The sequence below is a fragment of the Dromiciops gliroides genome, chromosome 6 (genome assembly GCF_019393635.1).
Source record: "Dromiciops gliroides isolate mDroGli1 chromosome 6, mDroGli1.pri, whole genome shotgun sequence".
Lineage (NCBI taxonomy): Eukaryota > Metazoa > Chordata > Mammalia > Microbiotheria > Microbiotheriidae > Dromiciops > Dromiciops gliroides.
The window spans coordinates 58,674,777-58,818,955 of record NC_057866.1 but is presented as its reverse complement, the minus strand read 5'-3'; positions in this window follow the sequence as shown (position 1 = coordinate 58,818,955).

The window sequence follows — 144,179 nt, the reverse complement described above, 5'->3', positions numbered from 1 at the left end:
AGATAGGATTTCCAGGCTGTTGAAATTCTGTTCTCAATCTTTCTCTTTCTATCTTTCAATAAACCCTTAAAAACTTCAACTCATTTTATCAGTGATTTTAGTCATTTTCCCCCAAAACTGGGGGAGCAGATTAGAATCCACATTTAGAATTTTAAATTACAGTTTGGCTGACCACAGAGAGGAAAACCGAATGTTCGTCTTCTGATCTTCAAATTGGCTAAGATTTCCTCTCCCCTGTCCCCTTAAATTGGAAAGTACTGCCAAGTATCAGCTGTTTGAAATTTCAAGTGCATCTTTTAAACATCTTAAGTACCCCTTTTCCAGCTTTACCTTCACTAATCAGAGATGTTGGCCTATTTAAATTTGATGAATATTTTTTTATTCCTCTTTTTGGTTTTGTGGGGCTTTGTGGTGTGGTATGAAGAATTTGGCATGCCCTGGATAATATTAGAATAAAGATGATTCCCCAGGATTACCCATTAGGAAAGCTACTTATGGATTGGAATGAGGGAAAATTTAGACTAGATACAACCATGACCAGAGGAGGGCTTAGCAGACTTTGTTTTATGTGGCATGAGGAATTACAGGAAGAATGGCCCAAATATGGGTCATTTGATCCCCAAACATTGAGTCATTTGCAAAGAACTCTAAGTAGATGTCCACCTGAACATTCACTTTATTGGGAAATCTGGGCCAGAGCAAGTGAAAACTATCATACTAAAAATATAAGATGAAGAAAATCCAGGCCCCAGCTTACATCTGAGTCTGCCTCCCAAACTGAAATAATAAATAATCTGACTCAATCAAGACCCCAAATTGAAGACAAGGACTCTCAAACTGAAACAATAAACTGGCAGAAATTTCTAAGTCTACTTCAGGAGGCTAATGAAAGACCAAATAGATTTTATGATAGACTTTGCGAGGCCACGAGATAGTACACCAGATTGGATCCAGTAGACTTAAGAGATTCCCATATTGTTCTCAACACATTTGTTTATAATACACTGCCAGAAATCCGTAGATACTTTTTACAATACCCAGACTGGAGGACTCACAATAGATAGGATTAAAGCACTTGCAAATTATGTCTTTGACTCACCTGAGGAAAGTCTAGATGGCCCTAAACAGAGTATCCTGGCGCCTGCACTTCATGGTCATGATTTGAATCATTCCAAGCCTAAGCTTGAAGACACGGCTTCCCAAACTAAAATGCCCAATAATACAACTCAATCCAAACCCAAGATTGAATGCAAGGCTGTTCAGACTGAAATTCCAAATGACCCAACTCTTATTCCCTCTCCCTCTACTTCCTCCATGCCAAAAAACAAATAAAGAAAGAAATAAATGATTCCCTTGTAGAGGAGACAGAGAAAGTAAAAATTTTTCCCCTTCAAGAGATCCTCACCCATGGTCAAAAACATACTATACATAAGCTCAGACAATACACACCTTTTACACCCAAGGATTTGGTTTTATGGGGACAAAGTACTCCTAAATTTGATGAGGATCCCACAGCAGTTATCAGGCAGTTTAGAGCAATTTTTAGAGCATATCAGCCCACTTAGAATGATGTTACTGATCTTATGGAAACAATATTGTCCCCAGGGGAAAAAGCAGATATAGTAGCTGTAGCAAACAGCCTGGAAGCCATGGGAAAGGTTGATATTGGGTGGCCTATTCAAGACCCTGACTGGGACCACAATAACCCCAGGCATTTTGATATGTTGAAAGATTCAAGAGAAACATTGCTAAAGGCAATGGAATCCTATATTAGAAAGACTGATAACTGGCAAAAATGTATAGATACAGTTCAGGGACCTGATGAGCGACCTAATAGATTCTATGACAGGCTGTGTAAGCATGCCAGGCAATATGCTGGACTCGACCTATAAGACAATAGAGACGCCCATATTATTTGCTCTCATTTTGTAAACCAGTCCTTACCAGAAATTTGGAAATATTTTAAAAAGCAATGTCCTGGTTGGAATAGTTTGAGTCCTGACAGACTTAAAGAAATAGTAACATATATTTATGAAGGAAATGAGAGAGAAGAAAGGAACAGACAGGACATTTTAGCTCCAGTACACGAAACAACAAGGCAGTGAAACTGGACAATTGAAAATCGCTATCAAACCCCTAAACTTTGCAAGTACTGCAAAAACCAAGGACACTTCTTGAGGGAATGTAGGACTAGAAAACAAGAGAACTCAGAGACTTTATATGAATAGTTTTGTTTTGTTGATTTTGTTTTCTCCTTCTGTTATTATATACTTTCAGAGGCCCTTCCTCTGCAAGACCAATGTCAAAGTGTCGCGTCTATGAGGGACCGCCCCTCTGGACAAAACTTTTCTCTCTCCCATTTCTATATTGTTATTTACATATTGTTAGTTAGCATAGGATGTTATTTTTGGTTGTTTCATTGAACAAACTCATTTGTTTTTCAAATGAAACAAAAGGGGGGACTGTAATGATTGGAATGACACCACCTACTGGAGACTTACTATAGGAAAGCTCCACCATGAGGAGAATGCCTCAGAGGGCAAGGCCATGCGGCTTTTCCTTGGCATCAGGAAGTGACGTTTGCTCATGGGTACTGTCTATCAAGGCTACCAGTCAATCAACTTGAGGAGTCTCCCATTTTCTGGGAGGGGACAGGAAGGAGGAAAGAGGACCTACGTGGAGAGCTCTGTGGCTTTTTGGTTCCTGACTTCACTGTGGTGGGAGAGAGAGAGAGAGAGAGAGAGAGAGAGAGAGAGAGAGAGAGAGAGAGAGAGAGGGAGAGTCCAGAGGACTTCACAGAAAATTGAGGAAAGATAGGAATGCCAGGCTGTTGGAATTCTGTTCTTAATTTTTCTCTTTCTATCTTTCAATAAACCCTTAAAAACAAACTTGTTTTATCATTGATTTTAGTCAGTTTCCCCCAAAACTAGGGGAACACATTAGAACCCACATTTAGAATTTTAAAGTACACATATTTTATTGTTTGTAGGTATAGAAACTTTAATGCATTTATTATTAATTAAAATTTGCAAGGTTGAGAATCCATTTGAAGCTTGAAATATGTAGAATTTTAAACCAAAGAAACAAATGCCACCTGTCTTACACTTTCCTAGATTTCTATTCTGTTTGCTTCATTTATGACTTGGGGTCAGGACTTAGCTTCTATTGTAAATTATTTGTAGACTAGGTGACAAAACCTAGTAATAACCAAATGAATAGCCCTCAGAATTATAAATTATTTTACTGATCACTATATAGCTTAATAAGATGAAATAAGTAAACTGAATTTTATAGAGAAACTGAGTGAAACAAGCAGATTATCTTCTTGAGAAAAGATGACTTCAATAAAAAAACTCCATCTCCCAAAAAGGCCAAATGCAATACCACAGAGCAGGATTTAAGATTAAAAATGCCATCTAATCCAATATATTGCAAATCCTAGGCCCTTATGTGTCTAGAAAGTGATTTTGCTAGAGAAATGTTAGTAAATGTTAAAGAAAAGAAAAAGGCCATGTTGGCTTTCTAACATAGATGAAGTTCACTCATTTTTTTATGACCTAGGTCATGTTCATGTAAACAGTTACGTGTAGACTTTGTGGGAATTTTTGTCCTTAGGTCAAAAATTGAGAAATAACTTTATATATGACAAACATATTATTAAATTTGACTCCATCTTTTGTACATTTTAAAATTGAGAATTGCTGGGAATTCTTGAAAGATTCCTTACTTTTCATCAAGTTAACGAGTCTAATATATATTTGGATTCACAAATCATGGATACACAAGGGCTAATTCTATACTGTGATAAACTATAGTCTAAGATTTAGGTGGCAGATTTACATAGTTACATTTTCTCAGCAATAGATTAGATGGAATATTATTGTCAATCAATCATAACCAATTGATTTTGGGGGTGGAGAATTCACAGTTGCTTGTATGGTTTTTAGACTATTGTGTTTACTGGCTAATCCTCATATTCCAAGCCATGGTCAGTGTTTTGTAAAATAATTTACTTTCTAGTTGGAGGATTTTTCTTCCTTTTTCTTTTCACTGATCTAATTAAATGCTTAATTTGTCTTTTTTCTTTAAAAAAATCACAACTAAATTATTTCATTTGAAATATGGCTTTACAAAAGGAAAACATAAAATTGGTAATCCAGGAAATGATGAGACCTTTAAAATATTTGGGTTATTTAGTTTTAAGAAGCTTGGTAAATAGCTCACTGCATAACTAATCCCAATTATTTCTTAGTTAGACTTGGAATATGGCTCACCTCAACAATAAAAGAGGCTTGTTTTCATCTTAAAAAAAAAACACAAAACAAAACAAAAATAGTTTATGTCAGCAAAAATCCAGTTTAATAAAAATTATTTCAATTTTGTATTCCACAGCCTATTCTAAGAATTACCTATTTAGAAGAGGTCTGGCTGGATACAAATTTGACCTTACCTCCTCCTTATGTATGCTACCTTCTAGGCAAACCTGGCAATATCACATTGTACATATATAGCATCAGATTCATGTCTGTGAACCCTATTAAAGGTTGTACCACATACCTGAAATGCTTGCCACTCTCACTTCTACCTCCTGGAATCTCTAACACACTTTAGAATATGGCTAAACTGACAACTCCTATTAGAGATCTTTACTTATGCCGTAAGCAGCAAGAACTGTACTTGTTAGATATATATTTTGTATTTTTTATCTATCTGTATACATCCTCTATCCAGTTGAATATAAATTCATTCAGATATATTATTTTTGTCTTTGTATCTCTAATTATTACCTACCTCAATGCCTGGCATAGATATGGGTTATGAAATATTTGTTGAATGAAATCAAACTGACTTGCAAGGAGATTTCTAGAAGGAACTCAACCTATTGTTGTGCCATGTAACAAAAATATGTGTGGTCATTTAAAATTCCTAAGTAGTTACTTTATTATTGTCTTTTGGTTCAGAGAGTATCACAGACATTTGGAATAACTTGATTTTTAAAGGAAGGCCCAAACAGATTGTCTTAAGATCACAATGAGAATTGGTGGACAGTGTCACTACAGGGGGCAGCCAAGTGGCGCAGTGGATAACACACTGGCCCTGGATTCAGGAGGACCTGAGTTCAAATCCAGCCTCAGACACTTGACACTTACTAGCTGTGTGACCCTGGGCAAGTCACTTAACCCCAATTGCCTCACAAAAAAAAAAAAGTGTCACTAGTAACCAAATATCCTATCTTTCCCCTTAGTTTCTGTTTTAGGGCACTGTGAGATTTAAAATTGGATATTAGATCATAAATCTCCCCTACTTAACTTTTCCCTTAATTTATCTCCCAGACTAGTAAATGGAAGAAGCTTCTGGTTTTCTAGATAGAGCCTTTATTGTATATAAGGTGTTGTTGATTAGAAGGATAGGAAAATAGAAATACAGTACAAATCGTCTTAAATCTAGGCTTAGTCTATATTCCTTATAAAAACTCACCAAACCTAAAAGGCCACCTTTGGAGTGAGGGAGACCGTCTGTGCCGCGCCGCCAGGAGTCCCGCCAAGCAGGCAAAAAGGGCTCCTCTCGTTCTCTCCACCCCGGAAGTCAAAAAACCCGGCAGGCAGTCTGACATGCGCAGCAGGCGGACTGCACCCGGCAGGCAGTCTGACATGCGCAGCAGGCGGACTGCACCCGGCAGGCAGTCTGACATGCGCAGCAGGCGGACTGTTCATCTCCTCCCCAAAAGGGTGGTCCTTGAAAAACTGGCGTCTTTCAGTTATCCTAACCGACTGTTAAAAACTTTCATATTTTACCACAGCACTATGCTTTACATTACTAGCCTATAGAATGTCAATAGCTGGAATCAATTTATTGCTCTACAGTGTATTCTTTTCAACTTTCTTTCATAATATTTGATTTATAATTGCAAAAACTACAGGTGGTAGAATGAAAGGAAGATCAACAAATGTTGATCCATCCTCACTTGCCCTTACCACGTTTTCACTTAACTTTTGCATGGTTACACAACTTTTCAATGTACTAGTCATCTACATCTAGCTTAATTACAATGTACCAATAACAATCTAAAAATGCAGCCAAACCTGTGATACCCCTTGAGATATAATCTAAACAGTTTAGTATTTATTCCTAACTTTCTTATCTACCAAAACACATTAGTATCTTGATTCTGTAATCCAATGTTCTTTTAATCTTTCTCAGAATTTTGCTATGTAGAATAAAAGTTAAAAAAATAAATCCATATTTTCAGCTAAGTTATAAATAAACATTTTGGACAGGACAGGAAAGAGAATAGAGACCTCTATGAAATCGATCAAGACCTTAATAGAGAAATTTGCCCTCACATCCACAGATGTCCACCTCCACCTCACTTTACAAAGTGCTTTCACATGTATTATTTGATTTAAATTAATACTCATACACACAATCCTATGGGGTTGTTTTGAGCATCACAAGACACATGAAATGTGGCAGATCCTAGAGTAGGGATCACATCTCCTGATTTTCATTTTATTGTACTTTTAAAATGCTCACTGTGTTTCTTTTTTTTCTTTTTTCTTTCTTTTTTTTTTTTTTTGCGGGGCAATGGGGGTTAAGTGACTTGCCCAGGGTCACACAGCTAGTAAGTGTCAAGTGTCTGAGGCTGGATTTGGACTCAGGTACTCCTGAATCCAGGGCTGGTGCTTTATCCACTGTACCACCTAGCTGCCCTGCTCACTGTGGTTCTAAAGAAATAATCTTAAGAAGCTAACAGGAAGGCTATGATATTCATTTCACTTGATTTGAATCTCAAGCAATTCTGGCATCTTCAGACATAAGAGGTAGGATAAGTTCAGGTTAATAACCTTAGCAACCTTTATCAATTAATATCAATTTTCAAAAACCATATTATACAAGACAAACTCAGAATGCCCAGAACATTCTTCTTTGTAAAATTCTTCAAGCAGGTATCACATTTTAGATAATTTTTTCTACTGTAGATATTAATATTTTACTAATGGTCTGATGAAGCCTTAATTTTGCTCAGAAAAAGCAAACACTTCTCACAGTGAATGAATATCTCTGAGGCATAAACAACCAGTATCTGAGGACTAAGGTCTATGCTACCTTACAAAGTTATAGAGTATTGCTTTACAACATGGCCTATTTTTACAGACCATTGAAATATCCAAATTCTCTACAAGGGACAATTTTATATACATTTTCTGGCTTCAGAGTAGTGACTTAGATATGGGGCATGAGTTTAAGTGAGTTCTGATGGAAAAATCAGCTTTAGGGGACATTATTACCAAGTCAATCATTTTTTTGTGCTCTTCAGTCATTTCAGTCATGTCAGACTCTTCTTGTCTCCATTATTTTTGTTTTTTGTTTGTATTGTTTTGTTTTGGTTTTGTGGCAAGGATATTAGACTGTTTTTCCATTTCCTCTTGCAGCTCATTTTACACATGAGGAAACTGTGATTTACCCAGGATGACACATCTGGTAAGTGCCTGAGGCTGTATTTGAATACAGGTCTTCCTGACTCCAGGCCTTGTACGCTCTATCAGCTGTACCATGTAGCTGCCCAGTAATAATAACTAGCATTTATATAGTTCCCAGATTATTATTAAATATAATCAATAACTGTTAGAACAAATAATTAAATATGACAACCAATAATTAACAAGGAATTAGCCTATTTGTATCTACACATGATTTTTATTAAAATGTATACAAATGCAGACATGGTGGATAAAGTACCAGCCTTGGAGTCAGGAGCACCTGAGTTCAAATCTGGCCTCATAAACTTGACACTATCTGTGTGACCCTGGGCAAGTCACTTAACCCCAATTGCCTCACCAAAAAAAAGTGGACAAATGATAGAAAAGAAATGGAGAGAATCAAATTAATAGATATGTAAATAGTGTCTTTGCTTTATTTTTTAAAGGACAATACTGTTCTATTTATTTTCCAAATTTAATCCAATAGCAATCAAAAGAGAAATTAATTTTAATAGAATTTGCTAAAACTATAATAATGGGGTAATATGTAAAAAGACTCCAAAGGTAGGGTTTTGATGAGATTTAAATATCAAAAAGATTTTTTTTCCCCATGGAAAATAAGCTAGTAATTTTTTAGAAGAGTGAGAGGCCTGATCAAACTTTTCTATAGGAAAATTATTTAAATGACTCTGTTGACAATTAGATTATGAATAGATTTGAAGCAAAAACAAAAGAAAAAGTTATAAGATTCCAGGCAGGAGGTAATGAGGATATAAACTGTAGACCACTCATGTAAATAGAGAAGAGAGGTTGAAAATTTTAGAAATACATGAAGATACCATATTTCACTAATAAAGCTTTAGCATGTTTGTCTTTCCTCAACCTTCAGCCTGAGGACTATTCTCATCTTTTGTCATCTTTGCTGAGTGTCAGATGGATCCTCATAGTTGGTTCAATTTGGACCATTTTTATATAATTAATAGTTTGCAATTAATTCCCTTGAGAAATATTTGTCCACACCCAGTGGTCTTCTATCGCCTTTAGGATAAAACATAAACTCCTATGTTTAGTTTTTGAATACCTTCACGACTAATCTTCCCAGCCTCATTCAACATTATTCCCCTCTCACATTCTAGACTCTAAATAAAGTGGTCTCTCTGCTCCTCCCTCTCCATTTTCCATGTCTATGATTTTTTTTTTTTTTTTTTTTTTGCTGGGCAATGGGGGTTAAGTGACTTGCCCAGGGTCACACAGCTAGTAAGTCAAGTGTTTGAGGCCGGATTTGAACTCAGGTACTCCTGAATCCAAGGCCGGTGCTTTATCCACTGCGCCACCTGGCTGCCCCTGTCTATGACTTTTTACTAGCTATCCCGTCTAATTCTCAAGTGTCATCCTTCCTCATCTTCACCTTACAGAATTGTTTCCTTCCTCCAAGCCTCAGCTAAAGCATTCTTTTCTGTCCCAGTGCTGTTTAGCTATTTGTGTTATCCCTTTAGATGTTTGGTGAATCCTAGGGACTTTAACAATAACATATTTTTTTGTTGTTGTTGTTGGGTTTTTTTTTTGTTTTTGTTTTTTTGTTTTTTGGCAGGGCAATGAGGGTTAAGTGACTTGCCCAGGGTCACACAGCTAGTAAGTGTCAAATGTCTGAGGCCAGATTTGAACTCAGGGAGTCCTGAATCCAGGGCCGGTGCTTTATCCAGTGCGCCACCTAGCTGCCCACAATAACATATTTCTAATTACATGAACTGAAAATATATACGAGTACAAAGAAAACCACACAGAAGTTCATGGAATCCAGGGTAAAATTTTGTGTCTACATAAATCTTAAAAATGTTTCAGTCATTTCTGCTCTTCTATCCCACCCTAATGGCTATTGTTGCCATCATCCAAACATCTTTGAACTTAAACTATTTTATATCAATGCTAGTTGTATTCCGTCTGCATCTACATGCAACATATAAATATAGATAGATAAATAGATATATACATATGTGTGTGTTCATTTTCCCCTGCATCTTCTCTATATGTGTGCGTATATCCATTGTCTCCGCCATTTAGAATAGAAGATCCTTAAGAGTATGAATTATTTTAAATGTGTTCCCAGTGCCTAGCAGTCCTTGGAACAAGTAGGTCTTGTAATTACTTTGGGCCACTAATCAATTGAGAAATGTTTTTTGGTCTTATTGTTTTATAATTGCCTATGTATTAAGTATGTCATATCCTTATTAGATAAATCTTGTGTAGTTTTCCTATATTTGACTACTTCCCTTCCTAGTCTATATGGATTAATTTTGTTTATGCAAAAGTTTTTCAAGTATATACAATGCAACTTAGCTATTTTATGTTTCATAATTGCCTCTATACCCAATTTAGCTAAGAATTCACCCCTTAGCCAAGGCTGTGAAAGATCCCTGATATTATTTTTTTCCATATGATCCTGTATGAACTTAATATTCAGGTCCTAAATCCATTTTTAGTTAATTGTGGTATATGATCTAAATCTAATTTCTGACATACTGCTTGCTAGTCTTCTAAGCAATCCGGAATTCTTTCCCAGGTGTGGGGACCAATTTTTAATTGGGCAGTGCTAGCTAAGTGGCTCACTGCAATACTGGGGTAAGAAAGGAGACCAGCAGCCTCCCTCAAAACAGAACAAGATTTATTTTAACAAAAATGAACACAAACAGGATCAGTAGGATCAAGGGAAAGGAAATAAAATGGGGAAAGGGAAATTATAATACCTGAAAAAATACCACCGCCCAGGAATCAGCTGAAAATATGCAGCAGAACGCCTGTAGCTTTCCAGTTTCCACCTCGAATGCCCAATTCTCCTCCCCCAAACCTAGAAACACCCCACACAGCCCCAGCCAATGGGATGGCTGCTCTGACAGTCACATGACTTCCCTCACTAGGCTTCCAATCATTATAATTTTGCCAGGCCCATGTAGGCATCTGCATGTGGTGATGACGTAAGATGCCAGAGCCCTGCCAAGGCTACAACCAGTGGGTGGAGCACCGTGCAGTTTGTGGAGCCCCGGGCCAGTGTGAGCTGAGGCATAAAAACCTCAAATAACAATTAATTCTTTACACAGGTAATTTATGTTTTGGCGGTTATTGAATCCTTGGTTGAGTTCTATTATTTATGATTTGCCATTGTCTAGTTATTATACTGATCTATTTTCCATTTTTATATCAGTACCAAATAGTTTTTGAAAATATAATTTTAATAATATACTGTTTAGATATGCATTCTACCTTCATATCTATTTAAAAATGTTTTCCCTTGATATTCTAGAGATGCTGTGTTCTTCCAAATAAATATTAGACTGAAATGCCTATATACTTTGCGGCTCTTTTTTTTTTTTTTTTTTGGTGAGGCAATTGGGGTTAAGTGACTTTCCCAGGGTCACACAGCTAGTAAGTGTTAAGTGTCTGAGGTCATATCTGAACTCAGGTCCTCCTGACTCCAGGGCCAGTGCTCTATCCACTGCACCACCTAGCTGCCCCCATGCCCATACACTTTGACACAAAGATTACACTCCTCAGCTTTTATCTCAAGGCAGTTAATGATTAAAAAAAAATGCCCAAAATATTCCAACACTGTTTATTTTTGTACCTTTTTTATCAACAACTTTTCAACAATGTAGATTCCCAACTTTGGTGAATGACTAAACAAAGACTAGCATATGGATGTAATAGAATATAGTATTACTGTATAATGTTGTAATCAATGATGATTATGATAAACACAGAAAAGTATGTGAAGACATACAAAATGATACAACATTTAGTAAATAGAATCAGGATGATAACAGTGATGATGACAGTACAAATAGAAGGGAGAAATAATGTAAATAGAAGGGAGAAACAAAGTGATGGAAATAATACTGGAAAATTTAAATGAATATGTTTAGGCCCAAAGAAGAGTTATTCATTCTTTGCAAAGGCACTTTTTGATAGGTACAAAGCACTGCATAAAGTGTAAGACTATTTTGATGTTTTGGTCAATTTTGTTGAGCTTTCCTTCCCTTTTTTAAAACCCTTATTATAAGGGATGTTTCTCTGGATGGGGCAGGGATGGGAAGATTTTGAGAAATATAATTGACACAAAACCAAAAAAAAAAAACCTTTCAATAACGTTTGGGTTTTTGTTGTTGTTGTTTTTGTTTTTGGGTTTTTTTTTGGCGGGGCAATGGGGGTTAAGTGACTTGCCCAGGGTCACACAGCTAGTAAGTGTCAAATGTCTGAGGCCAGATTTGAACTCAGGTCCTCCTGAATCCAGGGCTGGTGCTTTATCCACTGCTCCACCTACCTTCCCCCCATATCAATAGCTTTTTTTTTTTAAATTAAAAGCAAAAATTAAAAAAATCTTTAATCTTTCTTCCATTAAGATATCAATTTTTTTCAAGATTACTAATAGCACATTGCTGTTTTTGTTGTCATTTCAGTTTTGCCTGAGTCTCCATGATTCTATTGGGGTTCTCTTGGCAAGGATACTGGAATGGTTCACAATGTCCTCATCCAGCCCATTTTACAAATGAGAAACTATAGCAAACAGAGTTAAGTGATTTGTCCACAGTCACATAACTACTAAGTATCTTTTTCTTGATTTAAACTCAGGAAGATGAGTCTTCATGATTCCAAGCCCAGTGCTCTATCCATTGTACCAACTAGCTGCCATAATAATAATTGTACCTAGCATTTATACAGCACTTTAAATTTTTCAAAATGCTTTTCAAATATTCTCTCATTTTCTCCTCACAATATCCCTGGGAAGTAGGTGCTATTATCATGTCCAATTTACAGACTATGAAATTGACCCAGTCACAGAAGAGAATTGACTTGCTCAGGGTCATATAGGAATAAGTGATTAAAGCTGGATTTAAATTCAGGTTTATTTAACTCCAAGTCTAACATTCTCCTCGTTGGTACAAGCTGTCCAACCTGTGTAGAGCTCTAATTGGTAATGTCTTTTCATTGAACCTAAAGCTGACTTTAAAATTTATCCATTTCTCTTTCTAGTTCTGCTGTCTAGGTCTATCTAAAACAATTTTAGTCCTCCTCTTCTATATGGGTGACCTGAATAACTGTGTATGTATAAAATGTTTATATGTCTTAATATGTGCACACACAATTATATACATATATGCATGTATGTGCATGCATGCATGCACACAGTTATTTAGGTCTCTCACATTAGAATCCAGTCCTATTATCCTCATTTGCTATGTTCCATTCATGGCTTGTACAGTACATTTTGGTAAATAGTGGGTTGAACTGTTGGCTTTTTAATTGAAAGAACCTATGATTTTGAGAGCATGAAATGTATAACACTAGATGCAGACTGAGAGAGAACAGTATCTATTAGAGTCCCAATGAATCTTAAAGAAGTTGGAGAGTATAATTTGGAGAAATCACTCTCAGGCCTATGTGATCAACTAAACACTCTCCTAGAAGTAAAGAATTAATGGCTTCATCTGAAGATTCTTTGACATATAATTAATGACCATATTTATACTTTGGGAGGTGATGACAGTGTAGTAAAACACCACTTCTGTATCCAGCTTCTTAGCAACGGGCCTCAGCATTTTTTGGCTACCCCCATTATTACTGATGTCTATCCTTATTTTGCTCACAATTTATAATTTCTTATCACTACTTGTAGTCATGCATAGGATATTCCCTCCCAGAGTAGGATGGATTCAAGTGTTCTATGTTCTTTTTAGTTTGCAACCTCTGGGATCCTCACAAAACCTGCTAATTAAAAGGAGTTGTGAATAGGCTGACTCAGATGCAGCTGCATTGAGCTAAGTGGGAGGGTGGCTAGATAATGGTTTGTGAATGTCTTAATTTACTTTTAATGTAGAAAGCAAAATCTTTCATTTAATTTGCATTTGTTTTTACTCTTTAATTATTTGTTGTCCCAAGATTTTGCTTTTTTAGCTAAAGCTTAAATAATTTTATGAAAATGATTCATTACTTAATGTTACTCTACAAGATCAGATGCTACCATGTTGAACTGCACTTGGGAACACAACTTTAGAATCTTGTTTCTCCAATTATAGTAATTTTTAAATATAGTTATAATGTGCTACATTAAAGACCATGTAAGTCTTTGAAAATTTCTGGAGGGGATATGCAATTACTACCATGAAAATAAATAGCATTTATTTTTATTTTTCTTAAATTTCTGATTTCTACCAATTTCATTTCCCTGTATGGTAATTCTATGGTAAATGATACTACAAGCAATTCTATGGTAAATGATGCTACAAATCAACAAATTTCTACAGATAATTGAGCACTGAAAAGGTAGAATCAGAGAAAAATATTACAACATTGATCTTAATTATTTATTAAAGGATAATCAAGGCTTATAGACCCCAATAGGTAAGACTAATCTTTAAGACTAGACTGTAATAGTATGTTAGACTATGTTAGACATGATTCCTTTTTTTGGAGATTGTAACTAAGTTCAAATAACAAAAGCAGATGTGACACAAAGATTTGTTCATATGGAATCATGATGGTTCCACAAGCGGGGGAGATTTGAGAGCAGCCACATCCATTTCTTTTAGAGTTGCATTATTGAACAAATAGTAATGACTCAATAATTTTGGTGGAACCTATTAAGATACTTTAAAGCAATTTAATTAATAATTCCTTTTTGCTTTAATTTATTAATATGTTTAAGCTCTAAGTAATTTGATAAGTTTGCATACATTTATCCTTTGGTAAGTATGTAAAGGATCTGTTATTTTTACCAGTACAGGTAACTCCCTTTACCAACATGATTACAAACGATCTAAGGTATAATTAGATAAGGCCTAGGGATTTGATTGAGATATAAGATTAAGTGATTTCCCCAGAGTTCAGTGCCCCAGGGCTTCCTGACTACAGGTTCATCATTCTATCCATTTTGCCATACTGCCTAAAACTGTTGTCTTTAGAGAGCAAAAACGCCATACCATGGTATGATAGAATGATGGAACTGGTTTCAGAAAGACCAAGATTCAAATCTTGCATGTGATATTTATAAGCCATATGACCATGAGGAAATTATTAATCTATGAAGTTATTAAAGTAATAATTGATCCTAGATGTTGTCATCTCATAATCTATCCCTGAGAGAGAGAGAGCAAAAAGATATAAGACAATATTATTGAAAGGCCATCAAGTATAATGAATTTGGATTCAGTAGCTTTTGTTTGTTGTTTCAAAGCTGTCATTAGTTTATCATAAGGACTTTCCTTTGAACTTTTGTTTCTGCTCTGTAAAATAGTGATGATAAAACCTGCCTTAACTATCTCACAATTTTGTTGTGGGGATCAAAGGAGATAATGTATGTGAAATCCATTCATTCATTCATTCATTCATTCATTCATTCATTCATTCATTCATTTATCCACCCATTCATTCAAAGTATGTTTATTAGGGCTCTGTATGCCAGGAACTATGCTAAGTCCTGGGAATACAAAAAACAAAAAAAAACAACCAGAAATTAAACAGTGCTTGCCTTCAAAGTGTTTTAAGTATGTTAGCGGCACCTAGGTGGCACAGTGGATGAAGCACTGGCCCTGGAGTCAGGAGGACCTGAGTTCAAATCTCACATCAGACACATACTAGCTGTGTGACTCTGGGCAAGTCATTTAACCCTTTTCTTAAACATCTGAGGATCATGTCCAGTCATCCTGATAACATCTTGCCACTGGACCCAGATGGTTCTGGAGAAGAGAGTGAAGTTCGTGACCTTGCACAGCCCTCCTTCACTTAAATCTAATTCCCTCCCTCCCTTAAATCTAATTCACTGCAAGCCACGATATTACCTTGATGTCATCGTCCTCTTTGAGAACAAAGGACAAACATGCATACAATATGTTAGGGGAAAATAGTAAGTATACAGATAAGTAAATACAGACTACATTTTTTTTTTTATTTTTGGAGAGTAAATCTTTACAGCAATTAAGTCAAACTATTTCTTTATGATGAAAAAACTCCAACAAAACAAGAGGGCACATTCTGTGGTACTTATATTCGAATGGAGTTGCCCCTGTCACTTTTCCAGGATCACACAGCCCCTATGGGCCATAGACAGAACTTAAATCCAGGTCTTCTTGGCTCTCACAATCAGTAATCAAAGGTGACTGCTTGTCATCAAACTCTCACCTGTGACTCCAAGAAGCTGTAGCATGTGCAGCAACCACACACCAGTAAAACAGTCTTGGCAGACAGGCTACTAAACAAGATTGAAGGTAACCGATAGACATCATATCCATTGGTGTTAGGGGAAAGTCTATCCCAAGCATGTGAAGTCTTCCCCCAATAGAATAAATGGATGGGAACAATTTGTTCTAACTGCCATGAAGGCAGCTGAAGAGGGCACTGTAGAGAGCCAAGAGTTATTGTCAGACACAAACATGCCAACATCATCCACTGCATCCTGGGACATTGCCAGTCTTCTTGACTTTTTTATTGCCACTGGATTTTGATGACTCTGGAAGAGAGAGTGAGGCTGAAGACTGTGCAACTTTGCCTTACTTAAATCCAGTTCATGCACAAGTAACACATCGTCCCATGATGTCATTGGTACTTTCAAAAAATGAAGGATGAACAATCTAATTAATGAAATAATTTATTAAATGGCATCATTTTTAACATTTATCAGTCAATAAACATTTATTAATCCCTTACTATGTGCCAGGCACATAAAATTATTTCCCTGATACTCATACATACCTAGAACATAAATATATCAGCAATCTTCGCCCCCCCCCACCCCAGTTGCCTACTAAGTGTCCAGACACTGTGTTAGGCAGTGGAGATATAAAGAAAGAAGCAATAAAGTCAAAGGTAGAATCATTAGCATTGGAATGGAAAAGTTACATTTTTTTTCTTCTTGAGATTGGTAGGAATTAAAATATTTTATAATGAAGGCAGTTGACAGAGTTGGTCTTAATATTAGGAAATAATGGGTTAGCTAATATGCTAAGATTAGTTATATGTTTGTGGAAACCATTGAAGGCTGGTGGATAGTAGAAATCCTTTGAAAGAATAACTGTATGAAATTCTATTGGGAATCAAAGTAGATAGGTATCAGAGGAAATTGGCTATCAAAGTATATTTCACCAAAATGAGATTACCTCAATCAACCAAGTTTTGTTACCATTCCACATTCTTAGGTGACTTTTTCCCCCCAAACTACAGTAATATTCCAGAAACTAGTCATTGGCAAGGCAGGTATGATAGAACATAACAGAGGTGAAGGATTTTAAAGCAGCAATGAGAAGACAGTTAAACTGATTATACTAGCACTCAAAAGAGGCCAAGAGAAGCTTTACAAACAGAAAAAGTGAGAAGGAATATTGCTATTAGGGGGGAAAGGCAAATTTAGAAGGTATAAAGGAGTCAGAAGAGATAAGATGGGAGGTTTTTATCAGAAAGAAAAACGTATTTTTGACATTAGTCATTCCAAGAATTTATATTACAAGGTGGACCATGTTCATGCTCAAAGATGACTGAAGTGGAGTAGAGATGAAGGTCATTAGATTTTATGAGACTATTAAATAATCTAGAATTAGAAGATCTCATTTCTGCTCTTGAATCTGCTGCTTATTTCCTATGTGACTTTAGGAAAGCTACTTCAATTCTCCATGTCTCAATTTTGGCCCTGACAAAATTAAGGGGTTGGACTAAATTATCTCCTAAGTCCTTCTAGCTCTCAATTCTCTGATTATTTACCCTTGTGCTCCATACCATCCCCATTTATTTACAAACATCTGGATATTTTGTTATAGGTTTGTTATAAGTATTGAGAGAGCAATAAAAACAAAGAGATTAGTAATGATCTCTGTTACTTTACTGGCTTCTGTGAATTTGAGCAAAATATTTAATTTCTCTAGGACTCCATTCTCTTATCTATAAGTGAAGAAGTTGGAATTAAATAAATTTTAAGGTCTCTTCTGTATATATAATTTGGAAAATTAACTTAGAGGGACAGCTCTTTGTCATATCAGTCATTGATCCTCATATTCTGAGATGTATCTTTTTTTTTTCTGAAACAATTGTCTTTCTCACACTCCTTCAACTATTTTTTTGCCTACTTCCAAACCTGCAATTTATTAAACAAATTCTGATTGGGTATGAACAACGTTTTAAAACGTATTTATATGTGGGACACTTAAAATTTTTGTTTAACTTGAAGGAAGCATATTGTCAATATTTCAAGCTATATTACATATGATTTAGTCAAGTTAACTTAAATGATGAAGATTCATGATTAAATTATATGAAGCAGAGAAAGTAACTAGAATGCCCCCACCCTATCCCAATGCAATCTCATATTTCATGCTAAAATATTTCAAAAATGTTTTTCTTTTATTTTTTCTAGCTTCATAAAAATATACTGGCTAGCTGAGTACAACGGCCATATAATGTGCTTATGACCTAATAAAATGGATAATCCTAAAAGACACATAAGCAAAGGATTAAGAGCTCATAGAGACCTTATATGACTAGTCTGTATTTTTCATTCTACACAAAAGGTCTCTGTAGCTTAAATAGCTCATCTGTCTTGCCTACACCATAGAACTAATTTGTGGTAGTATGGAGATAGCATCCTATTTCCTAACCCTTATCCACTTTTCTTTCAACTGTAGCTGGGTGGTGCAGTGGATAGAGTGTTAACCTTGGAGTCAGAAAGAGTCATCTTCCTGAGTTCAATCCCAGCCTCAGACAATGTGTGACCCTGACCAAGTCACTGTGAGAATTGGAATTGCACCACCTACTGGAGAGATACCTTAGGGAACCTCCGCCATGAGGAAAAGGGATGTCAGGACAAGCCATGTGGCTTCAGCATCCCGGAAGCTGCCTGGCATCTGGAATTTGCTTCTGTAGAGCCGCCTGTTAGTTCTGTCAATAACGGCTGCCAGCCAATTAGCTTTGGGCTGTGTGTGTGTGTGAACAGCCCTGTTTCCAGTTTTGTGGGAGTTTTCGGGGAGAAGCCTGGGAGGGGAGCTCTCTTGTGCTCGGGACCTCGTTGGGAGTAGAGCAGAGATGCTGGCTCCCTTAGCTAGACAGATGAATGAATCTTTGGCTTCTTTCTCTCTGGTCACTAGATCCTAATGCAACCTAGTCTAAACTCTTCCTAAAGCTTCTAATTTGGGGAGACCACTCATTAGATTTTAGTCATCATAGCTAGAATTTTAGCCCTTTACATCACTTAACCCTGTTTTCCTCAGATTCTCATATGTAAAATGAACTAGAGAAGAAAATGGAAAACCACTACAGTGTCTTTGATAAGACAACTCCAAATGGGGTCACAAAGAGTCAGACATGAATGAACAAGAGTGGCTGAAATCTTGGCTAGTATTGACCATTCCTTTCATGATTAACTGGAAATCCCCACCTTTTCCTTTCAATCATAAAATAGCATAACAGCAGCTCATAAGTACTAAAACTTAGTTTTCAAACTAAGTAGATGTGTAATCTTTCCCCTTAATTACAAGTTGTGGTCAAGGTGTGCCATTCATTTCCTTCTAGTTCCTGAGATGGTAGAATGGAAAGAAAATTCACTCTGGATTCAGAGTACCTAGGTTGAAAACCTTCCTTTGATGCTTAATACCAGTATAGTCTTTTTTTGTGTGTGTGAGGCAATTGGGGTTAAGTGACTTGCCCAGGGTCACACTACTAGTAAGTATTAAGTGTCTGAGGACACATTTGAACTCAGGTCCTCCTGACTCCAGGGTCAGTGTGCTATCTAGTGCAATACCTAGCTGCCCCACCTGTATAGTCTTAAGCAAGTCTTTTGACCTTCATAAGCCTTAGTTTCCTCAAATGTAAATTACAAGGCTGGAATCCATGGTGTATGAGGTCTTTCTCAGTTTAAATCTATGATTTGTTTCAGCTCACCTCTCTTATAGTAGCCTTTATTATTCATAAGGCCTTGTCAACCAACTTAATTTAAGTTCTATGAACTTCTTGGGCTAACATAATTGTAAGAGTGTAAATTTGGATAAAAGACTTTTAGAATTTTTTGTAACCAATTTAATATTATCTGCTGGGCTATTATTGAAGTGCTATTGTTTAGCTTTTTTGATAAATAAGTTTAAAAAACAGAGCAGATTGTTTTGTTTTTTGCTAATTAGAGTTATATTTTGATGAGAAGTAACCCACCTGCTAAAATCATTTTGGACTCATGCGGTGCTCTACAACGGTGCTTCCTACTCCATGCTAGTTTCCAAATTGCTTGCAGGTGCAAATCAAGGTGTTGATGTTAAGAAATCAATTCTAAGTTACCTAAGTAACTAACATTTCTTTTTTCTGGCAAAAGAGGGAAGTAGAGATGTTCCAGCAGACTATTTTGAGTCAGTAATTTGAGGGTGTTTCAAGTTGTTATTAATTATTAGTATGCTTATTAGCTAATCGTCTATTATTTACATTTTTCTTTCTCCACTTTAGGATGTTTCTCCAATAATTTGTTCAGAGTGGATCAAAATAAAACTTGATTTGGTTAAAGGTTATGTAAGTCTTTAAAAAGGTAAGGTGGAATGAAGTTATTCTTCTATGCAAAGTAACTGCAAGTATTGACAAAAAGTCTATATAAGTAGACAACAGATTATAAGGGAAAAAGAAGAAAGCCTACGTTTCTTCTAAAATAAAAAGGCTATATTTCAGTATTACTTCAATTTGATGGACAATAAAACATTTCTCAGGTGCCTATGTGTCAGGCACTGTGCTAGGTAGGAATACAAAGACAAAAATTAAATAGGAACTCTTTCAAAGAATTCACCTTCTTCTGGATTTTCCAGTTACCCTTATGGACAATGAAATGTGTGATCTTTGACCTCATTGCTTAGATTGCTTATAGGTTCCTGTTTAAGAGGGAATGGACTCTAGATGCAGACACACATTGGACTGGTGGAAGTGAACTGCTCTTTAACTGATTGCATTATAGACATACAGGTTCTCCCTTTCAGGCTTCTTTAGGAATCAATATCTACTAAGATTCGGGTGTCAGAGAGAGTCATCAGCGATGAGAAGTATTTTTGGAATTTTATCATTTCGTTGAGTGCCTAGGATTTAAATCATTATAGAGTGTTGCTTAAAAGTGCAGCTAAAGCATCCATCATATTACGCATGATGAACTTTCTAATTCCTAAAGCTGGTGGTTTCTTCCTTTCTAAAATAATTTTTATTGAATATATATGTCCTCTAAATATACTCACATATATTCATAGAGTCTAATTTATTAGAATATGGCTACTTGGCAACAAGAACTCTGATTTTTTTAACATCACAAGCATTTAGCACAGTGATGAAAGGGGGAAAAGGTGCTTAGTAAATGTTTGTTGAGTGATTGTTTAGAAACTGTTGCAATATTACATACTCTAATGGATCTTTATAAACATGACTTCTGCAGTTTACTTTTTCAATGGGTTACTCAATTCAACAATTAATTAATTAGTTAATTAATCAGTTAATGTGTTTATTTATTTACTTTTTGCAGGTCAATGAGGGTTAAGTGACTTGCCCAGGGTCACATAGCTTGTAAGCAAATAAGTGCTGAGGCCAGATTTGAACTCCGGAAGATAACTCTTCCTGACTCCATGCCCAGTACTCTATTCACTGTGGCACCTAGCTGCCCATGTGTCAAACACTGGACCAAGTACTGGGATGTAAAGAAAGGCAAAAATAGCCCTTGTCCTCAAGGAGCTCATAGTCGTCTAGTGGATGGGGTAGACAACATTAAAAAAAACCCAACTATGTGCAAGAAGTATTATGTATATGTAAATAAATATAATTAAATATACATTATATATGCATATATGCATGTGTATATATATATACATATAATTAGGATGCAGAAATGAAAACGGGGACTATAGAAATGGGGGGAAATGAAATAAAATGCACGAAATTGGACAAAGGGAGTGTTTTGCATGAGGTTCAGTAAAGCAATACAGTATTACTATACTACAGAGAAGTAAGGCATTAGGAGACTGGAAATGTAGGAAGAGTCCATGTTATGAAGGAAAAAGTAAGATTTCATATCTGAAATATTTGAGTGTATTAAATGGGGTGGGTGGATAACTAAGTAGATTAGAATGAGGAAAGAATGGTGACAGGGAAACTATTTGCAGTAGTTTAGGAACAAGGTTATTAGGGCCTGAGTTAGAATGCTGGAAATGTCAGAGGGGAGAAGAGGGCACATATAAGAGATGTCATGAAGGTAGAGTGAATGGGACTTGGCAACAGATGTGATATGGGAATAAGAATGAGGAGTCTAGGATGACAGCTTATTTTCATGGTTTTCCAAGAGCTCAACTTTAGGACATATATCTTGGTCAGGTATTGAAAATGGAGAATGAGCTGTGCCCCAAATTGAACAGGCAAAGGAAAGTAGGCTACTTTAATTTTAAGGAATTGTATCTTTTTTTTAATGATACCAAGCTTCACCCTTAAAACAAAGAACCATCTTTTTAGCACCAGTATTGATCCAATAATATTATATATGTGTTCATCATGGAACACTGTATCATTAGTGAAATTAAACTTGAAAATCATCCAAAGAGCAATAGATAAGTATACACTATAGGTAAGAATACACTATAAGGCATAACAAAAAGAAAGTAGTATAAAGAATGCCATTAGGAAATGTATGACCAGAAAAAAAGATAAAATGACTATGTACTAAGGTCAAAACTGATCGATTGTTAGCCTACAAGTTTTACTGGTAACAAATAGAGTGTTTTGTGAACAAAATAACACCTTAAGCATGTAGGGAGATTTCTCTCTTAACAAGGGGGAGGACATGAGACTTTACACCAGATGGAAAGGCATGGAATCATTGTGATAAGCATTAATGAAAGTAATATTGATATCACCATCAAACTGTAGTATTAGGAGATTATGAGAGGAATGGAGGGCTTACTCAGAGTTTAAATGCCTACTAGAGGCATCTAGTGCCACAGTGGATAGAGCACTGAGTCTAGAATCAAGAAAACCTGAATTTAAATTAGACCTCAAACACTTCTAGCTCTGAGACTCTGGGCAAGTCACTTATCTTCTGACTCCCTTAGTTTTCTCAAATGTAAAATGGGGATAATAGTACCTTTTCCCAACCCCCCCCAGGGTTATTGTGAGGGTAAAATGAGATATTTATAAAGCACTTGACATGGTTGCTGGCATATAGTAAGTTCTGTATAAGAACTTGTTCCCTTCCCCTCCAAGTCCTGAGAAAATAGAGGAACCATGAGAATTAAATGTTAAGTTAACCTTATTGCAGGTTGTTGTTTTTAACATCCTTCAGGCAAACCAACTAAAGACTAAAATATTTAAAACATTTTTCACATTGGAATAAAATTCATCACAGTTTTAATAAATTCAGTTGAGGAGCAGAAAGATTAAAATTGAGTATTTTTTTGTTTTGTGGTTTTTCAGGATTCACATTTCTAGTAACATGATGATTGGAAATAGGACATAGAATAATCCTACTTTTTCTGTTGAAATTTCCATTGAAAGCCAAAGGGAGAGGCCTTGGCATTCTTTGTGATCTCATGGGCTGCTTCTGGAAAACTCCTGCTGTATTTTAGCACATAGAATTCTGACTTCTGCTCAGAAAGTGCAGAGAAACATGTTGTCCAATGCTCACACTGTTCAAATGAGGAAATTGATGCCCAGAAGGTTAAAATGATTTTCCAAGGTCACCTGGTAGCAAATAGCCAGGCCAAGAGTTAGGTGAACATGGTTATTCTGACTCCAAATAGATTCTGTGTTTTCTGTTACAACTTTCTGTCTTACTGTTGAGTAAGATCACAGTTTTTAAGACAAAAGACATCCTGATGGTTTGAGAAGGTCTAATGTTCAATCAACAAACATTTATTAGGTACTTACAATGTGTTAGTCTCACCATAACTGCCTTAAATTCAAGTGCCTGTCAAGCCTCACTGTAATACTTCATGGGACATTGTAATTGGAAGTTGGGAGAAATTGTAGTTGGGAGGCCATATGTTGTACTAGGAAGAATTCTGGACACAGTAAAAGAGAGTCTGCTTTAAATTCTGTATTTTACCCATTGGGTTGTGATTCACTTGATTTTCAGTCATATCCAACTCTTTAACACCCTTTGGGGGTTTTCTTGGCAAAGACACTGGAATGGTTTGACAATTCCTTCTGCAGATCATTTGCTAGCAAAGGAACTAAGGCAAACAGAGTCAAGTGACTTGCCTGGGGTGACACAGTAAGTTTCTGAGGCCAGAATTGCACCTCAGGATGAGGGATCTTCCTGATTATAAGTGTGGCATTCTATTCACTGTGCATGTAGCTGTCCCAATCATACCCTTATAGCTCTACAACTATGGGCAAGCCACTTGATGACTTTGAGCCTTGCTTTCCTCATGTAGTATCTCCTCCCAGTAATTTACCCTCTTGGCTGGGTCCTCAGTGAGATAATAATCTTGAGTACAAAGTTCTTTTTTAATCTTTACTAATTTACAACTATAGCTCATGAGCCTCCATCACTTATTACCTTTAAATAGTTAGTCATGGCAAACAAATTTAAACCAAACAAATTTACTGAAGTGGTACAGAAATTTTTTTAAAATTACAATTAAATTCACTTTCCCTCCCTCCATAGCTTGGGGAATTTTCCTCCACAACTATGCCCAAGGTCAGTGGAAAGGATGGGCACAAATATATAGTACACTAGTAGGTGGGGACACATGGAAACACATGTGGTCAAGGTAATTCAATCATACAACACTGAATGGCTCAGATGAATTTGAACTCTATTTCTTGTTTATTTTTGTTATTGGAAGATATCAGAATGAATTCATTTATTCATTCAGCTAGGAGGTACAGAACTTGAGTCAGGAAAATCTGAGTTCAAATCTAGCTCAAAACCTTTATGCTTATGTGACCCTGGACAAATCCCTTATCCTCTTTTAGTATCGGTATCTTTATTTGTAAAATGGGGCAGTTATTATTGTAAAGATAAAATGAGATACTATTTGTAAAGCACTTTGTAAACCTTAAAGTATTCTACAAATACTAGCTATAATTAGTGATTATTATTCAACAAACATATTAAGTATTTTCCATGTATACAGCACTATCCCTGGTATTTAGGAAAAATGAAAAAGAAAAAAAAAGTTCTTGATCTCCACCCAATCCAATAATATTTATTAAGTACCTACTATGTACCAGGCATTGTGCTAATCAATATGCATATAGTTAATAAAAAGAAGGGTATTTTTTTCCTACAAAGAGTTTACAATCTAAAGGAAGAGACAACATACAAAATGAGGCAGGAGGGCAATGTGGGGATGGTACATCATGAGGTACACATCAGAGGCACCTTGTTCTGTATAGTGGAAAACAAGTAGGAAAGCAGATGCAAAGTAGAGTGTTCTCATAGTCTAATTTATGCTCTCTATAAAGGAACAGATCTGGAACTGTACCTTCCAGCCCTCTAATCAGAGGAGAGAGGAGTAGGAGGGAGATGATAATCTCATGAAAATTGCCTTCTCTTGGAGGATATAACATACACATGAATATATAAATAAATTATAACATGAGGAAGAATAAAGCTTTAAAAAAATTTGAGGGGAGATTAATAAATCTTTGTCTAAGAGAACTGAAGGAAGCTCAGTGTTTTTAAATGCTGAGGTGAAAAAAGAGCTAATTCCTTGCAGTGAAGAAAACCTGGGTAAAGGAACAGACCTATTGAGGGGAGAGTGAATTCACATAATAACACAGCATGTTTGTCTGGCACACTGATTAAATGAAGGGTGGTAGTGTGAGATGAGCCTAGGAAATCAAGTGAGGTTCAGTCCGTGGCAACATTAATCTGAGGAATCTGGAGTTTGTCTGAAAGGTATTCTCGAATCACTGAAGGTTTTTGAACAGAAAGGTAACATGGCCAGAATTGTTTTCTTAGCACATGTGTTTCAGAAGCTGTGTGAAAGCCTAATTGTAGAGAGGATAAACTTGAATCTGGAGTCAAATTGACAGGTTTCTGCAAAAATCTAGTTAACTAGTGAAGAGGGCCAGAATTAGCCAAATGCAATAGCAATTATGGAGATGAAATTGACAAGATTTAGCCACTGACTGACAATGGATACCAAGGAAAGAGGAGTGCAGGATTATCCCAAAGCTATGAACCTCAACAATTGGAAAGATTGAGTGCACTCAAACAAAATAGGAACATTTTTGGGAAAGACAAGTTTATGGGGAACAAGAGTCCCATAATCTATTGATTCAGTTTGAAATGCTGATGGGACTTCCTTGGTATTTCAATTGTATAAAAAGAATTCTCCTTAGAGAGAACAAGACTGTAGATTTTTCCTAGTTTAATAAAACCTGCAGTCACTGAAATTATGTCCCCAACTATTTAACAATGTTTTTTATTGGAAATAAGTTTGCTGATGGCCGCATTTTTGTCTTTGTTTTAAATCCAATGAAACATTGTTCCATTATTTTTATCCTTTATGGAAGATGCGGAACTTGGTTATATATTTTAGAAGAATATATTTCATTTCATGTGTACAGGAGCCAGCATATAATTAAGCCAGTTGTGTTTTAAATTGTAAATGCTCCCAGAGGCAATAATACCAGAGGCTCATATTCTTTTGAAGTATTTTTTAAATACTGATACATATTTATGTTTTGAGCTGGAAGATATTTGAAGACTCCTGTGTGGAGTGTTGTTTTAAAAACAACTACTTTTGGGGATCTCTACAAATTACTTCAGTTCATTACTCCTCAGGCAATAGTATTTTTGTACTCTGTCTTTCAGTTTAATAAAAAGTTTTAAGAGATAGCAATAAATAATTTGCTATCATTAAAGTATTTATGATTTTTACTTTTAAAATGCTCCATAAGATGCTTTTATCTAGTGTCAATTTTTGAGTTATGCTAAGACCAAGTTATGACTAGCATTGAAAGTTATAAAAAAGGAAACTATATTATTATCATTCTTATTTCCTTAAAATGCATATTTTATTTGAAATTTATATATTCACCTGCTAGTAGCCAGAAGCTGAATTTTAATTGTAGATTTTCATACCATCCTGTATGTTTTTAAATCCAGATTAATGCTGAATATGTAAATTTAGCAATCCAAGAAAACAAATGGGAGGACTAGTCAAAAATAATTTCATCTATTTTTGATCATGAGCAAGCTAAGGGTACTTAATAATGTGACCTTATTTTTTAAATGATGTTATACTCCTTTCTAACTTAACTATGTTGAGCAATTTGAATCATAAATTATGCATCTTTAAAATGACTTTACATAAGAGGTAACCAAAATATCTCAAGCTAGTGCCATATACCTGGATTCATCACCCCAGGAGAGAACCATAAGAGTGATGTGAAAAGAGCTCATTATGAACTGGTTCATGTTTCTCTTGTCTAATTCATGGTATATGGGGTTGAAGCTCTCTTATAGGCCCTAGATTTTGAGTGTAGCTTTGCTTCAAAGCCATCATATGTTCTGCTCTGTGTATGTGTCACACTTAAAATGTATTCTGAAAGAATACATTTTCTTTTAGAATATTAAATTGATCTCCCTGTTTAATTATAAATTCTCATTATTAGAAAACCTAGGAAGCAAAATCAAGATTTGATTTTGATTGTTAGATGATATACTCCTTGATGGTCATTCTCACTTGAAAAACATTCTGTTCCATTTAGAAATAAGGGGGGGAGTGAACATAGAGATGGAAAAAAAAAAAGGAAGAATGAAGGAAGGGAGAAAATAAGGGAGGAAGGAAGAGGGGAAGGAAGGAAGGAAGGAAAGATGGAGGGAGGGATAGCAGAGAAAGAGGGGAGGGAATGAAGTGGGGCTACAAACTTGAATTCCCCCATGTATTCATCTCTTATACCTTTTTCCTGCCAGTGTATATTCTTTCTTTTCAGCATTTTCCCATACTTCCTTCTTATTTCCTACATTTTATACAATACCAATGTTTGCTAAATTGGAAGTAAATGAATGAATAAATAAATGAATGAATCAAACAAATTTGTACAAATATAGTACCTCGATATGGTTTTCTTATTCAAGTTTTGATATTCTGTTTCTATTAGGGTAGCAGAGAGCCATCAAATCATAAAGCATATCAACACTGCTTCCTGATTTAAACTGTGCAGGAGCTTTGAGGTCAGCTTCTAGTTATACATGACTCAAAGTTAAACACTTGTGATTTGATATGATTTTGTAGTCCCTTTATTGCTTGTGGAGCTAGAGGAGGGGCAATATCGGTGTCCCTTTAAAAAATCTATGATAGATATCTGGTTTCTTGCAGCTGTAATTTTCTAGGAGGCATGATATTTGAGGAAACATTGAGGGGTAGGAAAGGATGGGTCCCACTCCATGCCAGTTTCATGATGAACTTGCCAATGTAGCAACTAATACCAGAAGTCATGCCTACCTCTATCATTAATGTGTTTCTTTATTTTTCTGATCTTAATTGAACTAGTTCCCTGTGCTGGACCTATACCCTATATATTTCAAAATATTTATAACAGATCTTGTTGTGGTGGCAAATAACTGAAAATAAGGGATGCCCATCAACTAAATGGCTGAATAAGTTGTGAGATATGAATGCGATCAAATAGTATTGTGCCGTAAGAAACAAAGACATAGGAACTGTTACAGAGTGAAGCAAGCAGAACCATAAAAACACATTTATGAACAACTTTGAGGATTTTTATAAGCTAATAAAATGAGCAGAAGAACAATTTATACAATAATAAAAGAATTGTAAAAAATAAATCTTTTAATTCTGTGGGAAATATGATCAATACAAAGATCATTAACAATACGAGAAGAATGTTGGTCAAGCTATCCATATCAGAGAGGTTATGAACTTAAGATACAGAATAAGCCATATATATATATATGGGAAATGAGGGTTCAGTGACTTGCCCAAGGTCACACAGCTAGAAAGTGACAAGCGTCTGATGCCGGATTTGAATTCAGGTCCTACTGAATCCAGGGCCAGTGCTTTATCCACTGTGCCACCTAGCTGCCCCAAGCCCTAGATTTTAAAAATGACATCTAGTCACACTTGTCCATCATGTATTAGTAAAAGGGAGTTTTTGTACCACAATATAAGATTATAATTGTCCCTACTAAATGTAATTCTATTACATATGACTCTCTAGCCCCCCACATCTCATTTGTTTCTCAGGACATTACCTTTCAACCAGTTATACTATGAATACCTTCACAATTCTAACTCCTAGGTGAACCAGTTAAATTCTAGACTACCCTTTATTTTTGAATCTCTTGCCCCCTTTTTCCTAAAGCAATCACACTTTGTCAAACCCTGAGCTTACACTGACCATATACCTCCTTCTGTTCCATTCACAAGTCTTCCAGAACAAAAACACTCAAAGCATAGTAATTATGTTTTCATTGCACAAGGTCAAACCTTTAAGTGTAAAATAGAGATCATGATAGCACCAGGGTTGTTGTGAAGAGCAAATGAGATATATTTGTAAAGTGCTTAATACTGTGCCTGGCATATGGTAAGTATTTAATAAATGCAATTTTCTTTTCTTTCCATTTCCCCCTTTGAAGTAAATTTTTCTCTTTATTAAATAGCTATATATCTTTTCTGATTTTATTAGTATAAAGATGCTTAAATAATTGAAAGTGCAAATAAACTGCATGAGCATTGCATAAATATAAAACACCACTTCCATTATTAAAAAATCAAATGCAATGCCCTACTTTTCTTTTCAATCAAATTTTCTTTCATACTTTTAGAGTATTAGAAATGTGCTATCTTCAAATCACTTTATTATTGCCACAGGAGTACACAAAATTGGACTTCAAAGCCACCTTTGTTCTGAATAGGCCTCTCAAATAAAATACCTATTTCACTGTGCTATATCACACATCATTAAATACTATCTTTACACTTTGGGAATAATTTAACTTGACATTCAGTGAACTTGCCATGCATCAATGTGTCTTTATTAATTTTTCCAGGTTGGTTTTACTTTTTAAAGTTGCACCAAAAGTTCAAAAATTATATATATTTTTGTGTAATGAACCATTTTACTTCAAAGGATTAAAAGCTATCATTATGATTGTCATTCTATAAGAAGTCTGCAACAGGTGATTATTGTATTAATAATGGGTCTATGGTTCTTTTAACTTATACAATCAACCCCTGGCATCATAGTCTTTATCTACCTTTGTTTTTTCATACATCTATGCAAATACTAAACCTTTGTCTATAACTTGTCCTTAGAAGTATTTTTTTTAACTCTTACTAAGGTTAAGAATATCACTTCAAAAAGCATCTACATACAGCAACCAAATTTTCCTTAACAAATTTCACAAGAGAATTTTACAGCAAGGCCATGAAATTCATAATATTTAATGATGTTCATTATTTTATGACATTTAATTTATACTTGTAAAGCTGCCTATGGTGATTAGGATGAAAATGCCAAATTGTGATAATGTTAAAATTTTCTACTAGAATGTTCTACTCAAAGTTCTTTTAAAATGCAAATTTGCTTTCATTTTTATAAAATATATTTTCCTAAAGCATTGTATAGTTCTCTGAAGCTATGTTATCCAGAAAATAAGCTGGTTCTTTTGGTTTTGCTCCTCTCAGTCAGCATCAGTTTATGTAAGTCCTTCCAGGTTTCTCTATACTCCTCCTGTTCATCATTACTTTTCACATTGATTTTTTAAAACCTTGTGTTCTAAATTTTCTTCTTCCCTCTCTCCTTGACCTTCCCTATGAAATCCAGCAATTCAATATGTCATACATGTGTAGTTATGCAAAACATCTTCTTGTTAGTCAGTTTGTGAAAGACAATAGACAAAATAACTTTAGAAAGAGGAGCTAACAAATAAAATTATACTTAATCTGTATTCAAATACCATCACTTCTTCCTCTGTTGATGGTTTCCATTTTTCATATGTACTTCTGATATCATCCTGCTCATCATTTCTTTCACAGTTACTATTGCTAGGGGCAGCTAGGTGGCACAGCCCTGAATTCAGGAGGACCTGAGTTCAAATCCAGCCTCAGACACTTAACCCATAATGGTGTGAACCTGGGCAAGTCTATTATTCCCAATTGCCTCAAAAAAATAGTTACTATTGCTAAATGTATTACCATACATCATATTCCCTCCCCTTGATATTTACTCTATTTTCTATCTTCCTCCATCCTATCCCTCCTCAAAAGTCTTTTCCTTTTTACTGCCCCCTCCCCCAATCTGCCCTTCCTTCCTTTGCCTCTCTTCCCCACCTTCATCTCCTTCCCCTCCAACTTTCCCTCAGGACACAGTATATTACTATACCCACTTGAGTGCATATGTTATTCCCTCTTTGAGCTAATTCTGCTCCTTTCCCATTTTCCCCTCTACTCCATAAGCTTTTTCTTGTTTCTTTTATGTGAGCTACTTTTCCCCATATCACCTCTCTCTTTCCCCGGAGACATTGTAGGCATGGTCTGTTCCTGGTTGGGTCAGGTCCCCAGTCTGAGCGCCTCTCTCAACCCAATCAGCAGGTGATCCCAGTTGCCATCTTTGGATGGAAAATAGTCTCACTCTGCTCTTATGTGAGTTAGGCTGCTCTGAGGGTTGTTTTATGGCATTATTTTGGAGTGAATGGATGGTTTATCGGGAACTTGCAGGAGTCACAGCCTTTCTTCCACCATCTTGGCTCTGCCCTGCTATTGTCTATTTTTGATGCCTATATATTTTACTTAATTTCTTGTAGTTGCAGAGTTATGCCCATATATCATGGGAGATTTAGATACTTACATCTACAAAAATAATCAGTCACATTTTTAAGATATCCAACTTTTTCAGTGATTTCCATGAACCTGTATGCCCATCAAGAAGGAATGACTGTGGGTGAGCCAAACAAAAAGGGGGATCAAGAATACCATCCTCTAGCAGGTAATATTTGAGCAGAGTTTAGAAGGAAGCACATGCTCAGAGTCACAACTAAGGTTGAAGTCTATTCAAGGAATAGTGGACAACTAATGTAAAAGACACATGATAGCAACAGCATAAGGACAAGACTTTTAACCACTGAGGAAAACACTAAGTATTGATATGTCAATTATTTAGTTATCAATATCTACACTGTTGTTGGGTCAGTGGATAGAGTGCTGGGTCTGTATTCATATTTTCTACTTTTTTGTCATTCTTTTGACTTTTTAAATTGTTTCTTGATGTCTCATGGAGTCATTACCTTCTAGTTGCCCAATTCTAATTTTTAAGAAATTACCCTTTTTTATGAGTTTTTGTACCTCTTTTTTTCCCCATTTGGCCAATTTCATATTTTTAAGGAGCTATTTTTATTGGTGACACTTTGTACCTCTCTTTCCATGTGACAAATTCTGATTTTAAGGAGATATTTTCCTCTACAACATAGAGATAGTTCATAAACAAGAGTCAGATTCTTACCAGGTTTTGGACTTTCTCCTATTTTATCTTTAGGCAAAAGGAAAGTAAGAAGTCCTTTGAATTTGACACCAAATGTTCTATTCCCCAAATGCAACATATTATTTGGATTCAACAGATGTTCCACACCCATGTTATCAGGAAGTAAGTCTTCTATAATAATTTAATTCTCCTTATTATTCTAGTTTAGTTGAGTTTCCTGGTATAATCTCTTTCATGAATGCTTTCAGTATTCTTTCTTGCCCTGAATTCACATGACATTCAATTTTTAGACTATAATCATGCTACAGAAATTCATTTTTATTGATGGATGCATACTACAAAGTAATCAGAGAAGCAATTTCTTTCTCTTTTCCAAAAACAATTGCAGCTAAGCTTGCTGGAATTATGCTTGTTAAAGGTCAGTTACCATTCCTATTATGATGCTCAGTTTTCAGAGGTATATTCCTCATCTATTTTAATTTTTTTTTTCAAGTTTAGACCTAGTCTGTAAAAATGGATGTAACTGTTATTATCAAGAAATTATATGTATACATGTATGTATAGCTCTATCTATATACATTTTTAGAGGTGTGGAGAAAAAGAAACATCTAATATAAAATATAGCATATGCAGCATGATGCCTTTCAATGAAAAACTGAATTTATTGTCTAATGTTTAACGTTAATAAATTTTTTTATTATCTAAACATAAGATTATTTATTTATTATTTAATTGTTCTAGTGGTAGAATTCATAAAGTGGGCATAGAAGCCTGGACAGTTGCTTTGATTACTAGGATAATTATTGGTATCAATAAAAAATAAAGCATGGTGTCCAAACTTGTTCTCTGTAAAAATATCATATTATAAGATCTAGATCATACAATTACCTGCTCCCATTGCATTTGAATGGATTATATTTGCAAATGTCCACTCTACACATGGACAAAATGGATTGTATAGATATAGTCCTTTAAGAATAGTATCTGGAATTCAGATCACCTGGGGTTAGTAATGAATGGTGTAAAAATATTTTTATTAATTTAGCTAATTTGGGGGGGACTAAGCGGACTGGAGGTCTAATCTATCTGTGTGACTAATCTGGGGACTTTTGACTGGCTGGCTATCCAACTGCTATTAATTTCATATGGGCTGTTTACAAAATTTCTCCACACTGCTCCCAAATTGATAAGCAAATGATTATGAAGCCTCTTAATTAAATAACCAAAGTAGAGTTTATTTATAAAAAATCAATGTAAATGATAAGGGTTAAGAAATGCAAATTATACTACCTGTCTGCTTTTAATATAATAAAGTCAGTTGCTGCCTATTGCCTTAGGGTACACTCCAGCTTTCTCTAACTTTCACTCTTTTTCTCCTTCACTCCAGCTTCCATGCTTCACTTTCACTTCTAACTCCAAGCCCCTTTCACTTTATCGACCCCCCTGAAAAGCCCCTTAGCATCCTCACCTATGTTGACAAACCCCTGGCATCTTTAGTGTCCCTTTCTCACGGACCTCTCCGCGTCTCTATCCTTCTGGCATTCTTCCTTGCTCTTGGCCTTGTCTCTGTCTCCATCAGCCCCTCTCTTTACACAGCCTCAGTCTTCTTAGCGTCCTTGTAGCAGCCCTCCTTCTGTCCATCCTCTTAATCTTCCAGCCTCGTTGTGTCTTCCTAGTCCTCCAGCGTCTCCCCTTGTTCTCTTAATCTTCTGGCCTTGTTGCGCCCTCCTAGTCCTCTGGTGTCCCCCATTCACTGTCTCGCTAGCCCCCCTATATATATGTTCCTTCTCTCCCCTCAAACCTCTGCCCCCTGCGCCCCCGCACATACTAAGCTAATCCACTGGCCACACTAGGGCCTTGCCCAGCGGGGCTCGAGGGGCCCGTGCCCCCTGCTGTGCACCTGGGAACTCTGCACGGGCTAAGCTAGGGCCTGGCAGGACAAGCCTGGGATCTTCAGGGCAGCTCCCTCAGGGCATAGGGACCTGGGGATTTCTACCCTCCCCCCCACCCAGTCATCTGACCTGGCATCCTGAAAAGCCCATGGGGCTTTTTTTTTTTTTGGCTCAGCTGAAGTGGAGGGGGAGGGGCACCAGCCCCTCACACAGAAAACCCCTCTGAGAGCCTAAGGCTTTTTAATCTCAGCCCAAAGGCAGGGTCCCCAAATCAAAATAAGTTTCCACAATGGTAAAGAAAAATAAAATAAAATTACCTACCCCAAAGAATTCATACATCGTTAAGTGTTATCATTATTGTTATTATTGATTTGTCACCCTACTCTTTTACCTTTTTCTTCTAGTTTTCTTCTTGTCTACCTTTGTAACATTCCATTTTATGAGAGAATTCCCCCCCATTCTAGTTTTCTTATTTTATTGATGTACCACGGTAAAAGAGGAGTCTAGCTTTTAAATATGAGATTTTTAAAGAAATAATAAAGAACAACATAGACAAGACATAGATATTCAACATATTAAACTTACTCTTTTCCTTGCTGAAAATTATATTTTGACTAAAAATAAGAAACACAAATGGTTAAACATTTGAAAACAAAGTAAATTGAGAAAATACTAAAAGAGTAACTTGTGGTATATTTGAAATCACAAGACCATCATGAATTAGATGCCAATATTATATTTTTAATGTAATTGCTGAACCAGTTATGTGAATAGTTTCTGAAACATTCTGGAGAAAAGGAGATCTGATCTATGACTATTAGTGATCAACTGGTATTGTAGTTTTTAAGAAAAGGAAAACGATTAAATCTTCAAACTTCAGTGAGATTGATTTTTCTTAATTAGGACACAACTCAACAGTACTATAATGATGATGTCAAGAAGGCAAGAATAGCACCAACCAACACAGTCACCTAAGAAAGTTATGAATTATGCACCTCTGTGATAATGTTATCCCTCTAAACCAAGGGATCTTGACTTTGCTACAAAAACCTTATAGGGTAACCAAGAGTGAATTTCTGCAAAAGAGATTCTTTCATAAAGGAAAAGTTACTCTACTTAGGCCTTGATGGAAAGAGAGGACTTCAAAAGATGTAGATGGAGTTCAAGGAATTAGTTGGGAGGGGGAATCTGTGAACTTGAATGGGAAAAATGTATCCTTATTCTCACTAACTTCTTACTGAAATTTAATAGGGCCCTTAAGTACTTAAAAGATTATTTTGAGGATTCCATAGACTTGATCAGAAATCCAGAAGGGTTTATGACACGCAAAAAATCATTATTAACTAGTATTCTAAGTATTGTTTGACAAGTACTGGGATAGGAAGCCACTCAAAGTTTTTAAGTAAATTCCTGATTAACATTCAAAGACTTCCATTATCTATGCTGTTGTTCTATAAAAACTAAACTACTCTTCTCATTCTTAATCTTACTCCCCTTTCCATGCCTTTATTGACCACATTTACTATGCCTAGTGTTAACCTGTAATTTGAGGAAACAATCAATATAGGAGAAAATATGGTCTTTAATTGGAACAGAGGAACTATAGCTCTTGGTATTGTAAAGCAAGAAGCTAGGAATACCCAAAGATGGGAACCAAGGACAGAGTTTTTATGGAGTACCTTTCCCACAGCAGGTGGGAAAGAGACATGGTGGAAAGAGAAGCGCCACAACGCAGTCAGGTTGTTCATTTATTTCCCTGTATTCTTAATTTTCAATAGTATCTCATAAATAAACTCTGCTTTGATTGAGGCTTCTTAATATTTTGCTTATCAATTTGGGAGTGGAGCAGTGTGGTGGAACTTTATAAACGGCCCACATTAAATTAATGAAGTCAGATAGCCAGTTAGTCAACAGTCCCCAGATTAGTACCCCAGTCAGATTAGCCCCCCAAAATTAGGCTAGTCATTTAAAATATTCTCACATTTGAATGGTGACTGCGGCAGGACTTACGGCCCAATTATAATTTTTCTAAATTTATAATTTTTCATATAATCATAATTTTTCATAAATCCAATTATATAATTTTCCCAGGTTAGTTATAGTTAATAATTAAATTTTTTTACAGGAGTAAGGAGGTGGGGGAACATTTTGTTTGAGGGAAGGTCCATAAGTCCAACAAAAGACTGAAACTGACAAAGATTGGTCAGCCCCAGGAAATTCACCTGTCTGGGTAGGGGATCAGTCAGTTCTCAGTAAATTTGTAGTTATCACTGGAAATGAGTCCTTGACCCCCTCCTCCATCTGCTGAAGTCTCTTCTTTCCATCAGAGCCCAAATCAGTTGGTACTTCTAACATGAAATAACTCCCCATACTGAATCCCTCTCCTTGGTAAAACTCATCTCATCTCAATACTTTATGTGGCTCTCTTTTACCAAAGTAAAATGTATACTTTTATACTTATTAATAATATTCATGCTATATCCTCCTTATGAGACTATATGTTACTTGAGTTTAAGGACCATCCTATTTTTCATCTTTATATCTGCAGGTTTTTGGATATTGCCTTGATTGTAGAATAAGAAGAGGCATCAGACAAATATTTATTGAAGCAAGTATTTCTCTTTTGTCTTAGAGGATGAATGATGGCAAAACAAGCATTATCAATCAGATGGAAAAACACAATTTAAAAGTTCACCTGAATATGCATACATAAAATGATCAGTTTATTTCTTCACTTATATTTATAGCAAAAATTGAAGCTTAATAGTGGAATTATATCACCAAGTAGTTGTGGGACAATGAATAATTTAATATCTTTGTCCTTCAAATTCTTCACCTAATAAATGAGGACAATGTCTACCCAACCCATCCTATATGACACATATGAGAATAAAATAAGATGATGTAAAGCAATTGGTTAGAACTTAGGCAATGCTATACATTTGAATATACAGTATCAATATTATGAAATACATGAAAAGTATCATAATTATAATATGCATTTTTTCTTCGAATTTTATGATCCTGTTTAGTCAATATTTTCCACTATTATTCTTGTGAAAAAAAATTTAATATGAAACATTGCATCCTATGGGAAGTGCCTATACTAAACCAAATTGAATTTTAAAAATACCCTGATGTGTTTCAGGATCCCATCGTGCAAGAGCTGTTTTCTCATTTCCCTAGACTATATTAAGCTCTTGACGTATTCTGAGATAGAGTGGTATACACGAGAATTATTCTTGTAAAATAATTCTTCTTTTGTTAAACTTTCCCTGCTATTTTAATAGGTCTGTAGCCAATGTGATTTAAAGTTTCATATTTATACCAGTGAGCATGCTCCCATAAATATAACATAAATAAAATAATCAGGTTAAACCAAAAGTAGAAATTTTCATTGACAAAGTATGGTGTGAAAAGCTGGTGTGAATGTCTTTAGACATTGTGATTAACATAGCTATTATATAATGTATCGAGACTATTTCATCTTATAATGGAGAAAACATTTCTTTATTCTTGTGTGATATCCTGCCCATGGATATTACATGTCTATATACAGAACTTGGAAAGAATTGGAAATCTATAATAAAATACCCTTCAATAAAGTAAGAATAAGTTTTAAAATTGTAAATGTATTAATGAGCCACACACACCCACATACATAGAATAAATATTATTTAGTTGTCATAAAAGAGACTATAATATCTCTTGCCTTTCCGGTTACAGAGACAAAGGGTTGCCTATACACCGCTGCCCAATTCAGAATTTTATTCCCTGACAAGGCCCAAGTCCTATTAGAAGCAAGAATAATGCTGTCAACTGTGGGAGCTACTGTTGTTTGTCCTATGTTCTTGAAGAGAACCATAACAATGCGGTGATGTCATGACTTGCAGTGAATTGGATTGAAGTGAGGGAAGACTGTGCCAAGTCACCAACCTGTGGAAATTTATTTTGATTTGGGGACCCTACCTTTGGGCTGAGATTAAAAAGCCTTAGACCCTCAAAAATCCCCGTGCGCTGTACAAGACACCAGGTAAGACAGCTGGGGAGAGGGAGACTCAGCTCCTTCTGCCCTGAGCAGATCTATCTGAGGGATTCCAGGCTTGTACAGGCTGGGCGCTGGTAGCCTGTGCCGAGGTCCTAGGCGCACAGCAGGGGGCACGGGCCCCTGGAGCCCTGGGTATGGTACGCAGAGACACTTGCACGTCCCCATCCCCCTAGCCACAGCCCTGGCTAGCAGATTAGCTTGGTGTGTATGGGGGCACAAAAAGTCCCAAGATTTGAGTGGAGAGAAAAGAAGATATATATAGACCTGGAAGTTAGCTTGGGGGATGAACAAGATTAGAAGAACAGAAAGGGGCGCTGACAAGATTAGAGGGCTGGCAAAGGCGGCAGAGGGCAGACTGATGGAGCAGACAGACAGACAGACAGAACATGAGGCAGCAGAGAGCATAGAAGCTGTCAGCACAGGGTACAGGCAGAGTTAGTGAAAGGAGCTGAGCAGTGAAAGTAGAGCATACCCTAAGGCAAGAGTCAGCAGGGCCCTTATTGTATTAAAAAAGTTCCAGGTGCAGCAGGTGGAAAGAGACTCTGCAAAGCAGAGGGGTTGTATGATTTGCATTTCTTAACTCTTATCTCTTACATTTATTTTTATAAATAAACTCTGCTTTGATTATTTAGTTAAAAGGCTTCTTAATCCTTTGATTATCAATTTTGGGAGTGGACCAGTGTGGTGGAACTTTATAAATGGCCCACATTAAATTAATAACAGTCAGCCAGTGAGTCAAAAGTCCCCAGATTAGTCTTCCAGTCAGATTAGTCACCCCAAATTAGCCCCAGTCATTTAAAATATTTCTACAAACCTCACTCTCAACTCCAAAGACATCTGGGTTCAGTAGCAAGATATATCTCGAGAGGACTGGGGATTGTCCTGGGTTGAATTTAAGTGACTTGCCCAGGGTCACACAGCTGCTAAGTGTCTAAGGTAAGATTTGAACTCATGTCCTCACAATGTTAGTGCTCTATCCACTGTGCCACCTAGCTACCCCTCCAACTATGGCAGCACTGGCCATTGTGAAAGTGGGAGAAAAACCTCGCTTTCAGTGTTTCTATCTTTTTATTGTCTCTCAAACAAAACATTAGGCAGACTCATCACAGCTTTGCTTGCTGGTCCAGGCTACTTTTGGGATTTGCAAAGCCTCTGAATGTAGGCATGATTCCTTATTTTTACACCAAAGCACAATGTACCTAAATAAATCCAAATTTATTGAGAATAATTAATGATTCTCCTCCACTCTGTCCCTAGGCTTTAATATCTCTACAAAAGTCTATATCCTTCTATATTTTAGTGGAATCAGTCTTGCTGTACCCTTATACTATAAAGAAGTTCCTGTTCCCAAAACAGGGCAAGTCAGCATCTAAAGATCATACCTTGTCTCAAATGCTAAACCCAGGGAGATGAGATTGTTTTATCTCTTCCCATAGTCACATTGCAAACTGTCATTCTGATTTATCTTTGGTTGTGACACTGGTGATATGTCAAAGCTTAGTTCTCAGTGTAAGCACTGAGAAAGGCAGAAGGAATTACCTTTCTTCAACATATTTTTTTTTCCTTGAGCCTAAATCTTTTTTTTAAAGAAATGTAGTTGTTGTTTTAATTCAAAGTACTTATTTTTTAAATAATCATTATGTGGGGGCAACTTTAAAATGTTAAGTAAGCCAAATGGAAATTTATTTTTCAAACACTTCATTTCTTCATATAAATATTTTAAAGTGCTTCAAGAAAGAATTCAGTTCAACAATCGCTTATTAGACACCCACTGTCCCAATTTTATCTCCTATATTAAATTGTAAATACCAAGAGAACAAGGACCGGTATTTAATCTATGTCTGATCTAACACCTATAAGAGTGATAAAGACACATAAGGAAGGTTGGTTGAATTAAATTGACCTGAATAATATATCATTGGATATATTATCTATAAATATGGGTGACTGGTTGTAAGCTGTAAATCAATATAAGGAGATAGGACTAGGAATGCTGAGGGAAAATCTTTGGAAGGATAGAACAAACAACAAAAAGCAGCTCAATCTACCAATCTAGGATGAAGTGTAAGTAGCAGGGATGGCAGTCCTTGTAAAGAATACTGGCCAAGGGGGCAGCTAGGTGGTGCAGTGGATAGAGCACTGGCCTTGGATTCAGGAGTACCTGAGTTCAAATCTGGCTTCAGACACTTGACACTTACTAGCTGTGTGTCCCTGAGCAAGTCACTTAACCCTCATTGCCCCGCAAAAAAGAAAAAAAAAAAAGAATATTGGCCAAGAGGGAGATCAAAATCTGGGAAGTGTCTGAGGGACAAACACCACTAGGAGAATCTTGATAGAGAATCAATACTTTTTCTAGAGCTATAATATATAATATTATAATGATCATAGGCTATATGACTATATTTATATGAAACAAAATATTCCATCAAAAAATTTTAAATGTGTTCATCCAGCTAGTTGCTTTTTTAAAATTTAGCAAAAGAAGAATTATGCCATTTTTAAAAGATGAATAAACTGCTTGTTTTATCATTATGAAGTAGCCAAAGGCCCATAACATGTCATTAGTGCATAAAATGATTATGGTGATTTCACAGAATTTTATAGCTAGAAGATACTGGGTCTCAGATATATTAGGTGATTTGCCCAAGGACACACAGTCAATCAATGAACAAGCATTTATTAAGCTTTTAATTATGTGGCATATATTTAATTAAGTGCTCAGATACAAAAGAAGGCAAAAACACTGTCTATGCCCTCTAGAAAATTTCCATGCTAAGACAACATGTGAAGAACTAAACTGTTTTGGGAGGCAATATAAGAAAGGAACATCCATCAGACTAGAGTCAGTCAAAACTAGAATCTTCACCCTCTGAATTATAATGTATTGCTATCATCCTTTCATTATACCACCCTGCTTCTCAAATAAAGTTATGAAAAAAAAATATAATTCTGAAATGTAGAGATATCTGTTATTTAAGCATATTTTTCTCAGAAATAAAAGATGGCTTTTCAAGATAAGACTGTGGTAAGGACACAATCTTCTACCCCTCCCCTCCTCACCCCCAACTTCCTTCAGTCAAAGTCAAAATCACCATTTAGTTGCTGAGAAAATTAATTGATTCAGTATCATCCCCCACCAAGCCCCAAAAAAGCATCTTGGTATCAGATATGTGGACTCATAGAAGATGCAGCTGACTTTTTGGCTCAAGATCATAGAGCTGTTCAAAGGAAAGTTAAAAAAAAAAGGAGCCCAGAATTCTTCTTCCAATGCTCTCTACCACTTGAGTATATTTCTTGCTTTTTGATGTTAATATATTTTAAATTAATTTGAGACTACTGGAGTTTCTAGTGCCCTTGGGGTCCCAAGACCTTCAATATCTTTCCTGAATCTGGCAGCTTCAATTCAATCTAAGCTACTTGACATCACTTATGTGAAAGCCTTGAAGTGCTATAGCTGGCTGAATCTACTGTAAACTAAGGGAAAAGGAGAAGAGGAATTTTTCAAACATCTATTCTGCTCTGACACTGTCAGATTCTCTTTTATTTAGAAATCCTGGACTATAATTTAATTCAAAGACTAAAGGGATTTGGGTCTTGCATCCCTCAGCTCAATACACTCAGAAGCCAATATCCCATTTAGAAAAGGTAGGCCCATATCATGGACTGAGCCATTGCTCAGACATAATCAATCATTAATATAATCCATTAACACACATTTATTAAATATCAGTTAGTTGTTTGGCACTGTGTGCATCGCCAGGAATACCAAAGAACTCACAGGAGATAGAATATGTTCATATAGAGGCATATCGAATTATGTACAGGTTAGATAGAAGGTGATTTGGTGAGAAAGCTCTTGCAGCTGGGCAGGTGAGGAAGAGAACAGGAAAGGTTTCATGTACAAGAAGGTCCTTGATCTGAGACTTGAAGGAAACTAAGGAGTCTAAGAAATGAAAGTGAGGAAGGTCAGCCAGAGCAAAATTGAAGAGGTTTAAGATGTTGAAATGTAGGTGAAGAAGAGTAAGATGTTCACTTTGGCTGGCACATAGTGTGGATGGAGGGAAGTTATATGTAACAAGGTAGGAGAATTATGATGGAACCAGGTTTTTAAAGACTTTATGTAAAACACAGAAGTTTATATTTGATCCTCCCTGTAGTAGGAATCATAGGCATTTGGTGATTAGGGGAGTGATATGATAATAATTCCACTTTAGGAAAATTACTTTTGGAGCTATGAGGAAGCTGGATTGCTGTGGGATAAACTTTTAGCAGTGAGAGCTGTAAGGAGACAATAACAATAGTTTCAGAAACATACCAATGCCAAAATTATAGTGCAGAAACTGAGCCTCCATAATTTCACAAAATTATTATAAATAAAACTTCAATGATTTGCTTTATCAACATGGCATCTAAACAACCACTTTACTTTTTAAAAGAATAATTTGAACTTATTATTACATTTTTTTCAATTATTCATGGCACAGGTACTGAAACTTGGGGTTTGTACTTAGTGAAAAAAGGAAGTAAATATATCATCATTTGCCAATTTGCACAACTGTATCCTAGAGGTTCAAAGAAAGCATTACAATATTATAGGATTTAGAGGTGGAAGAGATTATAGAGTGTCTTATTCAGCTACTTCCTTCACAGAGGAGAAATGAGACGCAAAATGTCTCATCCAAAGTGGTTAGAGAGGTGGTAAACACCCTTGCCATTATTTGAGACGTTGCATCTCAATTTACTCAATGCTTTCTTAGGTTGTGAAATAATACAGTAGAAAGAAAAGTGGACTCTTTCATGAGATGGGGGTTCTAGCTCCATATTTATCAATAAATAACTATATAACTTTTCAGGGCCACAGTTTCCTCACTTGTACAGTAAAAGAGTTACTTAGAATAAGGTAATGACAAGCAGGATGATTTCAGAAAAATCTGGAAACACTAACATGAACTGATGCATAGTGAAGTGAATAGAACCATGAGAACATTGTTCACAGTAACAGTATTGTTGTTTGATGAAGGATTGTGAATGACTGAACTATACTCAGCATTACAATGATCCAAGACAATCCCAAAGGACTATTGAAGCACACTACGTGCCTCCAGAGAAAGAATTGATATTGATTGAATATAGACTAAAACATGCTATTTTCCACTTTCTTTCTTTTACTTTTTTCCATTTATTTGAGTCATCTTATACATTTTATAAAATTGCACATGCATAACCTAGGTCTGATTCCTTACCATCTTAGGGAGGGGAGAGAGGAGTGATAGAATTTGGAACTCAAAACTTTAAATAAAAATATTAAAGGATTGAAAAAATAGCTCTAAAGTCGGTTGTGGCACTGCGACTAGATTTGTGACTTTTGCTAAAAAAAATATTCATCCACTTGAGCATCATTGAGATTGTTAAGGGGACAGCTAGGTGGTGCAGTGGATAAAGCATTGGCCCTGGATTCAGGAGGACCTGAGTTCAAATTTGACCTCAGACACTTGACACTTACTAGTCGTGTGATCCTGGGCAAGTCACTTAACCCTCATTGCCCTGCCCCTCCCCCCAAAAAAAGAGATTGTTGAGCACCTGGATGGCCTACTGTCTTCCCTGTTGGACATAAATCCATGGTCAGATGACACAGCTTGGTGCCAGTGCCAGATGTTTCAATATATTCTGAAAATATTTCTTTTGTTGTTGTTGTTCTATTTTTTAAACTGTTTTATCTTTTCTACTGACAACTTTGGAGCTACTTCTAAGTGCTGTTGTCTTTAGCTATAAAGGAGGTTAATGTCACAGAAGACTGAAAATGTAGGCAACATGGTGCGATGAAAGGTGTATTGAATTTTACATCAGAGCTCCTGAATCTAAGAATTCCCCTCTAATTTACTAACTGTGTGATCTTGGATGTGTCACTTAAATTGTTAAGTCTTCAGAATCCTCAACTATAAAATGAGGGGTTTGGATTAAATAGCATTTAGTTATAAATGTATATTTCTATTGTGTGATAAGCCAACGTGTTATTCTACCTATTCCTCTTATGTCCCTTCTGAAAAAAAAAATCCCACAGAAGATTAGATATACTTACACTGAAAGAAACATTGAAGCAATTGGCTATTCATTCATCCTTTCTCCCGTACGTCTTAATTTTCCCCTTTACCTAGAAAATATAAATAGTGATGATGATTATACCCTTTGTGGTTTGCCCTTGCTGAAAGATAAAATTCTACCGATTAAAGTCAGAAATAATTAATATTCACAATTTTAAACTATCTTAGGTTACTTTTTGTGGTATTTATGAGACAAATTGCAACAATAGCTGTAATATTTAGAGTATTTGACAACTGGCAGATATAGTTGGTATCTGTTATAACGAAGTATATGAATGTGTATGTATACAGGTCATTGTGTGGAGATGGTGATGATAATAGTAGGATGACATGATCAAATCTATACTTTAGAAATATAAGCTTGGCAGCTTACCAATTGGAAAGCTATTTCAATAGCCCATATGACATGTGATGAAGGCCTGAAGTAGGATTGTGGATATATGAGTGGACAGAAGAGGATCTATATCTTGATATAGATATAGATATAGGAGTGTATAGAAGATAATATATATCCTCTATCCATTCATACATCCACATCCCTACTTCAAACCAAAACAACCATATACTCAAAAATATACATACATACATATATATATATACACATACACACTTAGAAGTATATTCATATACATATACATATACACATATATGAATGAAGCTTTGAAAATAGAAATAACAAGATTTGGCAATAGATTGGATAGAAGGAGCCTAAAACAGATGAAGCAACTTTCCTAAAATCACACAGGAAGTGACAGGTAGGATTTGAATCCAGATGTTCTGAATACAAATACAGTATGCTTTCCAATGTACAATGGGAAATATCTACATTCATGAATTCCAAGATACATTAATTATGCAAATAAGCATCTAACTATGAGTCAAAAATGGGGAACCATTGATGAAAAGATTTAATTTGGGGCCTATGAATTTCTAGTGGTTGTTTCAGAGGAGGAGAACTGTTTGACATCGACTTCAGCTTTCAGTCAAATAAAACAACTGCATGTCAAATGAATGTCCTGGACTTGATAACTAGCATATTAAATGGGGGTACACTGAAATCCTTTCCAGTTCTAAAATCCTATCACATTGTGAATCCTCTTTGAAAAAGTTTTTTTCAAATATTAAAGGATTATTATTAAAAACAAAAACATAAAAGGGAGAATAAGAAAGAAGAGTACAGGATGAATAACATTGAGGTTGTAAGCCAGACTGACTAGGAGGATGGTAGAACCTTGAATAGTAATAGGGAATTTTCAGAATGGATTACAGGAGTTGGGAAAAGAAAATGAGATCTATTTTAGACATATTGAGTTTGAGATATGTATAGTAAATTCAGTTCCATGTATCCAAGAGGGCAGCTGGAGAAACATAGCTTTCTCAGGTGAGAGACTATGGTTCAATAAATAACTTTGGAAATTAGTATAGTGATGATGGAATTCAGGGAAGCAGATAAGATTATGAGTGAGAAACCATAAAGTAAAAAGAAAAAAGGGCCCAGGGCAGAGCTTTATGTTATGCCTACAGTTAGTGGACATGACATAAGTAGGGGAAAAAAGGAACAAAAGAAAATAACATTTTACATAGGAGAAAAAAAAAGTAATGGTGTCATGAAAGATTAGAGAGGAAATAATATTCCGGATCATGTGATCAATAGGCTCAAAAGCTGCAGAGAGATCAAGAAAAAGACAAATGTAAGAATTCTACTATCCTAACAATTGTCAGTCTTAAGGATCACAAAGTTTGAAGCCAGCCAAGAATAATAAAGAAAAAACATAAAGTTTTTAAAGCTATACTAGATCAAATAAAGGGAAAGATTGATGATCAGGATGGGTATGATGATAAATGTCTACTGAGAGGATGTATAATGGTTTCAATCTTATTTTAATTCTGTTTTCTCTCCCAAGTAGAATGGTCATTGCATTGAAAGCAACAGAACAAAAAAAAAAAAGAAAGCAACAGAACAAAAGGCAAAAAAAAAAGATGATATGAAAGATAAGGAAAAAGTAAGAGATCTTTTAGATGCACTTGATGAATTCAAATCACATGGCTTAGATAAACTACCTCCACAAGCAAAGAAAGAATAGACAAAATTGATTACTAAGAGATCATCAATGATATTTGAAGGATCGTGAAAGAGATACAGTATTAGAAAAGAGCAAAATATCTTATTAAAAAACAAGAACACAAAAACCAATGAAAATCTCCAAACCAGGATTGAATTAACAAATCCATGTTAGTGCACATTCAATTTGGTTAATTTTCTAGTTTTTCTGCTATTATTTTGGTAATTTTACTTTTTAACTGGGTCATTGTCAAAGATTTTCTTTTCTATTGATATAGATTGGATTTTTGAATAATATGCTTTAAAATAATTTGTTACATTTCATCAACACAATATTATAATAGGTCCTCTTTAAATTAACAAATAAACAACATGTCACCAAGGGGAAAACCAATATTGATTTCTATTATTCATTTTAATGAATTTTAATGATTTTACTAAAATAGTGACAGCAGATGAAGGAGAGTTAAGAAATAAAATGTTTAGCTTAACTCTTGGTGAAACTGAATTGAGTGCCTTATTTTCATTTTTTCTTTTGTTGTATAGGCCCTGGAGCAATTCTTCCTCAAATGCTTGGTGGCCTGAAAAGCTCATAACTGCTACATAGCAATGCATTGTTCCATTTCATGTTTAGCCCTCAACTGGAGCCACAAGATTTTTTTTTCATTACCCAAATGTTTATACATAGGGAGAGGGTGGGAGGAAGGAGAGAGAGAGAGAGAGAGAGAGAGAGAGAGAGAGAGAGAGAGAGAGAGAGAGAGAGAGAGAAGGAGAAGAAGAAGAAGAAGAAGAAGAAGAAGGAGGAGGAGGAGGAAGAGGAGGAGGAGGAGGAGGAGGAAGAGGAAGAGGAAGAGGAGGGCAAGAAGTGAAAAAGCACAAAACTACATGTGTATATGTGTGCATGACTACATTTCTACTTATGTATAATCAGTTTCCATTTAAGTTATAAGATTTATACCTGGAAGGTAGCAGGTAGATCTAATTTGTGCTCTCTCCCATCCCACAACTATTTATCAAATCAAGAAACCAAAACCGCTCACTTTGGAACCAGGTTTGAATCCTAGTTCTATTACTTACTATATATGTGAGCTTGGATAAGTAAACTTAACCTCTCTGGACCTCAGTTTCCTCATCTCCAGTTAAACTGGCTTCTTCGGTGTTCTTCACAAAGGAAATTCCTCCTCCCATCTTGATACATTTCACTGATGATGTTTCATGTCTGGAATGCTCTGATACTTTTTTCTTTTTGCAGGGCAATAGGGATTAAGTGATTTGCCCAGGGTCACACAGCTACTAAGTGTCAACAGTCTGGGTCCGAATTAGAACTCAGGTCCTCCTGACTCCGGGGCCAGTGCTCTGATACCTTTAAATTTACCTCAACTTCCCTAGATTCCTTCAAAACTCACTTCAAATCCCTACTCCTATAGCTGACCATTCCTAGTTTCTGTAGGTATTACTTTATTTCCTCTGAGATTAGTTTCCATCTATTCCATATATATCTTGTATTACCTAAGTATTTATATGTTATCTCCTACATTTGTAAAATGATGTGCTTGCTTTAGAAAATCTCTAAGGTTCCTTCAAGTTCAATATCTCTAATGTTTTGATCCAAGAGAAGTGAAGCCCAGGATCACATCTAATAACCAGCAGAGAAATAATTTGAAACCCAATTATTTGACTTTAAATCCAGTAGTCTTCATTTGAACTTTTGCAAGTGATATTCTAATATTCCCCTGAATAGACAATGTTTAAATGACAAATTGAAGTAAATTGTGTCCTTTATTGATTTGGAAGACAATTGAATATTTTATAGAATACAGTCCTATTTTGAACTTATTGTATTTTTGATGAATACTTGGTCTCATGAATGCAGATACTCCCTGTAACGGTGGTAATAAAATACATCCCTTCTCATCCTGTGTAATTCTTACCTACATTCTTTAAGAAAGGATCCATAAAGGATATACTCAACATGCTGGAAGCTTTCCTGTGTGTCTTTTAATATTTCATTTACGTCAGTTTACCAATTCATGCTAAATAACCATTTTCCAAAATAAAGAACAGAATTGCTTAACTTTAAAGAAAAGTGAGTTGAAGAGGGAAATGCTACAGATAACATGGAAGAACTATGGGATACCACTTACTATATAAATAAAAGGAAGCCAAGAAGTTCCAAAATTCAGTTGCAAATTCTTTTATTTTCCCTCCTACCTCTTGTCTCTTACCATATAACCCCCTGTTTCTCTTTTTCATGGTGAGATCAGCAAATAGCTACAAGCTACAGAATTTACAGGCAGTACATCAATGCAATAACAGTTTTTGTTTGTTTGTTTGTCCTTCATTATCAAAGAAGACCATGACAGATATCATGGCTTGCAATGAATTGGATTTAAGTGAGGGAAGGTTGTACAAGGTCAACAACTTCACTCTTTCCTCCAGCATTCTGGGTCTAGTGGCAAGATATACATTAGAAAAATGAGATGGCCGTGGATGTTTAAGGCAAATGGGTTTAAGTGACTTGCTCAAGGTCACACAACTAGTAATGTCTAAAGTGATGTTTGAACTCAGTTTCTCATGACTCCAGGGCCAGTGCTTTATCCAATGTCCTGCCTAACTGCCCCCACATCAACAGTAATAAATAAATAAATGAAAAATCCTTCCCATGGCATTTTAGCAAAAAATGAAGTATTCTTTTAAATTTTTAAAAAATATTGTTTAATTTTTTCTTTACTGCACAAGAACCCCCAAAACAAATAACACAAAGTGATACCCCCCAAACCAAAACAAACCAAACCAAAAAACCCCACAAAACACAAAATATAATGATGTGAAGGTTAAGGTAACAAAAAATGGAGGGGACAGTCTAATTAAGTGGCATTTAATGGAAACGACTATTTAAAGAGTGAAATATAAAGTATGATATTTGTATTTATCTTAAGAAAATAGCACTGCATTTAAAAATCACTTTCTTCCTTGCATTGCCTTCTATAGAGAAGTCTCTACAATTCTTTGAAAAGTGTTTAGAAAATGAAACATTTTGCTACTCTATATGGGAATTGGCCATATCATTTTTATTAGCTGGTTTAAAAAATACTGATTTTTGTCTTTCTGCATAAGAGAAAAACAGCCTTGAAAAACTATGAAAATACATATTTTTGTGATCATGAAGGCTAATTTTTCTTTCATCAGGATCTATACTAAAGGCTGCCAGTCTCCATGTTTTATACTACTATAATCCTTCAACTTTCCATTTGGCAAAATTATTTTTCCAAAGTGTGAATATAATCACCTCACCACACCCCTCTCTTGCTCAATGACATAAAGTGGCTCCCAATTACCTTCAGTACAAAATACAAATGTCTGTCATATAAAGCTCCTTGTAACTACCCTCTCCCTTTCTTTACATTATTGATAGATTTTACTATTCCTCTCCACTTACATTGGCTTTATTAATGTTGTTCATGTAATAAGTTACATCTCCCATGTCCATGAATTTCCCTGGTTATTTCCCATATCTGTAATGCTTTGATATTTTATATTGACCTATTGTTTTTTCCTAGATTCCTGCAAGACAACTTCAAATCTTTCCTTCTGTGGTAGAATCTTACCGGTTTCCTTTGTTACTATTTTCTCCCCTTTAGAGATTTCATCTAATATATCTATCTACATATATGTATTCATATATACATGTATGTATATATACACACAAAATATACATACATGCACATATAAATGCATACAGCATATAGACATATATACATGTATATACATATACACACACATATATATATAATCATATATATTACCATTTATTTCCTCCATTAGAATAACATAGGATCCTTAAGTGCAGAGACTGATTTTGCCTGTTTTTCAGTGCCCATCACTTAATAAGGACATATAATACATGTTTAATATTTGACTAATTCCCTTAATTGGTTGGGATTTCTCTCTTATATGACTTCCTCTGACATTTACTACCTTTTGTATACTACACATAGCCTCCTACAAGAGTCATTTCATTTGTAATCTAGAGATCAGGTGTTATAAATCTTATCCAAATCAGAACTACTATATTCTGGGGAAAACACAGTTGAGGAAGTGGTGCAGTGTGTAATGTATGGACACTACAGTGGTGATTTGGGTTATAAACACGTCAGGAGTACTGAGAGAGTTGAAGAAGACAGAGAATTCAGAGGAAGCAGGGATTGGGTAAGAAAGGGAAAACAGTGAGCCAGTTATTAATCCGTTTGAAGATGAAGGACATGAAGGTCAGATTATACTAAGGAGTTAACAGTTCTAGTCCAGCAGGTATTAGTTCTACTTCAGTTATATGCTATTTAAATTTGAGAATACATTCATACATGGTAATATATGAGACATACACATATGTCACTTAATTACAACATAAGCTCCTTTTTTTTTCTTGTGGGGCAATGAGGGTTAAGTGACTTGCCCAGGGCCACACAGCTAGTAAGTGTCAAGTGTCTGAGGCTGGATTTGAACTCAGGTACTCCTGAATCCGGGGCTGGTGCTTTTTCCACTGCACTACCTAGCTATCCCATTTTATTTTTCTTAAAAGAAAATCCATGAAGACTAAGAGAGACATGATTCTTCACCATTAGAATAATCAGACTATTTTTTTATTGAATAAGTTCTGAAAAAATTGATTTATTTTTTAGCTATTAGTTCTTCAAGCATCAAGAACTATTAATTATTTTTTTCTATATTTTTGCTTGGCATAAATATGATAGGTGAGGGATTAAATTAAGTAGTATCTGGGAAACATATGCTTATCTGGACCTGCAATTCAACTCTACCTATATTTATGAAGAGATTGTGTTGCAAAGTACTTTTCTAGACTAAGTATAAAAAAAAGAAACAATCTTTGGCTTCAAGAAGCTTATAGTCTAATAAAATTAGTTTGGCACTATATACTTAGTGAATTCATATGACATACTGTTGATTATCTAGTATTTTAATACTTACATACACTTTCTAAATATTTTAATTTTTATCAGGAATTGAAACATCATAAAAAGCATTTATATGCAGAGTAATGCAAAAAAGGATTTTCTGTGAAATTTTGCTTTATTTCATACCAGTGCATCCTTTAAAGTATATAATAAGTCATATTTATTATATTTATAAATACATCATATTTATTATAAATATATTTATAGATAATACAAATATTATATGATGATATATAACACAAATATATTTATAAATGCATTATATTTGTAAATAAAGTATATAAGAAATTATAATTATATATAAAACTTTAATATATTCATATATACATACATACACACACACTCACACATATGAAACTAATAAAATGGCCCCGTCAGATAGTTCTTTTAGTGCAATTAATTTATTTTAATTTAGTGTATAATCATAAATGGTTAGACAGAGGACCAGAGAAGTTTTATGAATGGCTTTTTATATTGCAATAGCTTAGTAAGTATCAGAGAGACAGAATTTGAAACCAGACCTAACTCCAAATTTTTAGCTCTATGTATTATAATACAATGCTTCTCTAATGTTACCAAATTGCAAGAAAAAACAAATTTGGACATCAATTTTTTTAAAACTTTGTGTTCCAACTCCCCCCCTTTCCATTCCCCATCCTAAGAACTCAAGCAATTGAATGTAAGTGATACATGAATAGTCATGGAAAACATTTCCACATTAGCTAGGTTGTGAGAGAAAACAGATAAAAACAAAACTTCAGATTAAGGAATTGCCAAACAATGTGTTTCAATCTCTTTTCAGATACCATCAGTTCTTTCTCTGTAGATGGATTGCAATTTTCATAAATCCTTCAGAGTTAAATTGGATCATTGCCTTGCTGAAAATAACCATGTGCTTCCCAGCAGATCATCTGACACTATTGCTGTTTTTTTTGTATAGAGTACATTTCTCTCTGATTCAGTTCATGTAGGTCTTTCCAGGTTTTTCTGATAGCATCCTGTTCATCATAACTTTTATATAGTACTTTAAACTTAACAAAGAATTTTCTTCACAATAGCCCAACAGAGGAAGTACCATACATTTGCCATTGTAGTAAATCATCATAACTATTTCCCTCTATCTTATTACCTTCCCATGATATTTACCTTATTTTCTATCTTCTTTTACCCTATTCTTCCTCAAAAGTGTTTTGCTTCTGACTGTCCCTGTCCCTTCTCTGCAGTCCCTTCTTTCACCCTTCCCTCCTTATCTAATTCCCCTCCTACTTTCCTGTAGGCTAAATAGATTACTCCTCCCAATTTGGTGTGTATGTTATTCCCTCCTTGAGCCCATTCTGATGAGGTTAAGTTTTTTGAGTTAATTCTGTGCTCTAAATTTTTCTTCCTCCCTCCCTCCTCATCTCTTCCTATGAAATCAAGCAATTCAAGATGTCATACATGTGCTGTTATACTGAAGATCTTCACCTTCCTTGAAAGTGTTTTGCTTTTTACTGCTCCTTCCCCTCTTCTCCCCCTCACCCTCTTATCTCCTTCCCCTCCCACTTTTCCTCTGAGCAAAAATATATAACTATACTCACTTGTGTATGTATGTTAGTCCCTCTTTGAGTCAATTCTGATGATAGTAAGTTTCACTCACTCCCCCACTCCTTCCCCCCTTCCCATGCCCTCCATAAGTTTTTTCTTGTTTCCCTAATGTAAGCTACCTCTTCACAGTTCACCTCTCCACTTCCCCCACCACGAGTGCGTTCCTTCTACCTCTCAACCCTATTTGAAAAATGTCATCATGGTTAGCTAGGTGGCAGAGTGGACAAAGCACCAGCTCTGGACGCAGGAAATCCCAAACCCAAATCTGGCCCAAGACATAAGACATCCCACCTTGTTTGCCACACAAAGAACAAGGATAAACAAAAAATAAATCCTTTACAGATATCATCCCTTCTTATTAGTTCACACCTGTGTCCTATGTCTAAGTGTATTATACCTTTTAGCTACCCTAACAATGAAAATGTTCCTATGAGTTCAAAGTATTATCTTCCCATGTAGGAATGTAAACAGTTTAATCTTTTAATATCCCTCATGTTTATTTATCCTGTTTACCTTTTTGTACTTCTCTAGGGTCTTGTATTTGAAAGTCAAATTTCCATTAGGTTCAGGTCTTTTCATCACAAATGCCTGAAAGTCCCCTTTTTCATTGAAGTCCCATTTTTTCCTTTGAAAGATTATAATGAATTTTGCTGGGTAGGTGATTCTTGGCTGTAGTCCCAGTTCCTATGCCCTCCATGCCCTCTGGTCCCTTAATGTAGATGCTGCTAGATGTTGTTTTATACTTATTGTACCTCCACAGTATTTGAATTCCTTTTTTATAGCTGCTTGCAATATTTCCTCCTTGACCTGGGAGTTCTGGAATTTGTCTATAATATTCCTGGAAGTTTTCCTTTTGGGATCTCTTTCAGGAGTTGATTGTTGGATTCTTTAAATTTCTATTTTACCTTCTGCTTCTAGAATATCAGTGTGATTTTCCCTGACAACCTCTTAGAAGATGCTATGTAAACTCTTATTTTGGTCATTGTTTTCAGGTAGTACAATGATTTTCAAATCATCTGTGCTGGATCTATTTTCCAGGTCAGCTGTTTTTCCAAGGAGATAATTCATATTGCCCTCCATTTTTTTCCCATTCATTTGGATTTCCTTTACTATATCTTGGTTTCTCATAAAGTTACTAGCTTCCATTTCTTCAATCCAAATTCTTATGCAATAACTTTCTTCAGAGAGCTTTTATAGTTCCTTTTCCATTTGGCTTTTCAAGCTGTTTACTTTTTTCTCATTACCCTCCTGCATCACTCTCATTTATCTTTGCATTCTTTCTTCTATCTCTTTAAATCTTCCTTCTATCTCTCCTACTTTCTCTTCAAAGTCCCTTTTGAGTGTTTCCATGGCCTGAGACCAATTAATGTTTTTCTTGGAAGCTTTAGGTATAGGGGCCCTGAGGTTGTTATACTCTTCTGAGGGTGCACCTCCATCTTCCTTGTTGATAAAGAAACTTTGTATAGTTCTCAACTTTCTTTGCTTGATCATCTTAATGTCTTTTACTTGACTTTTAACTCCCTTTTACAGTGGGGCCCTAATTCTAAGCTACACTGTTCCAAGCTTCTGAGGGTCCCAGGTGTTTCTGTTTGAGGGAGGGCAGGTTTTTCTCTTGCCTGGCCTGTTCTATGGTCCAAAGATAACCTCAAGTTAACTTGCTAATTAACCAGCCAGCAGAACTTTGTGTGCTGTCGTTCTTAGCTCTGATGAGCCTGCATCCCTCCCCAACCTGGGCCTCCTGCCTCAGGATTTCTTCCTGGTTCCCTACTGGGGTGGGACAGCCAAATTCCTCCCTAGTTCCCAAAGACCCCTCTGCAGTTTTCCCCCTACCCCCCAAGCCGTTCAACCCTCTCAACCGACTGCAAGCTCAGTTCCATAAGACACTGGGGCACAAGCTGATGTGGAGACTTAGGAGTAAGTGTCTCTTTCACAGCATTCCTGATGTCTGTGTGGGCATGATGCCAGGGTTGGCCTCTATTCACAGCATAGCATGGCCCCCTTTATTCTGTCTATGGCTGGAAAATAATCTCAGCCCATCTCTTTTTGTCATTTTTTGTTGCTACAGGGGTTCTTTTACTGCTGTTTTGGGGGACAGGAGCTCTGTGCATTTAATGTCTTTCTATTGTACTTTATCAAAAACATTTTTTCTGTATGTACTTAAATAATGCAAAATTTGTTTCCATAGTATTCATGTTGCAAAAGAAACGACACACACACACACACACAAACACACACATACACACATAGACATACACACATACAAAGTGTTTAAAACTATGCTTCATTCTACACTCAGAATGTATCATTTGTTTTTTAAGGTGGATAGTACTTTTCATCATGGGTACGTAGGAATGTCTAATTAGAGAAGATAGGTTTTTGTGGGTTTTTTTATTCCATATTAATTATGTTCTGAAAGAAAACAGGGATAGAAAAGTTCAAACATTCTGCCCACCTCTCCCAACTTCTTTTCACTATAAAAACTCTTTCATGAATCTTTTATGTAAGGCAATTTATCCCTTTCTACTTCTTCTTTCCCTATTCTTCCTGTGCATCCCTCTTTCTCACCAATTAGTTTTAGTGTTTTTAGATGTAATGCCATCATATTTAATTTATACCCCTGCCATCACACCTGTACAACTCCTTTTAACTACTTTAATAGGAATAATATTTATCATCTACCCACAGACAATTGTCATCACTTTAACATTATTGAATCCCTTATGCTTTCTCTTTCATATTTACCTGTTTTATGTTTATCTTGAATATTTTCTTTTTTTTTTTAATTAAGTTCTATTCTTTTCATTAGGAATGCTTGAAAGTCTCCTATTTCATTGACTATCCATTTACTCCCTGAAGAATAGTACTCAGTTTGGCTGGGTAGATGATTCTTGATCATAACCCGAACTCCTTTGCCCTCCAGAATATAATCCTTCAATCCCTTCTATGTTTAATAGAAAAGATGCTAAATCTTACATTATTCTGACTGTGTCTCCATGATATTTGATGGCTACTTGCAATATTTTCTTTTTGACCTGGATACTCTGGAATTTTTCTATAATATTCCTGGGAATTTTCCTTTGGGGTATCTCTTTCAAAAATTGATAAATGAATTATTTCTATTTTGCCCCCTGGTTATTTGATTTCAGGACAGTTTTCCCTGATATTGTGGTAAAAAATGGAAGTTTTAGCTGAATCATTTGAGAGTTGAGTGCATGCTACTGAAGTGGCTTTTGAAGGGCCACCCTTTTGGGGAGGAGACCGCGATGAACTGCTGTGCAACTGCTGCTGCCCGGAGAGCCTGCCAAGCACATCGTGTCCGAGGGCACCAACTTCTGGGACGCCAGTTTAAAAACTGAGGGAAGAACGGAAGTGGGCTCTCTCTCTGGTTTTTTAAACTTAACTGTGGGGGCGGCTAGGTGGCACAGTGGTTAAAGCACTGGCTCTGGATTCAGGAGTACCTGAGTTCAAATCTGGCCTCAGACACTTGACACTTACTAGCTGTGTGACCCTGGGCAAGTCACTTAACCCCCATTGCCCTGCAAAAAAAAAAAAAAAAGTCAATAAACTTAGCTGTGGTGGCACACATGTGCTGGTTCTCGGCCTGGCAGGCAGTTTGGGATTTGGTAGTTTTATAAAGGAATATAGACTAAGCTTAGATCTAAGATTATTCATTTGTATTTCTACTATCCTATTTCCCTAATTAGTATCACCTTTTGTTGTCTAATTAATTCCCAAGTAATAAAAACTAATCCCTCACTGATTAAAGCTCAGAGGCTTCTTTTCTTAGTGGTCTGGGATATATATATATATATATATATATATATATATATATATATATATATATATATATATATATATATATATATATATATATATGGGAAAAGTTTAATGCTCGTATATCCAATTTTAAATCTCACAATATTTTCTTGAATGATGATGTCTTATTGTTTTCATTTGTTTATTTTTGTTTTATCATGGTTTTTGGATAGTCCAATAACTTTTGATTTTGATTTTTTTTTTTTTTTTAGTGAGGCAATTGGGGTTAAGTGACTTGCCGAGGGTCACACAGCTAGTAAGTGTTAAGTGTCTGAGGTCGGATTTGAACTCAGGTACTCCTGACTCCAGGGCCGGTGCTCTATACACTGCGCCAACTAGCTGCCCCCAATAACTTTTAAATGATCTCTTCTGGATCTATTTGTCTAGGTCACTTGTTGTTTTTTTTTTTTTTCCCAATGAGATAATTCATATTTTTTTAATTTTTTCTCTTATTATTTCTTATTGTTTCAATATGCATTCAGAGTTCATCAGTTCTCTCTCTGGAGGTATATAGCATTTTTCATCATGGGTCATTTGGAATTACCTTGGATAATTGTTGATGAAAGCAGTGGAATCTTTCACAGTTGATCATCTTTATAATATTTCTGCTACTATGTACAGTGTTCTCTTGGTTCGGTTCACTTCATTCTGCATAATTTCATATGTCTTCCCATATTTTCTAAAAACATACTGCACATCATTTATAAAAGCATGATATGATTCCATCTCAATCATACACTAATACTTTTTCATACCTTTCTCAAATGGTGGGCATCCACTCAGTTTCCAATTCTTTGCCAACACTAAAAGAGCCGTTCTAAGTATTTTTGTACAAATAAGTCCTTGTATTTTTTTCAGCTCTTTGGAATACATAGCTAATAGTGTTATTGCTGGATAAAATGTTATGCACAGTTTTATAACACTTTGGACATAGTTCCAAATTGCTCTTCTAGGAGATCTGGGAGCATTTTCCATTGAGATAAAAATAGAACCTATGGAAAATCATGATGTCATCAAATGAGGATGTAGAGAGAGAAAAGAAAGGGGAGTTGAGGAGAGAAGCCTGAGGGTACCACACAGAACATTTAGAGTTCACTATTAATGATGATCAATGTAGGCAAATGTAATGAAACAGTCAAATGACTAAGAGGAAAACAAACAAATAAAAAGCAAACTGTCACCAATGCCCAGAGAATATTGATGACTTTTATTTAACATTAATGACTCAATAAGCAATCTAACAATTGCCCCAATTTTTTTCACATGAACTTTTGTATTTATTCCTGGTATTTCATCTTTTCTTGGAACATGAGAAGAATACTTGACCTTTGATTTATAATTATCCCATTCCTGACAAGCCTATACAAAAATAAGCCTATTTCCAAATAATGTCCAAATCTAAAGCCTACAAGAAGCTACTATCATCAAAGTACCAAAAAAAAAAACAACAACAAAACCAATTATTATATATGCTGGAGCTCTTTGAATAAAGAAAGTGTATGAGCATTGCTTGGGGGAAAATCGAATGTTCAAGTGAAAAAAAGAAGGCAGAACAACAATTTGTATTTTACTTCTGTCCTTTAATCTGATATTCTTATACCTAGAAAAGATATAATAAAGGTGATGAAAAATTGACATTCATGTTGGTTGAGAAAAGGTTCAGAGCATCCAGCTGTTTTAAAGGAGATCAAGTATCAGGTCTAACAAAGTACCACCCAAGGGGCAGCTAGGTGGTGTAGTGGACAGAGCACCAGCCCTGGAGTCAGGAGGACCTGAGTTCAAATCTCAGACACTTAACACTTACCAGCTGTGTGACCCTGGGCAAGTCACTTAACCCCAATTGCCTCACCAAAAAACAAAAACAAAAAACAAAACCACCCAAGGATATGAAAATAACTTGCAGTTATATGCATTGAATTGTCATATAAAATCTTAGATGACATGTAGATAATGATAGAAGAACAAACAATTTAGTAGAAGACAATCACTGTCTTTGTTATCAGTAGGGATAAACCGTAGATTGTGAGAAGTATAGCTAAGTGAACTTAATATCAATAATCACTCCAATTCTGATTGAGAAATACATTTACAGTAATACAAGATGACATGAATTCTCTGTGAAGTCAAAATTTATTATTATTTTGATAGGGTTTCTGGAGTGTTAAAATACCCAAATATTATAAATAAAATAAATACTTATATTTCAACCAAATATGCAACAAAGTCCCTTATTTTTGAACAGTATGGAAACCGACTACCAAGGCACAGATCATCAGAAATAAAAATTTACTCTAGAATTAATGAATATTGATGAATCTTTAACCATATAAAGTAAAATATAAATTAGAGAAATATGATCATACATGATCACCATTATTGAGATTCAATATTATCACAAGACATGATTGGCATAGAATTTTCTATATATGTGGTGAAAGCCACCAGATGTTTCTGTTTTTTTGTGGATAACATCCTGATTCTATTCATTCAATAGGTATTATTAAGCCTAATCAGTGGTATCAGCAAACTCTCAAGAAATTACCTTATCATATTCTTTGTGAGAAAACCCAAGAGATAGATAGATAGATAGATAGATAGATAGATAGATAGATAGATAGATAGATAGATAGATAGATAGATAGATAGATGATAGATAGATAGGTAGATAGATAGATAGATAGATAGATAGATAGATAGATAGATAGATAGATAGATGATAGATAGATAGATGATAGATAGGTAGATAGATAGATAGATAGATAGATAGATAGATAGATAGATAGATAGATGGATAGATGGATGGATGGATGGATGGATGGATAGATAGATAGATAGATAGATAGATAGATAGATAGATAGATAGATAGATAGATAGATAGATAGATAGGTTTTTTAGATGCATTTGGATGACTGGCCCATATTGTGTAAGTTAATCAATATATACATATATTAAGCAGACAGAAAATAATGATTATGGTCCAAAGTTACATAAATGCATAAAAAGTGGTTTAGATTTCAATTGGGAAATCTTGTAGCACTTGTAATGATTAAACCTATCCCTTAACCTAAGGACATATTATTTTAAAATTAATATTCTCTCAGTAATACTATATGGCTATAAATATGGATCACCATGATGTCCAAACAATTCAAAGTGCAGGTGAACCTATGGGCAATCTATAAAGGGGAAATGGTGATTGTCAATATCCTACAGGATTATAAAATTATGACATATAAAACCTACAGAGTAGGATTGGTTCTATGATTTAGCTTGCATTTCTGGGACTTGGAAAGTTGCTTAGAGCACTGAGAAGTTAAATAATTTGTTCAGGATCAGATAAATATTTGTTATAGCATGAGAACCTAGACTTGAACCCAGGTCTTGACTCCAAGGTGAGATTTCTATCCTTTAAGCTTTAACCTGTAAAGTATGTGAAAGGGAAGTTGACAGGTCATGTAAAAAATATAAAGAATAGCAGGTAAAGCTCTTTTTATCTTTTACTAGGCTAGTATCAATAGAATATTAAAAAGCATAAAGGAAGACCTCCAGGGTCATGAAAAGAGCCTCTAGACTAGAAGAAGGCAAGCAGGAACTATTTCCAGTGGGTTAAAACTGCAAAACATTTAACCTAGCAATACAACTACAATATCTGTATCCCAAAGACATCAAAGGAAATGGAAAATAACCCAAGTTTACAAAAATACTTATAGTAGATCTTTTTGTGGTAGCAAAGAATTGGAATTTGAGGAAATGCTTATCAAATGGGGAGTTGCTGAACAAGTAGTGGTATATGATTGTGATGAAATACTATTTTTCTATAAAGAAATGCCTAAAGGGATGGTTTCAAGAATGCCTAGGAAGAATTATATGAACTGCTGCAAAGTAAAATGACCAGAACCAGAGGAATATTGTATATCGTACCCACAATACTATAATGGAAACCAACTGTGAAAAACAGCTAATTTGCTCATTATATTTATACATGACAGTCCCTAAGGACTTATAGCAAAAAATATTATCCTTTGTTATAGAGAAAATGGATGAACTCTGAGTGTGATTTGAAGCATACTTTTTCTTGCTTATCTTATTTTTCCTGACTTTTTTGCTATTATATAATATTTAATTATGTTTTTTGTGACTTAACATGTATAATAAGTATCATATTATTTGCTTTCTCAATAGGTTGGGAATGGGCTGTATGGCAGGGGTGGGGAAAATTTAGAACTAAAAAATGAACACTTAATAAAAGAATAAGGCAAGGGGCAGCTAGGTGGCACAGTGGATAGAGCACTGGCCCTGCAGTCAGGGGGACCTGAGTTCAAATCCGGCCTCAGACACTTAACACTTACTAGCTGTATGACTCTGGGCAAGTCACTTAACACCAATTGCCTCACAAAAAAAAAAAAAAAAGAATAAGGCAAGAATGATGACTTTTTCTTGAATCCAGCAGAGAAATCTCTCACATGAATGAAGCTATAAACCATGAAAATATTTGGTTTTAAGGAATTAATTTATAAAAATCATGTTCAAACTTTCACTGTATTACTTTATCATATACTGAACAAAAAAAGTATAAATCTGAAAGCATGTACAGTGTAGTCAATGTGCCTTAAGCAGATCGCAGGACATGGTCAGAAAATATCTGTCAATTTTCTCCTTCAACATAGCATGTAACAAGAAAGCAATTTAAAACTAAGATGAGATGTGAGACCTTTTCATGCTCTAATATTATATGGTTCTGCAGATTGAAGTCTTAAGCAGGTATAAAGGGTAGAATGTGCTGATGGACTGGCATGGCCATTACTGGGGGGAAAAAGTCATTTGTCTCAGAGTTATTTGAAGAAAGGAGAAACAGTTCCAGTGTCTCTTCTATAGATACTTGTCATGGATTCTTCAGTATATATCATAAGGATTTTTGTTAAAACATGATTTACCAGGAGGTAAAAAAATGATATAGAAACTCATCATTTTATTTCAGATCTGATGATGGAAGAAGACCTCAAGGGAAAGCAATTCTTATCATAAACTGAAGCAAAAAAAAAAAAAATACTGACAAGTCCTAGTCTTTTTCTAAAGGCTGAAGAGGGATGAGGAAGATAAACACCCATTCTAAGAATCAGGAAAAAGGATACACACATATTCATCAATGGAAATAAAATGCCAGGTAGTCAATTTGATGGCTATTTACTGTATCTAAGCAAGAACTGCTTTGTGTTCATGCAGATAAATGACAATGTCTGGGATTTCTATCTTCAATGATCTAGAATAACTTATTGAAATTGTATAGATGCATGTTACCTGTTTTTCAAAATACTTTCTATAATTTATGGAAATATTAATTTAGTTTTACTAAATAAGTGCTTACAGCTTGCAAAACGCTGACTATATTCCTCCTTGTATAATGAAAAAATGTACATTCTCCTTGTGAAACATGAGTAAGTCCTCTGAACTTTTCAGGAAGTACTCAAGATTTGTGTGAAATGGCTTTTCTTTTTCACTAATATGATAGAAAGATAACCTTGCAAAAAGCTCTGTTAAAAGTTTGCACCAGTTAAGAAGAGAGAGATTAGCATTTATAGCTTCTATACCATGCATACAAATATTAAGTAAGGTAGAGGTCACAGGATTTTAGAAGTGAAAGACATCTAGAAGGCCAGAGAGGGCATCTCATTTAATTTAGATATGAACAAATTGAGGTCTTCCCCATAGTGGTTTTCAGACAATAAAGGACAACTTTCTTAAATCACTGTTCATTCTTTGTCTATTTTTATTATTGTTCTCAAAAAATTAAAATGAATGCAAGTACAGTTACTTAGCTTTTTCTAATCTCTACATTTCATTATTCAAATTCCAAGCATATCTGACAATCTGTGGTCACTGATATTTTGAAATGTAAATCTATGCTTATTAAGCAAGAGAAAAATGTAGGCCAAGTATAAACTTTACTCTCAAAACTTTAAATGTGAATGGATTAGGTAATACAACAAATTGAATGGGTGACAGATTAGATAAGAAAGCAGAAGGCTAACATTTGTTACTAGAAACTCAGTTAAAAAGGTAAAGGCATATACAGAATTAAAATGAAGTGCTTGAACAAAATTAACTTTATATTCAATGAATTCCAAGTAACAAGATTCATACTATTTGATCATACTATTTCATGAACCAAAAATAAAAGTTCACATTATTAAAAGAGATAAACAACAAGAGTACATAATGGTGAAGCCATGGACAACAAAATAGTATCAATGTTAATCTTATACAATATGCTCCAAATGCTTAGCACTTCAATTCAAAAAGAGGACAATTAACTGAATTCAAGAAGACAGTAATACAATAATAGCATGAAAATTCAATATCCCTCTTTCTAAAAGAAAGATAAACAAATGGGTAATGCAGAATTTAACAAATTTCTGGAAAAAAACTAGACTTAAATGACTTCTGACATTTAAATAACACTAAAAATATTAATCTTTCTTAGCACAAAAGTTTTACAAAAATTAATCATGTTAAGGCACAGAGATTTGCAAGTAGAAATGAAAAGGCAAAATTAGGAAACATACCATTTATCATACATCATAACAAAAGTGGTAGCCAGTTCAAGAAAGTCAAATAAAAGGTCCAGATCCAAATAAAGACTTACTAATGAATTCTAAATAATGAGAGGGTCAAAAACCATAGCATAAAGATGTGAAAGAAAATTATATACTAGGTGTTGTGGAGCTTACTTGCAATCCTTGCTAAAAGGAAGAATGAAACAAGTGTTTCTCTTCAACTAAAAAGTTTTAAGCTACAGTGGATTAAGTGGAACAAATGTCTACACTACATTTAGTACTAACATTTTTAGCTTTCAGTAGTTGGGGGCCAAAAAGTCACCTAAGAGAGGAAAAGTCAGTGAAGTGACAAATAGAGTTGGACACATTTCCTGTGCCCATCTGTGTAAGGCTCTGCCCATAAGTAGCCCATGAACTCCTAGCCTGAGCAAAATATAAAGGTTCATGCTTTAGAAAACACACACACATACATATATACTCACACAACACATGTTTGCATATATGTGTATATATGCATGTATATATGTATATATATGTGTGTGTGCATATACATATAATAAAATTTCTGGTCTGATAAAATAGCACTCAGGGATGCACACATATACACATGTACACACAAACTATTTATATATATTTACATATATACACATGCAATCATATTATATATACACACATGTGTGTGAATGTATATATACCTAATGTGTACATATATGCACAAAATCTCTAAAACATATATTATCAAAATAGAAAAAATGATGAATTGAATATATTGTTGCTGTTTGTACCTCATTTTTGAAAAGGATCCTTCATATCAGGAATGATGTTGATTTGCATGTGAATTGGATTTAAGTGAGCAGAATAAACTTGTCAGCCTGATACTTTCTTCCTGAGTCATTGAAATCGGGTGGCAAGACAAAAGTTGGAATGACCAGTGATGGCCTGGGATGCAGTGCATGACCTTGGCATCTTACATGTATGAACAAGCTCTAAGTATTCCACAGTGTCTGCCTCAGCTATTTCTATGACCATTGGAACAAATTTTTCTGATTTACTCAGTCCATCAGGAAAAGTCTTTATATGCTTGGGGTAGATATCCCCCTTATTTAGCAAGAGGTTTGAGACTTGCTAGTTACTCTCAAACTGATTTACCTGATCTGCTCAGAAAATTTACCAGGAAATGGTTACTGTGCAGGCTATAGATTCTTGGAGTCACAGACAAGAGTTCAGTGAATTAAGTGGACACCTATGGTGGATGAGCTGCCCTGCAAAGGGCTTCGAAAGCCCTTACACCAGAGGTGCTTGAACACCCCTCCTGTATACCTCACAAACCACAACTGAATATATATCCAACAAACAAAGTAACTCCAAATAGATATATTGGAGAAGGTACTGAAAAAGAGAGAAGAAATAAGCTGGAAAGTAAATAGCCTATCAAAATGATAAGGCAATCTAAAAGTTCATTGTTTGAAAACACTAATGAAATTGATAAACCATTAGCTGAACTTATTAAAAAGAAAAGGGCAGAAAATCAAATCAACAAAATAGCAAATGGTCTCTATAAAAATTTGACAAAATAACAAGAAATAAAAAGTATTATCACAACCTACTATGTATAGTTATATGCTAAAAATGGACTCAAAGTATTAACTTAAAAATACAAACTACTCAAAGACTGAAAAACAGATGGAGATCTTAAGTCATGCAAGAAAACAAAATGGAACTAACTGTAATGGAACTACAAAACTGCGATAGAAGTAGAAAAACTCTCTTCTCATTATTTAATTTTAATAATTCTATTAAATTTAAAGAAATAATAAATATCAATGCTGCTCAATTATTCTCAAAACATGAGGAAGAATAAACTCTACCAAGCTTGTTTTATGAGACAAAAAGTTCTAATATCTATACCAGGGGAGTGGTGCTAAGGAAAAGAACTAGAACAACGGAATAATATCCTCAATAAATGTTGAGTCACAATTTAAAATAAAATTTTGTCAAAAACAAATAAACAAACAAACTAAAGTAAATTATTCAGGAAATGAATCAGGACCAAGCTGGATTTAACATGTAGATGCAAGGATGGTTCAACATTAGTCAAAATAATTATCCATGTTTAAAAACAAAATCAACAACTTAACACATGATGCTAAAAACAAAACAAAACAAAAAACAAACAAAAAAACAATGTACAACCCTCAATGATTTTCAAATCTTTACAGAGTAGGCATAAAGGAATTCTGTTTTAATATTGCCAATAAGTAACTACTGAAACTCACACAAGCATCTTATGTAATGGGGACACACAAGAAATTTCCCCAAAAAATATAGGAATAAAGCCCATTCTACATTGTTTGATATTATTTTGGAAATATTAGCAATAGCAGTGAGAAAACATTAAGGTATAAATATATGGAAGGGGGCATAATTTTCTTGGTTTTGCTGGATTTGTTGGTTTCTTAGAAAATATAAACAACCTGGAAACAAACTAATTGAGACAATTAATGACTACAGTAAACTTGCAGGTTATAAAATAAACCAATAAAATAGAACCAAATGGAAACTTAACAGAAAAATCCTAAATAATGAGTCCCAAAGAACAAACCATAGAAGAAAACTAATAATTATATAAAAGAAACTAATGACAAAACAACATAGCCACATTTCAGGGATGTAACTGTATCTTTACTTAGGAGAAATGTTGCATCTTTAAAAATATACAGTAGCAAAATTGAAAAAGAAAGGATAATTAACTGAATGTGCATTTTAAAAATTGGAATGACAATGAATAAACAAATTCATAATAAGTACAGTAAAACAGACATTGATAATTAAAAGAGAAATAAATTGGAAAACTATAGAAATGAAAAGAAAAAAAAACCACCATGCTAGTTATTTGAAAAGACTACCACAATGTATAATCTTTAACAAGGATAATTAAAGAAAGTGGAAAATCAAATCAGTTAATTTGCAAATGAATAATGTGAAATCACAACAAAACCACAGTGAATAAAAATACTTATCAGAAAATACTATGCACAGTCACAGGTTTATGAAACTGAAAACACAAAATAAAAAGAGGAATAAAAAAATATAAAGCATCCAAATTAAGAAAGGACATAGATCTTATACAATCTTATCACAGAAAAGGAAACAAAACTAGCTACATTAAAACCAGGGTGAGAGGAGGTTGGAACACCCATTTTCCTGATGAATTTAGAGAATTCTATAAGATTTTTTTTTTAGAAATACAGGAAATTTACCCATAAATCAATCAAGTATAATAGTATATATACTATTGCATATCCATTGTCTTCTCCCTCTGCAAGGAAATGAGGCAGGTACATGCTCATATCTCTTTTTCATAATCATTGCTAGTCATTATAAGTTTACAAGGTAAAGTTTCTATTTTTCATTATCCTTTCATTTATAATTATGAAGTGTTTGTGTTTTTTGTTTTCCTGGTTCTGTTTACTTCCCTTTTGCATCATTAGTTCAAAGAAGTCTTGCCACATTTCCCTGTATTTTTCATAGTCATTGTTTCTTGAGGCATGGTGATATTTCACTAATTTCAGGTATTACAATTTGTTTAGCTGTTCCCAAATCAATGGACTTCTACTTTGTTTTCATTGCTTTGTTATTATAAAAAATGCTAGTAAAACTATTTTGGTCTATATTTAATATTTCTTTCTCTCTAAGATCCCCTTGTGATGTATATCAAGCAGTGTGATCTCTGGGTCAAAATGACACATTTTAGTTACTTTCTTAGTATAATTTCAATATGTTTTCCAAAATTGTTGGGACGTCCATTGCTTTTTCAATAACCCTTCCAACATAGGCTCTTTTCTCTTTTGTTGTCTTTGTCAATATTCTAGGTGCTAGATAAAACCTCAAGGTTGTTTTAATTTTAATTTTTTTTATTATTAGTTATTTGGAACAATCTTTCATGCAGTTGTTAAAAGTTTGCAATTCTTTTGAGAACTGTTGGTACATGTAATTTCACCACTTATTCAGCAGGGATTGGCTTTTGGTCTTATATATTTGGCTTAGTACCTAAGATATCTGACCTTTATCAGATATATTTTGTGAAAAGATTTTCCCCTTTATCAATGGCTTCTCTTTATATCCTGGTTGTATTGATTTTGTTTGTGCAAAAGTTCTTCGATTCCATGTAATTGAAATTGAATTTTCATTCTTTCTCACTTTCTTCCTTGTTTAAGAATTCTCCTCTTAGTCATAACTGTCAAAGTTATTTGATGTGGTTCTCTTTTATTTTTAAAAAATGGTATTATCTTCAATCATTCATGTTGTATATCCATTTTCTTTGCACATGATATAAGATGCTAGTTGTCAAGGTCTACTTTATGAGTGACTGCTGCTTCTGAGTTTGTTCCAATGAGGTGGTGAAATTTTCCTAGGATCATGTGGGTAGTATTCACTTGAACCCAGGTCATCTAACTCCAAATAAAACAGACTTTCAACTTCGTCATTCTGGTATTAGAAGAGGAGGAGGAACTGTATAGGGCTGATAGATTCTTTGAGTATTCCAGACCTGAGGTCACTTTTTCCCTTCAAGGAATTCCCATGAAGTTCAATTTGGGGTATGACTTCAGCTTTGGACAAATTGTTCCCTTGCTCAGGTGAGCTGATTCCTTCCAAAGCCAGCAGTCTGATGCACTGTTGGATTGCCAACTCTGTTGATAGGACCTTGGATATCTTTGATGTTCTTTTTGGTCACCAGATGCTTCCATTTCATGATAGTCATTCACCTAACATTCATGCAAAAGCCACTAGGGAAGAGAAAAAGATATTCTGATTGATCCTTTTATAATACATCTTTTGTTCTGGCTTCTTAGCAAATTAGAGATTTTTTTTTCTCTTCATAGTATCAGCCCCTTATTCACCCATGACCAGGAGTAGGCTCATCAAGCCTCCAGTATTGGACTGGAATTAAGCAGAGAAAGAATATATCTCTATAATCCACCAGAAAGGTCCTCTATAAGATTTTAAAAAGAACAACTGCTGTACCAATACTACACAAACTATTCTCAGAAATTGAGAAAGATAGTAGCATACTATATTCCTTTTATGAAAGAATTATAGTCCTAATATTGAAACTAGGGAAAGCTAGAACAAAGAACTATAAACCAATGTCATTATTTTCAAATGAAAAGCTTATTTAAAGCTTAAAATACTTGCGGGGATGGGGGGAGCTAGATGGTACAGTGGATAAAGCACTGGCCCTGGATTTAGGAGGACCTGAGTTCAAATCTAGCATTGGACACTTGACACTTACTAGCTGTATGATCATGGACAAGTCACAACCCTCTTTGCCCTGAAAAAAAAAAAAAAGATTAAAATACTTTCAGACTATACCAATTAATTAATTGACGAGTAGGATTTATATCAAGGAGGTAGGGATATTTCAACTTTTGGTAGAAAATAATATAATTCATCATATTAAATATAAAAACATTCACAACCAAATGATTATTTTAATAGATGCTGAAAGTCTTTTTTTTCAAAGTATAACTGTTATTTGTCTTAAAATCTCTACAAGATGTAGGCATAGATTGACTTTTTCAATATCAAAAAAAGTAAGCATTTTATTCACTGGGGATAGAGTAGGCAACTTTCTAATGAATGTTTATGTAACAAACACACCCACATGATAGATAGATAGAAAGAAAGAAAAAATAAAAATAAATGAAGGCAATAGAAGTGAGATAAGAAAAAGAATTTACAAGCATAAAGACAGTCAAAGGGCATATAATACCATCCATATTTGCTGATTACATGAAATTTTACTTAGAAAATCCTAGGACATTAGGAAAGAAATGCATTCAAGAATAAATGCCTTTAGCAAAGTTGCTGCCTATAGAATAAACTCATAAAATTATTTTTTTTGTAAAATAAAATCTGAGGTAATAAAAGAAAGCAAAATCTTATAAAATTACTACAAAATATATAGAATATTTGGGGATTGCTCTTCTGAAGCAGAATCAATAATTTGAAATAAAATGAACCCCTGGTAAAGAAAAGAAAAAGAACTTAATGGTTAGAGAAATATCAAATAATTTTGATGGGTTATGGATATATAATAAAAATAAGAATTCTACCAATATTAATTTATAGTTTTAAGTCCACAAATCAAACTACCATAGATTACAGAACTTTATAAAATGACAAAAAAAAAACATTCGTATGGAAAATTTTCTAAAATAACAAAGGAAATCATTAAAGTAGAGATAAAGAAAGAATAGCACATCCAAACCACAAACTATATAACAAAACAGAAGTCATCAAAATAATTTGTTATTGATTGTAAAAAATAGATAAAAGTAGATGGAAAACACGAGAAAAGTAAGAATTAGAAATAGTAAAATTCAAAAAGCAAGTGTTCAATAAAACACAGGCTTTAACTTTCTAGGAGATAACTTCCTATTTGATAAACACTGCTGGATAAATTAGAAAGCAGTATGGCTGAAATTGAGTTCATCCCACAATCTTAGACTATAGTTCATGATACATTCAAAATGGATAAGCAATGATTATATCAAAAGGAAATTAGAATAGTAGATCATGTATCATCTCAGCTATGTAGGAAAGATATTCTTAAATGAATGATAAAAGAAATTAAAAATAAAATAAATAATTTTAATTAGATGAAATGGAAAAGCATCTATACAACTAAAATGAATATATCTATGAGAGGAAGAGAAATGGACAATTGGCAAAATAGGAAATCTTTTTCATCAAATTTTAATAATAAATATTTGGTATGCAGAATAGTATAGATAGGTAGTAGTCATTACTCAATAGGTAAATGGTCAAAGGAATATCTCATTCTCAAAAGAATAAAAAAAAGTTAATACTTTAAGATATAATCTTAAATCTGGCAGAGCCAGAACTATATGGGGTATAGTGTCAAATTCTCCTCAATAAAATGTACTCTTTGTCGAAAAAAATAGTGGGCAGCTAGGTGGCACAGTGGATAGAGCACCAGCCCTGAATTCAGGAGGACCTGAGTTCAAATACAGCCTCTGACACTTGACACTTACTAGCTGTGTGATGCTGGGCAAGTCACTTAACCCTCATTGTCCTGCAAAAGAAAAAAAGGAAAAAAAAGATATAATCATAGTTATTACAACTACATGAAATAATGCTCCAAATCCCTAATAAAAAAAAAATGCCAATCAAAATAACCCTAAGGTTTCATCTCATACATAACTAATTGGCAGATGAAAAATTTAGGCATATTCAACATTAGGTGAGATTGTTGGAGTGTAGGCACATTAGTACATTGCTGGTCAACCTATGTATTACCACAACCATTTTGGAAAGCAATATGGAAATGTGTGAATAAAGAAAATGAAATTTCTATTCCTTTTGGTCCAGAAGTTCCATTATGAGAAATAAACCTTGCAGATATAATGGAATTTAAAGAAAATCATCTTACACTACAAAACATTTAGATACAGTATTTTGTGGTGGCAAAGAACTGGAAACAAAGTAGAGGGCTATATACTGTGGAATGACTAAAGAAGCTGTGGTACAAGAAAGTAATGGAACATAACTGTACTGTAAGAATTAGTGATTATGACGAATATAGGCAAGCAGGGAAAGACATGAATAAATGACAAATTGTGAAAATAATACATCGTTCCACATTTATAGTTCTTCTAAGTATGCAAATGAGTCAGAATTGGAGGGGATGTCTTTCATTTCATATCTCTTTTTGGGGGCCATTCTTGTTCTTTAAAATTTTGCAACCTTCACTTTTGATTATTGTATAGTTGCTTTTCTTTCCAATTAAGCATACCTACCTACATACATACATATACACATGCTTACATCCAAATGTTTACTTATAGGATGTCCCGAAAGTCAAAAAACTTTATTTTCTCTCATGTATACATTCCCATCTTGCAGATATTCCTGCTTTTTCTTTTAGTTTGTATAGCAAAATGCTAATCTAGTTATTTAAAAAAACTACACAAGGCTAGCAATATGTATGCTTACTTCTTGCTAGACAATAATTTTTTATACCACTACAGAGACAATTTTTCTGATAATAATTAAAATCTATTTTAAAGAAACAATATTAAATCAATTTCATGTCATAGATGCATAGTTATTTTTTAAATTTACTTAATCATTGTGATTACTTAAATATGCTATTTTTGAAAGTCCAAGTATTCAAATTAGTTATTCATCTTTAAGTTGTAAATCAAATTCTTTACCCTAATATTACATGCATGTGCATATGTTCACATATTTACATAGTTATATTTAGAGTATCTCTTCAATAACGTGTTTTACCAAGTATATGCATTTATAGAATCAATAAAATACTCTTTGTTTATAAATCCAGAATTAATTTGAATTATGTATGTATTTGTACATACATACATGTATGTAGATGTGGAAATAACTCAAATACAGGACAAATGGGAAAAATGCACTCATTGAATACCTATTCTGTGAAAAGTGTAGTGAGCCTATTTTTCACAGAGTACTTATTAAGTTCAAGCATTATTCCTGAACAAGGAACAGAAACACAAAATCTTACACTTGGTTAAAAAAAAATGTTTTTCACAAGTACAAGATTGGTAATGGGATATGGGCAGAAATTTGTTCATTTGAAAAAGATGTGGGGGCAATTTACTGAATGAAAAGCTCAATATGACTCAACTATATGATACATCAGCCAAAAAAGCCAATACAATCTTCGGCTAACTGCTGCATTCTTTCAAGGAAAATTGATTCAACAATTCAACTGAACTCAGGCTCTAGTCAGACCACCAAGGTGTTTAACTCTGGACATTACATTTTAGGAAGGATACTGATAAGTTAGAAAGTGGCCAGTGAACAGCACCCAGGAGAATATAGGAGTTGCATTTATGCCACATGAAAATTGCTATAAATGTATTTAGCCTGTACAACAGAGAACATGAGAGAGATAGAGAAAGTTCCTCACACCCAAAGCAATGGATGGACTGCCCTGGTGAAGGAACAAATAGCTTGTTTAACTTATTTCTAGAAATATGAACCCTAGCACTGAGATCCTTTTTGTTTGTATGTTCTTTTCCATGAACCCCTTTGAGAGTCTGGTGAAGTTTACAGACACCTCAGAATAATGTTTTTAAATGTATAAATGAAAATATAGAGGAACTAATTCAGTGGTTTAAATGGAGTTGAAGATCAACTTAGTTTTATGTTTTGGAGAATATATTGGAAATTCATTTTGGTTCTAGTTCAAGCATTTTAGAAAATATATTTGTTAGTCCTGTTGTAGCATATATTCTATGTTCTTGTAGTAACTACAGATAGATGCTAAAATTCTCTTTTTAATCCAGTTTCTTTAAACTTGCACACTTAAAATTTAATTGGCGAGACAAGCTAGAGAAAAGAAAAAAAGGATATTTGATGTAAATCTAAACAATACATAATTTAAGCATTTCCAGAAAGGCAATACCAAAGGGATCTAGTGTAGAGAAGGAAGATGAAATTGGACTGGATAGAACAATGTGTGAGGAAAGAAAATGAGGCAAGGAAAAACATTTTAATCTATAGTAGACATATTGTCATCAAACTCATTGTAAGAAGAGCAAGAAAAAGGCTAAACGTATTAGCACTTGTTTTGGAGAGAAGAAAATATGTTGAAGGCATATGAGCTCTTGAGAAATTCAAATAACATCCAGCACAAATGTTTTACATGCTGGGAGTTCTGCAAACCTTGCAGAATCTTTTGAGGTTCCCTCTCCTGATCTTTTCTACTCACCCTCTCTCTGAGAGAAAAGTTATACAAAGAAGGAAAAGTTACTTTGGAGAGTATTTTCTTCACAATTTCAAAATATTTCAATTTGGTTTTCTAAATATAAATTAATTCCTTAGAGGAAAAGAACTATATCCCTTAAAAACAGAAGTTCTTAACCTTGTATCTGTGAACTCAATTTGAAAAGTTATTTCAATCTCATTGATTTTTTCCATATACATACATATATATATGTATATTGTATATATATATTCTTATGCATTTAAAGATATTATTTTGAGAAAGGATCTCTAGGCTTCACCAGACTAACAAAAGACTGGATGACATTTACAAAAAATTCTTAAAATCCCTCAATTTTAAATATTCTTGAGAGCATTCTCTTGAGCAGAGTATTCCTTCCAACCAGAAATTTCAATGGAGATAGACAGGACAAGAATGTTGACTAATGTAGAAATAAAAGCACCTATTTATCTCCATTCTTCTAGCTTATCCAAAACCCAAGAACAGATAACATTTAAAAAGAATTCTTTAATTTAGAAAATTCAAGATGGGAAATTTCTGGAAAGCAAGCACATTTGAATCTGGTAGTAAGTTACAAATCAAAAGAATTGTTCTGCATGTATGTCATGTAGTAAGCTCAATGAGGCACTTGAATTAAATCAAATGTGACCCCAAACCAGAAAGAACACTAAGTTGCTATATCCATAAACTTCAAGATGAATCCTGGACAAATTGGTCAGCCCCACTCATATACACTTTTTTTTTTTTTGTAAGCAATGAGGCAATGAGGGTTAAGTGACTTGCCCAGGGTCACACAACTAGTAAGTGTCAAGTGTCTGAGGCCGGATTTGAACTCAGGTACTCCTGAATCCAAGGCCAGTGCTTTAACCACTGCACCATCTAGCTGCTCTCATATACACTTCTAATCAACTAAAAGGGTTTGTTAGTTCCTTCGCTGGTTGCTGTATTTGACAGTTGGATCATTTTTATGCTAAATCAAATATTTTCTAAAATGCTTGAACTAGAACCAAAATGAATTTCCAATATATTCTCCAAAACATAAAACTATGTTGATCTTCAGCTCGATTTAAATCACTGAATTAGGTCATTAGTTTTTAAAAATAAATTAAAATTAAGTATTATAAGGAAATAATGCAAATACTCATAATAGTAGAAGATAGAATTCTGTGGGTAAACTTTAATTACCCAAATGCTGATGTGGTTAAAAACATCTCATAATGTTCTCTGTTCTTTGTGTTATTCCCTACAGCCTGGCTTCTTATATGACATGGACTTAGGGAAGTAAAAATAACAGTAATAATTGATTTTGCAATTTGTCCTGTGGTCACTTACTTAGTATACAAGGCAGAATTTGAATCTAGATCTCCCTTATTCAAAGTCCAATAAAACTCTATCTTCTATGTCATATCGCCTGTAAGGTAGAATGACCTTCACCATACCACCCATACACACACACATATACATACATACATATATATATATATATATGTATATATATATATAATGAAAATGTAATGTTCCTAATATCACAAATCTCAGTATTGTTATTAATTAATAAAATGGATAAAAAGAATCCCTAAGCAAGATAATGAAGCACTGGGTGATATATACTGTTCAGCAAAGTTTTGCTCTTGTGTTTCTACATTGTAGACTAAGTATGTTTCCAAGACTCCAATAACAAGGTTAATTAAGCTCATCAGGTATTAATAGAATACCTACTAAAAGCAAAACTGTGGAGCATAAAACAAGGAGCAAAATGTGCATTATAATATTTCCTGTTTGACTCTCTCACATGATATTAAGGATCCAGGTAAATGTTAGGTGACTTCACAAGCCCTGGGCTTGTTGTCTCTACTCAGACAATCTGTGGACTTCAATAGGTGACACTACTTACTGTGGTGTCAACCTCATCCCTTATAGGGAGAAGGTTTTTTTTTTTAAATCAAAGGACAAAAATGTAATTTATAAATCAAAGCCAATTGATGAGACTCTGAGAGAAAAAATGTCATCCAATTATAAGTCATTTCCCACCAGCCAACTTGCCTCCCAGAATCCGGTACAGCCTAATACACTTACAGTGAAGTACTCCAAGCTCTTGGAAGTGTTTTCTGGAGGAGTCTCCTGCTCACTTGCTTTGTAACTCCCAATATTGGAGGACCCTTTTTTCTTTTTTTTTTTTTTTAACAGCTTTCACTTTTCCAGTGTCCCAGTAAAATAGCTCCTAAGGTTAAACCTTTCATTAAAGACCCACTTCATTGCAGCTGGCATTACGGACTGGACACTGGAGATTATATTAGAGATGTTTTGTCTTAGTTGAGTGTTTAGATTTCTAGAACCCAACTCTAAAGCCTTTTTGGCACCTAGTCCCTGGATATGCTCCTTTAAGCTTTTTCATTAGCATGAAATTTGCTCAGGAATCAGCAAAATCTGATTCCTTTATTCTTCTAAGACAGCCTCTATCATTGCTGATACACATTTGAATCAAGATGAATTTTACAGCTTGCCATCTATTCTTCCATAGCATCCTGTATACATAAGAAACTTGGCATTACCTCCCACTGTTTTAGAAGCTTAGTAAAATGACCAATTCTTTCTTCCTTACAATCAATTACCAGGTTCAATGTGTTGTTCTATGGCCAATTGGGCAGGAGTATTCAAATAACCTGGAGATTATTTCCTACTATTTCCAGGGTAGAGGATAGGAATATATAAAGGAAGAAGCCAAATACTATCCTATGCTGGAGGGAATATTTCACTATACATGTGACATCTCAATGATACTCTTTATAAGTAGTTTATAATCCAATAACATAGGTAAAACATTTTATATATATATATATATATATATATATATATATATATATATATATATATATATATTGCAGGGCAATGAGGGTTAAGTGACTTGCCCAGGGTCACACAGCTAGTAAGTGTCAAGATTTGAACTGAGGTCCTCCTGAATCCAGGGCCGGCACTCTATCCATTGTGCCACCTAGCTGTCCCAGCAAAACATATTTTCAAAATGAAATATAATACCAGGCAGAATAGATTCTATAGGAGAATCACAAGTTTCTTATATGAACTTAGGATCAAAAGAGTTTGTATTGGTTAGAGTCATCACAGACTTAGAAGAGATCTTAGTTACCATCTAGGCCAGAGATTCTTATCCTGGAGCCTGTGAACTTAAAAAAAAATAACTCTGTCTCAATATAATTAATTTTCTTAATGATATTTTATATTTTATCCATATAAAACTTTCTTTTGATAAAGGTCCAATAGGCTTCACCAGATTATCAGTGGTTTCCATGATGGAAATAAAAAAACCCATACAAACCACTCATGTAGCTCAAGCCCCTCACTTTACGAGTAAGAAAATTGAAGTAGAGAGGTGTTAAGTGACTTGCAAGCTCACTGAGGTGGTAAGTGGCAAAATTCAAACTCATATCCCCATTTTTCACTGCTCTTTCCACTGCCCCATAGTGCCCCTTTAAGAGAGAGGAGTTCAAAGAGGAGTTTAGTTTGGATCCCAGATCGTCAGTTCTTAATCTGCTAGTTATTAGTGAGTGGACATAGCATAATAGGACAAGAATTGAGCCAGACTACTTCCCAGATGTAAAATTCACTTCAGGTGGATTCCCCCTGAAGCAGTGCAGGCCTGAGATACTGGTGATTCCTTGAGCTAGCAATAACCTGATTGAGAAAACTCTATCAGAGGAATATATGAGGTTTGCCACACTTCCTGCTACAGGCTTCTCAGGCCCATTGAATGAGGACTGGCTCACCATGCCAGCATACAAAGGCAATTTTAGTGACAATTATTGAGTTGGCTCTGGAAGGCTGCAGAGTCATGGTTAGGGGGAAACAATCATCTTAATCCCACAAAATGACCTTAAGTCCTTTACTTCACCAGAGCAGAAAAGAACCTGTTCCTGCTCACAACATGTGTTCTTCATCATCTTTGATTAGCCAAAGAGAGTGTGTGTGGGGAGAAGGCAAGAGGGTGAGTGTGTGGAAGGGAAGGCAAGAGGGGAAAAGTCTAATTTCAAGAGACTTCACCGTATCTGGAATTACAAATCTTGAAGCAGCAGTCTTTACAGCAGTTGCAACACTGGTGGCATCTAAGGACAACATGATCATCTCTGTGTCTAAATTTAGGTTTGTAACATGGTGCCATATTATTTTCCATAGGGATTAGTCCTTCCTTTGAAGTTTATTTACAATTTTCACAACATTGTTTAAATGAAATTTCAAAGTTCCAGATGTGTGGGCTTCTAAAGAACCTGATGATGACAAATAATAGCAGGTGATATTTGGAGACTAAACCTGAATAAGAATTTTACAAAATTTGTTTTTTCAATATTTTCAGATTTGTTTAAACAGTTTCAAAGATTTAAAGCTGGAACGGACTTTGGAGACATTCAATCTAACCTTCTAATTTTATAGATGACTATCATGAGGTAGAAGAGACTAAATGATTTACAGTAATTTGGCTGAACTCAGCTCTGTGAATATTTGTCACCAATGATGGAAAGATAATAGTTGCACTGAGAACAGTCATTCAGCACCTATCTGTCCACTCCTGGTACCCTTCTTAGTTTTATGTAGGAATAAAAGTTAAATGCTGTACATTTCATAGAATTTCAGACATAGAAAGGATTTTAGAAATAATTTAGTTCAAAACTTTCATTTTATATATAAACTGAAGCCCACAAAGGCAAAATAATTTGCCCATCCCCACACAGCTAAAGTAACTGATCTAGAACAAAAACCTAGATATTCTTCATTCCATGCCTAATCTTTTTATACATCCTACCACACAATAGTCCATGGATATTTTTATTATACATCCTGCCACACAACAGTCCATGGGTAGTGGTATTATACATCCTACCATACAACAGTTTATACCAAAGCAATATCCCAATGAAATAAAGGAGAATTTGCATGGGGTTATATTTTCAGACACTTTTAAAATAAAAGGATAGATATTCAGTGAATTAACTGTGCACATCAGTAAGTTGTTGGAGAAAAAATAAATATACTTCATGAATGCTTTCATATTGTAACTGAAAAAAACCACTACACAAGTCATAGACAGTTTCTCAAGAGGATGGACTTCTCATCACAGGAATATAAACTAAGCTAAATAACTTTTACTTTACTTTATAAAGGTGACTTTCACATTAGCTAAAGAAATTCATGAGAAAAGAATTTCTATATAATAATTCTTTTGTACCAAACAAGACTACTCTTTGCACAATAGAATACTTATACCCAAGGATTTGTTGAGGGAGGGAGAGGAATAAGAAAAAGGTGCAGTTTCAGTAAGAGCAGAGTAGATAAGTAAATAAAGACAACAAGGAGATAATCTCATACATTAAGCCAGAACATCGATTTAGTTAAATAAGTTTTAGACAAAACTGTGTGAATTATTCATATTTACTTAATATGGCCTATATTTTTACTGAATTTTAACTGAAATAAAAGTATTAGCTTAATAAAAAAGAAAGAAAAGGGAAGGAGAGAAGAATAGGATGCAGAACTGGTAAAGACCAGGACCAATAGATGGGGGGAAATAAAGATATTCATTTCCTGATGAATTATTGCTATAATGTTGTCTTTATTCTTTGAACTCTACTATATGTATGCTTGCTGATTTTTTTCATCTAGCCTTACTCCTATTTCTTTGCCCTCTTTTCTCATTTTCTACAAATTGTTTCCCATTCATTTCTCTTGCTCTAATTTTTTCCAAGCACTTTCATTACTTATTTGCTACCCTTCTTTGTAAAATTGTTTTCACCGTTGTGCCTGTCCTTGTTATTGTTTCTCTTCTTCTTCTCCCTGTCTTCTTTGCCAAGTGGTAAGACAATCAGATGTGACAGCAGCCAAATACATGAGTAGATTTTCATCATTTCTTTGTTGTCATGCAGTGTTTGGGCGAGTTTATTATCAATCAATGGTGCACCCACATTGGTGCTGAGGTTCTAAACTCTGCCACAGAACTCTGGTGGTATGGAGAATCATCAATATGTAAAGATGCTTCATTTGTATGGATACTTCCTCTATGGATGAAGATCTGAATTCTTTCAGCCTTTCTTGTTTGATGGCTCTGATGCTTACTGTTTGTGTTGTTTTGGCAAAGTCATTTAGATCTCCCTAAGTCTTAATTTCCTCAACAGTAAAATGAGAGGTTAAGTAGATGTGATCTATAGTTTTTATTAGTTCTATATTTATGATATTGTGGAGTTGTGGAGTTCTGGAAGAAAAGAGAAGTATTCTGAACATTTGGATTTAAGAGTTTGGAACAAGCATGGATTATTTCTGGCATATATATATATATATAGATAGATAGATAGATATAGATATAGATATAGATATAGATATACATATATAGATATGGATATATAGATATAGATATAGTAAGGACTGAGCTATGGAAGAGAAATATCAAACAGAGTCACTAGCTTTTTTTATTTAGCAACAAACATTTATTTTATTTTTTCCAGTTTCCTGTAAGGGTAGTTTTCAATATTCATTTTCGTAAGATTTAACGTTCCAAATTTTTCTCCCTCCCTCCCTCCCTTTCCTCCCCCCTCCATAAGACCACAACCAGGTTATATATGTACAATCCACAAGTGCTCTTTTTATCAGTTCTTTCTATGGGGGTAGAAAGTAAGCTTCATCATTAGTCCCTTGGGATTGTCTTGGATCATTGCATTGCAGAGAGTAGTTAAGTCATTCACAATTGCTCGTCGAACAATACTGCTGTCACTATGCACAATGTCCTGCCAGCTCTGCTCACTTCACTATACATCAGTTCATGAGTCTTTCCAGGTTTTTCTAGGATCATCCTATAGCACAAGACCATTCCACCACAATCATATACCACAGCTTCATTGGTCATTCCTCAATTGATGGACATTCTCTTGATTCTCAATTCGTAGCCACCACAAAGAGTCGCTATAAACATTTTTGTACAATTTTTCCCCCTTTTCTCTTTTTCATGATTTCTATTGTTAACTGTTTCCCTTCCATCCTATTCCCTTCCCCATGATGTTTTTTCCATTATCCATCTTCTTTCATCCTATCCCTCTTCAAAAGGGATTTGCTTCCATTTGTCCCCTCCCCCAATTTGCCCTTCCTTCTTTTATTATTTTAAGGGAAGTTCTACTTATTCCTATTCTTTCTAATGTTTTCAATAGGAATGAGTGCTGTATTTTGTCAAAAATTTTCTCTGCATCTATTGAAATAATGATATGATTTTGGTTAGTCTTGTTATTGATGTGGTTATGTTGATAGTTTTCCTAATGTTGAACCAGCCCTGAATTCCTGCTATAAATCCCACCTGGTAATAGTGAATTTTCCTGGTGATAAATTGCTGTAATCTCATTGCTAATATTTTATTTAAGATTTTTGCATCAATATTCATTAGGGAAATTGGCCTACAACTTTCTTTCTCTCTTTTGGTTCTGCCTTGTTTAGATATCAACATCACACTTGTGACATAAAAGGAATGTGGTAGTATTCCTTGACCTATTTTTACAAATAATTTGTACAGTATCAGAATTAATTGTTCTTTAGATGTTTGGTAGAATTTTCTTGTAAACCCATCTGACCTTGTAGATTTGTTCTTAGGGAGTTCATTAATGGCTTGTTCAATTTATTTTTCTAAATTGAGTTTATTTAAGGATTCAATTCTGCTTCTGTTAATCTGGGCAGTTTATATGTTTGTAAATTTTCGTCCATTTAACTTTGATTGTCAATTTTGGGGGCATACAATTAAGTAAAATAGCTCCTACTTATTGTTTTAATTCATACTTCATTGGTAGTGAATTCACCCCTTTCATTTTTGATACTGGTAATTTGTTTTCTTCTTTCCTTTTTTTTTTTAAAAAAATCAAATTAACCATAGGTTTATCTATTTTATTGATTTTTAATAATTTATTTATTTATTTATTTTGGTGAGGCAATTGGGGTTGTGACTTGCCCAAGGTCACATAGCTAGAAAGTATTCAGTATCTGAGGCCAGATTTGAACTCAGGTCCTCCTGACTCCAGGGCTGGCACTCTAACCACTGTGCCACCTAGCCTCCCTTATTTTATTGATTTGTAAATAAAAAATATGTCTTGAGTTTATTGTTTAATGCTATAGTTTTCTTACTTTCAATTTTATTAATTTTTCCTTTGCTTTTCAGATTTTCTAATTTAGTATTTAATTGGGGATTCTTAATTTGTTCTTTTTCTAGCTTTTTTAGTTGCATGCCCAATTCATTGATCTCCTCTTTTTCTTTTTTATTCATGTAACATTTAGAGCTATAAAATTTCCCCTAAGCACTGCTTTGGCTGCATCCCATAAGTTTTGGTAAATTGTCTCATTATTGTCATTGTCTGGGATTAAGTTATTGATTGTTTCTATAATTTGTTGTTTGACTCACTCATTCTTTTTCTAAAATTTTTTTTTTGTGAGGCAATTGGGGTTAAGTGACTTACCCAGGGTCACACAGCTAATAAGTGTTAAGTGTCTGAGGCCGAATTTGAACTCAGATCCTCCTGAATCCACGGCCGGTGCTCTATCCATTGTGCAACCCAGCTGCCCTTCACTTATTATTTAAGATGAGATTGTTTAGTTTCCAATTAATTTTCAGTCTACCTTTCCATGGCTCTTTATTACATGTAATTTTTATTGCATCATGATCTGAGAAGGATGAATTTACTATTTATGCCTTTCTACATTTCAATATGATGTTTTTGTGCCATAATATATGGTCATTTTTTTATTTATGTGCCATATACTGCTGAGAAAATGGTATATTCCTTTCTATTCCCTTTCAGTTTTCTCCAGAAGTCTATCATATCTAAATTTTATGAAGTTCTACTCACCTCTTTAACTTCATTCTTATTTATTTTGTGATTAGAAACCTTTGTGTAAAGGTTAAGGTTCCCCACTTGTATAGTTTTTCTGTCTATTTCCTCTTGTAACGCATTTAACTTCCCTTCTAAGAATTTGGATACTATTCCACTTGGTGCATTTATGTTTAGTATTGATATTACTTCATTAGCTATCATACCTTTTTAGCAAGATGGCGTTTCCTTCCTCATCTGTTTTAATTAGATCTATTTTTTGCTTTCGCTTTGTTTGAGATAAGGATTGCTACCACTGCTTTATGATTTCAGCTGAAGCATAATATATTCTGCCCCAACCTTTTACCTTTACTTTGTGTGTATCTCTCTCCTTCAAATGTGTTTCTTGTGCTTTTAGGATTCTGCTTTTTGTTTCCATTTTATAGGAGAGGTCCTCCCATTCACATTCAGTTGTGATTACTAACTGTGTATCTCCCTCCATCCTCTTTTCCCCTTTGTTTGTACTCTTTTTTTTTCTTTCACCCTATTCCTCCTTATCAGTGTTTTGCTTCTAACCACTGTCTCCCTCAATTTGCCCTTCCTTTCATCAACTGCCCTTCCTTTTCTTTCCCCTTTTCTCCCCTGCTCCACTGGCATACTTTCCAAGAATTCATAGTTATATCCACACCAAAAATATTAATTGAGGTAGGTATTTAATAAAGATATAGAGATGTATATGTAGATATAGATATATGCCAGTTGCCCTCAAACTATAATAGATTGCGGCGGTGGGGGGGGGGCAGTTATAGCTCTTTTGGCTCTTCTATCTTGTGAATCAAAGTATTTACTCTTGTTTTTGTTTTCTTTTTCCCAAAAAAACACTTTATCTCCATGTGGACTAATATTGTTTTTGGTTCTTTCTTGATTTAACTCTTAGAAAAATGAAACAACTAAACAAGCCTTTGATGTGATTTTTTATTTTCTTTTCTGGTGGGTTCTCCCTATATCATCCATTCTGGGATTGCAATGGTCACTCATAGGCATGATCCTACCATTGATCAGTACAGAAGTCTTGACCTTCCAGTTTTCTAATCTGGCTCAATTCATCCCTCCTTACTTATTCTGGTGCATTCACCCCTATTTATGATCCCCACAGAATCACCACATCAGTGCAGGCTCTAGTATGTTACAACATGTGACTGATAAGCCTTTTTAAAAAAATAAGTTATGTTGCCTTGCTTAAATTCAGAACATTAGGCAGAAATTGAATTTAATTGATATATAATTTATAAAATTATTGTCAGCATCAAAGAGCTCAGGGGATGACCATTATTACATAGAATTAAAAGTTGCTAGGAAATCCTCTTCCAAAAACTCAGCAAGTGGTAATCCACCTGTTGCTTAAAGACCTCCAGTGAAAAGGAATTCAGTCTCCTTAGGCATTCATTTCACTTTTAGATAGTTCTTTTTTTTTTTTTTTTTAGTGAGGCAATTGGGGTTAAATGACTTGCCCAGGGTCACACAGCTAGTAAGTGTTAAGTGTCTGAGGCCGGATTTGAACTCAGGTACTCCTGACTCCAGGGTCGGTGCTCTAACTTTTTAGATAGCTCTAATTGGTTTTTCCCTTCAATGCTAAAAATGCACATAATAGAAATAATGTACTTAATAAAAGTGAAATTTCCTTTTTATATTCACAAACAACACTATATCTTTTGTAGAAAACTTGTATCATTAGGCAGTGACAACACATTTGCAGAGTACATGAGGATTCGGTAAGAGATTTTTGCATTTCAAATATTTCTAGAACACAAAGAGAAAAAATGTTTGAAATTAAGTTGCATATATTTGAAAGGGGCCAATGAGTCATAAGAAATACATACATTTTTCACTTAAATATTCTCTGCATGATTGCCTAAAGCAATACTCTTGTTCCCAATGTAGACTCATAATTCATGACTAAAATTTAAATCCAATAACATAAAATGAAATTGGTTTGTTATTGTTGAATAAATGTGAATTATAGCTGCAGAACTAAAAATACATCTGGCTACCCTAGGTATCTATCTTCCAATAAGGGAAGGCTTAAAATATCAACTCTCATTATTATCTTAGAGTTTAGTGTTATCTTTAAGAAAAAGCGTGTCCTTAGTATAAATGAGAAAAATTACAACTCTGGCACTAACCTAAATGAAATGACTTTTTGATGTGATGATACAAAAATCCCTTACTAATTAAAATTTCAGTTTTAATTTAGATCAATTAAGATCACTTCTCATACAAATTTGGGTTATTATCACTCTAGGAATAAGTTGCTTACATTTCTGTCCTTAAGATGAACCAAAAGAAATGGAACTTTCTTAAAAGTGCATTCTAGATCTCCTATATACTTGAAATTGAATGATTTTTTAAAAATTAATAAGAAACTTTATAGATCGAGGCTAGAAAATTAAAGTAAAAATGCATTGCCTTTTTTTTTTTGCAACAGCATATAAAAATAATGTGTGGTGGTCTAATCAAAGTAGTATTGGATTTAGAGTCAAATGACCTAGATTTTAAATTTTAGTTTTATCCTTTTTACTCAGTTCAGTTTAATAAATGTTTATTATATTCCCACTTATGTGCCAAGTACTGTGCTAAGCATTGTGGATACAAATAAGAAAAAGACAGTTCCTGTTCTTAAAGAACTTACAATCTAACAGAGAAAAGCAATGCATAAAAGGAAGCTGAAGAGGGGGAAAGGGAACTAAAATTAGGTACCCAGCATGTGGGCATTATGTTACATAGAGTGGAAACCAAGCAGAGGAGCTGATACAAATGGAGAGTCAACTGGAAAGTTCAGATATTAACTCTCTATAAAATTAATCTTTGAGTGGATTTCAGTGCTCCACCTTCCAGCCCTCCTATCAGAGAAGAAAAACAATGGGGAGTTGAGAAGTTATTGGGTACCAGAAATCTGAATCAATCAGCCTGGTAATGATAATTCAGGTATAAGCTTATTGTGAGTGAGACACAGTGTTCCATGAATCCTCCTCCTCCTCCTCCTCCTCCTCTTCTTCCTTCTCCTTTTCCTCCTCCTCTATCGTATTCTCCTCTATCATTATCACTTTGGATAATTTAGTTATTTTTACCTTATTCTCATACATGTATTAATTACTCCCTCTATATAAAGCTGTGTGCTAAGTTCTTAAAAGAAAATAAAAACTCTCTGACACCAAGGAGCATTTCACAGGGTATAGAAGTAGTAGGTACTAGAGTAGATAGAGGGCTGGGACTTAAGTCAAGATGATTCATCCTCCTGAGTTCAAATCTGGGCTCAGATACTTACTAGCTGTGTGACCTTGAGTAAGTCACTTAACCCTGTTTGCCTCAGTTCCTCATCTGTCAAATGAACTGGAAAAGGAAATAGTAAACTATACCTGTATCTTTACCAAGAAAACCCCTAAAGGAGTCACAAAAAGAGTCAGCTACAATTTTCTCTGTAGGACTTTTGTGGGTATAAACAAGCAATTGATACACTGCATACAAATCAATTTATGACTAAAATGCCCTGTTAGTATGATATCCACGGCATTGAATTTCATAACAATTATTTGTCATTCTTTATCTCTTTGACAAATGTTTTGTACTTGTGTCTATATAAATCTTGTGTGTCCCTTGGTAGTTTGACTCTCAAATATATTATGCATCGTGTGATTTTGTTTGTGTTTTTGTTTTTGTTAAATAGGGATTTTTTTCTAATACGTGCATTTTGAATTTGTTGCTATCATAGAGAAATACTCAGGATTTTTTATGACTTTATTATGTATCCTGTCAAGTCATGAAAGCCAGGCTCAGAGCTTTTCTTTGTGGTTTCAGGAACTTAAAGACAATTAAACAGAAAAAACTTCTCCATAAAAAAGAAGAAATTCAGATGCCTTTTGATTGTAGATTTCTCCTAATCTAAAAATCTTACACATAGTAAAAAAAATTTTTGCATATAATACAAATTAGACCCAGAATACACATTAGAAATAATTTTACCGAATTCCTTCATTTTAATTAAGAGGAAATTGAGGCCCAGATATTTTAAATGGCTTATCTAATTAAGGTCACTAAGGAAAAAAAATAACAGAGCCAGAATTTAAGGCTAGTGGTTTTTTTTTTTGTTTTGTTTTTTTTGCAAGGCAGTGGGGGTTAAGCGGCTTGCCCAAGGTCACACAGCCAGTAAGTTTCAAGTGTCTGAGGCCGGATTTGAACTCAGGAACTCCTGAATCCTGGGCCGGTGCTTTATCCACTGTGCCACCTAGCCACCCCCAAGGCTAGTGTTTTTTAAACTTTTATATGTGACATTTTCAATTATCAGAATAATCCAGTCATTCATTTGGATATTTGGTATACTTGGTTTGGCCCAATTTAGTCTATTTGATCTACTGAATTTACCAAATTACAGATAAAGTATATGGTTTATATTAAACAACCTCCACCTCTAACCCTACCTGCACTCATCACTCACCACACCCCACCCACAACCACCACTACCACAAACAACAACAACAGCATGACTAGTTTTCACTTTCATTCCAGATGTGTTATAACACACAGGCAAATCTACTGTCAGCCAACAAATGCTAATTCAAAGCTATATTTACTCTCCCTTTCTGCTCACCAAGTTTGATATGCTACTGTATATACAATTCACACCAACACAAGCCATCTGGAGAACTGATATTTTCTGAGATCACTAAAATGCTGAAATATCTTATATTTAGTATATTTCCTTTTAAAACTAAAGTAATTAAAACTACATTATGAAATAAAACAAAAAGTTCCTGCTCAGATTTCCCTTTCAAAATAAAGTCAAGGTTGGGGGAGGGGATTATGAAACACATTTTAAAGCTAAAAGCTTATAATCCTGTAGTATTTCCATTTTTATTATTTTGCATACAGTAGGCCCTTAATAAGTGTTCAATATATAGTATCATGTGTCTTCCCTTTGTCTTTGGAGATCATGTCTTAATGCTTTAGATTTTTAGCTTGGTACTAGTGAGCTCATATTGAGAACTCAATTTAAAGCAGGTGAAGTAGAGTAAAACCTATATTTTTTGTGAAACTAAAATCACCATTATAAAAGAATATTTTTATACAAGATTGTTTTTTTTTCATAGAATAGTTATTAGTGCTTTGCTAGAGTTTTTTAAAAGAACATTTATGGGGACAGTTAGGTGGCACAGTGTATAAAGCACCTGCTCTGGATTCAGAAGGACCTGAGTTCAAATCTGGCCTCAGGGACTTGACACTTACTAGCTGTGACCCTGGGCAAGTCACTTAACCCCAGTTGCCTCACCAAAAAACAAACAAACAAAATATACAAAAAGAATGAACAGCAAGAATGAACATTGAAAATTAAATCCAAGAAAAAGAAAAGAAAAGAAAATACGATCCCCAAATGTATAAAAAGAAAAAAAAATGGGGCAGCTAGGTGGTACAGTGGATAGAGCACCAGCCCTAGAAACAGGAGGACCTGAGTTAAAATCCAGCCTCAAACACTTGACACCTACTAGCTGTGTGACCCTGGGCAAGTCACTTAATCCCAATTGCCTCACAGAAGAACACAAAAATAAACAAACAAAAGGCAAATAAATATTTGGGGCATCGAGGTGTTGCAGTAGATAAAGCAAGGGCCGGGCCCTAGATTCAGGAGGACCTGAGTTGAAATCTGGCCTTAGACACTTGACACTTACTAGCTCTGTGACCCTGGGCAAGTCACTTAATCTTCATTGCTCTGCCCCCCCCTAAAAAAAACCCCAAAACAAACCCACACACACACACACACACACACACACACACACACACACACACCAAAACCAAAACAAAACATTTTTGTACTTCTTTCATCCATCCATTCAGAATCTATTTAATAAGCATCTGTGTTCAAGACAGTGCAGAGATGCTTAGTGGAGGGGTACAAACTTTTTAAAATTGTATTTATTTATTTATTTTGGTGAGGCAATTGGGGTTAAGTGACTTGCCCAGAGTCACACAGCTAGTAAGTGTCAAGCGTCTGAGACCGGATTTGAACTCAAATCCACCTGAATCCAGGGCCACTGCTCTATCCATTGCGCCACCTAGCTGCCCCGGTACAAACTTATTTAACACATTCCTTGGCATTTGAAGAATGAAAAGGTTTTTACCTTGATTTCTTTTGTTCTTCTTACTCAACTTTTAGATTTTAAGTGCTTCAAGAGAGAAATTGAAACTGAGAGAAAGAGGTAATGACTTAGCCATAAATTAGTGGGTTTTTTTGTAGGAGGTGATAAATGAGATGGTTCTTAACACGAGTAGGATTTCAATAAGAAGGAGAGGAAAGAAATAAGCATTTATATAATCACTTCTACATACTATATGCTAGACACTCTACTAAGCACCCTTACATATATTATCTATTTTGATCCTTACAACTACCGTTATTTTTTGATCCCCCATTTTACTGTTGAAGAATCAGAGATAGAAAGAAAAATTTAAGTAACATTTCTGGGGACATGAAGTTAGGAAGAACTTCACACTGGACTTAACTTCAGAACTTTCTAAGTCTAGACGTAAAGCTTTAGCCACAGTCACACTGAGCTGACCTAGAAGAAGGGAAGAAATATCCATGTATAGAAAATGGCATAAGCAAATATGTGAATAAGAGGCTCAGGGGAATACTGCAAAATCTAGTTGGACTAAAAAGTAGAGTACACAAATGGGAATACTGGGAGAAAATGTCTAGGTCATAGATTGCCTTTAAGGTCAAGCTAAGGCAATTTAGTTTTGTTCTATATTTTATATTTAGAATTATATTTTCCAAAATTACATGCAAAAGAAAAATTTTGACATCAATTTTTTTAAACTTTGTGCTCCAAATTCTCTTCCTCCCTCCCCCACCCAGAACCAAGAACTCAAGCAATTCATTATAAGGTATACATGACAAGTCATGCAAAACATTTCCACATTAGCCAGTTGTGAAAGAAAACAGTCAAAAACAAAACTTCAGGTAAAGGAACTGACCAAAAAAAATATGTTTCAATCTGTATTCAGATACCATCGGTTCTCTCTCTGTAGATAAAGTGCATTTTTCATAAGACCTTCAGAGTTGTCTTGGATCATTGCATTGCTGAAAATAACCAAGTTATTCACAGCAGATCATCTCACATCAGAAAGACCTGGAAGGACCTGCATGAGCTGATACAAAGTGAAATGTATTGTATACAAAATTTAAATTTTGTTCTATAGGCTTTCTCGTAAAAAAAAAAAAAAAACCTAGCCAAAACAAATCAATCTTAGACATTTATTAGTCTTAAATTAAATCCTCTGTTCTACAAACTTTTTTTTTTTTCAGAGCAATGAAGGTTAAATGACTTGCCCAGGGACACACAGCTAGGAAGGGTTAAATGTCTAATTCCGGATTTGAACTCAGATCCTCCTGAATCTAAGGCTGGTGCTTTATCCACTGTGCCACCTAGCTACCCCCACTCCAAGATTTTTTGTTTTGTTTTATTTTTTGTTTGTTTTTTGGGCAGGGCAATGAGGGTTAAATGACTTGCCCAGGGTCACACAGCTAGTAAGTGTCAAGTGTCTTAGGCTGGATTTGAACTCAGGTCCTTCTGAATCCAGGGACGGCACTTTATCCACTATGCCACCTAGCTGCCCCTACTCCAAGCTTTTTTTTTTTTTTTTTTTTTTTTTTAGTGAGGCAATTGGGGTTAAGTGACTTGCCCAGGGTCACACAGCTAGTAAGTGTTAAGTGTCTGAGGCCGGATTTGAACTCAGGTACTCCTGACTCCAGGGCCAGTGCTCTATCCACTGCGCCACCTAGCTGCCCCTCCAAGCTTTTTTAAAGGTAGAAATATTGTTCTTGTTTTATTTTTCATTATTTAGTGTATTTTAATTTTAAAAATATTTCATGCATATATGTATATATTTCTATGTATATATTTATACATATAAATTGATATATATATGATATAAATTGATATATATAATATGTAATTGGCATATATTTATAAGTATATGCATACTATATCTATTTTTCTGTATCTATCATCACCATCTATTTATCTATCTCTATCTCAATCCTATTTTTAAAATTTCTTCCTCTTCAATATCTAAGAGCCAGCCACTATAAAAAAGAATGAAAAACAATCAATTCATTAAAACTACTCAATGCATCAACAGATTCTGCACTTTTCTCCACCAATAACTTCTAACATATGCAAAGGAATGGCAGTAGGAACCTAGAATTCTCACCCCACTTCCATAAGAAAATTTAAAAATATATTTTAAAATACACTGTGATCTTTTGAGGGCTCCAAATGAACACTTTTTATGCTCTTTGGAGCATCTCTAATATCAATACTTCTAAAACCGAAATATTTTGTAAAAAAGGAAAGGAGTATTAGTAGAAATGATTTCTTATAAAGAATTATTGAAGGAGGAAACTTCCTATATCATATCAATATAGGTTAGCACCTTCTCTGAAATTTATGGTTTTAGACATTTGCCTAGAGCACTGAGAAGTTAAATGACTTGGACAGTCATAGCCAGTATGGGTCAGGGGTATGACTGGAATCCAGGGCTTACTGACTATAAGGCTAACTCTAGATTCACTATTTTATTTTAATAATATTTCAATTTTATTTTCTACTAAGGACAACTCAATGGCTCAGGATATATATTTTCTTTAACGGTAAAATTACATTTAGTATTAGCTTTATAGTATGACTCAAGACTTTTTATGGATTTGTCCATTCAATTACATTCTTCAATGCATTATGAAAAAGATAAGCTGTAAATAGACATTTTGATTACCAGCAATTTAAAAGTTTTCCTATAACTAAAATCAATGAAAATGGAATAAGAGAAACTGTTGGGTTAAAAAAATGCTATGCATCATATATTATTGAGAAATTTCTGATATCCCAGAGATATAAAGAACTGACATAAATACATAAAACCAAAAGCTACTCCCCCACCTATATGTGGAAAAAAATGAACAAATATGTTTCAAAGGAACAATGGAAAATTTTAAATTATCATCTAATCTAAATAAATAATAATAAATAATATAAATGAAAACATCTGCATTTTGCAACTTGGCAAATGTGACCACAAAAGAGCACTAGTTGATGTTGGAAGAAATGTGGGAAGACTTTTGTGGAACTATGATTTGATTGAACTATTCTGGGTATATGATTTACATTTTGTAAGAAAATGGGTTAAAATGCTCATACTTTTTGACATAATTCCTCAAGGAGATCAATAAGGAAGTGTAACAAAGTTTTAACATATACCAAAATATTCATAACAGTACTTTTTGTGGTGGCAAAGAATTGGAACTACAGCAGGTGCCTACCAGTTGGGGAATAGCTGAAGAAGCTGTGGCACATTAATGAAGTGGAATATTATTTTTTTTATGAGATATTTTATTTTTTCCGTTACATGTAAAGATAGTTCTCAACTTTTGTTTATACATGCTTTACAATTTCAGATTTTTCTCCCTCCCTCCCCTCCCTCCCCCCTCCCCTAGACAGCAGGTAATCTGATATAGGTTATATCTATATATCTCTATACATATACATATATATATATATATATATATATTTACACACACATATATATATACACATAATAACATTAATCCTATTTCTGCATTAATCCTGTTACAAGAGAAAGAATCAGAGCAGTGATGCAAAACCTCAAAATAGAAAAAAAAACAGCACCCAAAACAAAACAAATAATATGGTTCAATCAGCATCTATACTCCACAGTTCTTTCTTTTTTTTTCTTGGATTTGGAGATCCTCTTCTATCATGAGTTCCCTGGAACTCTTCTGTACCATTGCATTGGTGAGAAGAATATAGTCCATCACAGTAGGTCAACACTCAATGTTGATGATACTGTGTACAATGTTCTTCTGGTTCTGCTCATCTCACTCATCATCCGCTCACGTAAGACCCTCCAGGTTTCTCTGAACTCTTCCTGCTCATCATTTCTTACAGCACAATAGTATTCCATTGTATTCATATACCACAACTTGTCCAGCCATTCCCCAGTTGATGGGCACCCCCTCAACTTCCAATTCCTTGCTACCACGTAAAGAGCAGCTATAAATATTTTTGTACATGTGGGTCCCTTTCCCCCCTCCATGATTTCTTTGGGCAAAAGACCTAAAAGTGGGATTGCTGGGTCAAAGGGTATGCACAGCTTTATCGCCCTTTGGGCATAATTCCAAATTGCTCTCCAGAATGGTTGGATCAGCTCACAGCTCCACCAACAATGCATTAGTGTTCCAATTTTCCCACAGCCTCTCCAACATTTATTATCTTCCTTTTTTGTCATTTTAGCCAATCTGATAGGTGTCAGGTGGTACCTCAGAGTTGTTTTAATTTGCATCTCTCTAATCATTAGAGATTTAGAGCATTTTTTCATATGGGAATAGATAGCTTTGGTTTCTTCATCAGAAAACTGCCTGTTCATATCCTTTGACCATTTCTCAATTGGGGAATGACTTGGATTCTTATAAATTTGATTTAATTCCCTATATATTTTAGAGATGAGGCCTTTATCAGAAGCACTGGCCTCAAAAATTGTTTCCCAGCTTTCTGCCTCCCTTCCAATTTTGGATTCATTGCTTCTGTTTGTACAAAAATTTTTTAATTTAATATAATCAAAATCATCCACTTTGCATTTTATAATATACTCTATCTCTTGTTTGGTCAAAAACTGTTCTCCTTTCCAAAGATCTGATAGGTACACTATTCCTTTCTCTCCTAATTTACCTATGGTATCACCTCTTATGTCTAAATCATGTATCCATTTTGACCTTATTTTAGTATAAGGTGTAAGATGTTGGTCTAAGCCTAATTTCTGCCATACTATCTTCCAGTTTTCCCAGCAGTTTTTGTCAAATACTGAGTTCCTATCCCAGAAGCTGGAGTCTTTGGGTTTATCAAACACTACATTACTAATGTCATTTACTACTGCATTTCCTGAGCCTAGCCTATTCCATTGATCTACCACTCTATTTTTTAGCCAGTACCAGATAGTTTTGATGACTGTCGCTTTATAGTAAAGCTCCAGGTTTGGTACCGCTAACCCACCTTCCTGTGAATTTTTTTTCATTATTTCCCTGGATATTCTTGATTTTTTGTTTTTCCAGATGAATTTTGTTATTATTTTTTCTAGCTGTATAAAATAATTTTTAGGTAGCCTGATTGGTATGGCACTGAATAAGTAAATTAATTTAGGCAGTATTGTCATTTTTACTATATTAGCTCTGCCTATCCATGAGCAATTGATATCTTTCCAATTATTTAGATCTGATTTGATTTGTGTGAAGAGTGTTTGGTAGTTGTGTTCATAGAGTTCCTGGGTTTGTCTTGGCAAGTAAACTCCCAAGTATTTTATATTACCTACCGTTACTTTAAATGGAATTTCTCTTTCTATCTCTTGCTGCTGGACTTTGTTGGTCATGTATAGAAATGCTGATGATTTATTTGGATTTATTTTATATCCTGCTACTTTGCTAAAGTTCTTAATTGTTTCAAGTAATTTTTGACTTGATTCTCGAGGATTCCTTAAGTATACCATCATATCATCTGCAAAGAGTGATAGTTTTGTTTCCTCCTTGCCTATTCTAATTCCTTTGATTCCTTTCTCTTCTCTGATTGCTAAAGCTAACATTTCTAGAACAATATTAAATAATAGGGGTGATAATGGACATCCCTGTTTCACCCCTGATCTTATTGGGAAGGCCTCTAATTTATCTCCATTGCATATAATACTTGCTGATGGCTTTAGGTAGATACTGTTTATTATTCTAAGGAAAGCTCCCCCTATTCCTAAACTCTCTAGTGTTTTTATTAGGAATGGGTGCTGTACTTTATCAAAAGCTTTCTCTGCATCTATTGAGATAATCATATGATTTTGGTTGGTTTTCTTATTGATGTGGTTGATTATGTTAATAGTTTTCCTAATGTTGAACCAGCCCTGCATTCCTGGTATAAATCCCACCTGGTCATAGTGTATTATCCTGGTGATCACTTGCTGTAATCTCCTTGCTAATATCTTATTTAAGATTTTAGCATCAATATTCATTAGGGAAATTGGCCTATAATTTTCTTTCTCTGTTTTTGCTTTGCCTGGTTTTGGTATCACCACCATATTTGTGTCATAAAACGAATTTGGTAGAACTCCTTCTTCACCTATTTTTCCAAATAATTTGTATAATATTGGAATTAATTGTTCTTTAAATGTTTGGTAAAATTCACCCGTAAACCCATCTGGCCCTGGGGATTTTTTCTTAGGGAGTTCATTAATAGCTTGTTCAATTTCTTTTTCTAATATGGGTTTATTTAAGGATTTTATTTCCTCTTCAGTTAACCTGGGCAGTTTGTATTTTTGTAAATATTCATCCATTTCATTTAGATTGTCAAATTTATTGGCATACAGTTGGGCAAAATATTTCCTAATTATTGCTTTAATTTCCACTTCATTGGTGGTAACATCACCCTTTTCATTTTTGATACTGGTAATTTGGTTTTCTTCTTTCTTTTTTTTAATCAAATTAACCAATATTTTATCTATTTTATTGGGTTTTTCATAAAACCAGCTCTTAGTTTTATTGATTAATTCTATAGTTTTTTGGCTTTCAATCTTATTGATTTCTCCTTTAATTTTCAGGATCTCTAATTTAGTGTCTAATTGGGGATTTCTAATTTGTTCTTTTTCTAGCTTTTTAAGTTGCATGCCCAATTCATTAATCTCCTCTTTCTCTTTCTTATTCATGTAAGCATTTAGAGCTATAAATTTTCCCCTAAGCACTGCTTTGGCTGCATCCCATAGATTTTGGTATGTTGTCTCATTATTGTCATTCTCTTGGATAAAGTTATTGATTGTTTCTATGATTTCTTGTTTGGCCCATTCATTCTTTAGAATGAAATTATTTAGTTTCCAATTGATTTTCATTCTACTTTTCCCTGGCTCTTTCTTACATGTAATTTTTATTGCATCATGATCTGAGAAGGATGCATTTACTATTTCTGCCTTTGTACATTTGACTATGATGTTTTTGTGCCCTAATACATGGTCAATTTTTGAAAATGTTCCATGTACTGCTGAGAAAAAGGTATATTCCTTTCTATCCCCATTCAATTTTCTCCAGACATCTATCATGTCTAACTTTTCTAGTAATCTATTCACCTCTTTCACTTCTTTCTTATTTATTTTTTGGCTAGATTTATCTAATTCTGAGAGGGGGAGATTCAGATCCCCCACTAGTATAGTATTACTATCTAATTCCTCTTGTAACTCATTTAACTTCTCCTCTGAGAACTTGGATGCTATACCACTTGGCGCATTCATATTCAATATTGATATTACTTCATTATCTATAGTACCTTTAAGTAAGATGTAATTTCCTTCCTTATCTCTTTTAATGAGATCTATTTTTGCCTGCACTTTGTCTGAGATAAGGATTGCTACCCCTGCCTTTTTTACTTTAGCTGAGGCATAATATATTCTGCTCCAGCCTTTTACCCTGTGTGTATCTCTCTGCTTCAAATGTGTTTCTTGTAAACAGCATATTGTAGGGTTCTGGTTTTTAATCCACTCTGCAATTCGCTTCTGTTTTATAGCAGAGTTCATCCCATTCACATTCCCAGTTATTATTACTGACTGTCTATTCCCCTCCATTCTATTTACCCCCTTTGTACTTTTCCCCCCTTCGTTCACCCTATTCCTCCTCACCGACGTTTTACTTCTTACCCCTGCCTCCCCCAATCTGCCCTCCCTTTTTATCACCCCCCCTCTTTTCTTTACCCTTTTCTCCCTTGCTTTTGTCCTCCCTTCTATCAGTCCCCCCCTTTCCCTTCCCCTTTTGTTTCCCTAAAGAATGAGTTAAGTTTCTTTATCCCAATGAACGTATATGTTATTCCCTCTTTGAGTCAAATCTAATGAGAATAGGGTTGAAATCATGTTCCCCCCTCCTTTCTTTCCCTCTATTATAATAGGTTTTTTTCCACCTCTTCATATGATATAATTCATCCCATTCCACCTCCCCTTTCCTCTCCTCCCCATAGACTCCCTTTTTATCCCCTTAATTCTTTTGTATCATCACATCAAAGACAATTTATATTTATACCCTCTATATAAAGTCCTTCTCTCTGCCCAAATACATTTACAGTTCTTAAGAGTTATGAGTATTATCTTCCTGTGTAGGGATATAAACAGTTTAACCTAATAGGGTAACTTTTTTTTTCCCCTCTGTTTACCTTTTTAAACTTCTCTTGAGTCTTGTATGTTGAGATCAAATTTTCTGTTCAGTTCTGGTCTTTTCACCAGGAAAGATTGAAAGTCCCCAATGTCATTAAATGTGCATCTTTTCCCCTGAAAGAAAATGCACATTTTTGCTGGGTAATAGATTCTCGGCTGCAATCCAATCTCCTTTGCCTTCCGGAATATCATATTCTAAGCCTTGCGGTCCTTTAATGTTGAAGCTGCCAGGTCCTGAGCAATCCTGACTGTGGCTCCATGATATTTAAATTGCTTCTTTCTGGCTGCTTGGAGTATTTTCTCCTTCACCTGATAATTCTGGAATTTGGCTACAATATTCCTTGGAGTTTTCCTTTTGGGGTCTCTTTCAGGAGGTGATCGATGGATTCTTTCAATGATGATTTTATCCTCTGATTCTATGATATCAGGGCAGTTCTCCTTAATAATTTCCTGGAATATGGTATCTAGATTCTTTTTCTGGTCATGGCTTTCAGGCAGTCCAATGATTCTCAAATTGTCTCTCCTCGATCTGTTTTCCAGATCAGTTGTCTTTCCAATGAGGTATTTCACATTTTCTTCTATTTTTTCATTTTTTTTATTCTGCTTGACTGATTCTTGGTGTCTCATGGATTCCTTATCTTCCAACTGTCCCACTTTAATTTTTAAGGCATTGTTTTCTTCAGTGAGATTATGCACCTTTTTTTCCATTTGGCTAAGTGAATTTTTTAAGGTATTGTTTTCTTCAGTGAGATTATGCAGCTTTTTTTCCATTTGGCCAAATGAATTTTTTAAGGCTTTGTTTTCTTCAGCTTCCTTTTCCAAGCTGCTGATTCTTTTTTCATAGTTTTTTTGTTTTGCTTTCATTTCTCTCCCCATTTTTTCTTCTACCTCTTGCAATTGATTTTTAAAATCCTTTTTGAGCTCTTCCAGGAAGGCTTTTTGTTCTTGCGACCAATTCACCTTCCCTTGTGAGGCTTCAGATGTAGACAATTTGAGGCTATTGTCCTCATCTGAGTTTGTGTTGGCTTCTTCCCTATTGATACAGAAGCTCTCAATGGAGAGGGCTCTTTTTTGCTTCTTACTCATTATTGCAGCTTATTTATTTATTCTTTAAGTTGAGGTCTGCTCTGGGGGCACCAGGGTCCCTGTTTGGGGCTTCTTGTGCAGGTGTATAGGTGCTGTGTGACCAGGCTTTTACTCTGAGGCCTTTATGGTGTGTGGAGATGCCTCGCCCTGCACTTCCTGTCTGATTGTGCTCGGCCAGCCAGGCGCCAGACCCTGGCGTCTGATCCCGCCGTTCGTGGCCCTCTCGGCCGGTGCTGGTAGGTTTTTCCACTGTCCTTCTTGGCCACCAGATTTTTGAACCAGGTTCCGGGAGCCTCAGTTGTTCGGCTGTGGCCCGCAGCTCCTGCTGACTTGCCCCGACCCCCTCGGCGCTGGGTTGCTGCCCTGCGCTGGGCCTCCCTTTTGCCCGAGTCAGACCAACCTTTTCCTGAAGTCTTCTAAATTATCTCTGGTTGGAGGACTGTGTCTCTCTGTCTCTTTGCAGGTTCTGTAGTTTCAGAATCCATCCAGAGGCTTGATTTAATGTTCGTTTTGAGGGAACAGAAGGAGAGCACAGGCAGCTTGCTGCTTCCTCTCCTCCATCTTGGCTCCGCCCCTGTGGAATATTATTTGATGATAAGAAATGACAAGTTTGAAGAATTCAGAGAAACATAAGAGAATTTATATGAGCTAATATAGAGTGAAATGTGCAGATTAAGAATATTGCATGCAACAAAAAGAAACATAAAAGAAAAGAAAATTCACTAATGTTGGAGGAAACTAGGGAGGGGAAAAAATAATATTTCCAGAGAACAGATCATCAAATATATCTCCTTTCTCTTAGCAGAAAGAAGGACAAGGATTCCAGGGGTAGAACATTCATTATCCAAACATTGTTAGAATATCACCATGTTGGTTGTTATTTAACATTTGGTAAAGGGAAGCTTTAGTACCTCAGGTGTGTGTATGTGGGAGTATGGGGGGGGGAGGTTATATCCAGAAAGTAAAATATATAAATATTAGTACCAGCAAAAAAGCAAAGGACATATATAGACAAGAATGGCAACTCACAGTGGATAGACAGCTGGATTTGAAGTGAGGAAGACCTGAGTTCAAAACCCACCTCAAATACTGCATTATTCTGGGTAAGTCACTTACCTAATCCTGTCTGCCTTACCTCATCTATAAAGTGAGGATAATAATAACACTTACTTCCCAGAGTTATTGTGAGGATAAATATTAAGATAATAGATGCAAAACACTTTATAATCTAAAGATGCTATATTCATCATCATCTAAGTTGGTGACATTTGAAGTTTCAGTTAATACAGAAAATTGTTAATCCTTGGGCAACTGAAATTGCTGATTAGGTTTCACAGTTGCCACCCAGAATAGGTTGTTCACCATAAGAGAACTGAGATCATGTTACCTAATGGATAAGTTTATCCAGTTTTTAACATGGAGTCAGGAAGACCTGAGTTCAGATCCTACTTCTAACATTTAGTAGTTGTGCAAACATAATGAAGTTACTTAAACTCCAAGAACCCTATAATCCTCTTCTGAGAAATGGAGTTTAAAATATCCATACTTAAGGACCATACAAGGTTGTTGTACAGCTTAGATGGCAAAATGCCTTGCAAATTTTTAAGTGCTATAGAAATATCAAATATAAGAGCAGTCTGATGGAAAATATACTTGCCAAAGGAAAATGGTTCCCAGAGAGAGTGTTTTGTTGAATGAGCATTTGAAAATATCTTCAACTCCCTTTTCTTTGTGGATATAGATAAATGGGCATTATTATCATTGATTGGTCAGCTGTGAAAAGGAGGGGCCCCTGCCCAGGCATTTTTTGTCAACTCTGTGGGACAAGTGACGAGGGCTGTGATCAGGTGATGATTTCTTTGAGCAGGCATTGCCTGTCAGAGCTGACTGCTGACAAGGTGATGACCTCTGGAGATGACTGCTGAGATTTTGTGTGAACAAAAAGAGTTATGTCTATAATAACCATGGTCTAAAAATGTCTCATGTAACGATTATAATGGTTGAGGCTTTATCTACACATACAGAGAAGCCTGTTTGAGTATTTCAACTGACTGGACTGGTAAAAAAAATGAGTTAGTTCCAAAAGTAGTCTGGGAGTAATATAACAATATAGTTCCTTTCCTCTATCATCCTCAGTATCCATATGCATCATAATATGCATTTATAAACACTTTGTTCCTCTAGCATTTGTGAAATCCATACCAATAAAACTAGGTGACTCAGGCACAACAAGGAGTATGCCCCATGGCAAAGAAAGTAAAAATGATTTCACAGGTAAAACTGATCATCTCTAAGGGAAAATGGCTCTTTCTAAGAGAGCCATGTCACAGAGGGTAAGGAGAAAATCATGGGTTTACAGAACCAATGGATGTGCTAGAAAAACTGTGATTTTGGGAAAACACCCTTAAGATTGGCATGGGTAAGCGGCTGAGAGGTGACAAAAGGCAATGAGCACTTTCTTAGTTTGGAGTTGTTTTTGGTTTTGCTTGTTTTCACAGAAAATGCTAACATCTTTTATTTCTTCATGTTCTTCTAACAGCATTGAATGATAATTTAGAAACAAATAGATGATGAATATTTTTCTTAAGATAAACTACATTAAAATTCTCATTCAGCAGGGATACAATTTTAAAAACTGTATTTTCATGCTTCTAACAACTTTCTTAAGAACTTATATGTTAAGGAAATCAGTCTCAATTCTAAGGGTCCAGGAAATGGTGATGACAGTGGTGGTGGCCTACATTTAAATGAGATTTTTAAGATTTATAAAATATTTCATATACATAGATAGATAACTCTTACTTAACTCTCATAACAACCCTGTGGGAAAAAAATGGAGGAGAAAAAAAAAAAAAACCCTGAGGCTCAGCAAAGACATTTGCGAACACCTTGCTAATTAAGGTCAGGGTCAGTATTTGACCAAAGCTTTCTCTGACTCCAGGTTCTGTGGTGTGTCTATTGTCCCATGTTGCCTGTCAAAATAATATCCTCCGTGTGATACAGAGAGGGGTATATACAGAGAGGGTCACTACCAGTCCTATGTTATTGACACTATTACTCCTGCTATTTTCCTCTCCACCCATCTGGCAATTGTGTCACTCAAAACGAATTCTACCATAGGACACCCTGTCCTTGATGTTGCCTGTTCTAGCTGAGCCACTGTTGTCTGGTCTTTCCTCAACTCTGTGGTTGGTGGCTGGGAAAAGGGCAGTGTTCCAGCAGTACAGTGTTAAAGCACACTTGACAAGGTGCTTTATGGAGTTATTATGCCTGAGAAACAGAGAGTGCTGTCCCTGTACATGACTACTCACTTCCATCACACCTACCCATCTGTTCTTAAGTATCAATATGGTGTAATTTTAACTACTAATATTGTGACTGTTAGCTGATTGATGAGCTTACCCTTCCCTGAGATTGTACTAAAACTCTATTAATAATTTAATGGCATGAAGCAAAGGTCCATGAGTCTTGTCAAATAATGTCATTTATTTCAGTGTGCAGATTTCTTATGACATTACTCAGTATTTCATTACTTAATTAGTATTTAATTACTGGAAATCGCTGGCAATTGCTAAATAGTTCACTTAACAGTTAAGACATCATTTAATATCTTTTAGTGACTGTAGTAAGCTAAATCCTAAGGAGATGAAAGTATTGTGAATTGACATACATTCATGCAAACAAATACATATATGTATTTGTGTGTATGAATAATTAAATTTAAAATATATTTTATTTATATAATATTTAGAAATAATATGTAAGTGACACAAAACCCATTTCTGAGTACAAAATTTGAATCTAATGTTTATATATATATTTATATATCACACATATAATACAATGTTTCATATATTATCTTTAAAGAATAAAGCTGCAGTCTGCAAGGCATGAAAAATCCTTTTGGAACTAGAGATAATTCAGTGAATACTCTTGAAAACAAAACAAATGGGTTCTATTTTCTAAATGTATGATCTGCTGACTTTGGAGCCCATGTTCTTTCCAATGTACTGTGCTATTCAAAGATGGATGTTGAAGCTAAATAGAATGTCAGCCTCTGGAGCTGAGTCACCTCTGAAATCTACTCTAATTTCTTTAATTTGCAGATAAGGAAACCAAGACCTAAGCAGACAAAGGGTTTGCTCCAGATTACACAGGCAGTGAATAGCAGAAATGCGATTTAAACCTACATTGTCTGGCTGCAAATCGAGACTTTTTTTGGTTTTTTTGGACTGTGTCATATAGGGACAACATGGTAATATATTTTTTCTATCAGCATACTCTTGTTTCTACTAATTATGCAACCCTTTTGTAATTCCTATTTTTGGAGGGATTTTTATAAAAGAATACTAAGTGTAAGGACACATTTCAATGATGCAGAGTCTTTGAAGGACCTTTCTCCAGAAGTAGCCAGGCACATTGGATGAGTGCTACACTTGAATGTCATGAATACAGGCTGGAGTCCTATCTTCAACTAACTGACACAGAGCAAGTCACAGCTTTTCTGAATCTCACTATCCTCTTCTTTAAAATGTAGAAAACAAAAGCACCAGCACAAGATTGCTGTGAGGATAACACCAAAGATGTGAAGTCCTTTGCAGACCTTATGTATCTATAAGCACTGAGGTACCTGAGTAGGAGTAATCAGCATATGAATGATATACTAGTAACATTGAAACTTCATTCTTGAAGAATCATCTTTATAGCTCACTATCATGGGTTATATAATAGGGATAGGAAATATGACAGCGATTTCATTGTCATAAGGAACTCACGTGTGAGTTCCTTATTTAAAGTATGTCAGCACCTTCTCTACAAATTACAGTCTTAGAGAGTAATCTAGAGTAGTAGTAGTGTCAAACTCGAATAGAAATGGGTGTCACCAAAGCATAATTAAGGATCCCTGTGGGCCTCATAGTGACTTAGTATTAAAATAAATTCTTTATATTTTATTTTGGTAAAACTTTCCTAATTTATCATATTTCTTGCTTTCTCACTGGGTGAGACAGGGACAGAAGGTAGAGAATTCAGAATTGAAAATATTTTAAGATAAATTTTAAAAAATAAATATTTCTCAGTTACATTGTAGTCTAGTTCAGGACACAGGTGGAAGTGTTTTGGACCACATGAAGCCCATTAGCTTTGTATTTGACACCTTTGGTTTAGAACACTAAGAATCTAAGTGGCTTGCCCAGACAGTGTTGAACAGAGAGGACATGAACCTAGGCCTTTCTGGCAGCAAGGTCAGCTCTTTCTCCACTATGACTTTACTGCTTTTATCTATTAACCAAAATAAACTTCTCATTTTGGATATTTGGATTTCATCACTATTTTAAAAAAACACCTATTTCCCAATGCCACCTCAAAAATGAACAGTGGATTTTTGGTGGATACAAGCATAAATATGTAAATATCTGTCTGTCTTGGAGATGGCTAACTGTTTTTTCATTATTTATCTATAATTCTGCTTGACTTTCTCTTTTAAATCTAAAGAGTTTTGTCTTCACAGTCTCTCAAAAGTGCTTATTCACACCAAACAACCTTTCTTAGGGAGAGCCCAGGAGTTGGAGCTGTAATGATTGGAATGATGACACCTACAGGAAACTTGCTGTGGGGGAGCTCCGCCATGAGGAAAATGCCTCGGAGGGCAAGGCCATGTGGCTTTTCCTTGGCGTCAGGAAATGACATTTTGCTCATGGGTATTCTCTATCAAGGCTACCAGCCAATCAACTTGAGGAGCCTCCTATTTTCTGGGAGGAGACAGGAAGGAGTAAAGAGAGCCTGCGCGGAGAGCTCTCACCCTTTTTGGGTTCCTGACTTCATGGTGGTGGTGATGGCAGAGAACTTCACAGGAAATTTGAGGAAAGATAGGAATGCCAGGCTGTTGGAATTCTGTTCTCAATCTTTTTCTTTCTATTTTTCAATAAACCCTTAAAAACCTAAACTCGTTTTATCAGTGATTTTAGTCAGTTTACCCCAAAACTGGGGGAACAGATTAGAATCCACATTTAGAATCTTAAATTACACAGAGCCAAGAAGAACTGGTTGAAAGTCTCATCAGACACTTAACCAGTTCTGTAACTTAAGTAATGTCATGTCTCTGTGACTCAGTTTCCACATTAGTACAATAGACAGGATGATAGCATCTGCCGTACCTTTGGGGTTATTATGAGGATGATATGAGATGATGTATGTAAACTTTACAAACTTTAAAGAGTTTTATTAGCTATAACTGAACATTGTAATTTATCACTGTAATCGTTGTCATAAGCTGTGCTCTATTAGACTCTATTTTATGATCATAGTCTTCAATTATTGGTCTGTTCCCAGACAATTAATTGTAAAAATATGTATCTCTTAATTTAAAAAAAATGAAAATTTATGAAATTAGAATCAAATTCCTGCTTTATCAAAAGAAATATATCATAGTAATTCATCCATATGTACAAAAATATATGCAGTTCAATCAATAGACTCAATATTTCCCATCAAAATTGCAATTGTGTATATAAAGTTAATGTTCCTTGAATGTAACTAAGACTAAGAATAAAGGACAACTATTGGGTTATGCCAGCCCATTATTGGTGGATAATGGGGCAGACTTTAATGCTTATTGAAGGTAAATACACTCATACATATAGATTCAGTAACTATTTGTGGAATGAATGTTGAACTGTCCATATATTGTATAGAGTAATACTTTGTAGGAGAATGCCTGGAAAACCACGTAGACTTTGAATGCACAGTGCTATAAAACTTTAGGATGAAATATAGATTAAAAAGAACAATTCTATCCTTAATGAGTGAATCAAGTAATGTAAGAATGAATCCATAGTGACCATTTAAAATGAAATTCAAGAAAAGAACACTTTATTTGCTTCATAAAAACCTGTGAAGCATTCAGATTGAATAACGTAAGCAGAATGCAGCAATATAAATCTTCTTAATTTACATCCAGGGCTTCATTATGCATATTTTATAGCACTCTGCAGAACTTTAATTTACAGATTTTTGGAACTTTACCAATCCCAATAGAAGTGCTAAACATGCCTGTTGGAACATTTAACCAAAGTAAGCCACTAGAGATTTCCTTAATGAGTGTGGAATTATCAGTTATTTGCATTCCTTGTAGATTTAAAGCAGTAGGGCCTATTAACAAGATAATGGCAAATGCTATTTCAATGCTAGGCTTTTGCAAACCATTCACTAAAATGAATAACTCACAGCACAAATTTCCAAGTATGCACCAAAATTCATACACCATTCGTTCATTTCATTTAAACAGATGATTTGATGAAAATGGATTTGATTGGGCAAGTCCAGGAAGAACTAATAATTAGGAAGACCCCTAATATCATTTTAGACCTTTTTCTGGTCAGTTAAACTATCAATGATTGTTGATATAACTAAATGTTTTTATCTAAAATAAATTAAAATTATCCATAGCAAAAAATTATTTTGTAAGACTTATCTTTTACGAAAAAGATGGTATAGTGGATAGAATCTTTGACTTTGAGATAGGAAGCTCTGTGTTCAAATCATGTTTCTGATGTTAGTCATTTGTGGGAATCTGGATAAGACATTTAACCTCTCTGAGCCTCAGTTTCCATGTCTGTTGAATGGAGACAAGAATCCTTATAATATGTGCTTTATGGTATTGCCAAAATGAGATGATATAGTCATAGTGCTTTACAAACTTTAAAGACAGCATAAATATCAGTTATTATTGTTGAAAAAAGCATACCCATGTCATCTTGTAAAAAATAAGTATGAGTCTTTGACAATGATTTTAATAAGCTCCCAATTTAGCCATTTTGGCAGCAAATGTGTACATTAAGCTTTTGTAGATCACAAATTAGAAGTGTTTTATTTCCCACCCACCCCTCTACCCCAGCACAGACATAGCAGTTGGTAAGACAGGGAGGGGGAGGGTGATGATATAAATCTATAAATCTGACATTTGTTGATGGAGTAACATTTATGTCTGTGATTATTTTGCTTTGGTTTGAGTTTTCCTTTTAACAGCCTAAATAATCTGCCTACCCATGTGTATGGTGGAATGAGGAGTTTAATCTTAGACTATACAGAATTGCATAATTGATTTCCATTATGAGCCATATAATACATTTGCCACAGTGAAATAGCAGTAGTGGAGTAAACCATGGAAATTAGAATGCATTAGGTGTTATTAAGCTCCATATGGAATTATCCAGAGCCTTAGACCTTGCTGGATAAATATTAAAGTTTGAATTTCACCTAATCAGGATTGTTTATTTAGATTCATAATTTTGGAAACAACACACAGATTTCCTTGGCCTTATACAATACTCTGTTTTAGTCTATAGAACATTGAAATAGTAAACTGAAGGAAATATTTGACCTATCATCAACGTCACCCATCACAATTAATTGATTTGATGGCATATGATTTCCTCTTATATTACCCCTCCCTTTTGGAAAAAGGAAAAAATAACTTTTATTCTGGCAAATTCTGGGGTGTTTGGGGATGTTCTGTAGTTCACAAGTTTCAATGACTCTCTCATTACATTCTTCATCTGGGTATATTTTATATGTCTCTCTATTTTGTTTATTTTTGTTCTCGCTTAGACAATATGAACAATTTATAATATATATATTAATGTGCCTTTTTGTTATTCACTCTTTCAGGAAGTATACAATTCACAAAAACTCAGAAAAATATATTTATTTATGGGTCAAAATAGCAGAACTTATGCTAAAACTCATTGACAGTAGTAACACATTCCTTTATAAACTATTAATTCACTAGATGCTGACAAAACCAAAACTGGCAAGGAGTGGTGTGGACATTGTGTGGGGAATGTTTTTGAATTTCTTCACTTATAGAAAAGACTAAATAAGCTACTGTGCTTTGTAGGAATATTGTGAGGAATTAATGGGGTAGATTATCTTGACCATTTACCTTCATTGTTGTCCACTGCAGGAGAGGATTTATTCAGAAAGTAGCATAATTCAAACCATTACTGAATTAGTCATTGTTAAGAAAGAATGGACCTCAAACCTGCCTGAACCAACTATTCTTAATGAGTCAACTCTCCATGTCTAACACTTAGTGGGGAACTCAGAATGTAAAATCATAGCCAGTTCAGATTTAAATGCATAAAATAGGCCCTTACCCCACAATAAATGATCAGTGTGATTCCCCAATTGAGAAACGGTCAACGGATATGAACAAGCAGTTTTCTGATGAACAAATCAAAACTATCTATTGACACATGAAAAACATGCTCTAAATCACTACTGATTAGAGAAATGCAAATTAAAACAACTCTGAGGTACCACCTCAAACCTATCAGATTGGCTAATATGACAAAAAAGGAAAATAATAAATGTTGGAGAAGCCATAGAAAAATTGGAACACTAATGCATTGTTGGTGGAGCTGTGAGCTGATCCAACCATTCTGGAGAGTAATTTGCAACTATGCCCAAAGTGTTATGGGACTGATCATGACCCAGTGGTACCACTGCTAGGTCTGTATCCCAAAGAGATCATAGAAGAGGGAAAAGGATCCAAATGTACAAAACATATTTATAGCAGCTCTCTTTTTGGTGGCAAAGAATTGGAAATTGAGGGAATATTCACCAATTGGGAAATGGCTAAACAAGTTGTGATATATGAATGTAATGGAATAGTATTGTGCTGTAAGAAATGATGAGCAGGAGGAGTTCAGAGAAACCAGGAAGGACTTACATGAACTGATTCTGACTGAGAAGAGCAGAAACAGGAGAACATTGTACACAGTAACAGCAACATTGTGTGATGAACAATGGTGATAGACTTGGCTCATCTCAGCGGTGCATTGATCCAAAATAATTTCAAAGAACTCATGATAGAAAATGTTCTCACCATCCAGGAAAAAAAGAACTGTGGATTATAAATGCAGATTGAATCATACTGTTTCTACTTTTGGGCTGTTTTATTTTGCTTCTTTTTTGAGGTTTTTCACTTGTGTTCTGATTCTTCTTTCACAATATGACTAATGCAGAAATATCTTTAAAATGATTGTACATATATAACCTATATCAGATTGCTTTTCCATCTTGGGGAGAAGGGAGGGTAGGAGAAAAATTTGGAACTAAAAATCCTACGAAAACAAATGTTAAAAACTATCCTTACATGTAACTGGAAAATAATAAAATACTTTTATTAAAAACAAACAAACAACAACACCACCAACAACAAAAAACAACATATGATAATTGTGCCCCCATCGAGGTTAAGTCCACTCTCCTAATGTCAACTTCACTATCTGGGGGGAAAGCTAGAAGTAAAAGGCAGATCTTATAATTTTTTTTGAGTGTTGTTTGTGCTACTGTTTCCTTCCTGGAACAAATGGTCTTGAGAGTCCAGACAACAAGTGAGCAAGACAACAAATTAAGTTCCTTATTATCTATTTGTCAAAGTGACTCCCCTCTGCCTAGAGCAGGGATAAAAATTCAATTAGTGTTTATTAATCACTTCCTATATGACTGAGAGTGACCTAGGCATTATGGCTACAGAGACCAAAAATGAGAGTTCTTTTCCTTAATGAATTTATAGTCTCCTGGGGGGAAAAATAAGGTACTTCCCCAAGAGTGAAGATACTAGCAGCTGAGGAGATGAGGAAAGGAAGAGATGTATAGACCATAGCATTTGAGCTGTGTTTTGAATTAAGTAAGGGATTTTAAAAAGTTATAGCAAGGAGATCATACTTTCCAGGTATAGGTAAAATAAAATTTTCTATGCAAAGCCTTTTCACAATATTAAAGTGCTATGTAAATATCTGCCATTATAAAATTATGTAAACATTCCATTGATTAAATAAGGTGTTACAGTAGATAAAATGTTGGGCTTGGAGTCAGAAAGATCTTATTTCAGAGAGATCCTTGCACAGACACTTATTAATTGTGCATCCTTGAGCAAATCACTTAATAATTCTCTTCTCCAGTTTCCTTATTTGCAAAACGTAGGTAATACTACACCTGCCCCACAATATTGTCATGAGGATCAAATAAGCTATTATATTATTATTATTATTATTATTATTATTATTATTATTATTATTTAACAATAATAATGTTAAAGTATTAAATGCTTGATACCTATTACTAGTGTTAATAAAATGCTACTAGGTATTATTAGTGCTGTCCATAAAGTGCTATATCAGTGTTAGCTATTATTATTAGAAAAAATAATAGTGTGGCTAATTATAATTATAATATTAGTCTTGATATAGCACTTTATTAACAGCACTAATAATACTTAGTAGTATCTTATTAACAATGCTAGTAATAGCTAGTGGTACTTCATTAACAACACTAACAATTGCTACTTATAACACTTTATTATTATTGTTATTGACAGCTTAATTCCTCCTCATGACAAGACTTTGAGGTAGGTGCCATTATTTTCAACATTTTGAAGATATTGCAGATAAGCAACAATAATAATTAGGAGTATTGATAATAACACTTTAAAGTTTGCATAAAACTTTACACATTTTTTTGTTTTATCCTTGATAATCTTATAAAGTAAAAGCTATCATCAAACACATTTTAGAAATGAGGAAAATGAAGCAGACAGAGATTAAGTGACATCCCCAGGGCCTACATAGCAGGTCTAACCTGAGTTACTCCCGACTTCAGGCCCAGAACTTTACCCATGGCAATATCTCTCCATCTCTCTCTGTCTCTGTATGTCACTCTTATCTATCATATCATCACCATCGTAATCATAATTATCCCTTATTCCAATGTCATACATCTCCCAGAAACAAATGAAAATCTGACTAGTTTTTAAATAAAAGTATACAGTGGATGTGTGCTATTTCTTAGTCCTAACATTGTTAAATTTTCATATAATTAAATCACGATTTCATTGATACAGATTGCATTTTCAGCTTTCAAAAGCACGGCATTATTACTAATTGTTTATTTAGAGACTGAACTGCAATTGACCTTAACACCAAGACTAGAAATCTGCTCACCCACACTCATTATGATGTAGGTAATTAGTTTGCTTTCTGTAGCATAGCTACAGAATGATCTACACTAATACTTAGGTTCACATAAGAAAGAAGACTGTTGTTATTTTTATTTGTTGTTTCTTTTGACACTTTTGTGGGGAGAAGGAAGGAAGGGGAGCCATTATGAAGATGCTGATCAGAGAAACACTGACATTATTATGGATATATTTCATTTTGCCTACAAATTTACTTCCAAAAGCTTTGCTATGGAGACCAGAGTATTCAGAGTCAGTATTTTGTTGTCTATGAGGTCAGCTTGTGTTAGCAAACATTTCCACCTTGTTTCATCCTGCCAAGCTTTGTTCAGCTCCAGACTGCATTCATAGTGCTGGCTCAGCAATTTGAACCCCCCTACAAAGCAATTACTGCTGTCCCAGCTTGCTGAGTGTATTTTGGAAGTGAACGCTATTCACTGTAATCAGAGGTTTGGGTGACAAGTGCCTTTGTGAATGCACTCAATTTTCTTGTAACTCCCACCTTCAGGCTGCTCTGATGTTGTCAGAGTATGTACAAGGGAGCATGTTTTCCTCACCATTAGAACCAGTAATGAAGGAGTTTTCTATTGGCCTCCTTTGTTCTTCATGAGGCTGAGGTTTTATATTCTTTATATATGTTTCTGTTCAAATCAGATGAGCTAATATATGTTAAGGTATACTGCCTAACACATAGTAAGCACTTAATGAAAACTTCTCTTCCTTTTCCTTACGTTTCTCCATTATGGTCTCTAAAATAGTACATGCTTCCAGTGATTCTTTGTTTTCTTCTTTTTTTCTCCCTACACAAATAGAGTGAAAAGGATAATAGAATAATTACCCAAGGATTCAATCAGATCAGTGTAGACAGATAATCTGGATACTTTATAGGATCATGGATTTCAAGTTGGAAAGAATCTAAGAGGTGATGGAGTTGAACAATCTAATTTTATACACGAGAAAGCTGAGGCCAAAGGAGATTAAACAACTTGCCAAAGGTAACAGTAGGATTTGAACCCAGGTCCTCTAAGTCAAAATTCAGTGTTTGGTCATTTATTCCTCCCATTATTACATCTAACTTTTAACCATCTAGTCTCATCTTCTCATTTTGTAGATGAGGAAGAGGAAAACAAGACTAGAATATATATATATATATATATATATATATATATATATATATATATATATATATTTTTTTTTTTTTTGGCAGGGCAATGGGGGTTAAGTGACTTGCCCAGGGTCACACAGCCAGTAAGTGTCAAGTGTCTGAGGCTGGATTTGAACTCAGGAACTCCTGAATCCAGGGCCAGTGCTTTATCCACTGTGCCACCTAGCCGCCCCCAAGAGTATATATATATATATTTTTTATGGGGCAATGGGGTTAAGTGACTTGCCCAGGGTCACACAGCCAGTAAGTGTCAAGTGTCTGAGGCCGGATTTGAACTCAGGAACTCCTGAATCCAGGGCCGGTGCTTTATCCACTGCACCACCTAGCCGCCCCCAAGAGTATATATTTTTTAAGACTAGAGAGTCAGGGGCAGCTAGGTGGTGCAGTGGATAGAGCACCAGCCCTGGATTCAGGAGGACCTGAGTTCAAATCTGACCTCAGACACTTAATACTTACTGGCTGTGTGACCCCGGGCAAGTCAGTTAACCCCAATTGCCTCACCAAAAAAAAAAAAAAAATACTAGAGAGTCTTGTTCGGGGTCCCACAGGAAGAAAATATCAGCATTATCAGCACTGTGATCTGAACCCAGAGCTTCTGACTACAAATATAACACTTTGCATTCCTTATATAATAGGTACTCCATAATTGGAGCTTGAAACAGTTTTTAAATCTTGAAAACAGCATCTTACCTCTTTTACACATAAAGAAAATAAAGTTCAGAGAGGGAAAGTGAATTGCTTCTTGTTGAATATCTTTTCATGGGTAAAGGGAAATGTGTGATTAAAAAGGATGTGTTTGATCATGTGATGAGAAAAAAGAATAACAGCAGGTGGCCAAAGGCTCTTACTAAAGGTATAACAATAAGAGCAGGCCAAGTGTTCAATGGATACCTTCAAAATATCATGAGAAATAGAAGAAGGATACTAAAATATTGGATAAACAACCTATGGAAAATGCACAAACAAGTCACACAGCTTGACTAGTCATGGATGAGCTGTGATCTGACTTTTAAGCATTTATGTTAGAGAAAACCTCAATATGGATCAATTTTGAGTATTTAAAAAATTCTCAAAGATTATTTAGGTCATCATCATTTTAGGAATGTGGAAAACTGAGACCTACAGAAGTATTATTTCTGAGTTTCACAATTAGAAAGAAACAGATAGAATTCAAACTCATTTCTCCTGTTTATGAATTCAGTGTTCATAATATCTTAAAATCTTGTATTACCTCAGGTTATCATAATTATCATTGCTTAACCTTGTATAACACTTCAGGGGGAAACTATTCCAACCATCAGAGCTTCTGTTTTGTGTGGATATTGGAGGAATGGGGCTTATTTTAATGTTAAAGTGAAGTTTCCATAAATAATAAATCAGCAAATATTGAAACCTTTCTAAAAAGATTAATTCATAAACAAGAAGCAAAGGCAACTCAAGGCTAATAGAACATCATGTTAAAATATAAAATAATAAGAATCAGAACCTATAATCTCAAAGTAAGAAAAAATATATAACTGATAACCAAAATTATAGCATTTACTCTTTAGTATTCTTTGCTACGTGGACTTGTACTCTGTCTACATGAGAGCTCTCCACAAGGTAGCATCTTTACAAAATTCTTATTCCACATTTAATTACATATTTCACAATATACCAACATGACATACAGGTAGTAATATAATCTGGGACAGAAGCAATAGATCTTCTATCTTGTCACAGATGTCCTATAGCCTGACAAGATAGAGTTCCATCGCCTTACACACTAGAAAATTATTCATATATTTGAAATTTTGGAAGGTAGATTTGATAAAACGTGAATGATAGAAGCTGTGAAAACAATTAAATATGCAAAGTATTTAAAATAGTTCACATTTAGTAATATTTTGTTGAAAGTGTAGCAATCCCAGGAGTAAACAAGGCAGGTAATATTTTCCCCAATTTACAGATGATGAAACTGAAGCTTAGAGAGATCATGACTTGCACAATGTCACATAAACCATAAAAGCTAATAAATGAAAGAACCAAGATCAAATCCAGGTATTTTGATTCCAGGTTTCCAGTATTCTTTCCACTATACTGCAGAGCTTCTCATATATAAATATGTATCTATATACATATTCAAGTATAATTGTGTATATTTTTTAAGGATTGAATAATATAGAAGGATGCTGAAATAGGATGCAGATGCCCTGCATTTGATTCCGGAATCTGGTACTTACTCACTCATTGATAAAATAATAATATTGAACTAAATGACATCCTAGGTACCTTAATGTGCTAAATATATTATCCCACAGTTGTATTTATATTGTATTTTCATCTAATCCTATAATCATAAGAAGTTGCACAATCAAACAAATGGTGTCAAGGATTAGTAGATGTAAAATTACCTTCCCTCCCACCCCCCCCCCCAAAAAAAAGGAAAAGAAAGAAAAGAAAAGGAATCCCTTGTCTTTGCCAATTTCTAGATCTACACATGGTATCTTAGGATTTCTTTCCCTCTATAAAAGAACCTGCCAGAAAATCACTGTAGCAGTACAAGTCTTGGAGAGAGCTGTCCACTGATTATGCATATTTGAAAGTCAGCAACAGAACAATAAGCCACCCAGGATCATCCCATTGACATTTGTTTCTAAGAACCCTTTCTTTTTTTTTTCATTGCCACTCAGTTTTCCTGATGCCTTCATAGGGTGTTTCACAAAATCATGATTTTTCACGTAACTTGTCACTTCTCTAAAGGATTTTTGTCTAATTACTTGTCTAGATTGCCACTAAGTATACCTTTTCTTCTTTTTTTATTATTTTCAAATAAACCATTTAGGTAAACAAAACTAAGACAGAATCACCAACAGAATCAGATTGTTATCACCTCATGTACCCAAAGAGCTTTTAAATTAAAAAGAAAAATCCCCTTACATTTTGATGTAGGGTGGTATAAACTATGAATGTAAAGTAATTTTGTTTTGGAAAGATTTTCCTACCCTTTATGTGGGGGGGGAAGGAATATTGTCTACTATAGCTGTGATTTCTAGTATAGCTGGGGCAAAAAGGGGAAAAAAGAATATTTGTATTGGGGAGAGAAACACAGGGGTACAAAAGATAATCTGGGGGCAGCTAGGTGGTGCAGTGGATAAAGCACTGGCCCTGGATTCAGGAGTACCTGAGTTCAAATCTGGCCTCAGACACTTAACACTTACTAGCTGTGTGACCCTGGGCAAGTCACTTAACCCCAATTGCCTCACCAAAAAACAAAACAAAAAAAAAAAAAAAAGAAAAGATAGTCTGGTTTCAACTAAGGGAAAGAGATTATAGAAATCTCATTAAGGATTTACCTTACCACCACCACTGTTGAATATGAAAAAAAAAACAAAAACACAACTCTCTATGGTATAAGGTCCTAGAAATGGAGGTGCTTGTGTCATAAGACAGCAAAGAACCTAGATGCCACTTATGAAACACATTCCCCTTATTACCCCAGGGAAGAAAAATATATTCCTCATTGTTGGTGCACTTGCTCAAAGCTCCCCTCCTACCTACCCATACCCAACTTACTTATATGACTCTGCTTATTACCATGATCTAATCTTCCTTCTACTTCCTACCTCATCTTGAATTCTCCCTAATTATTTCTCATTTTCATCTTGTATAGGCAGGGAAATAGGGAAGAAAATTCTATATTAAGAAAATAGAGATGGAAACAAACTACCTGAAACCTTGTCACATTATATAACTGAATAAACCAGAGCTAGAGAGATTGCATTACTATTGAGTCATATATCCTAAAACCTATCACAGAATCATGGGTAGTTCTTGTAATTTCTAAGTCATTCTCCCTCAGAGTCTTAAGGGTAATCCTGAAGAGTGGTGATAAAACTTTAATGATATATCTATACAGTCCTTGTCATTGTGTCCCCCATATTAATCAACCACTTATCTCTAATTGCCACCAGAAAAGAAAGGGTAGTTGAGTTCTTCTAGTGGATACATATACAATTTTAGCTCAATGGACAACTTAATTTCTCTACCACAGAGTAAGTGAACTGGAAAGAGTCACAAAATAACTTTGCATCCTCTGTAGTGATGGGCAAGACCTTTCATTAAATACCATTATACTTTTCTGGAATTAGACTCCCAAACCTCCTTTGTGGGTTGGCACTAGAAAAAAGCAGATTGCCTCTATTGGTCATTACATTTACAGATATCATGTGCTTAATGAATTTTCATCAAATTGAAGTGAATGAGACTGCTTGGTCAAAGTCAGAGAGTAGGTTTGTCCAGGGATAAAGAGGAGGAGGTGAAGTAATGAATGACCCATTGATTTCATACCAGTTGTCTATCCCTAGGATAAGGAATGTAAAGGAGCATAATACATTCTATGTCTACAAGGAACATACTGTTTCTGTTAACAAACACAGAGATATAAAATAATCAATGAAAACAATCCCATTATATGCCAAAGGTTTTATAATAATGTAACAAAGTGCTATAGTACAGAATGTCAGGGAGAGTAACATGCATGATAAGGTTCCCACTGTGCAGCTCAGAGATTTACCAGAAAATGTTGCTATCCCTTACATGTGGAAACTTTGGGAACAAACAGTACCAAGGTAATGATTTTTATGACAACCTAGGATATTTCATAGACATATTATTATTATACCTCTGTCATGTTTGAAGAGAAAAGAAAATAAACTGGAAAGAATTCCACTCCTCCCCTTCATTCACAATTTGACATTATTTGATTCTGCCTACCACTTAAGGCTTTGTACAGTAGGGGAAATCATAGGATCCTAGATTTAGAAATGCAAGAAAACTTTGAAGCATCTAGGTCCAATATTCTCATTTTTATACATGAAGAAACTAAGATTTAGAGAGGTTAAATTATCTTCTCAAAGTCACTCACATAATATGTCTTAGAGACAGGATTTGAACCCATGTCCCCTGGACTCCTCTTTGTCAGTTGTTTTGACCCATTATTGTCTTACTATCTCAAATTTTTTCTGATTCTTTCTTCTTAGTTCCTTTCCAAACCAAGGCTTAAAAATCATTAAAATTATGGAGACAGAAATTCACTTTCTTTAGGCCAACATTTCTATACATACACCTGATTTCCATCCTGCTGAACAAATCCCAAAGAAGGAGGAAGGGATTAAGAGAGGATCAGAGAACTTTCAGGACACTCAGAGAGAAAAAAAGTAGAATGAAATTAAAGCTCTCCAACATAGAGCTAACACATCATCCTATATTCCTTCCACTATGTCAATTTAAGTACATACTTCTGGAAATACATAAAGAATTTGTCACTATGGAAACACCCTCCAATAACAAAAAGCCCAAATCATCTATAAATTAGTAGATGCATTTTAGGAGATTGCCTGGTATATCAAAAGGTCAGATAACTTGCTCAGATACAGTAATTAGTGTCAGCAGTTTCTCCAAGCCCATCATTCTCTTTAGTAATGCAAGCTTATTATCAAACTTTTTGTGCATTTTATGCCTATTCACTTGATTATGCTTGCCTTAGATGGCGATGCCTATATAAATTAACTAACAAATGAATGTTCTTATAATTTCTACATGTTGTTCTAGTAAAATCTTCACTAAAGTCTTCTGATGCCTTCTCATGGCCTCAAGGTCATTCTAGGTTCTTGAATTTTTCCCTAGCGGTTTGCTATCTCTGGAAAGTTCTCCCAATTTGGGAAATATAAACTCAATGATGGACTGTATGCTTCTTATCTTTATACTAACCTAATTAATTTCTGAGAGGCTAAAACAAATTTGGCTGTTGGGTGACAAATTTTTCAGCCAAAACTGTTAAAAAGACAATCTACCAAATTATAGGGGGATGTGTGATCTGCCTTGGCTGAACAAAATTACATATTCTTCATATTTTTATATAACCAATATTATATAGCCATGGTTTAGATACTTAGATAATTAATCCTTCTTCCATTCCTCCAACTTAATTGATTCAACAAAGTTTCTTTAAGCATCTACTATATAGAGAGGAGGAGGTTGATGGACAAATGAAATTTACATAAAAAGTAATCCTCAATCTTGGAGAGTGTAGGAACTTTGAGAAATTACAAAAACAAAGATAGCTGCAATACCCAACATGACATGAAGAGCCCCTTAAAACTTTGTTAAACAGATTGTAGTAGATAGAGACTGAGAAGATAAATCTAGTTGAGAAGATGAATCTAGAAAGGCTTCAGGGCATTTGAGTTTGATTTAAAAGATAGCTAAGAACATTCCACACTTAGGGGGAAATCACGGAGGCAAGAGGTTTAGGTACATATTCAGGAAGAATAGTTTTTCAATTTGTTGAAATATTGGGTATATGGAACAGATCAATGAGCAATGAGGCTTGAAAGTTAGATCGGTGCCAGATTGATTGAGGACATCAATGCTAGATAAACATTTTTGAACTTTACTCTGGAGGGTTTTGAGAGTTTTAGGGAGAAGATTTTTCATGTAAACAGCTCTATGCTTATATTTGTGAATGTTCTCACCACCTCCACTTGTGGAACCATAATCAAACAAATCTACCACTCTTCCTACAATGTGTGTGTGTGTATCTCAGACACAGAAACACAGACAATGAGATAGAGACAGCCAGAGAGACAGAGGGAGATAGAGAGACAGACAGAGAGACTGAGAGTAAATCTATTTCCTCATGGTTTCAACAGCTAACAAAAACAGATTTTCAATGTGATCATTTATACCCCTGAAATTATAAAGCAGTACAAATCAGGGCTTGATTTATTGATTCCTTTATTTCTTGCTTAGATTTAAAAAGTCTAGATGGAGTATAGATGGAGAACATGTGAATAATGCAGACTAAACTGAAAAGTGTGGCCTTCCTTTTCAGAGAGGAAGTTGTTAAACATTTAGCAGCATACCCCAACTAGAAAATGACAGGGACCTGGAGTTAGAAGACGGGTTCAAACTCCATCTTTAAAATTTACTATCTGTGATCATCTTCCCATCTCAAGAAATGTCCTGGCTGTTTTCTGGAATTCCTAATGGTTCCATGATTCCATACATAATTTTATAATACATTACATATTCAAATAATTATTTAATATATGCTTTGTTTGGTATAACTATCTTTATTATTGCTCAAACATTCCTTCAAAGCATTGGATATTTTCACATCAGTAATATATTTTCTATGCTATTTATTATTAATGCTTTGAAAAAATATAAAGATATCTTATAATTTATCTAGATAACCACATGTAGCTAGAGATAGGCAGAAGATGCTTTTTTTGCCATCTGTAATGATTTATCTTTCACTTGAAGCATGAAATTTCATTATTCAAAAATTAGAGTGCATTACCTACATGTGTGGTCATTAACCGTGAAATTGGTGAATTTTTCCTAAAAGAATTAAAGTATATCCAATTCTTGTTACTTAATTTAATGAAAGGAAAGCCATCATGCATCAGTGTCCCAGAGACCAATTGACCATTATATCTCCTATGTTCATGCAGATAAAATTAAAGAAAAAAATGATATAATTATCCCCTGATTCTTTGCTTTAGGGTTGCATTGTTTATTAAAGAAAAAGCTTCAAGATGATTCCTATTTTCTTTCTATAATTAATAATTTTAAAATAAAAACATTTTAAATGATGATTGGAATTTATTAATGTAATAATAAATGGAATTTATTCATTCAACAATAAATTCAACTTATTAATTTAATAATGGACCCAACCTTTATTTAATAATAAACATGTTTATTAGAATACTAATTAATTTTTACTGTTTAAATATTCATATTTACTGTTTATCAGTTTTAAAATTTAGAAGGCCAACACTGAAGCAATAATGAAAACTTATTTGTCCTCATGCAAATGCAAGAAACAGCTTATGGTTATAATATCAGTGTTCTCTTTCTCTCTTCCTCTGTCTAATCCCTATCATCACCAACCCTGATGGTTTCTCTGTTTTATCAATCTGCATTGTGAAAAGCAAGATATTCCCAATGTCAAACTGTCTGTTCATTATGATTGAATCTAGAAAGACAAGGAATATCATGAGAAGTGGAAAGGAAGAGAGAGGTTTTCAGCAATAAATTAAAACTTTCAGCTTGTTAGTAACTATTCAAAGTCATATGTTTTGAAATACCTTTTTCCATATTAAACATAACAATACCTTTCATTTACTCAGTTTAGGTGATGAAAATGTATAGTTATGTACTCAAAAATAAGTTTTACCTCTACAAAAGTCTTGCTGCAGTATGTTATCATGGCATTGGCATGAACCCTGATTTTCAAAGACTATGCAAATTGAGCATCACAGAAGGCTACAAGAAGAAGGTGGCACTTGAGCTTTGGAGGAATAGAAGGATGCTGTTGGGTGGACATGAAGAGGAAGTGAGTCCCAAGTAGGGAAGTACTTAATCAAAAGATATACAGATGGGAGATTTAGTACCATGTGTGAAGAACAAAGTTAATGCCAATTTGGCTTCTAAATCACAGAGAAGGTAAGAGGGAGAGACACATAATGAGGCTGGAAAGGAAGGTTGGGGCCAGTTTACAAAGGACTTTAAAGGTTAACGTGAAAAAAAAGTTAAACTGAATAGTTTATCTTTTAAGCTAAAGACAATAGGAAGTCACTGAAGGCAATTGAGCAGGAGAGTTGTGTGAAGCATGAGTTTAAGTGAGTTTTATCTCTGCTCCTCTCCTTTCTATCTTACTTTTCTTATTTTTGGTATTTAAATTAGGGAGGAGGGGCAGCTAGGTGGTACAGTGGATAGAGCACTAGCCCTGGATTTAGGAGGGCCTGAGTTAAAATTCGACCTCAGACACTTGATACTAGCTGTGTGACCCTGGGCAAGTCACTTAACCCCAATTGCCTCACCCCCCCCCACACACACACACAAAATTAGTGAGGAGGTATGTTGATGATCTTTGATGTAAGGCTTTTCAGTATTGATTGTGGAACTTTCTTATGGAGCTTGTGAGTAACTGGGTCTAACCAACCTACCTTTATAAGGCCCAGAAATCCAATATTTGAGTCTTTCTAACATAGGGACCTCCCAGGCACCACAAGGCACCATTTCTTACCAGTGCCCAGAGATACCATATGGTCCTAGTGGCAAAGCTATTTAGGCTGCTATCTGTATATATTCTTCAAAGCTCATCATTTAAATTTCAGTTGGACAGACATTTTATGGATAATATTTTATCTTCTCTATATGGCTTTAGGCGGATTGTGTTATTTGTTAAGGGGGAGGTTAAGGTGAAGAGCTGCCTTTTACTCTCAGACCTGAATGCAGAAAAAACAAAACAAAAAATGAGTGTGCTGAGTCAGGCCATCTTAAAGGTGCCAATCACTCCAACTACACACACAATGGATAAAGCCTACTTCCAATCACATTAGAGAAGAAAGAATGTTCACCATTCTCAGTATTAACTGGATGTTTCTGGAAGCAAGTAGCTAGTGGGGTGGAAATTTTTATTTAGTTGGAAAGATAGGTTAAGGGAATGTTATAAAGGGTTTTATTTTTATTTATTGTTTAAATAATAAGCATTTTTCTTTACAGTTTTGAGTTCCAAATTTTATCCCTCCTTCCCTCTCTCCTCTCCCCCCTCCCTGAGGCAGTAAGTAATCATATATAGATTATACATATGGAATTATATAAAACATTACTATATTGCTAATTTTGTACAAGAAAACCTGAATAAAAGAAAAAAAATGAAAGTAAAAAAATAGCATGCTTCAATCTGTGTTTCATCAATAACAGTTCTTTCTTTGATGGTAGACAGTATGTTTTACCAATAGTCCTTTGGGATTGTCTTGGATAATTGTATTGCTGAGAAGAGTTGTCATTCACAATTCTTCATCAAACGATGTCGCTGTGTCTGTGCACAACATTCTCTTGGTCCCGCTTACTTTCCTAGCTATCAGTTCATACAAGGTGTAAAGGGTTTTAAAAGAAAAATCCAGTATATTCTATTTTCAACTGGAGAGAAGAGGAAAGTTGTTTGACTTTTGCATGCACTTGCTGAGATCTATACTTATGAAAAATAAATTTAGCAGCAGTATAGAGAATGGGCTGTATTGGTAAGAACACTGAATATAATGGCATGGTTAGACTTAGAGCAATAAAATATGGAGCTTCATTTCACAGAAATAACAAAATTTAGAAGAATGGAGGGTTTAGGAGGGGAAAGTTAAAGAGTTTAGTTTGGGGTATGTTGAGTATGAAGTGTCTTGAAGAAATCCAATTTTAAATATATAATAGGCCACTGATGTGAAATTGGATCTTAGGGAATCTCAGAAAGAATAGAACTTAGTGTCATTGGAAATGATATAATAATTTAACCCATGGGATTTGATAAGGTAACTAAAGGAGAATATGGAGAAGGAAAAGAGAAGAGGAACAAAGACAGAACCTTGGGGAATACAAACATGTAGAAGAATGTGATATGAAGATTAGTCGATAAGAGCTAATGAGTAGTAGTGCTAAGATAGGTAGGAGACGAAACCAGTCAATAAATAGTATGCCAAAGGAGTGGGTGTATCAAATGCATCAATCGTTAGTAAAAGGTGAGGATTTAGAAAAGAATATCATATATAATTCTGAGATGTTAGTAACTTTGGAAAGATTTCTTTGAGTTGAATGATAAAATTGTAAGATTAGAAGCCAAAAAAACCCAAAAAAGATTTGACTCCAGACTGGGAGAGAAAGACAGAGACAAAGACAGAGATAGAGACAGAGAGACAGAGGTAGGCAAATAGAAAGACAGACAGAAATAGAGAGAACTGAAGATTCCTTCTTCTAAAGAACTCAGAAGTAGATGGGATAACATCTATGTGAAGGGTTGACCTTGACACCTTGACAAGAAGAAAAGTCACAACCTCTTCACTGAAAAAAAACTGTACTCTCTTCATTTCCCTCAGGCACTAACAAAGATAAGTCCTTAGCATTAAGAAGGGATGGAGATGTGGGAGTTTTGATGAGGGAAAAAGGATGTTTTTAATAGCTTCTTCATAGAGGAAAGGAGGGGATTAACTAAGAAGAAATAAAAGAAATGTTTTGCTTTATTCAGTCCCTACTTTATGTGAGATCATAGCATGAACTTATAACACGCCCAGTCATCCTGGTTATGAGAATTCCCTCAGCTTGTTTAGCCCTTCATAAGTAGGATCATAAGAGGCAGATTGAAGGAGTGATTCAGGGATGAGGTTTGCAAGAGTTGTGACAGGAAAAGTAGGGAAGGGAGTATATAGCAGAAGACTGGATAGAAAGGAAAAGACATTGAATTGAAATTAGAGAGGAAGGAAAGCAAATTCTGAGTAGGTACATAGCATAAGTAAGTATTGTAGGGTAGAGAGATTAGAGGTCTAAATGAGTGTGAAGAATAAGTTTAAGAAGAAAGAGACATAGGGAAAATGGGGTTGATGGGTATCGATGGTCAGTTGGGAGATGGAGTTTTTAGTGAATTAGAACACTTATGGGCAAATAGTAAAGATACTGTCTACATGTCGCTAAAGTGGAATGAAGGAGGAGGATGTGGCTTTCAAGGAAGCTGAAGAATTAGGAGTTCCATCCATTCAAATGCATATAAAATCGAGACAGGCAGCAGAGGAAGATGGAGAGTCATGTGCTCAAGTATTGAGGAAATAAGGGAGAATGATTTGGTGGACAGTATACCACAGTCACCATAATTTGCAATGAGTGTTAAGTTCTGAATGGAATTCACAGGGAGAAAGCAGCGAGATTGCTGTCAAGTTGGGTAGGATATCAAAGAGTTTCCACATTGTCACTTCCAGAGTTGCCTTTATCTCTATTGTTCAAAAATCTTTCTCCCTCCTCAGGTACCTCTGCCTGCTAGCAACCCTATGCCATCCTTTCGAGCCACAATAAAGAGCTGTTTGGTGGGAGAAGAATACAACAAAGAAAGCAGTAAAATATGAAATCTTTGAGCTCAAGGACTTTTTTTTTGTATTCTTACCACATAACACAGTTCCTTGCACATTGTAGATGCTTAATAGTTATTTGTTGAATTTAATTGCATGAATTTAAGACAAAGGATTGAAAGTCATGCCCCCTTAAAAGCAGTAACCTCGAGTTACTGTTTTTTAAACCCTTCTAGCATGAATTTTTATGAGTAGTTAGACAATTGATTTGTTTCCTTGACCTTCTGACTTCTCTCTGTACATTTATCATTTGTACCTTCATTCAAATATAATTATCGAAGGAATTATGTGTTACAAATTGCAAGAAGCAATTTAGCAAACACTGGCCTCATCTCTTTCCCAACCCCCATCCCATCATACTTCTCTCTTCCAAAATGTCACTCAAGTATTTTACTAGAGATGTAAGCAGTTGGTAAGTTCAATTTTAGTTCTACCTCATATAGTGAGATTTGTAAAAATCACTTCTCTTTGGCATAATTTCTCATTAAATCAATGGGGATAGTTTCTAATAATTATTTTTGTTAAACATTTCATTTGAAGGAAATACACAGCAGCAATTGTAGAAACTTGCTTGATATTAAGCTTGATGTTACTGATTTTATCAAATCATTTTTATCCTAGGATCATCCCAGGGTTTGTATGGCAAGCTTAGCAGTAACTGGCAATCACCAATATGGGGTTGGGGGATGAGCTTCCTTTATCCAGAGATACTCTTTTACTTCTGCAGAGAGCAGCTGGAAATGGCAGGAATTTTAGATTTGGAGATTGAAAACTTGGGTTGATTTCTGACTCTGATACTTTCTAGTTATATAATCATGGCAGTCACTTCACCACTTAGAGCCTCAATGTATTTATCTATAACAAGCATATCATAACAAAATCCTTAAAGGCAGAATCTATTCTGTCTTAATCTGGATTTTTTTTAATATTCCTTGTGCCCAGAATTCTTATGGAATATATATTCAATGTTTTTGTGGGAATGATTTGAATAGTTCTTCCTCCTACTTCATAAGGTGTTGGGGAAATCAAAGGACACAATGCATGTAAAGTAGTTTATAAATCAAAAAGTATGATTTGGATGTAGGCTATGCTTATCATACAAGGCATGGTTCAGGTGTATTGTGACAACATTGTTCTATAGCCAGAATTTATCCTTCTTGTAACTGGCCTATTTTGGAGTCTAGGCTTTCCCTATACATAGGAATATGTATAGTTCTTTGATAAAATTACAATCTTACAGTTGGAGAGTTTAAAGGGAATTCAGTAGGCATCTCCTTGACCCAATAATTGAAAATGAATCCCAAATGCAAAATACCTGACAGGTGATTATTCAACCTCTGCTTGAATAAATTCTCTCAGTGAGGGGAAACTCAGTCACCCAAGTTAACCCATCCACTACTTTATAACCCCTAACTGTTAGGAAGTTTTTCTTGTTTTTTCCTGACATCAAGCTTAAATTTGCTTCTGTAATTTCCACCTATTATTCTAATGTCTGGTTTCTTCTTTTTTTTCTTTCTTTCTTTTTTTTTTTGGTTACATATAAAGCTAATAATTCCTCATCCACATGGCAACCTTTCAAATACAAAATTTTCATGCCTTACTTTAATATTATCTTTTCCAGGCTAAACACTACTAATTCCTTCAATGGGATCACCATATACAATGGACATCAGGCACTCTGCTGTGCTGGTTGTCCTCCATGTGGACTTCTGCATATAGGGAGGCTGTATTCTAACATCTCCAACCTTCAGTATGTCTCTGGACCTTCTGAAAACAGAACTCTACATGTAGTCTGATAATAGCAGAGTATAGCCAGACCTCCACTTCTTTATTCCTGGACCTATAGTTACCTTGTTTTTAAAAAAATAGAATGCTATTTTCCCCAATTATATGTAAAAATAATTATAACATCCATTTAAAAAACTTTGTGTTCCAAATTTTCTTCTTTCATCCCTCCACACCCCCTTGACTTTAAGAAGGCAAGTAAATCAATATAAGTTATATATTTGTAATCATGTAGAGAATGTCCATATTTGTCAGGTTGTGAAAGAAAACAGATGAAAAAAAGCAAGAATAATAAACTAAAACATTTGGATTCAATCTGTATTCAGACACTATCAGTTATTTCCTTCAGAGTTGGTGTTGGCTCATTGTATTGCTGAGAATAGCCAAGTCATTCACAGCTGAACATCTTATACTACTGCTGTTAAGTTGTACACAGTACATTGCTTTGCATCAATTCATGCATGTCTTTCCAGGTTTTTCTGAGAGTATGCTGCTCATCATTTCTTATAGCCCAATAGTTTTCCGTCATAATCACAAACCACAATTTGTATAGCCATTCTCCAGTTGATGGGCATCCCCTCAATTTTGAATTCTTTGCCAGAAGTAAAAAGGCCTGCCATAAATATTTTTGTACATATCAGTCCTTTAACTTTTTTAAATCTTTTTTTTTTTTGGATACCAAACTCATAGTGGTATTACTATGTCAAAGAGTATAAATGGTTTTATAGCCCTTTGACCATAGTTCCAAATTGCTCACCAGAATGTTTGAAGCAGTTTACAACCCCACCAACAGTGCATTAATGTCTCATTTCCCCCAAATCCCCTACAACATTTGTCTTTTCCCTCTGCTATCCTATTATCCAATCCAATAGGTATGAGGTAGTACCCCAGAATTGTTTTGACTTACGTCTTTCTAATCAATAGTGATTTAGAGCATTTTTTGAATTTGGCTATAAATAGCTTTGATTATTTCATCTGAAAACCGTTTCCATCCTTTGATCATTTATCAATTGTGGAATATCTCTTATTTTAATAAATTTGACTCAGTTCTCTATATGTCAGAGAAACTTGCTTCATAAATTTTTCACAGTTACTATTTCTAACTGTATTTCCCTCCTCCAATTTCCTCCCCATTCTATTTACATAATTAGTTATCTCCTTTCACCCTGTTCCTCCTCAAAAGTGTTTGGCTTCTGACTTCCCCCTCCCCCAATATTTCCTCCCTTCTATCACCACCCCTAACCCCTTATCCCCTTCCCCTCCTACTTTCCTACAGGGTAAGAAAGATTTCTATATGCAATTAAGTATGTTTGTTATTCGCTATTTGAGCCAAGTCTGAAGAGATTAAGGTTCACTCAATCCCTGGCCCCTCCCCCATTGTCCCCTCACCATATAAGCTTTTTTTGCTTCTTTTGTGTGAGATACTTTACCTTATTCCACCGCTACCTTTCCTTTCCTCCCTGAGCATTCTTCTCTCACTCCTTAATTTTATTTTTAAACATATCATCCTTTCATATTCAACTCACAACTGTGCCCTATGTATAAATATATTCCATCCAGTGGCCCTAATAATGAGAAAGTTCTTGAGTTAGAAGTATCATATTCCCAATCAGGAATGTAGACAGTTTAACCTTTTAATATCTGTTGTGATTTCTTTTTCCTACTTACCTTTTAATGCTTCTTTAGAGTCTTCTATTTGAAAGTCAAATTTTCTATTCAGCTCAGGTCTTTTTGCCAAGAATGCCTGAAAGTCCTCTCTTTCATTGAATGCCCATTTTTCCCTTTAAAGATAATATTCAGTTTTGCTGGGTAGGTGATTTTTGGTTGTTATTTCAATTCCTTTGCCCGCTGGAATCTCATATTCTAAGTCCTATGATGCTTTAAAGAAGTAGCTGCTAAATCTTGTGTTATCCTGACTGTGGCTCCACAACATTTGAATTGTTTCTTTCTGGCTTTTTGCAATATTTTCTTCTTGACCTGGGAGCTCTGGAATTTGTCTATAATATTCCTGGGAGGTTTTTTGGGGGGATCTCTTTCAGGAAGTGAACAATGGATTCTTTCAATTTCTAGTCTACCCTCTGGTTCTAGAATATCAGGGCAATTTTCCCTGACAATTTCATGGAATATGATGTCTAGGCTCTTTTTTTTAATCATGGCTTTCAAGTAGTCCAATAATTTTCAAATGATCTTTCCTTGAACCATTTAATAAGTTAGTTGTTTTTCCAATTAGTTATTTCACATTGCCTTCCATTTTTTTTATTCTTTTGGGTTGGTTTTATTGTTTCTTGATTTTTCATAAAAATATTAGCTTCCACTTGCTCAATTCTAATTTTTAAGCAGATATTTTCTTCAGAGGGTTTTTCTACCTCCTTTTCTATTTGGCCAGTTTAGCTTTTCAAGGCATTCTTTTCCTTATTGACTTTTTATACCTCTTTTACCACTTGGCCTAATCTGTTTTTTCAAGTGTTATTTTATTCAGGGGTGTGTGTGTGTGTGTGTGTGTGTGTGTGTGTGTGTGTGTGTGTGTGTGTATCTGTGTGTGTTTCCTTTACCAAGTTGTTGAATCTTTTTTCATGACTATCTTGTGTATCGCTCTCATTTCTCTTCCCATTTTTTCCTCTACATCTCTTACTTTATTTTTAATGTCCTTTTTGAGAATGTCTATGGCCTGAAACCAATTCATATTTTTCTTGGTAGCTTTCAATATAGCAGTTTTAGCTTTATTATCTTATTCTGAGGGTGTATTTTTGATCTTCCTTGTCACCATAGAGACTCTCTATGGTCAGTTTTTTTCTGTTTGCTCATTTTCCCAGCTTATTACTTGACTTTTAACTCTTTGTTATAGTGGGGCATTATTTCCAGGGTAGAGGGCATACTGTCCCAACTTTTAGGGTGCTTGTGCAGCTGTTTTCAGAGATACTTTTAGTGATTTGTAACTTTGTAGTTTTTCCAAGATGGTATGATTTAAGAAGAGGTAGCCTGTGCTCTAGTCTGCAAACAACCATAAGTCTGCTTTTCCACTCTGGAACTATGAAAAGATTCCTGCTCCACTGTGACTGCAAGCTCTGGTGTGATTGTGCTCTTCCCTGGCCCGGCACTGCCACCCATGATTATGACCAGGATCAGAGTATGGGAAAAACCACAGAGTTCTGCCTTAATGCCAGCAAAAAGACCCCTGTATTCTCCTTCTGGACAATTGTTCTACCCACTTGCCCTCTGTGAGCTAAGTTGCAGAAGCAGTTGCTGCTGTTGATGATGATTCAGAGGCTCCAGAAAGCACCCCCTAGTTTGCTGGGGGTGGGTCTGAGCTGGCGCAGCCTGGGCTGGACTGTGTTCCACTCTCACCCCAGTGAACTAGACCTTTCCTCCAGACATTCCAGGTTGTCATAGGCTGAAAAATGTCTTTTTGTGGATTTTGCTACTCCAGGAATTGTCTTATGGAATTATTTGAAGGTATTTAGAGAGGTCTTGGGGAACATTCAGGCAAGTAATTGACTTTCCTCCACCATCTTGGCTCCACCCCCCCCATATGTCTCTTAATATTGCCAAAGGTACCATATGCATTTTTGGCTACCATGCCAGAATGTTGACTTGTTTAAGCTTGAATTTCAGCAGTATCCCTAAATCATTTTTGCAAACACTACTATCCAATTACACTTCATGCACCTTGTATTTTTAAATATGTTTTAAATTCAAGTGGAAGGCTTTATATATTTAGCTCTGTAGACTTTTAAAAATATAGTCAACATAATAAATGACAGATGATAAATAGATAGCAAGCTATATAAATGCATATTGGAAATTAATTTATGCTTAAATGATATAAAATAGGTTGAAAATATAACAAAAAGAGTAGAAGCTAGTTACTTAAAATCATAGAGGCAAACACTAACAAAAATGCTAAGTAGTTGGAATAAGTTTTGTTTTTAAAAATAATAATAAATTGATTGTTTAAACTAAATTGTTTTTAAGACAGTTGACATCCTGTGAACTGAGATGTATTCTGCCCAAATTCTGTGTGATTGGGGTTGGGGGGGTGGAAAAAGGAAATTTTCTTTTTAAAATTCTGGCAGACCCCCTGGAAATGTCAGGCAATGGATTGATTATATGCTACAGGATATTTAAAGGATTGCTGAATTCCTTTGACACCCATAATTGCCCTGAAGCACTTCACCTGTCATATCCTTATCTGTTGTCTCTTGGAGCCTAGCCCACCAAGAGCATGTCACCTGTCATATCTTTGTCGGTTGTCTGTCTCTTTCAGGCTAGCCCACCAAAAAAGTGTCTGAGTATTGTTCAGAAAAAAAGCAACAAACAGGATATTCCACAGTGTTTTATTGTCATTATGTCATAATAGCAACATTTTATTTTATAATCTCAATCTAATTAGCTCCTATCATAAAACATAAAATTTTATGTATATAGAAAAAATGTGCTAATTTAAAAATGGGAATTTACTATCCTTAGAATCAAAGCGATTGAAGAATGGCTTAAGGTAACAACTAAGTTTGTCTGCCTGTCAAGAGTAAAGCAAAATAATTGGAAACTTCACCTCATTTTTCTGGACTCTAGAAAAAAAGTTACCTTAACTACAATCCATATCGATTTATATTTGCCATTCTAAATGCTGAAGTATTTTAAATGTTCCCTTTATCTTCACCTCTGCCTCCCAGAAGAAGCAACCCCCTTTTTATCTTTTTCTTGGTCTGGATTGATCCATTTAAAATCAACAGTATGACATTTATATATGATCCCAATAACAATGCAGATTGATAAAGGTATATCTTGTTATTAGTGGGGAAAAAGTGCAACCAATACCAAGAATGTTTTTTCTCTTATTATTAAGGTAAAGATTTAATTAATGATTCAATAGGACTCTTTAAAAAGATATACATGTTAAAATATTACTGTCTAACTGGTATACATATATATCTACACACACATACATATATATATATTTATATGTGCATACATACATATGTATTTAAATTTTTAAAACCTCTGAAGGAAGAGGCTATTGTATCCTCCATGTAAATACATGCATGTATGCACATGTAACATATTTATATGTACTTATACATGTATGTATTGTATATATTTTATGTAAACAAAAATAAGTAGAAAAAAGTTAGGGAGAAGACAAAGAGCTAGTGACTGATTATTTAAATAGATGTAGTCAAATCCTTTGCTCTAATGCCTTGCATCTCTGTCTATTCAATGACTTGTTCTAAGTTTTTATGGAAACTTTAACTTTTCAATGTTACAAAGATTGTCTTGCTAAGGGATCCTTAGAATGGTATATTAACACATAACCAAAATAGGGATTATCCAGGTTTTAATATTTTCAAAAATATGTAGGTTATTAATACTTTTTTTTCTATTTTTAACTCACAGTCAATTTTAGGTTATTCCACCTCCACTCAAAACAGAAGAACCCTCCCTTTTAACAAAGAGGAGCAAAGAAGTAAAATAGTTTATGCAGTGATTATACCAGAAAATGGGGCAGCTAGGTGGTGCAGTGCTTAGAGAACTGGGCCTGGAGTCAGGAAGACCTGAGTTCAGACACTGGCTGTGTGACCCTGAGTATGTCACTTAATCCTGTTTGCCTCTGTTTCTTCATCTATAAAATGAGCTGGAGAAGGAAATGGCAAACTACTCTAGTATCTTTACCAAGAAAACCCCAAAGGGGATCACAAAGAGTCAGCCATGACTGAAAAGATTGAACAACAAATGCCTGAAAAATTAAAGGACAACACTGTCTTTATCTGACAACAAAGATGGTGGTTTTCTCTTGAGCAGGTTCAATTCTTTATGCTATCAGGAAGAAAAAAAGTATTATCTGTTATTTGGGACTATTTTGTGGTCTTAAATTACTGAAAATTTGACTTTTGTTTAGAAATCTTTTCACTTTGCTGAAGGTATGTGTGTCTGTGTGGAGAGACAGAGACAAACAGACAGAAAGACAGAGACAGTGACAGACACAGAGAGACCATTAATCACTTAATTTTAGTTTTGTTTAAATACTTCATTATATTAATATAAGGATTTTTAGGTTATTCTCTAAATTTTTAATTAAACAAAAGAGAGAGACATCAGTTAGACTCTTTTTTTCCTGAACCCTAATGCTGCTTATAACTTCCTTTCTGAGATTCTATTCTCCTATATCTTCTCTAGTTATTTGCATGCTATCACCTTCATTAGCATATGAACCCCTTGAAGACAGAGGCTGTTTTATATTACTTTATATTTCCAGGATTAGTAACATATTTTCTGCCATACAATAAATCCTCAATAAATTCTTGTTGACCAAATGACTGAGAATAGATAAAATCACACTATAGAAAACATACACTACACTATAGTGACAAAGTGCCCTGTGTTAGTAACTGGAGGTGCCATGTACTACGCAAGTCAAACTACTGATATCACTCAACGCTTACCTCTCCTCAGACCCTAAGTAAGACAGCCTATGACCTTAAAACCAAGAGCCCTGGGAAAAGTATCCTTTAAAGACTTTTTAGCTCACTTCCAATCCCTTCCTCCACCCTCACTCTACCACCATCATCTAGGGGAATAAACACTGTGGAGAAGGAATCCACTATCCCTACCATCAAATACGCATTGTTATTCAATTGACATCTATAGGCAGGTAAGCCCAAGAGTGCTAAGAAATAGTAATATCCCTGACATCAGCAATCTTGTTTGCAGCCTGTAAGGATTGGAATGACGCCACCTGCTGGAGACTTACTGTAGAAGAGTTGTGCCCATGAAGCGAAGGTCTTTGAGGGCAAGACCAGGAATCAGGAAGTGACGCGGGCTAGTAGGAGGAGGAAGGAAGAGACTGGCGCTCGGTCTCGCGCTCTTTCCTCTGGACTCTGGTGGAGAGCGGAGCTAGAAATGTGCTCTCCCTTTAATAGATAGGAATCTAGGCTTTTCTCTCTCTTTACCAAATTCTTATTCTCCTTAATAAATGCTTAAAAGTCTAACTCTTGCTAAAGCTTATAATTTATTGGCGACCACTCATTAGATATTTTAGACAGTTTAGCTAGAATTTTAACCCTTAACAGATGGCTGACCACGAAGAAGAAAGCTAAACCTCAGTCTTCTGATCTGGTTGGGTAAGAAATTTCCCCTAAGCTCTCCCTTTAACTGCTAAGTACTGGTGTACTGGCTGTGTTTTCCCTTTAAATTTTTTCGAATGGACCTTTTAAACTCCCTAATTACCCTATTTTTGATTTTAGTCTGTTTAATCAGACAAATGGGGGATAAGATCATGTTAATGCTTTGTTTTTCTGGATTTTCTATTTTTCTTTTTATTTTTGTTAAAAGAGCCAGCAACTTACTTACACAAGGAAATATCTCTCCCTCTCCCAACCATGCTTTTTCAGAGAAACCTGAAGAGATTCCCGCAGCTTTTCCCAGTTCTAAAACTAATTGTTGCTTTAATTTTGCATGCCTGGAGGCAATGACCCACCCTCTAGAAGCTTTTAATCCCCTAGCACCTGGAGGCAAAGTGGGGGAAGAGGAATCCAGGCCTGAGTTCAAAATCAAGTCTGATTCAAATTGTGCTGGTCCCTCCCCTCCTCTCCAGACTCCACCCTCTACTCCCCCCATGGCCAAGCCCATTACTTCCCCTCATAGATCTGATGCACATGCGCAACTTTCTCTAACTACATTTGCAGCTTCAGGCTCAGCCCTTCCCCAGCCTGGCTGTGCTTCTGAGACAACCTTAGAAAACCCTTTAAATTCCAGATATGCTCATTTTGTTCATAATTTTGCTAACCTGCTTTTGTCTTTAATTAGTAATCTTATAAAGCATTTGTATGGTGAAAAGACTGACAGACAATATAGAGGGGTTAAAGAAGAAAAACTTAAGCTGAATAAGAATGACAATCATCAACATAGTTCAAGACTCCTCTTCTTTTGCCATGGAAGGGTATATATTTTACAGAAATGTAGAAGTAAGCAGCAAGGTATTGATATGAGTATTGGGGATTTTAGATATCGGAATCAAAAGTGTTCTGAATTCACTGAGAGTAATAGTATCAGTTCAGAGGTTACATAGGATTTCTATGCTATTACATATACATTTTGAAATTAATGGTATGGGTTTATTTTCATAGAGATTTTCATGCTTTTGAGATTGTATCTTATACTTAGTTTTTAAAACAAGGAGAATATTTCTAAAAGCTTTTAATAGTCATGTAATCAAGTTTATATTTTATAATACTCATTAATATTAAGTTCATGTTCATTTAGATTTCATTGTCTTTTATAGTTCCATGTGTATTTTCTTCTATTCATTTGTCTATCTAATTTTGAAACATTGCAAGATGGTTTTGATTTCATAATACAATGTTAATTCTAGGAGTATTGTGCTCCCATATTCTGAGTTGTTTGTTTTTGTTATTTTTTCTCAACTGATTATTTGATCAAACTCTTTGAAGCATTTCCCTGGCAAATTGGTTGCCATGGCAAGTGTAAAGAAGTATTATTTTTGATAAGCATATTCAAAAAAAAAAAGAGGGGAACATTTGTAAAAGTTTTCTTTTTTCAAAAAAAAGTTTTCTTTGAGATTCTGTTGTGCTTTAACTTGTATTTAAATATGTTCTGATTTTTCACAAAAGTAACTATATACTAAGTAAAAAAAAAGGGGTATTATTTGAAATTGTTGCATAATTATATATTATATTCTGAGTCAAGATGTATTCACCTTTTTTGCAAGCATTTATTATCCTCAATTTTTAAATCCATATGAGACTTGGATTATGGGAACTTATCATTTAAGATATTAATTGCCTTTATTCTGAGTTATCAGATGCCAGTTGGCCAAGATGCCATCCAATCACAAGAGGAATACATGCAAGAGCAGACACTGAACTGTCACATGAGGGGAGACATGCACGAAGTTAAGGTATGGCCGAGGGAACGGCTTTTGACAAATGTTGAGGTTGGATTCTCTTGGTTTAATATTTTATTCTCTTTTTCCCCACAATATTGTACAGATGGCTGGAAGTATTCATCCCACCCATCTCACTTCTACACCTGGCTTCTATGCTCCCTCCTATATGCCTGATGCCATGGACATCTCAATCCCATGCATCTGATTAAGTCTGACTCAGTTTCCTCCAATATGTTCGGTGGCATGGACATATATTCCATCCACCTATTTTAAGCCTGGCATACTGTATGGGCAGTACATATTGCTCAAGTGTGGGAATGCTCATATCCCATCATTTCTCTGTTCTTTTATGGTAACCCCCATAATTATCTCAGGTGTCATGATAAATACAGTGTTGAATTTGGCCTTGACACCTGTTACCAATTATATTAGATTTTCTAATTTCTCATAATGGCATGAGGATAATTAGGCAGATGATGCAAAAAGTGATGAAACAAAGATAAAAATTATTTTTAAAAATTAATATCGCAGCAATTGTCTTCTCAATTACCCTCCATAAAGGGGGACTATAATAATAATATAATTTTAAAGAATGGTTCGATTTTTGTTTTATTATATGTTTCATGTGTAACAACTAAGATTATGAATTCCCTTAGACATGTTTTTGAGAACTTTCATTGTTTGATTTGATTATTGACAAAGCTATTTTAAAGTTGTGTTAAGCTCAATTTTGTAGGAAATTTCCTAGCTGATTACCAGTATCTACACATCAACCCCTGAAAAGACTTCCATTCCACGACTACACCTAGAGGACATCTGAGAAAAGACTTTCAGAGACTTTAAATGAACAGTTTTGTTTTGTTTTTTTTCTCTTTTCTCTTTCTGTTATAATATACACCATCTGTAACATGTATTCTCTGCAGAGGCCCTCCCTTTGCAAGACCAATGTCAAAGCGTCAGTTCATGAGGACAAAAAAAAAAATCGCCCCTCTGGACAAAACTTTCCTCTCTTCCTTTTATATATTGTTGTTCACATATTATTAGTTAGCAATAGTTATTATATTGTTTTTACTGTTCCGTCAAGGAAACATTTTGTTTCCTGAGGAACAACAGGGGGGACTGTAACAATTGGAATGACGCCACCTGCTGGAGACTTACTGTAGAAGAGTTGTGCCCATGAAGCGAAGGTCTTTGAGGGCAAGACCAGGAATCAGGAAGTGACGCGGGCTAGTGGGAGGAGGAAGGAAGAGACTGGCGCTCGGTCTCGCGCTCTTTCCTCTGGACTCTGGTGGAGAGCGGAGCTAGAAATGTGCTCTCCCTTTAATAGATAGGAATCTAGGCTTTTCTCTCTCTTTACCAAATTCTTATTCTCCTTAATAAATGCTTAAAAGTCTAACTCTTGCTAAAGCTTATAATTTATTGGCGACCACTCATTAGATATTTTAGACAGTTTAGCTAGAATTTTAACCCTTAACAAGCTCAACTTCACTCCCCTAAAGCCAATGTCCAGTGAAGCAACCTTTGTGGAGATGGGACCTAGCATCTTCTCTAGGTGTTACCGCCTGAAAAATTCAATAATTAAAGACTGGTAGAAGCAAGGTCTCACCACTGAAGTCCTGTCAGTACAAAATTATCCAACATCAGACACCAAAAAGGCTTTATCAGTGGAAATGCCATATATGAATTGCTATCTGATTTACTCTTGTATATTTTGCTTTCAGCTTTTTTATTGATGGTAAGCAAATAGCATGACCATTCATCATTTGGAATATAACATAGTCACATGTAATTATACTAAAAACATAATACATAATGTCCCAAATATATAACTTGTACATTTGAGTTGGTTACATAGAACAGACCAGACAGTTATTACCAACATAATTTGCTTCTCCTCTCTTAACATAGTGAGTGACCTGAAATTAATAATAACAATAATAATAATAATAATAAAAATAACAACAAATTATATAGCATTTATGTTTCAGACACTGTACTAAGTGGTTTACCATTATTATCTCATTTGATTTTCGCAACAGCCCTAGGAGGTAGATGCAATTATTATCCCCATTTTACAGATGAATCAACAGAGGCAAACAGATCTTAGGTGATTTGTCCAGTTAGTAAGTGTCTGCAATGGGATTTGAACTCAGGTCTTCCTTATTCCAGACCCAGAGCTCTTTCCCTTGTGCCACCTACTTGTTGTATACAAAATCATTACTTGCTACCAACCTTGTAATTGATCTCACTGAATAAAGGTAGACTGGTCCTAAAAGAAGAGAGAGGACAGAAAGTCGTTGCAGGGTATACCCAAACCTATAATCTTCAGCAGTGATATTTGTGAAGTGACATTCACTCTTTTTTCTTGTTGGGTAAATTGTAGGACTTTTGTGAAGTCAATTTATAATACTTGATAAATATTTGCCAAGTGAATGGTTTGTAAAATGAGCCAGTAAGGTAGAATGACATGAGCCACATGATCAATTATAACAAAGATCCTGTCTCAAACAACATAATTTTTGATGTCATATCATGCATTTAATGAAACTTGACCCATATGACAACTATTAGTTGATTGCTTTTCACAGTTTCTGTGATTTCAAGTTCACCAAGGAAAGACTTGATCAAATAAACAGTTATTTTTAGTTACTGCTCCAAAATTTGTCAGGTCATTTATGAGAGGGTTAATTTTTTTTTTGGTGGTGGGGGGGGAGGAAACAGGTCCACTATATTTCTTTTTTTTTTTTTTTTTTTTTTTTTTGCGGGGCAATGGGGGTTAAGTGACTTGCCCAGGGTCACACAACTAGTAAGTATCAAGTGTCTGAGGCCAGATTTGAACTCAGGTACTCCTGAATCCAGGGCCGGTGCTTTATCCACTGTGCCACCTAGCCGCCCCTGTTATTTCTTGATTACTCACAGTATTAAGAACAAATATACCTTTTATAAAGAACACACATAACACAAAACCTTGGACTTCAAGGGGATTATATTCCAAAATATCTTGTCTCATGGAAAATTCATGTATCAATGCATAAGTTCTGTTCTGTAGAAATAGTGTACTCTAGTTCTATTATAGAAGCTTAAGTATGAAAATCTGGTAAATTAAGTTTTCCAGTATTAGTTTTCAAATAGTACATCAGATCCTGCCAATTCATCTCGATTTATTTGAATAAATAATATACAAAAAGACAGTATTTTAATCCTTGATGGATGAACATGCATTATAACTCACGAAAGGTGATTCCTCTGGGGACTTATGAATTCTTAGAAGAACTGGTGATGATAATAAAGGTAAGATTTTATTTAAAATATTATCTGTCAAGGCTAAATGTCATGATTTTTTTTTTTTTTTTTGCGGGGCAATGGGGGTTAAGTGACTTGCCCAGGGTCACACAGCTAGTAAGTGTCAAGTGTCTGAGGTCGGATTTGAACTCAGGTAATTCTGAATCCAGGGCCAGTGCTTTATCCACTGTGCCACCTAGCTGCCCCCATGCTCTTTACAATAAAGGAAAGATATTTTAAGAAGTAAAATGTGTTGATCTTTTCATTTGAGTAGATGATTTTCCAAACCTTAGTAAAATCAATACTACTTAAGAACAGTAAATTTTTGTTTTAATTTTGTCTCTGTATGGATGTAAAATGCCCATGGCTACTGTCTACAAACTCCACTTAATTATTTTTAAATTCTTATTTTCTACCACTGAAATGTGCTTATACAAGGTACTAAACAATGTTGAAATATTATATAATACTAATCATCCCTACTTTTATTTCAATATCTATCTATCTATCTACCTACCTACCTACCTACCTACCTACCTACCTACCTACCTATCTAGGTGTGTGTGTGTATATGTATATGTGCACACACACACAAATATATACGTACTATATATATATATATGTTTTTCTGTGTGTGTACATATATGTATGTATGTATATATATGTATGTATGTATATATATTTAGTTGTTAAAAAGAGAAAGTATGGATATGTGTGTATATACAGATAAGTGTGTGTATATGCATATGTGTATACACATATTTATGTATGCAAAAATGCTTATACATACCAATAAATGTATACATGTGTATATATACATATATATGTGTGTATATACACATATATGTACGCACATGGATATACACATAGCCATTCACATAGACATATATCTATATTTTCTCTTCTTAGTGACAACTAAAATAATAAAATCTAATCAATAAAAGGATGTGTTTGTGTGTGTGTGTATATGTGTGTGTGTGTCTACTATACCTTATAAGGAAGTAACCACAAATTTATCTTGGTAATTCTGATCTATTATTTTCTGTTTTTTTGGTTTTGTTTGGTTGTTTATTTAGAATTTTATTTCTCCAAATTACATGTAAAAACAAATTTTGATATCAATTTTTTTTAACTTTGTGATGGAATCTATCCATCAATAAGCCAATCAATCTATCATCATCATCAATCATCATCATCTTACACAACTCATGCTTCTTTTTCAAAAAATTTTTCACAATTACTATTGTTTTTTTTTTTTTTAAAGTGAGGCAAGTGGGGTTAAGTGACTTGACCAGGGTCACACAGCTAGTAAGTGATAAGTTTCAGGCTGGATTTGAACTCAGGTACTCCTGACTCCAGGGCTGGTGCTCTATCCATTGCACCATTTAGCTGCCTCCACAATTACTATTGTTAACTGTTTCCCTCAATCCTATTCCCTTCCCATGATATGTACTCTGTTTTCTATCTTCATTTACCCTATCAGTACTCAAAAGTGTTTTGCTTCTGACTGCCCCCTTCCCAGCTCTGCCCTCCATTCTTTCACCCCTCCCTCTTTATCCCCTTCCCCTCCTATTTTCCTGCAGGGTTAGAGAGATTACACCACCCAATTGAATGTGTATATTATTCCCTCCTTGATCCAACTCTGATGAGATTAAAATCTTTGAGCTAATTCTGATGAGTGTAAGGTTTATTCACTTCTCCACTCCTCCCCCCCACTCTCCATAATCCCTTTCTTGCTTCTTTTGTGTGAGATTTCACCCCATTCTACCTCTCACTTTTCCCCCTCCCTCAGTGAATTCCTCTCCCCTGTCACTTTTACCCAAAAGAAGTCATCATGGGGCAGCTAAGTGACAGTGGACAAAGAACCCACCCTGGACCCAGGAGAGCCCAAGTCTGTATCTGGCCTCAGACAGAAGACACTCACAAACCACGACCACCCCTCCCCCCAAATAAAGATAAAAAATAAATTCTTTACAGTTATCACACTTTCATAATCAATTCCCATCTGAGCCCTCTGCCCTCTGTCTAAATTTATTCCTATCATCTGACCTAATATTCAGAAAGCTCTTAAGATTTAGACATTATCATCTTCCCATGTAGGAACATAAACAGTTTAACCTTTTAACATCTCTCATGATTTCTTTTCCCTGTTTACCTTTTTATGCTTCTCTAAGGTCTTGCTTTTGAAAGTATAATTTTCTACTCAGTTCAGGTTTTTTTATCATGAATACCTGAAAGTCCTCTTTTTCACTGAAGTCCCATTTTTCCTCAGAAAGATTATAATGAGTTTTGCTGGATAGGTGATTTTTGGTTGTAATCTGAATTCCTTTGCCCTCTGGAATATCATATTCCATGTCCTCTAATCCTTTAATGTAGAAGCTGCTAGACCCTATGCTATCCTGACTGTGGCTCCATAGTATTTGAATTGCTTCTTTCTGGCTGCTTGAAATATTTTCTACTTGACCTGGGAGCTCTGGAATTTGGCTATAATATTCCTAGAAATTTTCATTTAGCATCTTTCAGGAGATTATCAGTAGATTCTTTCAATTTGTATTTTACCTTCTGCTTCCAGAATATCAGGGTAATTTCCCCTGACAATCTCTTGGAAGATGTTATCCAAGCTCTTATTCTGATCATGGTTTTCAGGTAGTCCAATAATTTTCAAATTATCTCTCCTGGATCTGTTCTCCAGGTAAGCAGTTTTTCCAAGAAGATATTTCACATTACCCTCTATTTTTTTTTTATTCATTAGGATTTGCTTTATTTTTTCTTGGTTTCTCATAAAGTTACTAGCTTCCCTTTGTTCTCTTCTAATTCTTATGAAATTATTTTCTTCAGAGAGCTTTTGTATCTCCTTTTCCATTTGGCTTTTCAAGCTGTTAACTTTTTTCTCATGTCTTTCCTGTATCACTCCCATTTTTCTTTCCATTTTTCCTCTACTTCTCTTACTTGATTCTTAAAGTCCTTTTGAGTGCCTCTATGGCCTGAGACCAATTTATATTTTTCTTGGAAGCCTTGGATATAGCAACCCTGACATTGCTATCCTCCCCTGAGGGTTCACCCTGATCCTCTCTATCACCAAAGAAACTTTCTATGATTTGCAATTTTCTCTGTTTTCTCATATTGATTTACTTTTACTTGACTCCCAACTCCTTCCCAACATGGCACCCTGCTTCTAGGCTGTACTGTCCCAAGCCTCAGGGTGTCCCAGGTAATCTCTAGAGCAGCAGTTTCTTCACTCACCTGGCCTATGCCCTGGTCTGTAAATAACTCCAGGCCAACTTGCTAATTAACCAGGAAAAAAAAAAAACACCTTTCTTTGCTGTGTGTGTTAGCTCTGGTGAGCCTGTGGTCCTACCCCACCTGGGACTTTGCAGTTCAAGATTTCTTCCTGGTTCCTTGTTGGGGTAGGACAGCTGAATTCCTCTTCAGCTCCTACAGACACCCCTCTATTTCCCACCCTGCACCCTGCCTTCAGCCAGCTCTTCAGCCCTCTCACCAGACCATGAGCTTAGTTCCAGAAGACACTGGCACTGCAGTTGATTTGGAGGCTTGGGAGTAAGTTTCTCTGGCATAGCCTGCCTGGGACTGAATCTGTGTTGGCATGACTGTTGGGTTGGACTCTACTCCCAGCCATGCACAGGAGCTCCCTTGTGCTGAACTTCTAGGCTGTCTTTGGCTGGACAATAATCTCAGCCTGTCTTTTTGTGGCTTCTCCTATTCCAGGAGTTGTCTTGTCACTGTGTTTGGAGTGTTTTGGAGTAACTGTGTCAGGAACTCTGAGTGTTTAATGCCTTTGCTCTGCCATCTTGGCTCTGCCAAGATCATAATCTATTATTTTCAATGTTACCTTGTATCCTTAACTAATTAGATTAGCAATTGGGAGCCAATGGATCAGGAGGAAGAAGAAAAGAAGAAAGAAAAATAGAGAAAGAAGAGAAAGTACAGAGGAGGAATAGGAAGCAAAAGAAAAGAAGGAGGAGGAGGATGAAGAGCAGGAAGGTAGAATGTTCATGATGAATAACTAAAAACACTTCCAGGAATATAATTGCTGCTTAGGTACAAATATCCATTGTACAGGGCATAGAGTTAGACAAACACTAATGATCCAACAAAACCCTAAAAATTAAGTCAACTTATACTTTTATGTTGATCATATCCATCCAAAGGTAGGCATAAGGCAGTGAGATGGAAAATATGTTGGAAAATATAATTCAGCATTAAGAAACAAAAGGAAAAGCTTATAGATGACATAGAAAGGTCAAAACTCTGTGTTATGAGTCTTTCCTTCATAAAAGGAATCATAAGATCCGGGACATGACGATAACAGAATAAAGTCATAAACAAAAATATATCATTTTCCAATATGGTATACTTTTCTGAATCCAAAACAGCAAAATCAGTAACAAATGAGAAGATGAGCAAAAATTACATGATTTGTCTATAGTTCTACATTCTTAAATTGAAAAATGCACAATAGATAAAAGAATATACATTAATATGGAAGCATTTTTCCTTAAAGATTTTTTTTTAATTTAGTCCTATACCGCTATTAGATTAGTGAATTTCCAGTGTGTGGAACAGGCTTGACAAATGCAGATACAGATCATAGGAATGTGGATCTAGACCAAGAGGGGACTTCAGAGGCCATCTAAGTCTAATCTCCTTATTTTATAGATGAAGAAACTGAGGTCCAGTGGGGTTGAGTGACAGCCCAAGGTCACATAGACAGTAAGTAGCAAAACTAAGATTTTCACTTATATCCTATCATTTCAAGTCTGGCCTTCCAACACCCATCCTTATTCATTCTTTCTTATTTTTGCACTCTCAGCAACTTGAATGTAATTTGTAGTTTCAAGAATTTCCCCAAGCATTGAGAATTTAAATAACTTCCTCATGTTCATGCTCATACTGACAATGTTTTTAAAAATATATATATTTTGAACCTAGGTCTCACTCCAGTATTGACCTTTTTTCCTCTCCATACAGTTTGACAGCTATAAAATAAATACTTAAATAAGGAAGACAAAAAAAAAAATTACCTAAAAGAGACCTTAGCCAGCAAAGATCTCTTGCTAAGATCTTAGCAGAGATCTTGCTAAGCAGAGATATGGAAGTCTAAGGTAAGAATTGTTGAGAATATGAGCTTATTTATAAATTCATATGGAAAGCTGAAGATAATGGGCGTTGTGGTCCCAAAGCACAGTGACAAGCTATGAAGGTAAGGAATGTTTAGAACTAATAATCAGAGACATGAAATCAAAGAACAGTTTGTTTAATTCATCAGTTAGTTTCTTGTGTTTACTTTGATATGTCTTTAGAGTCACAGGAGATTTGTCTCAGTCAGTGAAGCCAGAATCCGTATTACTAGACTAAGAATGAGTTTGGGTCCTTTGTAGGGGTGACTCAAATAAGAGGTGGGATAAGATAGGAAGAGGTCTATCTGATCTATCAGGACAAGTTGTCTGGCAAGGCTGAGACCAAGCAAAATATCTCCATAGGAGTGGCAGACAAAGAAAGAAAGATAAAAACTTTGTTTCTTTTATTTCTGTTTTTGGATTGGGTTGTTTTTCTTTGTTTTCAGGAAGAGGACAGATCCAGTGGACAAGACAAAATTTAGGTATGGTCAATGTTCAAAAGTCAGGGTGGGAATATCAGACAGGGAAGACCATGGAAATAGGATCAAAAGTCAATATGAGTGACCCAGCAAAGCATTCTGTTGCCTCTCAATGAAAGGGTCCTCTGTCAACTTTGTACACTGTAAAGACCACTAAAATTGGAGTTAGAAGATCCACGTTTGCATTTCCATATCTGCAGCTTTGGGGACAAGTCAATTCCCTTCTTATGTCCTCAGTTCATTTCCTGAAAATTCAATGGTATTGGGTTGGAATTTAATAACTACAATAAAACTTTATTTAAAATGTAAATACCATCTATAAACATATAAAATGATTTAAAGCAGTCTTGGTTAGAGAAATGCAAATTAAAATTACTCTGAAGTACCACTTCACACCCATCAGAGAGGCAAATATATCATAAAAGGAAAATGTTGGATGTTGGAAAATTGGGACACTAATCCTACGTTGTTAAAGTTGTGAACTGATCCAACCTTCCTGGAGAGCAATTTGTAACTTTGCCAAAGGGCTATCAAACTGTGCATACACTTTGATCCAGCAATACCACTGCTAGGTTTATATCCCAAAGACATCCAAAAAAGAGAAAAAGACCTATTTGTACAAAAATAGTTATAGCTGCTCTTTTTGTAGTGGTTAAGAATTGGAAATCAAAGCAATGTCCATCAATTGAGAAATGCCTAAACAAGCTGTGGTATATGATTGTAATGGAATATTATTGTGCTCTAAGACACGACAAGCAGGATGATTTCAGAAATTCCTGGAAAGACCTGTATGAATTGATGTATAATGAAATGAACAGAACAAGGAGAAGGATGTACATAGCGATAACAATATTTGATGAAGAACTGTTAATGATTTAGCTTTTCTTAGTAGTACAATGATCCAAAATAATTCCAAAGGGCTAATGATGAAGCATACTATCCACTTCCAAATAAAGAACTGATATTGATTGCACAGACTCAAGCATGCTATTTTTACTTTATTTCTCTCATTTTTCTTTTATTGGAGTTTTCTTGTACAAAATGACTAATATGGTAATGTTTCACATAATTTCACATGTATACCCTATATCTGAGTGTTTACTGCCTCAGGGAAGGGCTAGGGAGAGAGGGAGGAAGGTACACAATTTGGAAATCAAAATTTATACAAAAATGTTTATTATGATAATAAAGCAAATAGTATTTTAATTCAAGGGTTATACAAAATAGGCAGTGGGCTGCATTTGGCCTACAGACTATGCTTTTGCCAATTCTTGGTTTACATTGTCTTTAAAGTGCCTCCAAGATCTGATATTCTGTGGTGTCTGAGTTAGATTACTATGCTACACCCTCTGGACATTACTGGGACACACAGCCTTCCCAAGGGATGACCTTTCAAGTCTTTGTGATACTTTTTATTTATGTTTTCTTCCTTTGAGCCCCAAACTAGGAATGGAATTGGGATAAGATTCCTTTTGCTATGGTTTGGACATGGAGTACTTTAAGGAATAGTAGGACAACATGTCTCCCTTGTTCTCGCAGGGTATGTTTGTAATGAAGAAACTGAAGATGGGTTGAGTTTAGGGGTCAGGGTGTGCAGAGGGAGATGTATCCTTGGAAGGTTTCTGATTTTATTATACTAGCAGTGCAATTTAACATTTATGGGCGATTTACTATCATTAATTAGCATAGATAACATATCATCCATCTGAGAACTCATTGATAAAACTGAATGTCACTGTAATAATGGGAAAGTGCAATGTGCTGATGGGTGCTTCATTAATACTGAATAGAAAGGTGTAATTTGAATACGATAATCCAGAACTAAAGAAGATATATTTAAAGGTCAAGATTAGGGTATAGGAGCATTTGCTTCTTCTTCCTTTCTTCATTAATCTTCTTTCTATAGAATATTTCACCAGGACCATGGCCTGGATATCACCTTTATGCAAATGATGCCAAATCTCTAACCCCCTTACCTAAACCTTAGTCTCTATTCTGCTCTCTGGTCCTATATTTAAATCTATCTGCAGGATATCTTCACCTGCAACTTTCAATGATTCTAAAATTCAAAATCCCCTGGCTAAATATATCAATCAGGAACAAATATTTATTAAGTACCAAATATGTTTCATGTACTGTGCTTCTCCCTAAACATGATCTTCACATCCTAGTTTCTGAATATTTAATCAGAAATATATTATTTTTAGTCATTCAGCACTTAGTCCAGTGCTTAGCACAGTACCTGGCATATAGTAGGCATTTAATAAATGTTTATTGACTGATTGACTCAGGTTTATACATTAAGTTATAAACTACTTTGTTTCAAATTCTCAGCATTTGAGTCAAATTTAACTCACTCTTCCTCATTTCCATTATATTCTCTTATTTCTGGGCTTTCCCCCCACAGATCTAACATGCCTAAAATGTACCCTTTCCTTGCCCCCATATCTATTTGTTGGAGTATTTTTATAGCAGGGATTCTTATCCTCTTGTCTGTGAATTTTTCTTAATATATTAA